General features: G+C 45.7%; 6 protein-coding genes and 1 long non-coding RNA gene across 18 annotated transcripts in view; 3 read left to right on the top strand and 4 right to left on the bottom strand.

The window, feature by feature from the left end:
• POLR1H (RNA polymerase I subunit H) overlaps positions 1-103 on the bottom strand; it is a 3,503-nt gene extending 3,400 nt beyond the window's left edge. The window contains exon 1 of one of the 4 annotated variants that reach the window (XM_070361371.1): positions 1-103. This exon is cut by the window's left edge and continues 46 nt beyond it. The gene's annotated coding sequence lies outside the window, so the exon portion shown is untranslated. The other 3 variants (XM_014483606.2, XM_014483605.2, XM_005911411.3) reach the window with 3 other exon arrangements.
• Positions 104-15,690: 15,587 nt separating this feature from the next.
• ZFP57 (ZFP57 zinc finger protein) lies at positions 15,691-24,878 on the top strand. Its single transcript, XM_014483601.2, is given in 6 exon segments — positions 15,691-15,762; positions 18,042-18,543; positions 19,000-19,126; positions 19,563-19,667; positions 20,504-21,723; positions 21,726-24,878. Coding segments are annotated over 5 exon segments (1,707 nt in total). The 5' UTR covers positions 15,691-15,762; positions 18,042-18,357; the 3' UTR covers positions 21,795-24,878.
• Positions 23,009-33,037, bottom strand: MOG (myelin oligodendrocyte glycoprotein). Its single transcript, XM_014483602.2, is given in 9 exon segments — positions 23,009-23,071; positions 23,073-23,124; positions 23,126-23,198; positions 23,527-23,643; positions 25,303-25,323; positions 25,654-25,674; positions 27,185-27,298; positions 31,484-31,831; positions 32,953-33,037. Coding segments are annotated over 9 exon segments (894 nt in total).
• Positions 33,038-36,241: 3,204 nt separating this feature from the next.
• Positions 36,242-47,734, top strand: LOC138985044 (uncharacterized). The gene is made up of 3 exons (XR_011462280.1): positions 36,242-36,385; positions 41,113-41,175; positions 41,670-47,734. It is a non-coding gene; the product is annotated as an uncharacterized lncRNA (long non-coding RNA).
• A 5,883-nt stretch (positions 47,735-53,617) lies between these two features.
• On the top strand, positions 53,618-82,617 carry GABBR1 (gamma-aminobutyric acid type B receptor subunit 1). The gene is made up of 23 exons (XM_070361328.1): positions 53,618-53,906; positions 54,315-54,399; positions 55,090-55,293; positions 56,035-56,220; positions 57,580-57,600; positions 59,113-59,273; positions 62,627-62,761; positions 63,141-63,311; positions 64,358-64,459; positions 64,887-64,952; positions 65,396-65,587; positions 71,608-71,850; positions 72,444-72,507; positions 73,965-74,042; positions 75,386-75,536; positions 75,982-76,114; positions 77,423-77,539; positions 77,642-77,749; positions 78,174-78,267; positions 78,941-79,068; positions 80,050-80,178; positions 80,368-80,511; positions 81,212-82,617. The coding sequence occupies exons 2-23, from the start codon at positions 54,315-54,317 to the stop codon at positions 81,383-81,385; spliced, it is 2,886 nt and encodes a 961-aa protein (XP_070217429.1). The 5' UTR covers positions 53,618-53,906; the 3' UTR covers positions 81,386-82,617.
• Positions 82,618-92,891: 10,274 nt separating this feature from the next.
• LOC102281521 (protein C19orf12 homolog) lies at positions 92,892-126,934 on the bottom strand. Of its 9 annotated transcripts, none has more exons than XM_070361329.1 (4): positions 126,833-126,902; positions 112,162-112,476; positions 106,293-106,409; positions 92,892-94,097 (listed from the first exon to the last, which is right to left on the bottom strand). In XM_070361329.1, the coding sequence occupies exons 2-4, from the start codon at positions 112,444-112,446 to the stop codon at positions 93,495-93,497; spliced, it is 1,005 nt and encodes a 334-aa protein (XP_070217430.1). In that variant the 5' UTR covers positions 112,447-112,476; positions 126,833-126,902; the 3' UTR covers positions 92,892-93,494. The 9 variants fall into 9 exon arrangements, with proteins under 9 accessions (XP_070217430.1, XP_070217432.1, XP_070217434.1 ...); XM_070361331.1 differs by having other exon boundaries at positions 92,892-94,055; XM_070361333.1 differs by having other exon boundaries at positions 92,892-94,010.
• A 2,868-nt stretch (positions 126,935-129,802) lies between these two features.
• Positions 129,803-132,151, bottom strand: LOC102280949 (ubiquitin D). The gene is made up of 2 exons (XM_014483651.2): positions 132,008-132,151; positions 129,803-130,745 (listed from the first exon to the last, which is right to left on the bottom strand). Exons 1-2 carry the CDS (start codon positions 132,023-132,025, stop codon positions 130,278-130,280), a joined length of 486 nt encoding a protein of 161 aa, XP_014339137.2. The 5' UTR covers positions 132,026-132,151; the 3' UTR covers positions 129,803-130,277.
• Positions 132,152-142,047: the final 9,896 nt, after the last annotated feature.

Genomic DNA, 142,047 nt, shown 5'->3' with positions numbered 1-142,047 from the left:
GGCTCTACGCGGCAGCGGAGTAGCGAGAGCAGGGCGGGCTAGAGAGCCCCGTCGTTCGGCCTGTCGATTGGCTGTTACGTCATAATTAATCGCAAACTTGGTCCCCGGAGGGAGAGGAACCATTGAAGGAAGGTTGTAGCGCTACCTTCAGGCTGGTTTTGTGACGTTGGATAAGAAAACAGGTGATTGAAGCTGAGCCTCTGGTTGTTTTTCCCCTCATTACCCAGTTCTGGGAACTACAATTTCCTCTGTTCCTGAGTTGGTTTAAAAAAAAAAAAAAAAGCGAAACATTCTGGGAGTTACAGTTCTAGCGCTCCTCGGACCTCGTGATGCAAGCAAGGGCGCTCTGCAGAGCACCGCCTGGCTCGAGTGCTGGGCCCTTGGCGACGAAGAATTGATGCTTTTGAACCGTGGTGTTGGAGAAGACTCTTGAGAGTTCCTTAACTGCAAGGAGATCAAACCAGTTAAGCCTAAAGGAAATCAGTCCTGAATATTCACTGGAAGGACTGATGCTGAAGCTGAAACTCCAATACTTTGGCCATCTGATGCGAAGAACTGACTCATTTGAAAAGACCCTGTTGCTGGGAAAGATTGAAGGCAGGAGGAGAAGGGAAGGACAGAGGATGAGATGGTTAGATGGCATCACCCACTCGATGGACGTGAGTTTGAGCAAGCTCCGGGAGTTGGTGATGGACAGGGAGGCCTGGCATGCTGCAATACATGGAGTCGCAAAGAGTCGGACACGACTGAGCGACTGAACTGAGCTGGGCCTTTCGAAGGGGTGAGTCGGCCTCTTATGGGGCATGAAGTGGAAACGGTGAAGGCGGAGGAGGAATGCCTAGTCACTAGGAACGAAAGGAAAGGGATGAAGTAGGACACTTTAGGAAGGGGCTCAAGACTTTGGAGGTAGTGGAACAGAAGAAATTGGGACTCCTTCCTCTTTAGATGCCTGTCAGATGAGGGAGGTTAGCATTAGTCAAGGGAGCAGCCTTGTGACGAAGACTGTCGAGGTTTGCTTTCAGTTGCGGACCCCGTTCCACCTTGTCCCCGGCCTCCCATCCGACCAGCTCTACATCATCATTGCATCCATTAGATGGAGAGTTGACATATCCCTGATCTTTTATAAAACATGAGGACAAGTGTCTTAAAAGTCTTGCTGTTTTAATTCATCTGGAACCTACAATTTAAAGTGTAGAATCTTGTCGTCCTAAAGGGACAGCTTCTAGATGAGTTTCCTAGTTCTCTCCCAGCCCATCCACCCCCTCTCAACCTCATATCTGTGCTAAGCTGCTTATGTATGAAAGTTCCAGAGCCATCACTATTTTCTCCTGTTTGAAAGAGAACCAGCTGTGGTCTCTCCTGGAGAGGTTTTGATCCTCTACTCTCTGAAATAATGGAAACAAACTAGTGAGAAGGTTAAAACTCTGACAAAGCTACTAGAAAGTGACAAGCCCCTTAATAATTTGTCTTACAAGGAGAAGTCTGCTGAGCCCATGATGGTAGGCAAGTTTTTATTCTCTCTTCTCTGTGTGTCTGTCTCCTTTAAAAATAGAAAATGAGATTGGTCCAACTTTCCCTTTCAGTATCAGTTCAGTCTGTCAGTCCTGTCCAACTCTCTGCGACACCATGAACCACAGCAGGCCAGGCCTCCCTGTCCATCACCAACTCCCGGAGTCCACCCAAACTCATGTCCATTGAGTCGGTGATGCCATCCAACCATCTCATCCTCTGTCATCCCCTTCTCCTCCTGCCCTCAATCTTTCCCAACATCAGGGTTTTTTCAAATGAGTCAGCTCTTCGCATCAGGTGGCCAAAATATCGGAGTCTCAGCTTCAACATCAGTCCTTCCAATGAACACGCAGGACTGATTTCCTTTAGGATTGACTGGTTGGATCTCCTTGCAGTCCAAGGGACTCTCAAGAGTCTTCTCCAACACCACAGTTCAAAAGCATCAATTCTTCGGCCCTCAGCTTTCTTTATAGTCCAACTCTCACATCCATACATGACTACTGGAAAAACCATAGCCTTATGTCTCTGCTTTTTACTATGCTATTTAGGTTGGTCATAACTTTCCTTCCAAGGAGCAAGCCTCTTAATTTCATGGCTGCATTGACAAAACTCAGTGAATATCCACAATGAGTTGAATACTGTCCTAATGCAGTAAAGTAACTAAGCATTATAAGGCATGTCTCTTTCCCAACAAAAGCTCAACAGTCTGTTCCCGTTCATATTTATTAAGCACATATGCCAGTCTTTGAGCTGAAGTTGTGGCTGTCAAGCTAAAAACTGTGTCTCTGACCTTAAGGAATACAAATGAATAATTAGAATGCAGTGAAAGTACACTTACAGGACAAAATGTGAGAGCCCAGGAAAGGCATATACAACAGATATGCCTGTATACTTCAAGGAGGACTATTTATTAAAAAGTCCTACTTATTAAATAGGACTTTAACTATGTATTAAATAGTTTATAAAAAAAACTATAAAAAAGTTTCAATAAAAATATTCAGTATTATGGAGAAATTAAATAGTTTATAAAAAACTATAAAAAAGTTTCAATAAAAAGATTCAGTATTATGGAGAATATAAGAGGATGATGCTCATATTCTGTGGTGAGGATAATCACCAGTTAACAAATCATTAATTTTGAGAACATGGGATTACAGACTCTAATGTTAGGTACTGTGCTAGGTACTGTGTACACAGAAATAAAAGTAAGGTGGTCATATTTTTAAAAATCTCAAGTATATGTAGTCAGGCAAGTAAGAATATGCCCAAGAGGTTAGTGAGATCCAATATTTGCTAGCAGATCCTTTCTAATATGATAGATAGATGTCTATATTTGTAGATAAAAAAGTTATAGCTCCTACTCTATGAGTCTGAATTTCAGCATCAAAATGTTAAAAGTGATACATGGATACAGATATCACAGTGGAAACCAGGATTGATTTTCAAAAGAGTTGTAGAAGTAAAAAATATTATGTTTATAGGGAGGCAAAAATTGCTGTTACATAGAGAAGACTGGGAAGATTTTATGGTCAAGTCTTGACCTGAGGAGGATGGACAACTGCTGTTTATTGAGAACTTACCATATATAAAGCATTGTGCCAGGATCTTTAATTGTCATTTGTTCTTTATAACTCCAAGAGGCAAATTTTTGTCTTATAGTTCCATTTTACAGATGAGGAAACTGATTTAGAGAGAGACTGAGTTACCTACCCTGAGTCACACACCTGGGAAATGGTGGAATTAGGATTCAGGCATAGCCCTGTAAGGCTTCAAAGCCCATGCTGTGTAAACCATAAATGGTATAAATAAAGGCACAGAGATGAGATGCCAGGCATCCTTAGTGGCTTAAATATGACCTCACAGTAAACTCAGATTAGACCAGAGATGACACACAAAAAGTTGGTAGTCTTCACTTGTGTTGCCATCAGCCTGTCCTATAAATAAATCCAGAGTGACCCCAGATTCTCATCCCTACTGGATCAACAGGGAATAGTCTCAATGGATTTAGGTTGAAGAATGACTGGCAGAATAAGGCAGGCAAGCAGAGAGTGAACAAATAAGAACAGAATTTCAGAACAAAAGATTATAGGGCAGAGATGCTGTATGTGGTGATAGAGGCAGAGAGGGCCCGGCTCAAGAAACTGCACAAAGAGAATGAACTGATAACACCGAAGTCTAGACTCATCCCAGAAGACAAAGGAGGAAGCCGGACTGAGCAGTATGGTGTAAACGTGCTTGGGCAACGCTTCACCAAGGAGCCCGTCTCTTCCCACGCCCAGTCCCTGGTGCAAGATTCAGAATGGTTCATGTTGAGTCCACAGGAGAAGTATGCGTTTAAGTTTATATGACAGGATTACAGTTGGCCCTCTATATCGGAGGTTTCCCTATCCACAGATTCAACTGTGGATGGAAAATAGTCAGGGAAAACAAAATTATGGAAAGTTCCCAAAAGCCAAACTTGAACTTGCCACTTAGTGGCAACTGTTACATAGTATTTACATTGTATTAACAACTATTTACATTGTAGTAGGTATTATAAGTAATTGAGAGATAATTTAAGGTATATGGGAGGATGTGCCAAGGTTATATGCAGATATAATATCATTTTATATAAGGGATTAGCACATGGATTTTGGTATCTGGAGGAAGCAGGTCCTGGAAATAAGGGACATTGGTGGGGAGGGTGATCCACAAATACTGAGGGATGACTGTATGCTCTTATTTATATGTCCTTATTTTTAAAAGAGTATTCATTACTTGTCACCATAGGAATGTCATGGTTTCTCATCAGAAAATGGCCCTGCTGTAGTCCTACCTATTCCTAGGTGTTTTCTTTCTGAGGGAAATACCTTTGGCCTTAGGCAAAACAATTGGGTTCTTTTGATTCAGTTGATATGAGAGCAAATTTGTTCTGACATCTCCCACCTTCTGTTTTACCTTTGCTCTTTTATCTTACAGATTGGCCTGGGCTAAAGTATCAAAAGACCCTAGGATTGCTGCAGGTCAACAGTCTCCACTGGAGAAAAAAATATTGGTAAATAAATCATCCTAACATCATACCATTTGAAAAGACTAGAAGAAGGAAAGTTAGGTTTAAAATCCTACTGCCACCCAAGTGACACTTTGCTGTAATGTGTCCACACTGGCAAATATTTTCCAGCTAAATCTTTACTTGCAAAACAAAGTATTATTTTCAAAACTACCAACACTATTTAAAAAAAACAAACCAACTAGTTATTGATTTTGGTGGTAAGAACACCAACTTTGAGAGCTTGCAGGCCCACCTAGGAGTGATGGAAGTAAAATCCCTGTTACTCCAAAGTTAATGAAAGACCATGGTCCTTTCTTCCCCCACCCCCATCCCCACCATGGTACTTTCTTGGTGTCAGTAATGAGATAGGCTCCTGTTTAAGTATGTTCAAAGTAAAAAGATGGTCATATTACAAAATTCTGCACCTCACCTTGACAGAATCTAGGTGGCGTACATACATCAGAAGCAAAACAACTGATAATTCAAAAATATCAAGAGGAGTATGAAATGCTCTGTAGGGAGCAAGGGCTTTCCCTTGACTACTGGCTTGCCAAAGCGGAGTCTTATTATAATAAAAGAATAATGGAAATGGTGAAAGAACAAGAGAAAGGCAGTGAAATCAAGAAGAGATTGGAGGGAAAAACAACCCAAAGCATAGAGAGACAAAAATGGTATTATTTGCTCCCTGAGAGAGAAATGAAACACATAGAAAGGCACATACATCGAGGTGGACGGGTCAGAGAGTTTAAGAGTAAAACATTTAAACAATTACCACCACACTCTAGTGAAATAAAATTTCCCAGAATTGTGCTGGGAGGGCATGGCATCCAGAACACACAGAGAAGAAAGCAGGTAAACGAGAGAGAACAGATGCAGATTAAAGATCACCGGGAACGCATGATTCGAGGGAGAGAACTTGTAAAGCAAAAACTCAAGGAAGGAATCTTGAGAAAAGACCAGAGCCAGCCTCCTATGCATGGGAAGTGTGAGAGCATAAGAAGCATAAAGAAAGAGATAAAAGAGTATGAAAGTGTTATTGCATATCCACTTTTCCAGCCATGCAATAGCAGTCGGATTAAAGTGAATGTTCTGATGGAAAAGTCTCAGAATAGAGAAGAAAATAACACAATTATCAAGCCACTTCAAAGAAGATTCTTAACTATGCCACCCTTTTTGAGAAGTCAAATAGGAAAAATAAAAGATTTGGTGCTTTCATGATTAGATCATGTCTCTTAAATGAACCTTTATTTTTTAAACAGGAGAAAATCAAACAAAAGTTTAATAACATATATACATGAGAGAGACCCAGGAAAATTGAGTAACTCCCTCCCACACACACACTTTTTTTTTAATGCTAGTTCTCTTTCGTAGGGTTCAGTGACGTTTCTCATTTATACAGAAGTGTCAGATAGTTCTGGAGTTTACAACTAGCTTCGCTATTTTTCATTGCCTTGTGTTTGTTCAAGTTGCTTATCCTTTTTGATGTTCATTCCTAATCTGTAAAGTTGGAAAATAATAGTTCCTAGCATTTATAAGAGGATTTCATTTTTGTGAACCATTAGCATGTATCAGATATTTCATAAATATTGGGTTTTCCATTTGGAAAGACCTGAGTTGGGCAAAGATGGTGAATAAGGAATTGTTCTGATCTGCCTCTTCCATTCCTCCTACCCTCAGCCTCAAAGGCTATCTTGAGATTGCTGTAGGTCACCATGCAGTTTGTTTGTTTTCTATTCATATCTTTATCAGGGAACTGCTAACCAGGCCATAAAAGTCTAACTTATACCATGTAATTTATTTATATGAGAGACTTAATTTTGAGAACCTCCTATGTGCCAGGCATTGTTAGTTACTGAGATGAATTAAGAGAAATCCTTGCTCTTGGCCGGTTTACAGCTAATGGCATAGATCGCTCTACAAACAGATAATCAAATAGGTTTATGACCGAGGTATGTCTAGGTGTGTACAGAGGAGGGACATCTGACCTAGGTGGGCAGAGTGAGGAAGAAGGTCAGAGTATAAAGTGTAGTAACCTCTCATATTTCTGCCAGCTCCATATTTTGTCAGTTTCTATCACCCACTTAAACAAGACCTTCCCAATGTTTGGATTCACTCAGAGGTAACCCATTTCACCTTCTCTCAAATAGATGTCCTTCCAAAAGATGGTAAATTTGGGGTTCAGAATTGGTGAGTAGAGAAGCCGAAAAAGGGAAACTGGATGGCTTAAGGAATATTACACTTAAGTTGTGATCGTCCTGATGCCCACCCTTTTGTATCAGCAGGACACCCTTTACCGCAGATATTGCTAGATCAGCACTGTCCAATAGACCTTTCTGTGGTGATGTAACTCTTCTATAGCTTTGCTCTTCAATACAGTAGCAGTTTCCCACATGTGGCTATTGAGCATTTGAAATGTGGCTAGTGAAACTGAGGGACTGAATTTTTCATTTTATTTCATTTGCATTGATTTAAAATTGCTAAAAAAAAAAAATTGCTACATGTGGCAAGTGACCACCATGTTGTACAGCATGGTGCTAGATAAATATAACTCCTGTGTTAGACCTCAATCCCACAGTCCAGTTTTTGTCTTTAACAATATTTGCAGGTATAATAGATCACTTACATTAGTATCAGTTTAGTTTCCTTTATATTTGAGATGCTCCTTAATCCCACAAAGAGATTTAAAAATGACTGTAGGCAACTTCTGTGTGGAAATGAGGTGACTGCAGTTGCTTCAGTTGGGCTCAGGAACTAGCCCTCCCCTTGCTCCTTTTGGAACGTGACCAGGACACCTACCAACATCTTATTCCTACCCACCTGATTTGCCTCATGCAGACTTTTTTGTCCTGTTGTTCTCTGGTCTTCCATCCTCATGTCACAGTTTGATTATATACCTTGGAAAAATGTGGATCATCAGTATGGAAGAGACAAAAGACTTAGAAATCCAAATCACTAGGGTAATGATAAACCCTTTGAGTTGAGTGGGATAGAAAAGTAACCTGATGCATAGCTGTTGGTAATTGTTTACCATGAAGATATTCACTGCTGGACCATCCTTTTGACCTGTAGGTAAGTAAGTAAGTGTTAGTCGCTCAGTCGTGCCTGACTCTTTGTGATCCCATGGACTGTACTCAAATCTCTCCCCTCTAAATAAGCTTCTATGTGCAGGAATTCCCTAGCATTTCAGTAGTTAAGACTTGGCACTGTCACTGCTGAGGTCCTGGTCAGGGAACTAAAATCCCAAAAGCTGAGTGGCACCACCAAAAAAAATTTTTAGTTAAAAATGTAAAAAAAGAATACATAAGCTACTATGGTATTTATTTGCACTCTTTCATAGTGAAGTCTCTTAGAAAGTCTATACCAGCTCCCTGCATTCTGGCTTCAGTGCCCATCAGTCCACCAAATCCCTTTCTGCTGAGCCATCAGCAAAGAGTTCCAAGTGGCTATATCAAATGAACAGTTAAGGGTGGAATGAAGAGAAGAAGGTGCCAACAATAGCAGAAGACCCCATAGGCATTTGGCAGCAAGAGGGGTCAAGGGTAGGAAGGCAGTACATAGAAAACGAGAGACCAGAGAACAGCAGTCATCCTGAGAAGCTGGAGATCAGGCAGGGCACAGTGGAATCTGTTTAAGAAATGAATAAAGTACCAAAGGAAAAGATAAGCAAGCAGTCATAAGACTCAGGATAAAACACTGGAATAGGAATAGAAGCACTGACAGATCCAGGCTGTAAAACTACTGAATTGGTCTCCACTTAGGATTGAACAAGTTCTGAGTCTTAGGCTAAGCTGAGCCAACAGTTGAGGGTTTAAGAAAGTCCAATCTAGGTACTTTCCTGGTGGTCCAGTGGCTAAGACTTCTCGCTCCCAGTGCAGGGGGCCTGAGTTCAATTCATGGTCTGGGAACTAGATTCCACATGTTGCAACTAAAAGATCAAAGATCCTGTGTGCCACAACTAAGACCTGAGGCAGCTAAATATAAATATATATATATATATATTTTTTTTTTTTTTAAAAAGAAAGTCCAAAATAGAAACAGATATTATCAGGTCACAGAGCAGGAGACAAAGCAGATAATTACTATAACCCTCATACTGTCACTTAACATGAGATAAGATTTTAACTCATTAAAGCATGCCTGATATTATCTCTAACCATGAAAGTCATAGTGGCTTGAAAACTGAGCCTCAGGATGTAAGATGTACAAGGTTGGTATATTTTAAATAAAGCTAAAATCTTGCAAATTAGAGTAAGTCTGAATCTGTGGCATTTTTAAACACAAATGTGGTAGGAAACATGAAAAATTGATTGATACCTTGACTATCATCTATTGTCAAGTGGCTTTGCAATAAAAGGCACATCATGTTGTGTGAGGCCTTCTCAGGTGGCACAGTGGTAAAGAATCCACCTGCCAATGCAAGAGACACAGAGTTGTGAGTTCAGTCCCTGGGTCAGAAAGATACCCAGGAGTAGGAAATAGCAACCTGGTCCAGTATTCTTGTCTAGAAAATTCCATGGATGGAGGAACCTGGTAGGCTGCAGTTCAAGGAGTCCCAAAGAGTCAGACACAGCACACACACACACACACACACACACACACACACACACACACACATCTACCTACATGTATGAGAGAAATCAGAATTATACAATCAAAGTTGTGTTTTCTGGAAAGCCAAAAACATGACACATTAAGTTTCAATGGTATAGATGGAGGAGGCTGGACTAGAATAACAGCACTGTACCCTAAAGTGTGGGCTTCCCCAGTGTCTCAGTGAGTAAAAAAAATCTGTCTACAGTGCTGAGCCATAGGTGATGCAGGTTTATTCCCTGGGGTTTGGAAGATCCCCTGGATGAGGACATGGCAACTCACTCCAGTATTCTTGCTTTGAGAACCCCATAGATAGAGGAGCCTGTGGGCTGCAGTCCATAGGGTCACACTGAGTCAAACACTACTGAAGCAACTTAGCACACATGCACCCTAAAGTGTCAACACTCAGGAGACACCACTAATAGCCCTTGAGGAGCTCAAAGAGCCAATGAAGCCCATCTGCCAGGAGCAGGTGTGGACAGTGCCCCATGCTGTGTGGCCCACTCATGGTAAGACAAGTCAACCTTTGACAGTAGTCACAAGTCCAAATCAGAAACTGGGTCCTGAGACTTCTCTCGTTGTTCAGTGGCTAAGACTCCAAGCTCCCAATTCGGGGGTCCTGGGTTCGATCCCTGGTCAGAGAACTAGAACCCACATGGAGCAGCTAAGAGTTCACACGCTGCAACTAAAGATCCTGCGTGCCATGCAGCAACAAAGATTGAAGATCCTGCGTGCCACAACTAAGACCCAGCGCAGCCAAATTAAGTAAGTAAATGTGGAAAAAAAATCTGAGTCCTTTACTTTACTAGTTGATGATGGTGAATATCTTGCCATGTCTGGTGTGATGATGGACTCAGGCAGCAGGGGAGACAGTTCACAAAACATGTTTCCATCCACAGCTTCATTATAATCAACCCCATCAGAGACTAGACTCATTCTGTGTGCATTCACCTGAGTGACCCAGATGGTGGTAGCTTACGATGAATGATGTCGGAGTTGTGATCTCTGAAGAAGATTTAGCTTTGGGATCAGGGACCAGGTTTGATCACTCAAGAACTTTTGTGTGGCAGAGTTTTATTAAAATATAAAGAGGGACAGAGAAAGCTTCTAACATAGACATCAGAAGGGGGACAGAGAGTGCCCCCGCTCACCAGTCTTTGCAAGGGAGCTATACACCTTATTACAGTAAAGGGTCTTGCCAGACACACTCTCAAAACAATCCATCTTAACAAGATTAGTCAGAAGGTTCTTGTTAAGGAGAAACATGTCCTAGAGCAAGATACATTGTTATATTGACTAAGACAAAGCAATGTAGGAAAAAAAATTGTCCTTTCTCCTCCTTGAGAGCCTCAGACCCCTTTCTCTTTCTCGGGGGCCCTGGATTCCCTCCTCCTCAAGGGCCCTGGACTTCTTACCAACCTAGCTAAGGATGAACTTTCTAAATGGTTAGATAAACATTTATGATTTATTTCCACAGTTTCCTGCTCCAAAGAGAGATGCCTAACCAGTCTAGTTTTCAAGCGGCAGACCAAATAGGTTGGCAACAGCCCAAGAGGCAGTAAAACTACAGGAAGGTTGATCAAAGGGATTATTGGTGAGAACTATGAAATGGCCTTGAGTTCTGCCCACCAAGAGGACTGACAACAGCCATTTTTGGCTCTGCATCACTGGCAATGAGACTGAATGGCTGAATCAGCCAGGGAGAGAGTTGAATTTAGCTGAACCACAGTGAACCAGGGCCAAACATTTAGGGAAATCTCTGTGAATTGAGAGCCACATGGAACCAGCAGCTCTGCTTCAGTTGGTAGAGTAGGGGTAAAGTTTTCCCCAGAGGGATATCTGCCACTTTTTCATGTAAAGTAGAGATGTTGAGACCAGGACAGCCACATCCTTAAATATACCATTTCCAAGTGAGGATTATTAAATCCTTCCCACTTTGTCAGAAGTTGAGTCCAAGTTGTAGCATGTCTGACTCTTTGCAATCCCAGGGACGGTAGCCCACCAGGCTGCTCTGACCATGGGATTCTTCAGGTAAGAATACTGGAGTGGGTTGCCATATCCTACTCCAGGAGGTCTTGAGTCCAAATTGCTGCTGCTGCTACTAAGTCGCTTCAGTCGTGTCCGACTCAGTGCGACCCATAGACGGCAGCCCACCAGGCTTCCCATCCCTGGGATTCTCCAGGCAAGAACACTGGAGTGGGTTGCCATTTCCTTCTCCAATGCATGAAAGTGAAAAGTGAAAGTGAAGTCTCTCAGTCGTGTCCGACTCTAGCGACCCCATGGACTGCAGCCTACCAGGCTCCTCCGTCCATGGGATTTTCCAGGCAAGAGTACTGGAGTGGGGTGCCATTGCCTTCTCCAGAGTCCAAGTTGACCTACCCCCAAATGTGAATATTAAGCAAGAGTGTCCGAAGGCCTCCATGTGTTAGGTGTTTAGTTTCAATAGGAGCCCAGTAGCAAGCTGATGTGGCTTTTCAAAAAAAGAAAAGTGTACCCAGTAACCATGTTAGGAAGGTGGCAGGCCCCAAACCCTAAGGGGTACCACTGAACACAGGCTGCCTCCACCACCATCTCCACCTGCCTACTGTTTCCATCTGACTCTGTAGGCGCCTCCTCAGCCTGCCCACATGCATCATCTGTCTGCAAAGGCAGATCACTGGTTCAGGTACCTTGGGAACACTCAGATTTAAAACCTATATCTAGGGACTTCCCTGGTGGTCCAGTGGCTAAGACTCTGCACTCTCAGTGCAGGGGGACTGGATTTGATCCCTGATCTGGGAACTAGATCCCACATGCTGCAACTATGAATAATAAAGATGATGAGTGCTGCAACTCAAAGACCTGGTGCAGCCAAAACATAAATCAGTTCAGTTCAGTCGCTCAGTTGTGTCCGACTCTTTGCGACCCCATGAACCGCGGCATGCCAGGCCTCCCTGCCCATCACCAACTCCTGGAGTCCACCCAAACCCACGTCCATTGAGTTGGTGATGCAATCCAACCGTCTCATCCTCTGTCATCCCTTTCTCCTCCTGCCCTCAGGCTTTCCCAGCATCAGGGTCTTTTCAAATGAGTCAGCTCTTCGCATTAGGTGGCCAAAATATTGGAGTTTTAGCTTTAGCATCAGTCCTTCCAATGAAAACCCGGGACTGATCTCCTTTAGGATGGACTGGTTGGATCTCCTTATAGCCCAAGGGACTCTCAAGAGTCTTCTCCAACACCACAGTTCAAAAGCATTGATTCTTCGGCCCTCAGCTTTCTTTATAGTCCAACTCTCACATCCATACATGACCACTGGAAAAACCATAGCCTTGACTAGACGGACCTTAGTTGGCTAAGTCATGTCTCTGCTTTTTAATGTGCTGTCTAGGTTGGTCATAACTTTCCTTCCAAGGAGTAAGTGTCTTTTAATTTCATGGCTGCAAGCACCATCTGCAGTGATTTTGGAGCCCAGAAAAATAAAGTCAGCCACTGTTTCCACTGTTTCCCTCTCTATTTGCCATAAAGTGATGGGACCAGATGCCATGATCTTTGTTTTCTGAATGTTGAGTTTTAAGCCAACTTTTTCACTCTCCTCTTTCACTTTCCTCAAGAGGCTCTTTAGTTCTTCACTTTCTGCCATAAGAGTGGTGTCACTGCATATCTGAGGTTATTGATATTTCTCCTGGCAATCTTGATTCCAGCTTGTCCTTCCTCCAGCCCAGCATTTCTCATGATGTTCTCTGCGTAGAAGTTAAATAAGCAGGGTGACAATATACAGCCTTGATGTACTCCTTTTCCTATTTGGAACCAGTCTGTTGTTCCATGTCCAGTTCTAACTGTTGCTTCCTGACCTGCATACAGGTTTCTCAAGACGCAGGTCAGGTGGCCTGGTATTCCCATCTCTTTCAGAATTTTCCACAGTTTATTGTGATCCACACAGTCAAAGGCTTTGGCATAGTCAATAAAGCAGAAATAGATGTTTTTCTGGAATTCTCTTGCTTTTTCCATGATCCAGCAGATGTTGGCAATTTGATCTCTGGTTCCTCTGCCTTTTCTAAAACCAGCTTGAACATCAGGAAGTTCATGGTTCACATATTACTGAAGCCTGGCTTGAAGAATTTTAAGCATTACTTTACTAGCAAGTGAGATGAGTGCAATTGTGTGGTAGTTTGCGCATTCTTTGGCACTGCCTTTCTTTAGGATTGGAATGAAAACTGACCTTTTCCAGTCCTGTGGCCACTGCTGAGTTTTCCACATTTGCTGGCATATTAAGTGCAGCACTTTCACTCCATCATCTTTCAGGATTTGAAATAGCTCAATTGAAATTCCATCACCTCCACTAGCTTTGTTCATAGTGATGCTTCCTAAGGCCCATTTGACTTCACATTCCAGGATATCTGGCTCTAGGTGAGTGACCACACCATCGTAATTATCTGGGTCATGAATATCTTTTTTGTACATTTCTTCTGTGTATTCTTGCCACCTCTTCTTAATATCTTCTGGTCCATACCATTGCTGTCCTTTATTGAGCCCATCTTTGCATGAAATGTTCCCTTGGTATCTCTAATTTTCTTGAAGAGATCTCTAGTCTATCCCATTCTGTTATTTTCCTTTATTTCTTTGCATTGATTGCTGAAGAAGGCTTTCTTATCTCTCCTTGCTATTCTTTGGAACTCTGCATTCAAATGGGTATATCTTTCCTTTTCTCCTTTGCTCTTTGCTTCTCTTCTTTTCACAGCTATTTGTAAGGCCTCCTCAGACAGCCCTTTTGCTTTTTTTGCATTTCTTTTTCTTGGGGATGGTCTTGATTCCTGTCTCCTGTACAATGTCATGAACCTCTGCCCATAGTTCATCAGGGACTCTAACAGATCTAGTCCCTTAAGTCTATTTCTCACTTCCACTGTATAGTCATAAGGGATTTGATTTACGTCATACCTGAATGGTCTAGTGGTTTTCTCCACTTTCTTCAACATCAGTCTGAATTTGGCAATAAGGAGTTCATGATCTGAGCCACAGTCAGCTCCCGGTCTTGTTTTTGCTGACTATGTAGAGCTTCTCTATCTTTGGCTGCAAAGAATATAATCAATCTGATTTCGGTGTTGACCATCTGGCGATGTCCACGTGTAGAATCTTCTCTTGTGTTGTTGGAAGAGGGTGTTTGCTATGACCAGTGCATTCTTGTGGCAGAACTCTATTAGCTTGTTCTTTTCCAAGGCAAACCATAATTCCAAGGCAAACTTGGATTCACAGTAATCCAAGTCTATGCCCCGACCAGTAACAGTGAAGAAGCTGAACAGTTCCATGAAGACCTATAAGACCTTCTAGAACTAACACCCAAAAAAAGATATCCTTTTCATTGTAGGGGACTGGAATGCAGAAATAGGAAGTCAAGAAAAACCATAAATAAATATTAAAAAAATAAAATAAGCAAGCCCCCTTCCCCACCCCACATTTGCTAACCATCCTGTACTAACCAAGGAGTCAAGACTCTAGTGTGCAGACTTCAAAGCAGGGTCTGGTTTCCTGTCCCGTGAAGCCAGATGTGGGCTTTGGCAAGGCTCAACATCTCTGAGCCTGTTTACCTATAAAGACAGAGTAACAATTCCAACCTCTCACAAGATGTTTATGAGGATTTAATGGAGGCTATGTTTTCAAGGTTTTTTTTGGTAAATTGTAAAACCCCATGCCAATGTTGACACGTCAAACATGATCATGATACAAAATGGTTTATGGTAAGTGCTAATTAAATGGAAAGAAAAAATGTAATTTCTGTTGAGCAGATTAAAAAAAAAAAAAGACATTGCTGAGAAACCAGATAAGCAGCCAAGGTTAAGTAGAACTTTCCCTGGGCATGGTCCTCTCTGCGCCACATGCATGCTGTTATCATCTAAGTCACAGTGTGTGTTCTCCCCCTTTGTCTTTGCTTTTCTAAGGTGCTATGTGCCTCCAGGTCTCCTTCTGGGGGCCCATGAAGGTCTCATTTTCCCCCTTTGGGCTCTAGGTGATGGTGGTTGGTGATTGTGTGTTTTTGTTTTTGTTTGGTTGCTAAGTCCTGTTAGACTCTTTAGTGACCCCATGGACTGTAGCCAGGCTCCTCCATCCATGAGATTTTCCAGGTAAGAATACTGGAGTCGGTTGCCATTTCCTTGTCTAGGGGATCTTCGCAACCCAGGGATCAAACTCAGGTCTTCTGCGTTGCAGGCAGATTCTTTACCATCTCAGCTACAGTGGTGAAGAACCCGCCTGCCAGTTAAGGAGAGGTGGGTTTGATTCTTTGGTCAGGAAGATCCCCTGGAAAAAGGAACGGTAACCCACTCCAGTATTCTTGCCTGGAGAATTCCATGGACAGAGGAGCCTGGTGGGCTAGAGTCCAAGGGATCACAAAGAGTTGGACATGACCGAGCTACGAACATATTCTTTACCACTGAGTCACTTGGGTAGCCCAACTGTGTGTTTTCATCAGAAATAATTCAATCCCTTTTCTCCCAAGAGTGAGTTAAGACTGGAAATGAAATCCTAGCCCTGGGTGGGACCAGCAGCTACAATTGGTAGGAGGGATGGGCTAGTGGGATGGGCGGATCCTTTTTCTTTTAAGCTTCCTAGATTGTTTTGAACTCTTGACTTTGGCGGTCCCACAAGCAAAGCCAGGCAGGGTACGCGGTGGGTCTGCGGAAATCGGCGAGGAGAGTGGGGTCGGGACGGGGTCCTGGCAGGGCCGGGGCGGGGTCGCGGGCTCCCGGTACATTTGCGCTGGGTTGGCGCGGCTAGCCGCTGGCCCACCGGAAGTCCTACGTCCTGGAGCCCCGGTCCTCGGCAGCGGCGGGTGAGTAAGGGCAGCGGGGAGTTGAGCTCGCGGTGGTGGAGGCTAGTGAAAGGTTTGTCCTGCGATCTTCCGCCCCTGACCTCGGCAGGCGAGGGGAGCATCGCGCCCCTAGTCCTGGAGGAGTTTCCAAGCCCTGAGGGCCCCTGGGGAAACCTGGACTGGTTCAGGGTGTGGTCCGGTGCGGCGACCACTCACTCCCTGGGGATTCGGCCAAGAGCACGGGCTGCTAGCATGTGTTGAAAAAGTCAGGGTCCCAGCAACGAGGTTTCGGGGCAGACGGGAATCGGGCAGTGCAGTTCCCGTCAGCGGGACCGGTTCAGTGGGTACTGGGTAGCGGGCCACGCAATCGTGAGCGAAACTCTCCGTCCCTGCCCGCGGGAGCCTCCGAGGCTGGGGTCCGAGGCCGGGCGCGAAGTGGCCGGAGGTGAGCGCCATGGGCCCGCGATCTGACCGGGCAGAGCTAGGACCGAGCAGAGACCCAAAGGCCGGATGAGAAGGGCGAAGGCCCGAGGGTCGTTCTGCTTGGCCGGAGGGCAGAAAACTCCAGTGGCTGAAGCAGCGGCGAGCGGGGCGGCAAGGGCGGACCCCGAAGCCTGGAGCGGGTGTTGGGGATTTCAGTGGTTCTCAGAATAGCTACAGGAAACACTGGACGGTTTGGGGTTAGAGATCGGGTGGACTCAGAGCACTGGAAAATGGCGACACATTCCCTCGAGGGGTTTACGTTCTTGGAAGGGCGGGGACGGGCCCTGAACTGATAAACAGGTCTGCGCCTAGAGTCGTGTTACCCCAGCCGCCTTGCACTAGCCGGCCAACCGGTTTGAGCTCTGGGGCGAGTGGATGTAGAAAGTACTATCGAGGTCAACGTGCCAGGGGCAGGCGGCAGCGCCAGAAATTCAGACTCCATAGTTATGCTTTCTCCCCAAACCAGACAACCAGCCTAGAATCTGGACCGAGCGCCCCTGGCCACCACCCCAGCAAATGCTTTTGAGAAAGACTTACAACGGTGGGTCTTTCCTGAGGGAAAACAAGAGAGCCAGAACTTTGAGGATAAGATTATAGAGACTTTTGAAGTGTTATTTTTACTGTGTTCCACGGGCTAGTAGGAGAATAATCCAGACCTGCACCATCTCACCGCTTGATTATGGATGGGCTTGAAGCGAAGGGAGGGAGGGACCAACTTCACCTCCTAGGAAATGCACCTTTCCTGTCAGCTTTCTTTTTAGCAATCCTATTAACTTCATTGTTGAACGCCCCTTTCCTTTCTGGCATTTTCAATTCTACCACCTTTCAAAACAGTGAAAGGAAGAACGTCAACAGGTTTTTAAGTCTTCATTCTTTTCATTCCATTCATTCCATCTGGAGGGAGGCCTAGCGGGGTGAGTGGCAGTCCGCAGGAGGAGGTGGGAGTTCCACCATGTTTGGGCAGAGCAGGAACTTCCCCGGTTGGACCGCAGCTCCAGCGCTGGCTCCCTGGGAGCCAGCCCTTTGTAAGTGTTGGTTGTTGGGCTGTTACCCACTTTTTTATTTTAACGGTCGTTAAACTAACTCTGCTGTGGGGCATGCAGGATCCCCATAAGGGATCAAGCCTGGACTTTTAACCACTGGGCCAACAGGGAAAGTCCCTTCTTTCTTTATTCTTTACAAGGATCTGTATGTATTAAAAATTCACAGAATCATCCTAGATGGGATCTTAGAGAATCTCCTTTAATATTATTTTCCAGTAAAACCACATCAGAATGCAGACACTTGCACAAGGCTGTTTGTGACAGAACCAGGGCTGGTTACCTCAGGCATGTGCTTTCTTTCCAGAATACCATACTGCCACCCTAGAGGGGGCTTTGGGACAGCGGGAATCTTGTCCTCGGTGATAGAGCCCAGGCTTTGAACACTAACTGCTGTGGACTGGGAGCATCCCTGAGCAATTACCTAGCATCTCTGTACTTTAGATTACTTAAAATGAGGTTATTAATCATTACCTCATGAGGCAATACTGAGAGGTTTTAGGTACAAATAAGAGGTTCAATAACTCTTGGTGTTTCCTGACCAAATTAGGAAGCTGTTGTTCCTCACCCCCTCTTACTGATAAGTTTTGTTTCTCTCTGACCTCAGGTTCCTGGAGGTGGGCAGCAGCTAGAAGCAGGGTGAAGCAGAAGGCAGACGACACCTGCAGGGCTGCAACCTGGCATTACTGAATAGTGACTGCTGAGGCAAGGGGGACCAGGTCCCTGAACTCTGTGGCTGAGGCTTGAAGGGAATCAAAGGTGTTCTCAGTTGTGAAAGAGGAGAGTTTGGACAGCAGAACAAAAAAGGAAGATAGCCCCCTGGAGCAGATATCTTTGACACAGGAGGCCAATTCAAACCCTTTGCAAAGGCCTTTGCCAGGTCTCTCCATCTCCTCAGTTGCTGGAAGGTAGATAGCCCCAGGATGGAGCCTAGTCACCCTTGGGGGCCAGACCAGGCATGGATAAAGCTTAAAAGAGACAGCATGGAAGAGAAGGTGTCTGACCAGCCAAAGCCAGTGGAACCTGTACAGAAGCTGCTCCCTCAGGTGGACGAGGAGGGTCTGCCGAAAGCCTGGAAGGGAGAGTGCTGGTGGAAGGAGTGGGTGAAGGTGAGGAGACCAAGCGAGAGGAAGGGAGGGAGGGCCCGGGTCCTGGACTCCAGGAGCTCCTTCATCCATTATCCTGTCTGCAGACCAAATGGAATCTCAGAAGGTTCCAAGCTGTAAAGCATCCAGGAGAAGGGGCTCCGAGTCCTTTTTTCAGCTTCCATACCAACCTGGAATCCTTCAAGGACTACTTGCTGAAATTCATCAGAGTGGCAGCCTTTCATCCTCCCTACTTTCATTCGTACATACCCCTGCCTTCTCCCCCTGCATTGTTCTCCCTTCCTCTCCACCCTTCCTTTCCTGTCTGTACATTAAAGTTGCTGACTTTGTACTTGTCTTTTCCTATTCCTATTTCTTCTCTCCTTCCGTGGTTTTCCTTTTCTCTTAGTGTTCTAAACCTTTAGACTGGATGTCTGTCTGTCTGTATACAAACTCCCCGAATCTTTCCTGTTCTTCCAGAAGCCAGTCACCTTTGAGGATGTGGCAGTAAACTTCACCCAGGAAGAGTGGAAATGTCTAGATGTCAGTCAGAGGGTCCTCTACCAGGATGTTATATCAGAGACTGTCAGAAACTTGATGTCTGTGGGTAAGAGGCTGGGGTTCCTCACAAGCTTTCTGTCCCAGGCCTTTGGAACATCTGGTTTCCCTGGATAGGTAGATCAGCTCACAATTATCTTCACTGATCCTTGGTTTTGGTTCTTTATGTTCCAGGTGGGAAAGATCTGGGTTACTAGGCTCAGGGTGAAAGAAGGAATGAAAGCTTGCATGAAGGCAAAGATAACACTTGTAACATGATAACAGTGTTTTCAAAGAATGCAAATCTGCCTATTCAGCCAGCCAGTATATCCTGAGTCATATGTACCCGGCACTTTGTTGGAATCTGGCCTTTTGTGTGTCTCCTTCCAGCACTTAAGTGTCCCAGATTATGGCTCTTAAACCACAGATATGCAAGAAGTGAGCCCCTGACGTGTGAAGGGGCAGAGCCTGGGACCTCAGCTTTTCCTCTCCTTCCCATTCCCCAGATGGAATCTTTCTGTCTAATCTAGATCTGATCGCCAAGCTTGAGCAAGAAGAGAAACAGTGGGAAGCGGATCTCTGTTCCCCGAATGGAGAAGGCTTTCATTCAGGTGAGAATTGCAAAGGAGAGAGGAGGGTGAAAAGGGCCCAGGATGCCTCAGGAGGATGGAAATGCCTAAGAGGAACAGGGGTCTGTATACCTGGTCCTAGCTTGCATCCTTCCTGCCTGGACATCATCTGCTCAAGTCCCCTGGCTTTAAGAAGATGAGTATCTGAGCCACTCAGGACAAGTGAATATCTTCAGTTTCCAGGGACTGAGAGATTCCATGTCAGTTGCTTATGGCAGCGATAGCCTCTTGATTAAAAAGTCCTTCCCAAGAGAAAAAGAAAGGGATGGGAGATAAGCCTGATGCTGAGTTGGACTAAGGATGACTTGTTCCTGAGAGTAGAATAAGGACTTGAGAGAAATTTAAGTCTGAGTTGACCCCAGTCCTGGTTTGCCGAGACAGTTCTGGTTTATGCTTCTCACCTTAGCTTGATTCTTAATAGCACGTTCTGGTCATCCAAGTGTCCCAATCCTTATGATATATTATGAGGTCACCTGTGGGTATCTGGGGTGTCTGGGAGTATGATCAATATTGCAAATGAGAGGAATTAACACATGCATTGTAAATAAACTATACTTTGGTAATTGAAAAAAGAAAATGAAAAGAAATGGATTTGAAGAAATGTGGTTAAAATTTTGATCTCAGATATTGTTGGAAGATGCCAGTTAAATTTTTATTTGCTTTCAATTTGACAACCCAAAAGTTTATTCTTATCTCTGGTCTCTGAGGTGTAAGAGTGAGGGTGAATGTCGGGTGGGAGAGGAAGCAGTGTGGACTGAACAGACAGCTGTGTCAGGGCTGTCATGATGAATCCCATCATTCTTCCTCATTTCCTCCAGGAGGCAAGAAGGAGGAAAGCCAAGAACAGAGTCAGAGTTTGGGAGATGAGGGGACTGTTGATGACAAGAAGGCCTCCCTTGCTCACAGAGGCTTGGGCCCAACCTCTCCTCCAGCTGGGTCCCCGGAAAAGACGCCAACATTGCCAGAATCCTGGGCTCGGCCAGCCTTTACCTGTCACACCTGTGGCAAGTGCTTCAGCAAGCGCTCCAGCCTCTACAACCATCAGCTTGTTCACAACAGCGCCCAGTGTGGGAAGTCCTTCCAGAACCCCAAGGACCTCAGCTCCGGCCGGCGCAAGCAACCCAGGGAAAGGCCCTTCCGCTGCTCGCTCTGTGGCAAGACCTACTGCGATGCTTCTGGACTGAGCCGTCACCGCCGTGTCCATCTGGGCTACCGGCCCCATGCGTGCCCCTTCTGTGGGAAGTGCTTCAGGGACCAGTCTGAGCTCAAACGCCACCAGAAGACGCACCAAGGCCAGAAGCTGGGGGCTGGAAACCAGAAGCATATTGTGAGGACTCCGGATACCAGAGCTGGATTACAGGGCCTGGCAACAGGGAACCATGCAGCAGTGGCTGTGACCCAAGGACCCACACTTAAAACCAAGGGTCCCAAGACTCAGCCCCAGCCGTCAATAGACAGGAACCAGGTACCTGCCACCAAGAACATGGTAATCACTGTGAGAGCTCAGGCCCCAGAGCCTGTGACCAGGACCCCAGCCCCAGAGCCTGTGACCAGGACCCCAGCCCCAGAGCCTGTGACCAGGACCCTGGCAGCCAACATGCGAGCTACTCGCCTGAACACCAAGTCCAACTCTCACCCAGAGAAGCCTTCAAGACTCAAGGTCTTCTCTTGCCCTCATTGTCCCTTAACTTTTAGCAGGAAAACCCGTCTCTCCAGTCATCAGAAGGTCCACTTCACAGAGCAGTCCAACCGCTGCTTCCACTGTGGCAAGTCCTTCACTTTATTCTCCGGGCTGATCCGGCACCAGCAGACTCACTGGAAGCAGAGGGTCTACTGTTGCCCTATATGCGACGTCTGCTTTGGGGAGAAAGAGGACCTTTTGGGTCACTGGGGGGGCTACAGAAGCAAGGGGCTATTCCTGGGCAGTCCCCACAAGTGCTGGGCCATCCTGGGTCAGTGGCTTGGCTTCTTTCCCAATGCCTCTGCTGTGGCAGGGAAGGAAATGGATCTTTCTCCTGGATCCAGACCTCAGGAAAGGGGAGGAAGGGAGAGGAAAAGGCACGCAGAAGAAAGAAAGCAAAGGCAATGAAGGTCTTAGAAGGGAAATGAATGGCCTGTCCGCCTGAGGTCTTTCTCTGTTTGGTTTTCCAGAGGAATGACCTACAGGGTAAGGAGACTGGGATAAAGGAAGAGAGGTGATGGGATAGAGGAGGACATACAGAAAGGAAAGGGGACAAGAAGTGGCACTTGGAAACTTGTATTGTTATTAATTAGCACCTAGCTTGTTTCTTTGCGTCTGATAGACCATCAAGTAGTAATTGTTCAAAAAGACAGTGGATCTCCATTAGGTATGAAGATGAGAGGGAAAGGATGAGAGAAGGGAAAGTCTGAGGGGCCCATCTGGATGGGGTGTGGAAGTAGAAGGGAGGTGTTTAAAAGCAGGCATGTTGCTCCGTTCTCATCCGTTCTCATCCCTTGCTCCCCTGGCTCCTCGTTGAGCCGCTCAGGCAAGATGGAGCTCTGGCCAGCACTCCATGGGTTTCTCCCCAGGTCCTCGCTCTGCAGATCACTTGGCTCTCTCTTGGATATTGTGGACTTTTCCTGCACCTTCTCTTCAACCCTTCACACCCCTCAGCTCTGCCTACCAGGGCTGAGATTTTGGAAGAAATGACCACCATTTGCAAAGCTGATGTGTTGTAATTTGCAACGAGGAGGTTCCTGGTCTTCATTTCATGGCAGAGACCCACTTGTCTGTGTTACTCTGCAGCACAGGTGTCCTCTGACAGAAAGAAGAACACCTGCCTGGCTGTAGCCGGAGAGGACTTCAGGTGGAAGACAGACCAAGGAGCAGAATGATGTGGGCAGCAAAAAGGGGGAGAGGAGGGAAGGAGCTGGGGAAAGGGACAGACAAGGTAAAGACAGAAGAGAAGTGGATCCTGTTTGAATTCAGAGCATTCCTGGAAATGCAGATTGCAATGTCCCCGCAGCGAGGAGGGAGGCCAGTGAATGTGCAACTCAATGGATGTGACATCCCCAATGACTGATCCTTGGACCAGCCAGGCTCTTCTCCATCCCAGCCAAGATGCTGTATCCTTCAGAAGGGGTTTCCTAGAAGGAGGAGAAAATAACTTGAAAAAGCCGTCAACAGTTCCTGTCATGAAACTGTTAAACCAGAGAGAAGAAAGACCCTGAGGAGCCACCCAGCATCAGAGGTGAGGCCCAGGGCAGCTGCTGTAGGGAATGGATGAACGAATGGGAAAGGAGGCAGTTGGAGTGGGATTCCTGATAGTGGGGCTCCTAGCTGGGACAGATCAGGCAGCAGATTAGAGTGCCTTCAGCGCCCATTCCCCAGGAGGAGACATCCCTCCACCCAGGCTTGCCAGCCCCTTCCTTTCCTCTTGGATTTTGATCCCTCAGTAGCCCCCTCTTCCCCTTGCTGCTGCTGCTCTCTGTCTTTTGCTTTCAGCTTTTAAGAAAGTGAAGAAAACTTACTTAGCTCTTCAAGAAATTGCCCTGAAAACAAAGAGAAATAGGTGATGAGCGGAAGATGACTGGCTCCTCCCACATCCTCCCTGTGGACTTTGTAGTCACGCCCCTCCCCCCTTCCACTAAGAGACCCCTCAAGTCTCAATAAGTGGTTCGCTTCTTGGATTATTTCTATTTTCTGAGGAGAAATTTCTTCTTTCTGAGGAGTCTGGGGTTGGCTATGGGGACAGAGCAGGAAGGACATTCCGGCTCTGAATCTTGAACCCTGCTCCCATCCACCCTCTTTAAGTTTCCTATTCAGGGCTGGCTTGATCCCTCCAGCTCAGTGGTCCTGTCTGCTGCCCCAACACTGCACCTGCTAGTCTGCGGTGTAGCCAGTTATAGCAGATGATCAAGGCCACCAGGGGTCCGAGAACCGGCACGATGACAAATAGGGTTATCTTCCAGCAGGGCACCATCAGGAAGTGGGGATCTGAATTATTTGCCACAAAACAAACAGGATGAACATGTGTTCCCCTCTTGTGTCCCACCCACCCACTCCATTTATTATTGCGTTTCTTTGGGATTGGGGGTTCTTAACCTGCGTGCCAAAACAGTTTGGATAGAATCCAGGGAGTTCATGAATTTGCATGAGAAAAGCACTACATTTTTATTTTCACTAACTTCGAACTGAATTTAGCTTTTTCTTCCTGAAAAAGGACCATAACAAATCAGTTATCAGTGGTACTTCTGACTTTATCACCAATGGAAACAGCATTCCCATCAGAGTTGTTTCTGAAGTCTCAAAATACTGTTTATCAATATTTTGAAATACCAGATTGTTAGACTTGCCACTACATTTTATTATTTAATCTATAGTTTTGTTATTTAAAGAAATATTGGTTGCTTTAATCACAAATTTGTTTACATTTTGATAACTTTCAAAATAATGATTTTCTTTGTAATCATATGTGTTGTATTTTATGTGTACATTTCAAAACATTCTGGGAAGGGAGAGGTTCATGAAGCTTCACCAGACTGTTGAAGAGTACAGAGTTAAGACCTTTGTTACTTGAATCCTGTAAAACAAAGATCTTGGTCCTCCCCTTTGAGTTGGAGACTGTGTGTGTTTTTTTCTGCACACTGATTAAATGCCAGGGTGGAGCCAGGGACACCTCCAAGCCTTCAGAAGCAAACGCTGTTTGGGAAGGCTGCTCAGGGCAGGGACCATATTAAAATTTCTGCAACATCCACTGAACAAGGATTAGGGTGCCCTCCTGTTGTAGGCACTGTCCTTAAGGCACTAGATGATCTGCAGTGAACAAAAAGGACAGAAACCGTATCCTTGGGCCAACTTTTTTTTTTTTTTTTTTTTTGCTGTGTGGCATGCAGGATCTTAGCTCCCCCACCAGGGATCAAACCCGTACCCGCTACAGTGGAAGTGCAGAGTCTTCCACGGTGGACTGCCAGGGAAGTTCAGGCCAACATTCTAGGGGGGGTGTCTTCACTTCCCCCACTAAGTCTTCCCCGAGGAGTCAGTTACTTATTCTGTACTCATGAAAACTCATTTTTCCTCATGATTGGTCAATGATGTATATGTACTTTCATTCACCAGTTAATTTATGTGTATGTATCACTTCCCCAACTAGACATCAAATTGATGTGCAGAGGCACTGTTTACCTCTCCTTTGTAATTCCTGAAAAAAATAAAATCATGTACATAAAGTATTTGTAATTCCTAGAATGAGTTAACATTGGGAAGCTGTGTTATAGTACCACACATAAAAGTGTGTGCTTGTGTGCTCAGTCATGTCCAACTCTTTCCGACCCGTGGACTGTAGTCCGCCAGGTCTACAGTGGGGTTTTCCAAGCAAGAATACTGAAATGAGTTGTTATTTCCTCCTCTAGTGATCTTTCCAACCTAAGGATCGAACCCACATCTCCTGCATTGCAGGCAGATTCTTTATCACTGAGCCACCTGGAAGCTCTAATTAATAATGCTATTATCTAACCAACCCTAGATGCAGACGATGACATTCAAAGAAAGAACAAGAGAGGGAGAAGACCAACCGGGAGCTGGGAGTCCTTATGTCCCCAGGTGACAGGAGTCGAGTGAAACACCAAGCTGACCTGGGGGGCTGCCAGAACTTACCAAAAGTCCGGTGGAGATTCTCTGAAAGAAGAAAAAATGCAAATGAACTTAGTAGTGCACTGGCAATGATCCTTTCTCCTCTGAGCCTTTGTTATTTAATGACTTGCAATTGTTTGTAGTTGTAAGTGGTGCACAATGATGGAGGAAGGGGAGCTGTAGGATTTTACTTCTGCTCTCCCGGAAGGCAGGGAAGAGAAATGAAACTTTGTACGACTGGTTTTAGGAGTTTTAAATAGAGAAGTTCTTGCTCCAAGGGAGCACAAGGTGTTGGGACAGAGGCAGAGATGGTCAGAGAAAATGACCATTTCAGTTATGAGGAAGGTCTGGGGAGGGAAGGTGCCTGGAACTCACCTATCTCTGCCCAGAGTTTTCCTAAAATAGAAAAAGGCGACATTGTTAATTCTACCTCAGGCAGTAGATGGAGCCCCTCCCCACCCACTGCCCTGGGCCTTTGTGCAGGCTCTTTTCTCAGCAGCCTGGGAGCATCCTTAGAGTGAGAACCAGATTTGAATCCCGGGCTTCAGGCTCATTCTTTGGCTACTGCCTGGTTTAAAGAAAGTGGAGAACCTCGGTAGACAGCAATGTCCACCAACACCCTGAACCATTATCTCCCCCACTGCTGTCTGCTCCTTTTCCTGTTGGTTCTGGGGTCACACAGGCACTCCACCCTGCTGGGTTGTCAATTTGTTAATCTAAAGCTACTTCCCATCTGAAGGAGGAAAGAAGGAACTAAACATTTAGTTGAGCAGCTGCTTTGTGACTGGCTCTGTATTAGGCACTTTACATAACACTGTCCCCTACCTTCTGGGAGGGAGGGTGTTATCTCTGCCTGACACAGACAAGGCAACTGAGACTTGGAGGAGGGTTCTGGTCATTGAGCTGGACCCAAACCCAGGCCTCCCAATTCCACTGCTGCTGCTAAGTCGCTTCAGTAGTGTCCGACTCTGTGCGACCCCATAGACGGCAGCCCACCAGGCTCCCCCAACCCTGGGATTCTCCAGGCAAGAATACTGGAGTGGGTTGCCATTTCCTTCTCCAATGCATGAAAGTGAAAAGTGAAAGTGAAGTCGCTCAGTCATGTCCAAATCTTCTCAACCCCACAGACTGTAGCCTACCAGGCTCCTCCGTCCATGGGATTTTCCAGGCAAGAGTACTGGAGTGGGGTGCCACTAGTCAGGTCCTTTCTCCTCAGCCATGTGGGTGAAGAGGTTACTGAATATCTGGGATGAGGTCATGGGGAGAGAAGACCCCACCAATATCACCCCTTCATATACTCCAAACTGTCCTTGCTGCTTTAGCCTGTTAGGAATGGGAAGGGGAAGGAGGCCCTATAGGCTTTGGCTTTGGGAACACTTGGTGGAGGGGAGAAGTCTTGACATGAATGCTCTTGGGCACAAGAGGCAGCTTCAGACAGCTGGACCCCAGACCTCGATGTTGGATGGAGAAGGAGAAACACCTATTATGTGGTAGGGAGTTTTACTTATAGTATCTTTGTTTAAACCTAATAACACAGACCTGCCAAATTCTGAAGCTCACACTCTCCCAGAAGGATAAGCTGCTGTGTATGGTACAGGGGCCAGAAAATAGGGGTTTCAGTTTGAGCTCTGCCACTTACAAGCTGTACCAGCTTGAGTAAATCTCTGAACCGCTCCAGGCCTCAGTTGCCTCCTCTGTAAAATGGGGTTATTGCATGTCAGCCCTACCTCTTATGAAAGCTAAAGGTCCTGTTGCCCAAATGATAATTACATTCAGCAAGATATAAAACTTGTCATTATGGAGTTCTGAACCCAGAAGTCCCTCAAGAATAGGTATCAGCTGACCAAGCTCCAAGAGGCCAGGCACTTCAGGGACGGTCCCCCGCCAGCCGCCCTCCAGCCTGTACCTCGGAGTCTGCGCTGCAGGCACAGGAAGACGAGGCCCACGGTGATCTGTAGGAGGAGCACTGGCAGGACCGCGATGAGCACCAGCACGCCGGGGTTGATCCAGTAGAAGGGATCTGAAAGGCAGAACCAGGGAGGCCCAGTGCTCATCCTCAACAGCCAGCACAGCGCCCAAAGATGACTCAGAACTGACATCTGAGCTTAGGCTTAAAAGAAAAGTGGTTGTTTCCAGGCAGGGCCGGTAGTTTAGAATGACAGGAGTCTATATATTGGGCAAGTCTTGGAGAGTTTTGAGAACCACACAAGGGACTTAGATCTGACCCTCAAGGTCACGGGGGTACTCTGAAGGATTTCTTGATGAGGAGGAACAAGATCTGACACACTGACTGCAGGATGTGGGGAGGGGTGGGGAGTCAATTAAGAGGCTATGATAAGAGTGAAAGTAAAAAACATGAGCCTGAACTAGGACAGTGTAGGAAATCGAGGTGAACTTAAACAGGAGAAAAAGTCTTTTTAGTAACTTTTAAACTGAAATGTAGTGTTTCTTTCAATTATGTTTGTAGGTAACACTCTGAAACAATATGAACAGAACCTGAGACTTTCTCATCCTTAAAACACACAACTATTTTCATATCACAGTTGGTGCAGAAATCTCAAAATATCACTTATGTTCACCGTTTTGAAATGACACTCTGATCAGGGCCACCCCATATCTTATTTAAAAGTAACCTGGAGCAACAGGATTTTGATAACTATTTTAGTACAGGTATGTTATTCATTTCAAATATCCTTCTGAGAAGGGGTCCATCGATTTTACCAGTCTGATAAAAGGGTGCGTGACGCAAAGAAAAGTTCAGAACCTCTGTTCTGGAGATTTTGAGAAAGTGGAATCCATGGATTTGGTAGATGTGGACTGGAAATGGTAAAGAGAGAGGGGTGATCTTTGCCTTTCTGGTGCCATCTAGTGCCCATTTTAGAGTCTGCCCTTCAGTGCCTCAAAGCTTTCCTGGTGTAGTCTCAGCATGCAGGGACTACGCTTTTCATTTTGTTCTCTGCTTTAGGGGGCTAAGGGCTTCCCTTGTGGCTCAGTTGGTAGAGAATCTGCCTGCAGTACGTGCGACCTGGGATCGATCCTGGGTTGAGAAGATCCCCTGGAGAAGGGAAACACTACCCACTCCAGTATTCTGGCCTGGAGAACTCCATGGACTGTATAGTCCATTGGGTCGCAAAGAGTCCCACATGACTGAGCGACTTTCACTTACTCACTTAGGGGGCTAAATAAAGATACTGACATCAGGGTAGGCATTAAGTCACAGCAAAAACCCTCAAACTGGTTTCGTGGGTAAAAATACCACCCTTCAAGCTGTAGTTTCAGGTTCTTGTCTGTTACTGTGTCCCCCAGGAGAAAACAGTCAACTCTGCTTTCAAAGTTCTTATCAGAAGTAACCTGGAGCAACATGATTTAGCAACTACATACTTTAGTTCCTTTCTTTGTACACCTTTTATATTTTAACAAAGGGTTAGAATCACAAAATGAGAGAAAAGCAAACATTGTGAGACTTCTGATATAAAGTGATAAGTGAAGTATATAGCATCACCTATGAAATATGCCTGACAAAACAGATCAAATGAATCTGAATCTGATGGTGCATATTCTAATCGATGAGTTCACAGGAAATAAAGCGTATGGAACACCCTGTTGAACAACATGGGAATGAAATCATGGAGAGGTCTACAGGGTGAATACCTGCCTGTGGATCTTGTTTGGATTGGATTCAAGCAAACCAACTGCAAAAATGTATTTATAAAATAATCAGAAAAATGTGAACACAGACTGGGTATTAATAAGAATTTTTGTTAAAGTTTAAAGATGTAACTAATATTTTGGTTATGATTTTGTTTTGTTTGATGAGTTTTTCTGTTTGAGACATACATTCTTGAAGATTTAGCAAATGACATGATAATGCTGTCTAGGATTTGCCTGAATAACTCAACTGGGGAGGAAGTTAATGAGTGTGGTTGAGTGAAACAGGTTGTCTGTCCCTGGTTCATAACTGCTGCAGTCAGGTGATGGGAACTGGGAGGCTCATAAGAATCTCTCTACTCCTGGGACTATTTTACAGTTTCATAATGAAGAGTTTAAGGAAAGGTTTAGAGACAACTAGTAACAAAATCATAAAATTGACAAGAAAAATGTAAAGTTGGAAAGTGAGATTAGAAACTCTCCAGTACTCTTGCCTGGAAAATCCCATGGATGGAGGAGCCTGGTAGGCTGCAGTCTATGGGGTCACTAAGAGTTGGACATGACTGAGCGACTTCACTTTCACTTTTCACTTTCATGCATTGGAGAAGGAAATGGCAACCCACTCCAGTATTCTTGCCTGGAGAATCCCAGGGATGGGGGAGCCTGGTGGGCTGCTGCCTATTGGGTCGCACAGAGTCGGACACAACTGAAGAGACTTAGCAGCAGCAGCAGCAGAGAAAAAGGGAAGGTAATTACACCTGAGAATCCCATGGACAGAGGAGCCTGATGGGCTACAGTCCACGGGATCGCAAGTGTTGGGCATGACTTAGTGACTAAACCACCAATTACACCTGAAATTTGGCAATCACATGCTTACTGCATTTTGGTCCTAAATTTGTCTTGGCTTCCTGGAGCCACAGGCTAAGTGAGTGGTCCCTTATAAAATACTTTTTTTTTTTTTTTTTTAAAGACTCTTAGGCATGCAGATTATAAGACAGGAGGAAGTGGGTTGGATTATGGAAATCCACCCAAAGGAAAACTTTCTCCCCAGGGAGTTTTTTTTTTTTTTTTTCTGAGGGAGTGGGGATGGGAAATGTATTGGGGGAGGCAGTTTTTGAGCAAGGAGGAAGTTATTGAACAGGAATGAGGAAAATCAGCCAACTGGAGAGGTTGGCTCTCCAGTTAGACTCCCTTGCAGGTAAAAATCCCCCAGTAAGAACAGCTGTATGAAGAACATTCTGTGCCACACAAAGCTATTTTCACATGCCTGAAATCCCTCTGTAGAAACAGTGCTTTGTTATCCCACATACAATGCCATCTTCTGGTCCCAGCACTGCGACAGTGGCCCTTGAGACACAAAAGTGATCGATTGTCTGATGTTTGTGCTGCAGGTGGGGAGGAGGGAAGGAAAATGACCTGAGGCTCTGGCCTCAAAATATTTTTGATCCTCGATTAAATAGCAATTAACTTTCAAATCTCCCCCTCCTTGTACACATCTTAACTCCTCAGAGATAGATAAAACAACAAAGTTTCAAAGTCATCCATCACACAAAACATACTGCAATGAAATTCTGGAGAAAGGAAGCAATGGAGGTAAAATCTATAGGTAACATCTCTTTCTATGAATATAGTCAGACATTTGTTCTACTTGTTTAACTCACTTGTAGTTACGTTTATCAGGAATATATTCAACCTCATCTAATAAAACACTACAAACACATCAACTGAGGAATTCATTGTAATAGGATTTGCAATAGGACCTATTCCTAGCCTTAGGAATAGGGCTCTTATTCATAACAAATAAATAAAAAGACAATACAAAGCAAAACAAGAAGGGAAAAAGTCCACTTGGATACTTTGATTAACTTTTAGATAATTCATATTCCCCTTGAGTAGCACAAAATAACACACAAATGGATTATTCTGGATTTTGCTGCTTGCATTTATCATTTTTTTCTATTTAAGATAAAGAATTTCCCTAGGCATACCCACAAATGTACACATTATATATACATTTTTATATAAATGATAAGTATGATGATATGGATAAAATTACAGTTGTTTTTCTTTTTGTTGGATCACACCCTATCCTCCCTTCTTTCCCCCAAAGTGAACCATATTAATTTTCTTACCGATGTCTTTTTGTGTTTCTCTGATATAAAACATAAGGTTTTGTCCTGTTCCCTATATTCTGTAGCTGTCTTTTATTATCCAACAATACCTTGTGAAATGCCTCCAGGATGTCTGGTAGGGCCCTAAAGCAATTTTTTACATGGCTCCATGATATTTACTATATGGATAACAGTGTTTACTCAGTCACTCCCTACTCTTGGGTATGGACTCTGATTCTGGCTTCTTTCTCATGTAGAGTAATGATGTAGTAGACATTGTGGGCATATGAATTCCCATGTGTTGATGTGTATCTCTATGAAGTTAATTCCCAGGAGCGAGCTGTTTGGGTTGAAGGATCTCATCTCAACTGAGAGAATGGTCAGAGGCTCAGAGGAAAGTCTTGGCCATCGAACAGATGATACCTACTGATACACACACTACTCACCTTCCACTTTCAATTCCATCGCTGCCTCCTCTTGGTAAGAGTGATCTCGGAAGAAGCAGGTAAAACCTCCTTCATCTGAGAACCTCACATTCCGGATCCTGAGGGTCACCTTCCCTTCCCCAATGGTCTCTTTTAGCAGCTGTGTGCGGCCCCGGTATTCAGGTGCCTGCTCTTCATCTTGGTCCTTGCCATTTCGGTAGAGATGAACCACCCTGGAGAAGGGGGGCCGATACCATCCCACCTCCATGCCTGTAGCGTTCTTTCCTGGAGATATGCGACAGGGCAATTCCACTTCATCCCCTACCAGCGCCCGGATGGGGTGCCCTGGTCCTATTACTCTGAACTGTCCTGTCCAAGACACCAAAGAAAAGAAACTGAGTGTCACAGGGAACCTGGACAAACAAGTCCTTCATGGGAAGGAAGGGCTGCTTCAAACAGGGAAAGAAGGAGCTTAATTTTTAAGTGGAATTCTAGAGCCAGGGAAAAGCTCAGTTTTTCTTAAAGGTCTCTGTTTGGAGAGATACAGCGAGTTCCCTGCATAGATCATTCTAGCCAGTGGCCATCCCAGCCCCTAGGAATGCGGCCAAACATTGCTCAGTTTTATGGTCCCATGGGCCTTCCTGTTCAGACTTGGCCAGATTGATTGTTATTTTCCCCTTAGCGGTTTTGCTTTGGTCACTTCACTGCTACCACCTCTCTGTCACTTCTCAGCTCTCTGTTCTTGTTCATACCCTGGTCCCAGATTCTTCTCTGAGATCACCCTAGAGGTGGCTCTGTTTTCTTCTTCATTTCCTCTGTATCTTCAGCCCTCTCTATAGCTCCTGGACCCTGCCATACATGCTCCCAGTCTGTTTTCATCTGTGGGACGTATCTCCTCGTCAGACTGGAAGCAACTGGGAGATGAGGCTGCTTTCTCCATTAGACCTGCAAAGATTTCTTGAAGGCATGCATAGGTCCCCTCTGTTAGGTGGCTCCTTGAGGTTGGGAATGTGTCTTCTGAGAGCAGGGCTCCTCTGTAAAAACTTATTAGTGTCTGATCGTGCAGAACAGAACTCTCGGAACAGAACTCTCAAACATGACAAGACACTTCAACAAACATTTATTGAGGTTTACCATGGGACAAGTGTGACTAAGCATGTTAAAGGTTTCATTTTATTGAACCCTGACAGCAACTCCAAAAGGTTGTTATGATATTCCCTGTTTGATAGGTGAGAAATCAAAGCTGGAAAGATAGGTAAGAACCAAGTTCAGGGAAAGCCCTGAGTTAAGGTCACGTGATGGAGTTGGGGTCCCTTCTGAAGGCTGTAGGGAGGCACTGAAGGTGTCTGAGGGGAACCATGTCAGCACATCTATGTTTTGGAAAGATCACTTGCACGGCAACTTGAGGATGTATTGAAGGAAGTAAGCCCAGAAAACTAGCCTTTCTGTTCTCAGAGTCTCCCCAGGGCAGGAATAAAGAGAAATCTTACCTGCAGAGCTGGAAGTCAACTGGAGGAGGAGGAAGAGGAGGGAGGGGAGACAGCTGGGCAGAGAGGAGCTCAATAAACTGGCCATCTCCACTGTCAGTGGGGACAGAGAGCCCCTGCAGCAGGGTCAGGCCAAGGAGAGGCCCTTGGGGTGCATGTCCCCACCCCTGAAAAAGTCCTAGGGGAGGATCGGGGAGGGCAGAGCTGCCCTGGCCCTGTCTCCTCCCCAGCAGAACCACAGCTGTGCTCCCAGGCGCAGCCCCATGTCATCCCTGCCAGGACTTACACAAAAGGGCTACAGAGCCAGGGGATGACCAGGGCTTGCCTTCCCCACCCCCTCAGAGCTGGAGCAGAGGCTGCCTGGTACTGGGCCTTCCTCCCCCACTCCCTCCTGGCGGCCAGCCTTCCCGGGGGCTTCTAGGATCTGACCTGTTGGGATGAATCACTCACTGGACCTCAGGCTGAAGCTTGTCCAAGTGATCTGCAAGGTCTCTTCAATCCCTCACCTCCAGGCGCTAGCCAAGGAGAGGGATCTGTGTTGGATTTTTTTTAAAAATGAAGAAGAAACATTTAGACTTAGTTTCCTATTTCTACCATCTACTGTCATCACCAGGCCATTCATTCCTCTTGATATCTGACCTCCCTCTCTCTCACTGCAAATCTAAATGCCCTTCCTTATGTTCTGATGTGTTGCTTGGATTTAGTTAGCGTCTCCCTCCCAAAGAATATTAATACAGTTTGGAAAGTCACAAGTTGAGTGTCACGAGTTGATTGCCACCTGTGCTTGGAGAGGCAGGTGTGAAGAAAGTATTATAAGATCTGCAAAGTCCGTGACTGTCAATCAACACAGGCATTGAGGACAGACCAGCAACCAGGATGCATCCTCCAGCCGGCGCATCACTCTCCAGTTTCCTCCGTGTCACAAGGAAAGTGAGATCTGGGATGGAACCTGCATGGAACAGACCATGGGGTCACAAAGAGTCGGACACTGAACAACCAGATAAACAAATAAGAATCCATTTTCCTTGCATTGGATGCTCAGAGTCCCAACCACTGGATGGCTAAGGAAGTTGCCGAGAGCTAGGATTTGAAGTCACTCTACCTCTGAAGAGCTCACTTCCCTTACCTCCATGCCCTCGACTGCCTCACATCTTTGTAAAGGGGGTGGATTTCTGGAGCTGGGGTGAGCAGTCCCTTGGATGACATGGTCTCTGGACAAGGGGAGAGAATGGGGAAACAAAGCCGGTGGTGTTGCCATTTACAGAAATCACTATAGGAGCCTCTTTGTTTGCTGAGCATGGAGCACGGTGTGGTCGTGTCTAACAACCCTGTGCTGTTGGTCAGGCTGGTCGTGATGGTCAGCAGTTAATTGTTGCTTTAATTCTGTGTGGCACATGTTATGTGCTCTTACAAATATTCTTCAGTTGTTTCTTGCTCTCCTCAGTAGTTTCCATTTGAGCCACTCCTCTCACCAGGTCTGATAACAGTCTGTGTACAGAGTCATGTATGCAAAGTGACATGCTATAAATATGTTAATGTATATGTCAAACAACACACTATCCATATGTGAGATAGTAAGCACTCAATAAATGGGAGCTTACCTAGATGTTCCCTAAGAGCAGTACTATGTAAGTTTTTCTAGAGAATGTGTAAAATATAGATCATGCACTGTTCTGCTTCTTATGTTTACTTAATAATGCATAATCCCACATTAATATATAATATAACCCTCTTGAACTTTTGAAAATGGATTCTTATTTGTTTATTTGGTTGTTCAGTGTCTGACTCTTGGCGACCCCATGGTCTGTCCATGAAATTCTTCAGGCAAGAATACTGGAGTGGGTTGTCATGCCCTTCTCCAGGGCATCTTCCCAACCCAGGGATCGAGCCTATGTCTCCTGTATTTCAGGCAGATTCTTTATCATCTGAGCTACCAGCTACTAGGTTGCATATAAATATATTCCATTAACTTAAATTAATAAATATTTAGCAGAAATGATGTGTGTCAATCCTTATATTAGGCTCTGATTGTAAAAGTTTCACCAGGACAAAGAAAAAAGTTTGGTCTTTTTTGGCCTGTACCATGAGGCTTGTGGGATCTTTGTTTCCTGATTAGGGTTGAACCCAGACCTCCCGCAGTGGAAGCCTGGAGTCCATGCCAGTGGAAAGCCAGGGAATTTCCAAGAAGATTCTAGCTTTCTCTATGGTTTCACTCTTGATATGTCACAGTGGCTTTGTTTTCGTTTTTACTATTTAATGTTGCATTTCTTCAGGCATCTGGGAACTTAGGTGGGTAAATGCAGGCCTTCCCACGTGCCTAGGGTCCTGTCCCTCTACTGGGCACAACACATGTGTATGCCTGACTCCACTTCTCCCCTGTGCCCAGGCTCCTGCTGGGGGGCACTGAGGGTGGCAGTGGTTCCTGGGGGGAGCTGAAGACATCTGAAAACCAGTCCTGGGGAGATTAAGAAGCGAGATCAAGCTTGAATCTAGGCACCAAACCCTCAGCACACAGTCTATTACCCCATTGGACTTCTCTTACAAAACACAAATTGAAAGAGAAGTGTTAAGAATTTCAAGATAGCGACATAGAGGGCAATTTCCTGATGGCCCAGTGGATAAGACTCTATGCTCCCAATGCAGGGGGCCTGGTTTGGTCCCTGTCAGGGAACTAGATCTTGCATGCTACAGCTAAAACCCAGAGCAGCCAAAAAAAAAAAAAAAAAAAGATGGTGACACAGAGCATTAAAGCCCAAACAGTGTTCCCTCCTAACCATGGGGTCGTGTGCAGCTGCACTGGTTGTTCACTGCCTTCTATACAGGTGCAGTTGTTAGCTCAAAGAGCATGTGCAGTTGCAGTTTTAATAAATTGCCCTGCACAAAGCTGTATACTCTGTACATGTGAATATACGATAGCTCAGCTTTCTCCTCTGCAAGTGGAGGAGAATGACATCTGTCCCATTAGGACTGTGAACAGAATTACAGGAAGGAACCCACGGGAACTGTGAATGGTACACAGTAAACACTCTGTAAGTGCCCTTATTTGCTCTCACTTGCAGTGATTTTTTTCTTCTGGAGCTCCTCCTAGTGGTACAAATATCAGGAGGAAATTGATATTTTCCGCTTTTGTGGTCTTATTTTCACAGTATGCTGCTGCTGCTGCTAAGTCGCTTCAGTCGTGTCCGACTCTGTGCGACCCCACAGACGGCAGCCAACCAGGCTCCTTCATCCCTGGGATTCTCCAGGCAAGAATACTGGAGTGGGTTGCCATTTCCTTCTCTACACATGTGCTTAAACTGGTTTGCAAGTTCCTAGGAGACTTAATAACTGATAGACTGTAAATGTCTAATTTCTATCCATTTAGCCCAATGTTTTATGGGTCTACAGAAGAAATAAGAACACTGATCTGAGTCAAGCTGATGCAGGTATCCAGCAAGTAAGTCCTTGTAGCCAAAATTTTACGTTTTATCTATCAATATTTCTTCCATGTTTGTGTCTTCTTTGTTATTTTTCTGAATTTCACCACCTATATTTTAATTTTTCAAAAAGAAAAGCATTCAGCTTGTTATGAATCAGGTGAGTCAAGCATTTAGGCTTGCTCCCAACCCCGCCCCCCACCCCATAAATGGGAATGAATTTGTGCTGATTTTGAGTTGTCCTATGGAAGAGGCGTTAAGCTGTTCTGAGGCTCCTCTTGGAGTAAAACTGGTTCAAGTCAGAGCTACAGTTCAGTTCAATACAAAGGAGAATCTTCTCTCCATCACACTGAGGGAGAGAGCTGGCATCCCATTCCTGGACGTCCAGCCAACTTAGAATGGCAGGTTAGGCTAGGTAACTTTAAGATGTTTTTCATCTGTACAACCTTACGAGAAGATACATTTTCTTCTTTCTTCCCCTCTCCTCCTCACTTCCTTCCTATCTCCATGATGTCTTCACTTTTCGCCAACGCCCCCTAAAGATGTTGCCGGTGAAGGCCCAGGAGGCGCTCCCAGTCTGCCTCGCAACATGTGACGTATATGGCTTTTGCGCCGAGAACTGGTTGCCAGGAGCCCTTGGGGGGCGGGGAACAACGCAAAAGCGAGGCGCCCTCGGACCGAACAGTGACATTCAGTTCCAACGGGCAAAGCTTTTCTTGCTCTTTCAGTTTAGACCCACCTCCCTTGGTTACCTAACTTCCTCCTCTGTCTCTTTCCTCTCCTTTTGTCCAGCCCGGCTTAAGGAGCCCTTAAATGCTGCGGCGCCAATAGCTCAGGAGAGGGAAGATCCAGTTGGCCATTCTGGCACCTGGCCCAGTCCCTGAGAGCACCCACCTGCGAATGGCCCTTCTGTCACTATGCGGTTGCTCCTACGAAGGAAAACGCGGTGGCCATTTTGGAGCTGAGAGACTGTCTTTTTGCCCATCATCTTAGAGTCTGGCAACGACAGTCTTTTTTCTTTTTTTCACCTACCAGAGAAAACTATACGGAGAGAGAATTCTGTTCAGAATTCTTACAACTTTTTCAGGACTCCCAATATCCCTACTCTAGAATATAACAGTCTCTCTCTCTCTCTCTCTCTCTCTATATGCCTAGATGCTCAAGTGCAAATTCCAGCTCCATGCAGCTGATTGATAAACATGCCAGACTCCAGTTTACTACCCTGCGGGAGAATGTTACCTTGGATAGAAAAAGAAACGTCAGTTTCTTTAACTGTAAAATGGGAGTTAGGGGGTTGATGGTGAGGATTGAATGAGACAAGGTATGTAAGGTACTTAGGTCTGTGTCTGGTTCTCAAAGGCCATAATAACACCTTTTGTGCAGGGCCTGCCTGGGCATAGAAAGTCCAGCCATGAGAGCAGGACTCTACCTTGTTTTCCCTGTATCCTCCTAGGCTGGAAGAACAAGGGATACATAATAGAATATGGTTGTGTAAAGAATAAATGAAAAACTGGAATTTTCACCTTCAGCCTTTTCACCGCCAGCCTTTGTAGTCTCCTCTCTTTCAGGCTGTGGGTTCTGCCTTCAGGCACCTTGCATTGTAATCCCTTTAGATCAGTATGTACACTTTTACTTGGTCTATGATCAGACCAACTTGTTAACTCAGAGGTTAGTATTTTTGACTTTTGATCTTTAATCCTGGATTAAGGGCTTTGTGTGATGAGGAGCTTCGGGTGTCTGCTTGCCGGGAGGGAACTATTTTGAGGGGTAGGGATGACCCATGATAAATGGCTTTGGTTGCTTTTCAGGGGCCAAATGTGGCTTACCTGGAGCCAGAATCTCCTCGCCCTTCCCCCTCACCTTTGCCATCCCTTAATATTATCCCCGGGACTTCCCTGGTGGTCTAGTAGTTAAGAATCCACCTTCCAACGCAGGGGATGAGGATTTGATCTCTGGTCGGGGAAGTAAGATCCCACATGCTGTAGGGCAACTAAGCCTACCCACCACAACTAGAGCCCAAGCTCAATAACAAAAGAAGCCCACTTACTGCAATGAAGACCCAGTGCAGTCTGTATATATGTGTTATTCCCAACCTCTACTTCCACAGCTTCCAAGACTTTCACAGGCACAGGACCCAAGTCTTTCTCTTTATGTCATCTTCCCTCCTGCTCTAGGAAAGGAAGATATTTTTTCCTACCAAGGCAATCCATCTCTGTGTTTATCCCAGGGGATGTTGATGCTCTGAACCTACAGCACCCAGCTGCTGAAGAATCCTTCAAGTGCCAGATGAGAAGACTGATGTCTAGATTTGTTAATCAATCAAGTTGATTCAAACATATTCTTTCTTGTTGAATGAACGTTCAGTTTAGTTCAGTCGCTCAGTCGTGTCCGACTCTTTGCGACCCCATGAATCGCAGCACGCCAGGCCTCCCTGTCCATCACCAACTCCCGGAGTTCACGAAAACTCACATCCATCGAGTCGGTGATGCCATCCAGCTGTCTCATCCTCTGTCGTCCCCTTCTCCTCCTGACCCCAATCCCTCCCAGCATCAGAGTCTTTTCCAATGAGTCAACTCTTCGCATGAGGTGGCCAAAGTATTGGAGTTTCAGCTTCAGCATCATTCCTTCCAAAGAAATCCCAGGGCTGATCTTCAGAATGGACTGGTTGGATCTCCTTGCAGTCCAAGGGACTCTCAGGAGTCTTCTCCAACACCACAGTTTAAAAGCATCAGTTCTTCGGTGCTCAGCTTTCTTCACAGTCCAAATCTCACATCCATACATGACCACTGGAAAAACCATAGCCTTGACTAGACGGACCTTTGTTGGCAAAGTAATGTCTCTGGTTTTGAATATGCTATCTAGGTTGGTCATAAATTTCCTTCCAAGGAGTAAGCATCTTTTAATTTCATGGCTGCAATCACCGTCTGCAGTGATTTTGGAGCCCCCCCAAAATAAAGTCTGACACTGTTTCCACTGTTTTGCATCTATTTGCCATGAAGTGATGGGACCAGATGCCATGATCTTAGTTTTCTGAATGTTGAGCTTTAGGCCAACCTTTTCACTCTCCACTTTCACTTTCATCAAGAGGCTTGTTAGTTCCTCTTCACTTTCTGCCATAAGGGTGGTGTCATCTGCATATCTGAGGTTATTGATATTTCTCCTGGCAATCTGGATTCCAGCTTGTGCTTCTTCCAGCCCAGCGTTTCTCATGATGTACTCTGCATGTAAGTTAAATAAGCAGGGTGACACTATACAGCCTTGACGTACTCCTTTTCCTATTTGGAACCAGTCTGTTGTTCCGAATGAACGTTATGACAGGTGTTTTGACTAATCAGAACAATTTGGTTCTCATTTTCCCTTGTCAGCAGCATTCTGAGTGGTTGGTGTTGTAAAGTCATGAGATATACTTTTATCTCAGAAAAAAAATGTTATGGAGAGGGAAAAATATTATATTTATATATTTGACTGTAGGTGTTTTTTTAAAATCCTTTAACCACGGACATTATTGTTTGAATGTTTGCAACTTTTATTCTATACATAAATTGTAATTTCTTTCTTTTTTTTTTTGGTAATTTCTTACAAAACTCTATATTCCATATTGCTAGGTCACTTCACTCCCATTTTATACCAGATTTCCATCAAGAAGTAGTTTCCTAAACCACAATCTGCCTGATTATGTGTTGTTGTTGTTCAGTTGCTAAGTTTTATCCAGCTGTTTGTGATGCCATGGACTGTAGCCTGTTAATCTCCTGTGTATGAGATTTCCCAGGCAAGAATACTGGAGTGTGTTGCTATTTCCTTCTCCATGACTGTCGGGTTTTTAATATGCTCCTTGAAACCATTCTTTCAATTTGCTAACTTACTAACAACCACAGAAGTTCAACCAACTCAGTTAGTCTGTTGATGCTATTCCCTCAAAGAAGTACAAAGATTTTGAAAGGAGACAGTAAACTATTAAGAGGATTGGGGCCTTAAAATTAGTGAGAATGGAGTTGAATGTGGAGACGTGTGTCTCTATGGGTGGGGTGGGATGGACATTGGATATAGTAGTTTTGTGTTGGTTATGGCTTGGTTGGTTATGCTTCCAGTGTGGTCTTGAAACATTATGGCTATTTCTGTTTCCCCAGCACAGCTTTCTGCTTAACTGGGGTTAATCAAGGCTACATACTATTGCATTCCAATTAAGGCTAGGAAACGAGACATTTCCTTTTTATTTCATACAGTGTTTGATATAGTTTCACAGTGAACATATGGCCTTTATAAGAATGATTTAAAAAAAAAAAAACAACTTAGCAAACAAACAAGCCTGGAAAGGCTCTTTAATTGGGAAAAATAGTTTCTGGAAGAATTTAAGCTTGCCTTGTAACCAGTGCCCTCTAGTGATCAAATTAAGTTATTGCTCTGAGATTGGACACAGCAAGCATGGAGGGACACTGGGTGAAGTTCAGCCAGGGTCTGTCCCTGTGAGAGTACTTAGTGGAGGACATATTGTACCTTAGTTGGTTGACAAAGTTGTACAGAGTTTATACTCACTGAAATATTAATGCATCAATGAACTCACATTTAAGAACTTGGTGGTGTGTTACAAACCAGCATTGAATGCTAATTGTGGAGGAAATAACTAATTCTCGTTCTTGGGGAGTTTTTTAACCTCCTCAAAATGTTTTCTATGATTGTATTAATATTTGCTCCTCACAATAATATGTAGCATAAGAATATTAAATAAAAGTTTTATTCCTTTTTTTAGATGATGAAATTGAGACCAGAGATGCTGTGAGGGGCCCCAGGTCGCCAGATGATTGGTGTCAAGGTAGGACCTAGAACCCTGAATTCTAGGTTATCAGACTGGCATTCTTTTCCAGATGTTTCTGCTCCAGTTAGGGGTGGAGATATGCAGGCTTTGTTTTATATTTAGATATTTTATTAAGTTCAATTAGATATTGAACCTAGTGGTTCACTAAGTTTTCTCTACCATTTCTGTAGCTTTTAATTCCCTTTCTATACCTTTTTATTATTTTCCTCAAACTGAACTCTGTTTGGAGACATGACTTTTAGCAACAGCATAAAATTTGTATATAATTAATTTTTTCTTAGTAATCAAACTTATTTTAAATTATAACTTCCTCTAGTCTTCTAGTCATTGCTATGAGTGTATGGGTTTGAATAATTCTACCCCAGAGTAAGGAAACTTGATATTTTAATTAGTTCTTATAACAAATATATATTATCTGTTTTTATTTTTTAAATGGAAAAAAAAAAAAAAACCAGAGCCTGAAGCATGGATTTATTTTACTATCTTTCTAGATTCCAGTTTTAAAATCACTTTTGCAGATCATAAGGACTATGAAGGCTAACACCATATCTCTCTCAGGTGTGTGATTCCCCCCCCCAGCATGCCTGGCATTGTGCTTTGCTCCACAAATATCTGTTGAATAAATGAAAAAAAAAAAAAAACCTACAGCCAATGCAGTTTCCTTCACACACCTGTAATACTTTCAATAATAGTTATGGAACCATAATATTTTCTTATGAGGCTCTTAACAATAATGCCAATGATATAGATAAAAACATTCTGAATCCTTTATTTTTCTGAGCAGACTCCTTGATGATATTCTCTTTTTCAGGCAAGAGTCCCCTTTTGTCTGTGTTCTGTGCTCAGTCTCTCAGTTGTGTCTGACTCTTTGTGACCCCATGGACTATAGTCTGCCAGGCTCCTCTGTGCATGGGATTTTCCAGGCAAGAATACTGGAGTGGGTTGCTGTTTCCTTCTCCAGGGGATTTGTCCTGACCCAGGAATCAAACCAATGTGTCTTGCAGCTCCTGCACTGGCAGGCGGATTCTTTACCATTGAGCCACCTGGGAGGTCCTCCCTTTGCCAGTAGTTTGGTAATATTTGGCAACCCCACCCCTCAAATTCATACAGAATTTACCCATTTCTACTCTTACGGAGTGATCCTGCCAATAAATCCTCACATGTGAGAATGATGCATGTACTGAATTATTCAATGCAGCTTTGTTTGTAATTGCAAAATATTATAAACATCTTTGGGTCTATTAAAAGAGAGCTAATTAAATACATTTTCAGCCATTGGATGATGATTGTATGGAAACAGCCATCCAACAGAATATTATTCAGCTATGATAAAGCAAGAGGAAGGCCTTTGTGAATTATTATAGAACAATCTCTCCAAACACAATCACATTGTGTCAGAAAAGGGGAAATACATTTGTTTAAATAGCCATAATCTGTCTCTGAAAGAATACATAAGAAATCAATTCTGTCCGTCATGAAGGCATGATAGAACTTCTTTTCTATACCCATTGTGAGGTGTTTGAGCTGAGACTAGGCTGGGGGGCACTTACAGGAGTTGGGGATGGGAACTCTTTTGGGGAGCCTCTGTGGGCTAGGAACTTTCACATCCAAGACTACCTCACTTGATCACCAGGAGACATATATTATTACCTCATTTTGAGAATGAGGCAAGCACAGAGGGCTAAGCAATTATTTGTAAATCTTGGAGCTGTGGCGTCTGGGTATTTCCTGGTGAATCCAGGACCAGGTGCAGCAGCAGCATCCAGATACAGAAAAGATCTCAGAATCTGAGTGAAGAACTCTGGGAGGAGGCCAGTGCCCTCTCAGGGTTCTGTGAGGGGAAAGGAAGCAGCTTCCCTTTGCTTGCTGCTTCAGACATCCTGGGGCTTCCCAGTTGGCTATTGGTGGAGGATGGTGGGAGGGTATTCTTTCTGGGGTGGGGAATCAGAAGGACTCCGTGTTTCTGTTTCTAAATTAACCACAAACATTCAATGAATTGTTGCTGTTGTTAAGTTGCTAAGCCATGTCAGATTCTTTGTTACCCCATGGACTAGCACTACAGGCTTCCCTGTCCTTCACTATCTCCAGGAACTTGCTCAAACTCATGTCCATTGAATTGGTGATGCCGTCCAATCATCTTATCCTCTTTTCCCCCTTCTCCTCCTGCCTTCAGTCTTTCCCCAAATCAAGGTTTTTTCAGTGAGTCAGCTCTTCGCATCAGGTGGCCAAAGTATTGGAGCTTCAACTTCAGCATCAGTTCTTCCAATGAATGTTCAGGATTGATTTCCTTTAGGATCGGCTGGTTTGATCTCCTTGCCATCCAAGGGACTCTCAAGAGTCTTCTCCAACACCACAATTCGAAAGCATTAAGTCTTGAGCACTCAGCCTTTTTGGTCCAACTCTCACATCCGTACATGACTACTGGAAAAACCACAGCTTTGTGCTATACAGACCTTTGTCAGCAAAGTGGTATCTCTGCTTTTTAATATGCTGTCTGGGTTTCTTATAGCTTTTCTTCCAAGGAGCAAGGGTCTTTTAATTTTGTGGCTGCAGTCAATGTCCGTAGTGATTTTGGAGCCCAAGAAGAAAATCTGTCTCTGTTTCCATTTTTCCCCATCTATGAGTGCCTCCTACATTTGTTACTTTATAGGCAAATTCATTTTCTTGGTCTTCCTGTCTCTTTGAGGCCTGGATCATCCTACGGTAACACTTTACATACTTACACTGTGTCAGGGTTTCAGTCATATAGAGTGCTTTATGTTGTTTGAACTTCATAATTATTTAGCAAAGCAAATGAGTGATGGTAGAATTTTTTTCCATTTATAGTTAGAAACTAGGGATCAGCAACGTCAGGTCACTTGCTCATATCGGGTGCTGTTTGCTAGGGTGCTGTTGCTGGCGGATCTGATTCTTTGATTTCAGGTTGGTTTTTCTTTTTCCACTTCAAATTCTTTTCTCTTTTATTTATGTTTTGCTGCCTTTCCCTCATCTAAAATAACTCCCTAAATTATATTGCCTGTGAAGCTGTCTCATAACTGAGAAAAGTACAGACATGACATATCTTATATTTCAAGTCTTACTTCTTTCTCCTCCACGCAAGAAAGCATAACACTTGACTCTCTGTTTGTTCTCCTCCACCAAAAAAATACATGTAAAAAAAGATGATGTATAAATAAACAAAATACATAAATGCACCTCACAACATGGAATAAAAATGTTCTTGTAAACTATGTTCATGTAAATTGAACAATTCATATTTTATTAGATAAATCTGAAGTCTAAATTTATTCTATTCTAAATATTTTTGCAATAAATCAGTTCTAGTTCTAACATTCTTTTTGAGCTCACCTGAAGAAAGATATATCTACTGCCCCGCCTCCCCACAAATAAAAGTAAACCAATTTCCTGAAAAACAAAACAAAACAAAACAAACAACAACAACAACCACAACCACCACACGACACCTGAGGCTGCAGTAACTCCCAGACAGACTTTGAAGATTGCATGACCCCTCGGTGTCCACAGGAGGAAATTACTCAGGAGTTAAAATCAAGAGGAATGGTTGGGGACTTCCCGGGTGGTTCAGTGGTTAAGACACCACCCTTCCAATGCAGGCAGTGCAGGTTCAATCCCTGCTGGGGGAACTAAGATCTCACGTGCCAAGCGGGTGGCCAAAAAAAAAAAAAAGGTTGTAGGGGCGCAGCCCATCCTAGTTGCGCTTCTCTTTTGAGCCATTTCATCCTCCTTCCCAACCAGTGCATCCACATTCCTCCCTCCACATTAACCTCCTTTACCCTGTGCTCTTTCCTCACAGGCCCCTAGAGTAGCAGCTACATCATTACCCCCAGTCCCCTCAGTAACATGTTGGTAAGAGGGTAGGAAATTCAGGGATACTTGCTATTTAAAAATTTCCCCACAATGGCTTCATTCGGTTTGGGTTTAGGGAGGGAGACTTCAAAGGGTGACTGTTCTCAGATTTAGGACAGTGAGCACAAGAGGAGGATGAAACAAGACACCCTGTCTTGCCTGCCGGCTGCTTGACAGCAACCAGGGACAATAGGGTCACCAGTCCTTTTCCCAAGGTCCACTGGGTCTCCCTCTTCTTTTTATTTTTCCCCTTCCCCTGTCCTACTTGTAATTAAAGAGACAGAATAAAAATGTGCTCCAGATACAGAGAGACGATCTCCACCTTTGTCCCTATTTCACAGCAGCATCTTAGAATAAGACCAAGAAGACTGATCTTTGGAAGGGCACCTTCCTTAAGAGCAGCAGAAAGGGTGGGAGGACCAGCTTCCCAGTAGCATCTTGCTGTACTAGCATAGTACATGGGCCACCATGAGTGCTGCCATGTGGGTGAAAACTTATACATCACCAGAAACTATACCTAAAATGCCATTAGAGGAAATTCAAGGGTGATGGGAAATGAGCAGAGATCCTGTCAGGCTTAATACTGGTGAGGAAGCTTCAGTTTACTAATCCAACTAGGATGGGCTATGCACCTACTGGACACTAAAGGAAGGGTATGGGCATCCCAGCACCATGGACCGATAACAACAGCACCTGCAAATAAGGCAACTAAGGAGACATATTGCTGCAAGTTGTTTAGTTGCTGAGTTGTGTGCATGGACTGTCCCATGGACAGTTCTCTGTCCCAGGCAAGAATACTGGAGTGGGTTGCCATTTCTTCTCCAGGGGATCTTCCTGACCCAGGGATCGAACCTTCGTCGACTGCATTGGCAGGTGGATTCTTTACTGCTGAGCCATCTAGGAAACCCATAGCTAAAAGGAAACATCTCAGAAAATACTGGAGAAGGCTTCCTGAAGAGGGACCCTACCTGTGTTCCTGCCAATCTCCTGGCTCTGTCTAGCTCAGGTGAATCTACTTCTAACAGAAATCTTACTCATGTAATGTTTGCCCGGTGGTTCCATCCACAACAGCATGGCTGATACACAGAGGACTCCCAGGGAGTCAGACCCCTGGATGCTTTCAAAACACCTCCCACAGTTGGTCATCAGGCTGAGCTGGGTCTTTGGAGTCAGATAAACAGATGTTCTGATCTCAGTTTATTATGTGTGAGACACTGGGCAGATTATTAAATTCACTTGCTTCTCATTTTCCCAGCTTATAAAAATGGAAATTCTATCTATACCAGAGAATGTTATAAGGAGCAAGTGAGACAGTCTAAGTAAATCACACAGCCCCAAACTGTTAATAATACAATAAATGCTATTATTGTGATCCTGTAACTCACAGGATGGAAAGACCTACATGTATGGAGGGTGTGTCACCATTACAGCCCATGGAAGAAAGTACCTATTTCACCAATACCTGCAAGGTCTTCGACAAACTACAGAGACCATGAAGAGGACTTCCCTGGTAGCTCAGCTGGTAAAGGATTGCCTTCAATGCAGGAGACTCTGGTTTGATTTCTGGGTCAGGAGGAACCCCTGGAGAATGGATAGGCTACGTACTCCAGTGTTCTTGGGCTTCCCTGGTGGCTAAGACGATAAAGAATCTGCCTGCAGTGCAGCAGACTTCGGTTCGATCCCTGGATTGGGAAGATCCTCTGGACGAGGGCATGGCAACCACTCCAGTTTTCTTGACTGGAGAATCCCCACAGACAGAGGAGCCTGGCAGGCTACAGTCCATGGGGTCACAAAAAGTTGGACACGACTGAACGACTAAGCACACAAAAAATGCAATCAGGCCAGCATGGTTGGAGCATGGTGAGTGAGAGAAGGAAGGACCAAAGGCCTGGGTTTGTTGCCCAGCTCTGCTATTTATTGGCTGTGTGACCTTGGGGAGTTCATTTAGACTTTCTGAGCAGCAGTTTTCTCATCTGACAAATGGAGATATTACCACACTGAAGCAGTTGAAAGGATTAAGAGAGATAATGCAAGTTCTTTGTAAATGATACACCAATAAGGTATTATGTTTCCATGCTGCTCTAAGTGTAATAAATACTGAAAGCATCTGAAGGTGTGGATGAGTCATGTTGGTTTTTAGAATTTCAGAATGATGTCTTGGAATAATAGGGAAGAGTTAAAACTCAGCAGGTGTTTGTTTACTCTAGGTTGCTAAAAGCAGAGCTTGCTTCACAGCTGTTCGAGGCTTTCTTTCTGCTAGGCTTTGAGTGGTATGGTATGATTCTCTGGACCAGGGCAGGACCCATCTGCCCCACTGTAGTGGGGTCATGGTTTCCATATAGAGCCTTTATGGAAATCCTCAGTGGTGTTTTTATGGTATAGTCATGGTGGTGGTAATTTAGTCATTAAGTCATGTCCGACTCTTGTGACCTCATGGACTGTAGCCTGCCAAGCTCCTCTGTCCATGGGAGTTCCCAGGCAAGAATACTGGAGTGGGTTGCCATTTCCGTCTCCAGGGGATCTTCCCAACCTGGGGATCAAACTCAGATTTCCTGCGTTGCAGGGAGATCTTTATGGACTGATCCACCAGGGAAGCCCTGTTTCTATGGTATTTCCATAAGCAGAATTTCTAGTCTGTATGTATACACACACACATATAACTGAATCACCAGAAACTAATGCAACATTGTAAATCAACTATACTTCAATAAAAATTAAAAAATAATAAAAAATTAGTTCCAGTCTGTTGCCTCAGATGTGTTCATTTGACTCCTAAAAACATCTATTTGTAAATATTTTCTCATACTTATATAATGGGTTCTACACAACATTTTCTGTAATTCCAAAATCCACAATGCTCTGAAAACCAAAAATTTTGTTTCTAAACTCATTTGGTGGCAAAACCTGGCTTGACTCGCCTCTGTTTTGTGGCAAAGCCAGAGGTAAAGCTATTTATGGTCTTTACTCAACCTAGTATTGAGAGTCATGCATTTTACTGCAGAAACATAATTGTGCTTATTATGGGCTTGAGACCTGGATATACATATCAAATAATGGAGTTTTCAATATTCTTTGGTTTCTAATAGAAAAATCTGGGTGATGTGTCTTTTTACTCTGAATATTATTTGGTTAGTGTCCTAGAGTGCTCCAGTACTTTGGCCATCTGATGCAAAGAGCTGACTCATTTGAAAAGACCCTGCTGGGAAAGATTGAGGGCAGAATGAGAAGGGGACGACAGCGGATAAGATGATTGGATGGCATCACCGACTCAAAGGACATAAGTTTGGGTAAACTCTGGGAGTTGGTGATGGACAGGGAAGCCTGGCATGCTGCAGTTCATGGGGTCGCAAAGAGTCGGACACGACTGAACGACTGAACTGAACTGAACTGAGTGTCCTAGAGTGCTTAGCATTAGTGAGAATCACGACAGATATGTGAATTGGATACTTCAGAAGAGAAAAATCTGTTACAGCAAAATGAACAAGTAGAATCTCTACCAACCAATTTCATACATGCATTCTGATGCATGTGCTTTTTGAGATGGTATGATTAATTATGCATACCTGGTGTATATTCATACCTGGTGTAGATACTTAATTATATATATTTAATTAAACATGATACTTCCTTATCTTAAAATCCTTAAAAATCCAATCAACTCATAGTTCCAAGAGTAGAAATACTTACCAGATTTGTTTGTGAGAACAGAATATTTTCTCGATCTGCTAACCTGACTTTATATACCTTTTATAAGAGAGACAAACTAACCACTGCCTTTTTTATTGCTTAGGTTAACCTAGCATTTCATTACATTGTGTTCATTCATTATTATAGAAGGGCTTATTTATGGGGAAATTATTTGCAGAGGTAACTCACTGTGTCACCCTTATAATCTGGTTACTACTGGCCCAGAGCTGCTGAGAGACAGTGGTCCCCATGACCTCAGAGCATCTTGTGGGTACGGGAGGTAAGTACTGGGCCAGACATTTACAATGTGGCTTTTTAATTTCATTGAAGTTTTGTGGATTCCTGATTGAATTCCCATGTATATGCCTGAGTGAAGCCCAGCATGCAAATAACTTGTGTTTGAATTTTAAATCTTTGTCCTATACATTTTCTAAACAGCAAGAGCTGTGCAGGACAGAAAACCTAACCTGAAGGTAATGTGCTGCTGTTGCTGCTGCTAAGTCGCTTCAGTCGTGTCCGACTCTGTGCGACCCCATGGACGTCAGCCCACCAGGCTTTCCCGTCCCTGGGATTCTCCAGGCAAGAACACTGGAGTGGGTTGCCATTTCCTTCTCCAATGCATGAAAGTGAAAACAGAAAGTGAAGTCGCTCAGTCGTGTTCGACTCTAGTGACCCCATGGACTGCAGCCTACCAGGCTCCTCCGTCCATGGGATTTTCTAGGCAAAAGTACTGGAGTGGGGTGCCATTGCCTTCTCTGGAAGGTAATGTAAGAAGGTACAAATATCCTCCCTTCACACACTGACCGCTGCTGCTTCAGATGGGAAGACAGAACTGAAATGCAGTGTGATCTTTGATGAAGAATACCTTGGGGTGAGAGTTGAATGAGAGATGTGCCTTGAAACTAAGTCTGGATTCACTGGAAAGTCTTTGGAAATGAAGTAAAAGACTTGGAATTCAAATATTGGCTCTGCTGATTTTGTAGCTCAGTATCCTCTGATTTGCTTCTTAACTTCTCTAAATCACAGTTTACTTTCCTCCAAAATTAAAACTTCCCTTGTGGCTCAGCTGGTAAAGAATCTTCCTGCAATGTGGGAGACCTGAGTTCAATCCCTGGGTGGGGAAGATCCCATGGAGAAGGGAAAGGCTTCCCATTCCAGTATTCTGGCCTGGAGAATTTCATGGACTGTATAGTCCATGGGGTCCCAAAGAGTTGGACATGACTGAGCGACTTTCACTTTCACCTCTCACAAAATTAAAACATTGCCATCTATTTTGCATGGTTGTGTGAAAATTATATTAGATGCCCAGGAAAGCATCTAGAAGATCATCAATTAACTGAGGTACTTTGGAGAACGCAATGGCAGCCCACTCCAGTACTCTTGCCTGGAAAATCCCATGGACGGAGGAGCCTGGTAGGCTTCAGCTATGGGGTCGAGAAGAGTCAGACATGACTGAGCGACTTCGGTTTTACTTTTTACTTTCACATGTTGGAGAAGGAAATGGCAACCCACTCCAGTGTTCTTGCCTGGAGAATCCCAGGGACAGCAGAGCCTGTGGGGGTCTGTGGGGTCGCACAGAGTCAGACACGACTGAAGTGACTTAGCAGCTTGGTTAATATGTTTTTAGGGCTTAGGAGGTGCTAAGTTCTGGGCTTTTTCCTCTCAGGGCTGGACAGAACATGAGGCAGATGAGATGAAAGTAACTGGAAGTATGGGAAATAAAATGAACGTGGAAATTGGTCAGGTAATTGGTCATGGAAATTCTCAGTTAATCTGAGTGGGAATGCCACTGTCTCCATAAAAAAATAGTCCAAAACTGAGAAAACTGCCTTTGGTGTTGCCAAAGGCATAAAGAATACAGGAGCGATGGAAGGATGGAATCAGGTCCGAGGACTTTTCTGGAAGAGACGAGTTCTGAGCTGGATGTGGAAGAAGGAAGTGGATTGACTGTGGGGAGGAGGGGTTAGTATACTCAGCTGTGACTGGGGAAGGACCTCAGCAAATCCCTGAGGAATATGGACCAGGAAGCTGGGAAGCCATATTGGAGAGTACAAAGGTGTGAAAGGAAGACTTGCAGCTACTGGTGGAAAAAGGTGAGTGCTTTGTATAGAGAATATAATTGGAGCCTCTCTCCACACCCTCAGATGCCTCTGCCCATTGAATAACAGATATTGGTAGACTGCTTCAATATGCCTTTGAGGGTTAAAAAAAAAAACAAAAACAAGTATGATAAAGGTAATATTTGTAACATTTGAAAAAAAATTGAACCAATATGACCAAAAAAATGTATCTAATAATTTTATGGCCCGAGAGGTAATCATAGCTAATATGTGGATGTATTTTCTTTTAGCTTTTAAACACATGTATACCACAATTGTACACATTTTGTATTCTGCTTCCACCCCTCAAATTTGCTTATTTTCCCATGTAAATGTCATTAAACACTCTTTTAAACATGTTTTTTATAACTATTCCTTTGAATGAATAATATTCTAGTTTATTGAATCAACATTCTGTGATTTGGACATTAAAGTTATTTCCTTTCTGGGCTAGCATCAGCAGTGTGGTGATAAATATCACCAAGATAATTTTCAATTTCATAGAATCTTAGACTCCTCTTTTCTGAGGGGTGGGGGATTCCGTCCTTCCACCTTCCTCAATTCAGTGTAGTAAAGGACTCAGGACTTCAGGGAAACAGAGACACGTTTCCAGAGTGAGAGATTAGGGAATTCCCCAGTGCTCTCTCATTGTCTAGTTACTGGGCTCGATCCCCAGTCAGAGAACTATGATCCCACAAGCTGTGCATTCGTCAAAAAAGAAAGGGAAGACTAGATGAGGACCTTTTGGGCTTCTGGGAGAGTTCCTACTCAGATGCTCCCCTACAGGAAGGCCCTGCTGGGAGTGGGGAAGGTGTCCTCTGGGCTCTCAACCTTGCCAGGACCAAGAAAGAGCATGGAGACCAGATAGCTGACCTAGCCCATAGACACAGTAGAGTCAGGAAACTCTTCTTTCAAAGCAGTCTAGGAAAATTCTCATCCATATGATTTTTTTTTTTTTTTGCTGCTGCCAATAACTTGACACCCACATTTTTGATTCTGCCTTGCTGAAAAAACAGCACGTCTTTAGAGGAGGGGTCGCTATCATTTTGAGAGGTTAGAAATCCTGCCCCTCTCTTTTCTTCTCTTTTGCCCTTTTTGTAGCTCAGCAGATCTCAACCACTCCCTAAAGGACAGTTTGAAAATTTGTGGGCTTTCTTTTTGTAAGTGATGGAGGGGGTCACCGAGGGCCCTAATGGGTATGGCAGGGGAACAAGACATCCTTCAAAGTATAGCCTGCAGAGTGAAGAGCTGTCCTTCCTCCAGATTCTCAAGTATCCCCTAGGACCTTCATGTAGGTGATAACTTGTATTTAATTATCTGAGCCTAGAATTTAATACAGTTAAAAAAGCGACTTTAATATACAATGAACTTTCTAGGAATGCAATTACAGTTCTGTGTGAATTCAGGGAAGATTGACTTTGCTACCAAGAGTTGTTCAACATTTTGTTAAGTCACTTCATTGATGGCAACACGCTGGAGGTAGTTGAGTCACCAACTCAGCACCTGTATCAACCGGCATTTGTAGCAGTTCCAGCCCTGTGATTCTATGGATAAGTGCTAGCATCTGCCTACTTCGTCATGACTTCAACACTCACACGTTAAAATACTGTTTATGTTCTTTTACTACAAATTACTTTTTTTTTTCTTTCTTATGCTACAGTCAGGGAAGCATTTTTTTTTTAAAGTTCTGTGTGTAGGTAGGTTATTTCCTTTATGAGTTTCAATTCAGCATAGTAAAGGACTTATGACAAGATGTTTGAAGGGCTGAAGGTTGAGAACTTCAGTTCTAATCAGTCTCATAGTATTTAGCTTTTCCCCACCCCTTCCCAGGACAAGTCAGAAAGAAATCCCTCCCCCCCCCCCAACGCGCCCCACAAAAGAGCCTTCTGTCTCCTCTGGCAGCCCAAACTCATCCCCATGAACCATACACACACGTGTGCGTGCACACATGCACATTTCTTCCTCCACCAGACAGACAATAGCTTGGAGCCTCTGGAACTGTCAAAAGGCCTGCACTTGCCCCGTTGTCTCTAGAGCGCCCAGTTTTTCCTTAGTCAAGAAATATTGATTGCTAGGCCCTGCTGGAGCGGAGATAATGCTGGCTTCTGCCCACTTGGAGGTTCTTTATTCTCCGGTCTTTTTTCTGTCTTTCTCCCCCCACCTACTTCAATTTCTCTCCTTGACGTTACCCTCCCCTTCTTTTGCTTCCAGTCCTCCCTCTGCGTTCCCTCCCCCGGCAGGCGAGTAGCCTCGCTGCTGGACCCGCGGAGCCGCTCTGGTCTCCAGCTTCGTCTTCTCTATCCAACAACTCCTGTCGCGCTGAGGTGGCTCCCGGCCTTCACCCCCGCCCCTCCCCGCCCCTCCGCTGTCTGACCCTGGCTTCTCCTTTCTCTCCCACCCGTCTCGTCCTGCCCCCGGTCGTCGGCTTCAGCCTCTTCCGTCTCACCCCAACCAGGGCTGCTTCTCTTTGTGCAGCCGTCTTTCTCCACCTGCATCCCAGGCTCCCTGTCTCAGCGCCAGCTCCTCGGCTTTTGGCTCGGGCCCCCTCGCCCCCTCCTCAGCTCCCAGTGGTCTGGCCCGCGGGTCCCCGCGCGCGTGTGTGTGCGGGTGCACCGGCGCCCCTCTCCCTTACCTCGGAGCCCCGCTCCCCCGCCGCCCGCCCCCCAGCGCTGTGGGCGGTCCAGGGCGGGGCCGGGATCCGGGGCGGCTCCCGGGGTTTGGGTTGTGGGAGGTGCCCTCTCCCCGGTCTCCCCCTCTTCCCCCCGCCCTGTCTCCTCCCGCACCCTCCTTCTTCCCTCCGCCCGGGAGCTTTCCCGGTCCCCGGCGCCGCCTCCTTCCCTCCCGGCTCCCCGCTCCCGCGGCCGCCGCCGCCCCGGGGAAGGAGAGACGGGGGTGGGGTTTGGGGGAGGTGAGACCGGAGGGAGAGACCCTGGCCGGGCTGGAAAGCGGATTCGCGGGGAGGAGGGTCGGGAGGAGGGGAAGGTGGAGCAAGGGAGGAGGGGGGAGCCGGGAGGAGCGGCCGGGCCTGGGGCCTTGAGGCCCGGGAGAGCCGGGGAGCCGGGCCGGCGCGCCAAGGTAAGAGCCAGGGCCCGGGGGAGGCCGGGCTTGCAGAGGGGCGCGCGGGGAGGGAACGAGCCGAGGGCTGGGGGGCCAGAGGAGCGGCGGGGAAGGGAACCGGGAGCCGCGAGGCGGCCGATCCGGGGAGCGCGGGGCAGCCGGGCTCGGGCGAGCCGCCGGGGCCCGGGGAGAGGAGGTGGTGAGAGGTGGAGTCCCGGGAGGGTGGGGGGGCCGAGGGAGGCAGGAGGAGGGTGGGGACAGGCTCTCTCTCCTCCTCTCCCCCCACCCCGCGCCGGGCTCCGCCCCCGCCTCCTCCGCCGGGCGCTCTCCCGGTCCCGGGGTTGAGCCGGGTCGGAGCCCGCGAGGCGACCGGAGGGAGGCCAGGCCGCCTCCCGGGTCCGATCCTCACTGCCGCCTCTCACTCAGATGCTGCTGTTGCTGCTGCTGGCGCCGCTCTTTCTCCGCCCCCCGGGCGCGGGCGGGGCGCAGACCCCCAACGCCACCTCTGAAGGTGCACCCTTCTCCGGCGACCTCGGGCACCCCGCCACCCCACTCCCCCTTTCCTTGCATCCCCCCTACTCTCCCGTCAGCCCTACACGGCATCGGGGCCTGGCAACCCTGTCTGCTCAGCCCCACTTTACTACTCCTGACCTCCTTTCCATCATCCTTCATTATTACCCAGCACCCCCTTTCTCTGCCCCCTATTACTACACTAGGCTACCTTTTGTGACCCGCATTGTCCCCCCTCGCCCCTCTTTCCCGGGCCCACATTGCTACCTCAGTTCCGCTTTTTCCTTGGTCCTACATTGCTGCCCAGGTGGCCTTGGAAGACACCCCTCTCCTCTCATCCTCATTCAACCAGATTCTCCTTTAGTCTTTTCTTACCAAAGTCATTTGCATATCATACCCTTTCATAATTTCTTACTTTTCTCCATTACCCCAACCAGCATCCTTCCCTTCCCACTTGTGGGCTCCCTATAGCCTTAACCCTGGCCCATTCCGCTGTGCCCTTTAGCCCAAGGCTTCCTACTCCTCCCCTCTCCCACCCTCCAGCACCTCATCCCAGCACTGTCCTCCACCTGCCCCCTAGACCCCGCCCTACACTCCCCTGCCTCCGGTTCCTGACTCTGCCTTTTCGTCCCCGCCCCCCCCCCCCCCCACCATCCTTCTGTTTCTCTCTCCCTGTGGACTCACCCCCCAGGTTGCCAGATCATACACCCGCCCTGGGAAGGGGGCATCAGGTACAGGGGCCTGACTCGGGACCAGGTGAAGGCTATCAACTTCCTGCCTGTGGACTATGAGATTGAGTATGTGTGCCGGGGGGAGCGCGAGGTGGTGGGGCCCAAGGTGCGCAAGTGCCTGGCCAACGGCTCCTGGACAGATATGGACACGCCCAGCCGCTGTGGTGAGTAGCCTCTTAAAGCCCCTCCCCTTTTCGGGCCAATTCTTCCTGCCTCAAACTTGGCATCATTGCTGGCAAGTCAGCACTTTAAATCCAGTGTAACTAAATTCACAAGTACATTTATGGAATGACTACTATGTAAGAGGGACTTTGTTGTGTGCAATTGCAGGCAGTAAAATTAGCAGCCTGCAGGTTTCATTTCATCCTCCCGTCATTAGGCCACTGACCATCTGAGGAAATATCTTGTGAGTTAGTCTCTTTGAGGATTACCAGTGGCAGTTTATGCAAAAACGTTCTGAAATGATTTCATCCCATTTTGGAATTCCTGTCTCCAGTGGAGAGACCAGTACCCCCCGCCTCCCCTCAGTTAAAATCCAGTTTAACTGGAGTATAAGCCAACTATAATAAGGCAAATCTGATTGTGCATCTAAAGTTACATACATCTACACATCTCAAAGCCAGACAACCGCCCACTTTGAAGAGATCCCATTTTATGTGCTTATAGCTCCATCTTGGGTTCCTATGATGGAAATGCTGTTTCTTTTTTTTTTTTTTGTTTCTTTTCTGAATGTAGATGCTTATAGGGTTAAGGGCGGACTGGAAACTAGAGAAGTTATCTTTTTAATACCTGATTTCCCGCAGAGTAGGATGCTTGTGGACTCAAACTCAAAGCTGAGCCCCCTCTCTCTAAGGGGAAGGAGCCTTCTTCAACTCGCCTCTCTCTTTATTTTCCTGTCTCCACAGTCCGAATCTGCTCCAAGTCTTATTTGACCCTGGAAAATGGGAAGGTTTTCCTGACGGGTGGGGACCTCCCAGCTCTGGACGGAGCCCGGGTGGATTTCCGATGTGACCCCGACTTTCATCTGGTGGGCAGCTCCCGGAGCATCTGTAGTCAGGGCCAGTGGAGCATCCCCAAGCCCCACTGCCAGGGTGAGGGGAACAGCTGCCTGCATGCAGCGGATGAGGACGCTTGTCAGAGGATGGGAGCGGGGTGGGAATGGGTGGTGGGGAGAACAGGGTGCTTTGGGGAGGCAGAGGTGAATGCTCCACTCTTTCCTCCATCCACTTGCCTCAGACTTCCTCCTGAAGTTCCCCATTTCCACTTTATGCTGAGGGCTTCCTTCTTTTACCTTTCTCTTGTTAATATCTTCCCCATGCTTTCAACCCTTGGGTCTCACATTTTCTTCTTTCCTTTATGAATCTCACCCTCCATCACCCTTCTTAAGATTCAAATACTACAGTTTCCCCCAGCCTCAGTCCCTTTCTGTAAACTTAACATTTCCTATGCATGATCCTCTTCTAGAATTGATCTCTCTCCATTCATTATATGCCTGAATTATTGTAAAGACTCAGCAATAAACCATATGTCATATTTAGAAAAATTAATAAGATTGAAAAGAATATCCAGGGTGGAAAATTATCAGGGTAAAAATTAAAAGACTTCAAAGTGGGGGCAGAATTGTCAGAACATTAAGAACAATCCAGGGATGGGGAAGGAAGAGGACAGTCTTTTTTCTATACTTCCCAGACAACCTCCATCATTCCCCAAGGGAATCTGTCTTGTGTCCATTACCTGTTTCTCCATCTGGTTCTGCAAACTTCCCACTTTCCTGGGCTCCCAGATTCTCCCTCTGCAATCTTCTCTCCTGGGATGCAGGCATACCTCACGCTTCCTCTACCTTTGTAGACCCTCTGCCTCTCGAGATGCTTGGACCTGGCTTTCTTCATTTTAATTATTCTGTTTGTGGTTTACCACTCCATTCTGGGAAGTGGGAGTCCCATCCAGGGATGAATTAACTATGACACTAACAAAATTTAAGCTCCAGGGTTTCTTATGCAGGCCTCTTCTTGTGCTCGAAAAGAAAAACATAGAGGGTTTAATAATGTGTTCACGTGGTCACAGGGTTTTGTAAAAACTGCCAGAGTAAGATATTTTAACAGCAGTAGCTTCAAGTCGATCGCATTTGTAATTTTTTTTCTCTTAAAGAGAGACCCCCAAATTTTATAATATTTAGGCTCCACAAAACCAGGATCTGCCCATGTCTTAGCTGTTGGCACTCCTGTCTCATATTCTGTTGTCCTATGAAAAATAAAAGAAGAAAACCACAAATCATGACCCACAGCCCCACTTGCTCTTATTCCCAGGCACCCTCCCCTCAGAAACGCAGGCTTCTGCTCCCCCCTGGTCTTCTTCGGCATGGACTGGTGTGGGAGGGGGCTGGGGATCAGGCCTGGGAAGCCGGGCGCCACTGGTAACTCTTCTCTGATCCCCGTCTTTCCTGCTGCCAGTGAATCGAACGCCACACTCAGGTGAGATCAGAAACCCTCATCGCGTGCACTGCAATCCTCTTACCCCTCACTCTTCACCCTCCACCTCCAGGGATTCTGCCCCTTAGGTTGTGGGTTCTCATCCTCCCCATCCCTGCCCCACCTTCCCCTACTCACCCCAGTCCCCAGTACGCGGCCGGCCCTTTCTTTCCCTACCTGTTTCCAGCCTCCAGTCCCGGTTTTCTGAGAGGCTGCGGTCCCTCCCATCTCCCTGCCTGGCTGCACCCCCCTCGGCTCCGCCTCCTCCAGACTCCGCTTCTGCCAAATGGCAGAGCCCCAGCAGGGGGCGGCAGAGTGCTGGGAGACCCGGAGCGTCCACCTCGCCTGCCCCGGTGGGGTTCCTTCCGACCTTCTCTGGAACCTTTCCTGCCTGCCCCCTTACTAGGATTTCACCTGCTGACTCCATCAGCCCGGCCCACCCATATCACCCACTGCCAGGCCTCACTCTCCCTTACCTTCAGCGCCTCCCCACATCCTTCCCTTCCCTACGCCCTTTCCCTTCTCTTTCATCTCAGTTCCTTCTCCCACCACCCTTTCTCTGTCCAGACTCTGTCCACCCAGTTCCTTGTTCTCTTGCTCTGTCCACATCATCCGCACCCCCCACTTCCACGCCTTTACCCCAGCCTTCCCCTCCCAGCTCTCTCTTTCTCTCCAAAACCGTTCCCATCGCCCTCTTCCCCACCCCTCAGCCCTTCACCCCATCTATTCACACCCCCATTAAGACGCTCAGGTGCCAGCCCCTTTTCTCTCGCGTCCCTCTCTCGTCCTCGCGTCTCCATCCCTCGCCCCTCAGAGCTTCAGCCACCCGCGGTTCCCTCCGCCCACCCCGCCCTCCTGGCACACCCCTTGCCCTCTTTCCTCCTCCCCGAACGTTCCCTTAGGTTGGGACCCTCCCCTTCCCCGTCCGTCCCTGTCACCCTGGGGGTCGCGGCCGCCCTCTCCTCCCCTCCCCTCAGACTGAGGTTCCCTCAGCCGCTCTCGCCTCGGTCCCCGCCCCCTGCCTCCCTCCCCAACTCGGTCCCCCCACCCCCTCCCCGCCGCCGCGCGCCGCCCGTGACGTCAGAGCCCCCTCCCAGCCCTGCCTCTCTCTCCGCCTCCTCCCCTCGGTCGGTCAGTCAGTCCGCGAGGAGAGTCCGCGGTGGCGGCGGCGGTGGCGGGAGCCAGAGCCGTGGGGGCCGTAGGAGGCCAACCTTCCCTGCTTTCCCGAGACCCTATCTCCCTCCTCCGCACAAAACCAGGGATGGAGGCGCCTCCCCGAGAGCCCCTCAGCAGCCCTCCCCAGGAAAAGTGTCCCCCCTGAGCTCGTCCCCCTCCGCAAGCAGCTCCCACCCCCTCGCCCGCCCCCTGCCATGGGTCCGGGGGCCCCCTCTCCCGGGGTGGGGTGGCCACTGCTGGTCTTGGTGGTGCTGGCGGTGGGGGTGACTCTGGTGCGGGCCTCCCACTCCCCTCATCTCCCGCGGCCTCACCCGCGGGTCCCCCCGCACCCCTCCTCAGAACGGCGCGCTGTGTACATCGGGGCGCTGTTTCCCATGAGCGGGGGCTGGCCGGGGGGCCAGGCCTGCCAGCCCGCGGTGGAGATGGCGCTGGAGGACGTGAATAGCCGCAGGGACATCCTGCCGGACTATGAGCTCAAGCTCATCCACCACGACAGCAAGGTAGCCCCGGACAGGGGAGTGGGTGGGTGGGGGGGTGGAGGCTGGGTGGGGGCAGGGGGCCTGCTGCACGTGCCTTAGTCTGAGTCGCTTCTGCGATTGCCAGGCAGACCCCTCCTATGTGTGACTAGCTGGAGATAGGCGGGGGTTGTGGGAGCTTGGGGAGAGTGGCAGAGGCTGGAGGTTCAAGATGAGGGTCTAGGGGTTCGAGGTGGTTAATCACGCTGCAAGGCAGACCCTTCTGTTCTCCGAGACCCCTGGAAGTGCCCAAGTCGAGGGTAGCTGGAAAAACTGGTGATGGCTTTAGGGAACAAGCCGATCTGGTTCCTCCCGGGAGTAAACTAACCCTGGGGTGGGTTGGGGGATGGAGGGAATGGAGCTGGATCAGGGGTTTACATTTACCATGGTAACAAGGTAAATCTTGGCAGCAGGTTGGAGCGGAAGGAATAGGGACCCAATCAGGAAAATGTTGAGGGACTTGAGTGCTCTAGTTTATTTATCACAACAAACAGCACGGAAGCTTGGGTCCCCACCTGACTCTTTCTCATCCCTCCGTCTGCAACCCTGTTGTGGATTCCTAGATCGTGGAATTGTTTTGTGGTCTACTGTAGTCAGGAAGGCTAATGGTCAAGAGATGGGCAGAGGCGCTAGGAAAATGAAGGGGATTAGAGGTCTACACAGGAGCCCCCACAAGAGCATGGGGATGGCAAGAAGTCAGAATGCAGGGAGGAGAAAGAACAGGAAAGAATGGCAGTGGGGGAGGGGGGCCAGCAAGAGGAGTGGTGACAGCCTGAGACCCTGGGGTGTCTTGTGGAACTTGGCTCTTGAGTTTGTCTTCCCTGCAGCATTGTGGCCTTTTAAGATGTGAGAAGGGAAATGGAATGTAGGGTTAGGGAGAGGGGGAAGTGGGAGAGGGGAAAAGGTCCAGGGGTAATAGGGGTAGTTCTGTAAGATTCCTTTCCCACCCCAGTCCCCCCATGAATGACTAGGAGTATGGGGGAGGACGTGGCCCAGGCAAGCAAGGTGATTTGGGAGCTCAAATCTATCATTTCTCCCAGAAGGCCCCAGAGACTTAAGGGTTTGGGGGAGAGTGAAAGAGCACAGGGGTGGGTGAGCATCTGGTGATCTTACACCTGGGGTGGACTGGGCATTTATAGTCGTTCTTTAGAACAGCAGTGTACACCTAGAAATACCTGTGTGAGGGAGGAGGGGGCAGAGGTGGGGCTGAAGATGGGATGCTTGAGTAGGAGAGGGTACAAGGACTCTTCTGGAACTTTGAATCTCTTCTGACACTTTCACAGTGATTTTCAAACTTCAGTGTACCTAAGCCTCACCAGAGAAGTTTGTTAAGAATCCAGATTCTAATTCCTCGGTCAGGGATGAGTCCCAAGGGTCTGCATTTTCACCAATAAAAATCTTATGTGGCTAACCCCAGGATGCCTATAGGAAGGGTAGCAGGACACAGGAAAAGAACTAGTTAGTGTAGGAGAGGCAGGATGAGAAAGAGGGTCAGATCCCATGGAGGAGTCAGTTTAGAAGAATGGTAATTGGCTATGGGAGTGGGAATCTGGGGAGAGGGACAGGGAGGGATGGGTGCAGGCTTTAGGATAAGGGATCGTATGGGGAGCTAGGGGAGCCCTGGGTGTGAGCTCCAACTCATCCACCATGACAGGTGATTCCCTGGAGGTGTTGGGGAGCAGATGGGGACCTGAGAGAAGGGAGATGGAGGAGAAAATAGCAGAGGCGGAGAGGGGGAGATGAAAAGGCAGACAAACTGGAATGTGTCGTTTCCTGCCTGCAAATCCGGATCCTTGCTCCTTGGGAGAGAGAGGAAAGGAGAGAGAGGAAGACAGTTCTGGTCTATTGGGGAGAGGGTGAGAATCATGTGGCCAAGGGAGTGTGCAGTGATGGATAGAGTGTGGAAGGGGGAAGGAGTGCAAGAGAATGTAGGGAAGGAAACAGGAAACAGAAGGAAAGACATTAGGGTCCTGTACATTGCCCTGTTTGTCCGTTTCTTATGTGTTCTTATATGTCCTCATGGTTCCTAATAACCTCCCCTCAGACAAGAAAGGGAGGACCACTGAGGACCCTTGGGAGAAGCTGGGGGCAGGATCTGGAGTGATAGATGCAGGAAGCTGGGACGTGAGGATGGTAAAGATACACAAAGATGCCCAAGTGAGAGGGATGCAAACCTTCAAAACATGCAGTTGAGCAGGCACTGAACACTGCCCTTAGCAGGGGTAGGCCTGGGTGGGCAGCAGGGAGTTTCTATGGGCCAGCCTCCCCTGACTCCCCCTTCTCCAACTTCCCACCGTGTCCCAAATGTCAGGCCTCAGTGGGAAGTGAGCAGGCCCTAGGGGGCCTTCTTTATTTCCTTCTACTTGCCCTGCCCTCCATCACCCTCCCCAGTCCTCCTGTCTGTCCCCTCTGCCCTGGCTCCCCACTGGCTTCCATTTCTTCCCCCCTTCCTTTGGGGCTCCAGCAGCTTCTGAAATGTCATATTTCAGCAGGAGGGGAACAGGCAGTGGGAGCCCCACGGCTGGCTGTTCCTCCCCTCACTTCCCCTCCGCCCCTCTAGCTCTCTGCATTGTTTACTTTCCCAGCTCTGTCCCTCTCTTGCAGGCACCCCTGAAAGCATCTGGTTTCTCAAGCATCCCATTCTATTTATTCTCCCCAGCTCTTCCCTCATCCTTGTTTCTCCCCACCCCCTTCTGCCCCTGAATGTCTTTTTTTCCCAATGCACCAAATGTCAGAGCCCAGCAGGAGGGCATGAATCCACTGAGCCAGGACCCACTGGGGGTCTGTCCCTGTTCTCTCCTGTTTGTGTGTCTCTAGCCCTGATAAGAGAAGAGGGAAGAAAAAAAAACTAGCAGGTGGGAGAGGGAGTTTGCAGAGGTGAGGGAGGACTTTTCATAATATGGTTTTCAAAAGGCTGTCTGGGGACTTGGGGGAAAATTTATTCATATTCCTGCAGACTCTTTTCTACTCACAGGTGTTTGGAGCATAGAAACCTAAGGAAAAGGGGAGGGGGTCGTCGAGGGAAGGTGGGCTAGGGGGTGTCTGAGGATGCACTGAGAGGAGGGAAGGCAGTGTTTGCATGCACACTGGCAGAGGGCATGCAGGAGAGGGTGTGGGTAAGGTGCCAGGTGGGAGGCAGAGAAGGGTGTTTCACGAATGAGGGGAAAGGAGACTCAGGAAAGAGAAGAAATGGGGATAATGAGAAGAGATTCAGCAGGGGGATGGGTAACTAGGCAAGTGACTAGGTTGTTGGGGAAAAGAAGAGAGTAGGAATTGCAGGGAGGGGAGGAGCCCTGGGGTAGCTTTCCATCACCCCCTCCATCCTCGCCCTCGTGCAGTGTGACCCGGGCCAAGCCACCAAGTACCTGTACGAGCTGCTCTACAACGACCCCATCAAGATCATCCTCATGCCTGGCTGCAGCTCTGTCTCCACGCTCGTGGCTGAGGCTGCCAGGATGTGGAACCTCATTGTGGTACGCGGGGCCCTGAGGGCCAGAAGGTGGGGCTGTCCCGTCTTGGGCCATTTACAAAAGAGGGGGGTGTATTGAGGACCACAGTGGCCATGCTTCCAAAATCAGAGTCATTTGGAGACCTGAGCTAGTTGGCCTGCTAGCAGCAGTGGCCTGACAGGGCTGCAGCTGGCCTGCTCACCATCAGAAGGAATGGAAGGCAGATGAGTGAAAGGGTACCCTGAGGGAGGGGGCTTTTGAGAATCACTTTTCCTTGGGCAGAAGTAGGGAGGCTTGGTGAGAGTGAGGGAGAGAAGCCCAGAGGCAGGGAAGGGTGGAAGGAGCTCTCTTAGTGAGGCTGCCAGGAACACACTGGGACAGAAGGCTGTCCCTCCTCTCGTAGCTTTCCTACGGCTCCAGCTCACCGGCCCTGTCGAACCGACAACGCTTTCCTACCTTCTTCCGAACTCACCCGTCGGCCACACTCCACAATCCCACCCGGGTGAAACTCTTCGAGAAGTGGGGCTGGAAGAAGATCGCCACCATCCAGCAGACCACTGAGGTCTTCACCTCGGTGAGGATGGATGGGGTGATGGGTGCCTGGGCTCAAATCCCAGCCCAGAGGGATGCGACACGGGATTCCTTTTGGGGGCAAAGACCTTGGTTCTTTATCAAGAGAGGACACATTCTGAGTGGGCTAAGTGCATACTCTTCCTGTAACCAGAGGAGTGAACCAGCTGGATTTTCAGGACCCTCTCCAACTTTTTGATTTTAGGATCTTTAATTTTTCCCTGCTTTGATGCCTCTATCCCCCAGACAGATAGACTCCAAGCAACCCAGTTCTATTAAAGTAGGTTCATTTTAAAGTTGAAGTAAGATGAGGGAGAGAATATGGAACTAGAACCTGGGGAGGTAGTAGATTCCAGAGGCACTCCAGGGGAGGTGGTGGGCGTGTGTGATGGGAAGAGAGGGAATAGAGAGGGAGCCAGGGAGGAGGGAGAGAAGAGAGAGGCAGACAGACACGTGCATGCATGTGGTTTGTAATTGACTCGGAGGTGCAGACGTGCAGGGAGAGGTGGAGGGGGAAAAGGGAGACTTGAGGGGGGTAGAAAGGAAATACCTGGCTCTTTACCCGAAGAAGACAGTCTGCTCCCTCTCTTTAATTCTATTCTTTGGGTCCTCTATTCACTCTCATGTTCGGTGACTCTTTAATCCTCCCCCAACCTTCTCAGTGACTCAGGACATTCTCTGATCCTTTTGTCTATCTGCCCACTTGCCTCTTGAGGTTGACATCATCCTGCCTAGACCAGACTCTGCCTTGTCTTTTCCTGGTTCTTCTGTTTTCCTTTCCCCAATTGTTGCTGTCAGGCAGGGGTGGGGTGATGGGGTGACTTCCCTGGACTCAGAGCCTCAGGAGGGATTCACCAAGTACCTTCCCAGCAGGAAGCCATGTCCTAAGACCCCAGAAGCTCTCCTTCAAACTCTTCCCACAGGGGACAGAGCGGTTGGTTCAGAACCGCTCTTCCTTTGTTCTGAGTATGTGGTCCCAGGTGACACCTCCAGGCTTTACTCCACTGTGCACCCTGTGCTTCCTCTGTTTGTTCCTCATCCCCTCCCAAGACTCTGGACGACCTGGAGGAACGGGTTAAGGAGGCTGGAATCGAGATTACCTTCCGTCAGAGTTTCTTCTCGGATCCAGCTGTGCCCGTCAAAAACCTTAAGGTGGGCTGGTGGGGGCTGGTGGGCCCAGCCTGTAAGGGTCTGGGTGGGGGGAACAGTAGTGGGTGGGAAAAGAGGCAGACAGGGACGGGTTGGATTTTTTTTTTTTTTGGTATTGAAATATAATTGACACACAATGTTGTATAAATTTAAGAAGTGTAATGTGTTGATTTGGTACATTAATCTATTGCAGTTTGATTACCATTATAGCGTTAGCTAACACCTGCATCAAGTCACATAATTTTGATTCTTTGAGGCAGAAGCATCTCCCGGGGAAGGTTAGCTTCATCCTGTAGTTGACATTTATCCACTACTCATTAAACAGAACCCTACACTGAGTGCCTTGGGACAGGAAGTCAAAGCTGTGAAAGTGCTTGCCTTGGCCCCTTCCTGCATCCCTCAGGAGCTCTATTCTTTCTCCATTCCATAGCGCCAGGATGCCCGGATCATCGTGGGACTTTTCTATGAGACTGAAGCCCGGAAAGTTTTTTGTGAGGTGGAGTTGGAATCTGAGAAAGGAGGGGTGCTGGGTGGGCTCTTTGCCTTGGGTGTCTCCTGGGCTCTCCTCTTTGCCTCTCTGAGCAAATGATCAGCAGATAAGATTAATATGAAATTCCTGTCTGTTGGCTCTGACTCCACATCTTGGCCTCTCACACACGTGACACTCTCTCCAGGTCTCATTTTCCTATCACTTTGTGTTTCCAGAGGAGCCGGAAGAATCTCATCTTTCCTGTCTGGCTGGAAATGGCCACTCAGAAATAGAGGCTGGGAGACACTTAGAAGGAGAAGTAGTTGAACCTTCCCTATTACCCCCAGACTTGTAGATTTCTCTTTTCAATGCTCTGCTTTTCTCTGAATCCAAAGAGGCTGAATAGTGTCATGTGAGATAAGACAAAGCAATGAAACGAAGACCCAGCCCCACTCCTCCTCTGCACTCAGGTGTACAAGGAGCGGCTCTTTGGGAAGAAGTATGTCTGGTTCCTCATCGGGTGGTATGCTGACAATTGGTTCAAGATCTATGACCCGTCCATCAACTGCACAGTTGACGAGATGACCGAGGCAGTGGAGGGCCACATCACCACTGAGATCGTCATGCTGAACCCGGCCAACACTCGCAGCATTTCCAACATGGTGAGTGTGTGAGGACTTAGAAGATGGCCTCTGGGCAGGAGGAAGGGACTGAGGGAGTCTCTTAGGTGGGGAGCAGGTATGGGGCTTGGAGGTTTAGGAGGGCAAGGGGCCTCTGCTCATCCTCAACTTGTGCATTGTGTTTTCTATGGATTCCATCTCTGCCATGACTTCCTTGGGCAGGAAAGAGGGACTTAAGAGAGTGGTACGTTCAGCGGGCCCCTGATGAGTTGCAGGGCTGTTACCATGGAAACAAGGAGCAGTTGGCAAGAAGTCAAATGAGGGAGAGGTATTAATGACAATATAGATGCTGCATCTGCAATCACACCTTTATAGCAGCGCTGTTCCTGGGCAAAAATTCATTTTATTTTCTTGGTGACTTCAGAGCACTTTAGAGTTGCTTAGTATTCACTTGATTGATTCTCAATTAGCTTGGCTCCTGATGCTTTTTAAAAAATGATTTTCTTTTAGAATTTTAAATGCAGAAGGGATTTTTGAAATCAGTTAGCTGCAGATAGCTGGTTAGTGACAGATCTTGGGCTAAAAGACACACTGGTTGATGTGGGAATCAGCCTAGAGGTGAGGGGCACAAGTGGGTAGGGTGTGGTGTGGTGGGGAGCCTCCTTTCTGGTTCAGGACTGCACTAAAGAGTATGAGAATCTTGGCTGAGCTTGATAGGGAAACCTATGTGTCTGCTTATTATTCAGGTACAGCCCCAGATCTGGAATACCTACCTTGGAGAGCATTCTAGGAGCACGTGAATAACTGTAAAACCATATGAATATCTTATTTATTTTTTATTTTTTTGGCCACACTGCGAGGCATGTAGGATCTTAATTCCTGGATGAGGGATTGAACCCATGGCCCTTGCATCAGAAGTGTGGAATTTTAACCCCTGGACTGCCATGGAAGTCCTGAGAATATCTTATCTTTTTAAGATGCTGTAGTAATAATCACTTTTATATAGTAAACCAGGAGCTTAGACACATGATTTCAGTGACTCTCATAGTGATATTCTGATGTAGATTTTTCATTTCTATCTTATAGACCAAGAAATTGAGACTCAGAGAGGTTAAGTGATTTATCACAGGTCACCAGCTGCTGAGTGGTGAAGCTGGAATTGAATTCTAGTTGAATCTAACTCGAAACCATCTGCTCTGTAACCTCCCATGGAAAACCTTGAAGTCTCACTAAAAAGCTTGCCCTTATATCAGCTAACACTGTTTAGCAGATGACAGTTCTTGAGCAAGAGAGAGATAAGATTCAGGAAGTTTATTCTGGCAGTGGATTGTGATGGAAGGGTCAGTTGCTATGTGTACTTTAATCATGGATACTGTGCTGTGACATTTTCAAGGGATCTTGTTGAAAAATTATGATAGAAAAATTCTGCCATGTCGTTTCCATGTAGATCACCTGAGAGGTGAGTTGTCCTGAGACCCTGGGGAAGTAGAGGAGGTGGTAACTGAAGCCAGAAAAGCTGGTTGGTGCGCTGAGCCCAGGACCTGCCAATAGTGCCTTCTGCTCCTCTGCCCTGATAGGAAACAGGGATTTAGTTGGGCGTATATAGGCCCCTGGGCTTTTGAGTTGGAGGATCTCTTTCTGACTCTTGGTCTCTAGAGAAAGATGGTGCCTGCCTTTGAGGTCTAGAGGTATTGCTAGGCCTGCTTGATAGCCTAAAATGCCAGATGAAGAGGCCAAGATTTTTCAGAGTGTAGAAGCCATCTTAATAATTAACTAGACACAAGGTTATAGATGGATCAGATAGGACCAAGAGAAGTGGATTGGAATCAAGGGTGGAGCCTACGACCCAGAACCGAGGAGATTTAGAAGAAAAGCAGAGTTGTCTTCTCTCTGTAAGGAAGGCCTTGCATTTAGATCAGTAGTTCTCAAACTTTAGCCCGTATCAGAACCATGACTGGGCTCTTCCCTTGGAAGTTCTGATTCAGTGTGTCTAGAGTGGGACTGAAACTTAATACATTTCAACAAGTTCCCTGAGATGTTGATGCTACTGGTCTGGGGACCACACTTTGAGGCCTGGTAGTGCAGTGTTTTTCAATCAGAGGTTGCAATATTTAGGGAAGTTTTGGTTGTCACAACTAGTTTCTAATGAGTTGGCCAGGAATACTACTTCTTTTTTAATATTTGTTTGGTTGTGTTGGGTCTTAGTTGTGGCATTCGAACTCTTAGTTGTGGCATGTGAGGTCTAGTTTCCTGACCAGGGATCGATCCCCAGCCCCCTGTATTGGGAATGTGGAGTCTTAGCTGCTGGACCACCAGGGAAGTCCCCAGGAATACTTCTAAATAACTTACAATGCAAAGGATCATCCCCACAACAAAGGATTATCCTGCTCAACATGTCAATAGTGCAGAGACTGAGAAATTCTGGTTTAGAGAAAGAGTTTTTAGGAGCCATATATGGGAGAGTGGATTAGAGTGGTTTTGGAGAAAAATAGCTCCAGGCTGGAGCTGTACTAGAGCTCAGGTATGAGGCAGTATACCTGGGGATAAGATATGGGGACTTCTTTGGCATTCCAGCAGTTAAGACTCCATGCTTCCAGTTCAGGGCAGGAGGGTTCCATCCCTGGTCAGGAAAATATCCAACATGCCACCAGGAGAGGCCAAAAAATAAAAATTAATTAAATAAATGATTTTAAAGAGTCTGGAAAATTAAAAAAAGATTGTCAGTAAATTCTGGTTGGGATAGAGGAGTTGGGTACAATAGAAAATAAAAATCTACCTCAGGATATACATTTTAGATCACCACTGGACATCTGTTCTCACATATAGAGACTGCCAACAGGACTGTTAAAAATTTAGGATCATACATTGGTACTTGGGTAATTCATTAATAATTTACTATTTTCTATGGGTTTTGTGGAATTTTTGTCATTTTCCTTAAGCCGCCTTATAACATTTCTATTTGAAAATATATAGCCATCATTGCTGACCCAAAGAGGAGAGACTTTTTGGTAATTTTAGTCATGCCTGAGGGCAGTGGTGCTCCCTGTATCCAAGTGTGTTAGTGGTGGTGACCGGAAGCCAGGGGAGTATGAGGATCGGGGCTGGGTAGAGTGACATGCAGAGCAGATGATTCCCTTCCTGTCTGAGTGATTTTTGGATGCAGGGTTTACTTTGAACTGAAGGCTGGATGGGCTTGGAGGCTGACAGGTTGCTCAGGCTAGTTGCTATCTGCTGAGCAGGTGCTATTGGAGAGAGACATTCCAGTTTACAGGGTAGTTGGAAGCGAATGGACTTTGAACGGATTGGAATCCCAGCTCAGCCATGTGCTAGCAGCATACCTTCAAGCAGGTGAAACTGTTCTGTGTCTCAGGTTCCTTGTCACTTTCTAAAATGAGCATATATAGTATTTACCTCATTGGGTTATCTGAGAATTAAATAAGTTGATATATACGAGGACAATAATAAGAACAATGTAGATATCAGCTATAATTATGATGAACATTATTCTGTATAAGAAGTGATATTAATGAAACATTTCAGCACAAAAGTATTAAGAGGACTCGGTGATTTGAAAGAGTCTAAGGTGATCCTAAGGTTTCAGTCCTATATACTGGGGAGTGTTGGAAAAATAAAGCTTATTCTTAGATATTTTTAATTTGAGATTACTGATTATATAGTTACAAATGCCTTAGAGACAGAGATTTAGGACTTGAAATATTGAGCTGGAATTACAGATTTGAACATTGGTAATAATGATGAGGTTGAAAGAGAAAATGTAACGTTATACTCAGCATTTTATAATGTTGTAATTTCATCCTTATAACAACTTTTCAAGGTAGTTAATATCACTCCCACTTTAAAGCCAAATAACTCCATGTGCTGTGCTTCATTGCTCAGTTGTGTCCGACTCTTTTTGACTCCATGGACTGCAGCCCGCCAGGCTCCTCTGTCCATGGGGATTCTCCAGGCAAGAATACTAGAGTGGGTTGCCATGCCCTCCTCTAGGGGATCTTCCCATCCCAGGGATCAAACCCAGGTCTCCTGCATTGCAGGCAAATTCTTTACTGACTGAGCCACCAGGGAAGCCCGAATAATTCCATAGTGAAATCTAATAACTTGTTTGAGATTAAATAGCAGCTTGGTGGATTATTTGGAATTAGAAGGCATCTTTCCACTTATCCATCCAATGGACATTTTTCTTAAAGATGGTTTTTTGAAAAATAATTTTATTTATTTATTTATTTTGGCTGTGCTGGGTCTTCATTGCTGTGTGGGCTTTCTCTAGTTGTAGTAAGCAGGGGCTACTCTCTAGTTGTGATGTATGGGCTTCTCATTGTGGTAGCTTCTCTTGTTGTGGAGCATGGGCTCCAAGGCATGCAGGCTTCAGTAGATGTGCTCCCAGGCTCTAGAGCACAGGCTCAATAGTTGTGGCACATGGGTTTTGTTGCTCCTCGGCATGTGGATTCTTCCTGGATCAGGGTTTGAATCCATGTCTCCAGCATTGGCAGGTAGATTCTTTACCACTGAGCCACAAGGGAAGTCCAAAGATGGTTTTTTTGGAAGCAGTTTTTAAGTTCACAGGAAAATTGAGAGGAAGACACAGAGGTTTCCTATATGCTCCCTGCCCCACTCCCTGCTTCCCCCATTATCGGCATTCCCCACCAGAGTGTTTACAGCTGATGAACCTATACTGCTACGTCATTAACACTCAATGTCCATTGTTTACAGAGGGCTCACTCTTGGTGTTGTACATTGAGTGGGTGTTGATAGATAGATAATCACATTTCATTGCCTTCATCTATAGACACTTGTTGTTTGTCCAGAATGGGTGAGGCACAGTGCTGGATGCTGAGGATTAGGAGCAGAAGAGACCCTGGTCCTGTCCTCAGGAGGAGCAGAGTGCAGCCTTCCTTGTCTTCAATCCTGGGCTGTTTCTACCTCAGCACACTGCACATCCTTTGCATTTCCCATTCCCCCGTGTCTCCAGAAAGCTGAATAGAAGGGAAAGTAGGCGGGGCATCTGGAACAGAGATTCATATTTATTCTTCATTCATCTATTCATCCCTTCATTAGAGTATGTATGTATGTTGGTCTCCCGCATTGCAGGCAGATTCTATACTGTCTGAGCCACCAGGGAAGCCCATGTATATATGTTAACACATTCCAAGTCTAAACAGAGCTGTGTGGTGCCCCTGTGTGTTAGCTGTGCCTTGTCAAGAGGTGGACACTGAGCCTTTCCTGGTATGGTTTCTGGGAGGTAAGGAAGGGCAGACATGATTTTCCCCATTATGTAGAAGACAGTTCCAAAAAAAGAAGCAATTTACTTGCAGTCATTTAGGTAAACAGTGTTACTGCCGGGTATAGAAATTCAGCTCTCTTGATCCATTTCATGACAGAGTTAAAGGAGCTCTTATTCTTTTTAGCTTTCTTGGAAAAAGAAGATGTAAGGTTGGGAGGGGTGTGGGTAGGGATTGAATAATCGACTTCAAATGTGTGAAGGGTGTTTCTGCAATCCCTAGTCTTCTGAAAACCATCCAAGAGACAGTGAACTGAAAGCACATGAGGATGGCAGGAAGTTAGCACGCTAAAGAAAAATCTTTTTGGTTGACAGGGCGAGGAAGGCTGTGGTGTCACCTTTTCTGGGCTCTTTCAGACTTGGAGGAGCTGTTAGTTCCTGCGTCAGCTCTGTTGGGAGAGTCTGAAGGCTGAGAGAACACCAATGCTGCAGCTCCTCACTGGCAGGGCCACATCTTTGCTTTGCTCTCTCTCTTTGCTTTCATTTCATTCTCTCTGCTGTTCATTATGCAGAGTATCTATTTATTAAACTTCTCTGCTTGCAGTTCTGAGCTTGCAGCTGTGTACACTAAGGCCATCGGAACCAGTTAACCCCTGCTCTAGTCTAGTAGCTTCTGATCTTTGACGCGCATGTATAGTTAAAGATGTTGAATGTACAGAGGCTCAATCTGACAAGAACACAAACCATCCATTCAAGTCAAAGTGTCAGAGCCAGACTCAGAAGCCCACCCTACTCCAATCCTTTTGACCTGTTCTTCCCTTCCTAGACGTCCCAGGAATTTGTGGAGAAACTGACCAAACGACTAAAACGACACCCCGAGGAGACGGGAGGCTTCCAGGAGGCACCCCTAGCCTATGATGCCATCTGGGCCTTAGCACTGGCCCTCAACAAGACGTCCGGAGGGGGCGGCCGTTCGGGTGTGCGCCTGGAAGACTTCAACTACAACAACCAGACCATAACTGACCAAATCTACCGGGCAATGAACTCCTCGTCCTTTGAGGGTGTTTCCGTGAGTTACAGCAACCCCTTTGCTGGCCTCAGTCCTCCCATCTGGAGACATGCCTTCTGTCTCAGTTACCTCTCTGCAATAATCAGTCTCAGACCAGGGAAGTAGGAGCCCCTAAGCCAGAAAATCCCACAGAAGTCTAGAAGAACGATGATATATTCCATTTCTTCCAACCTCTCCCCTCACTTCTCTCAGTCCCGATATTTATGAGTCAGATGAAAATTACAGGATTTTAATAGAGGAAGCAGCCTGAAAGATCCTCTCCCTATTCCTCTTAAAGTGGGGAAATCAGCATCCAGAGGGACTTGGTGACTTGCTCAGGTCACACAGCCAGAGGCCAGGTCCCCTGGTGTTCCATCTGGGGATTTTTCCCATTCAAATCTCCTAGGTGAAGCTTCTTTTCCAAAGAATAATGTTTCTAAAATCTAGGGTATGGGCATCTGGGGTATGTCCTATATGCAGGCAAATGCCATAAATAGAATTCATTCAGAAGCTCAATTACTTCAAAAACATAAGGATTCAAAGAGGCCCTGATGTTCTCGTTTCGCTCTTGCTTTTATCCCCTTTGCCTTCCTCCACATGTTTCTCCCCCTCAGGGCCATGTGGTGTTTGATGCCAGCGGCTCTCGGATGGCATGGACGCTCATCGAGCAGCTGCAGGGTGAGCATAGGGATGTGGGGGGATGGGGAGGTCAGTTAAGGGGGCCAGGCTGGGGCTGGGCTAGGATACCGTCTGGGAGGAGAACCCTGGGAGACATGAAGACATTGCCTTGGTGCCTCCCTACCTCCTGCCTGCTCTTCCGTGTTCCCCAAGCTTTTAAATAATGATGATGTTGATAATAAAAAGCTTAGCGATGGATGAATTTCTTTGAGTTGCAGTGGTTGTGCATGCAAATTGAAAACCACCATTCTTTTCCCCTAATGGCCCCCATTTTGATTTGAGAAATTTCCCTCTGGTGGGTGACTTGAGGGGTTCATGACTTGTCAGTGGCATATTCATGGACCCAAGGAAAGCTGAATCTAGGAAACATGCTATTTTTAAAGGGAACCTATTGCATTTCCTTGATATGTAAACAATTAGCTCTAATTTTTCTGCAGTACATCTAGTTTGGCTTTTCTAGATGGTTTATGCTTATAACTTCACACAGTGAGGTATTTGCAAAACTTGTGAATTAGTTTTTCAACTCCACTCCACTCAGACTCTTAGAGCAGGGCCAAAAGAACCATTTCTTGGCCTCCTGTGAAAAGTTTCTTTTTTTCCTTCTCCTGACCTCCTACATCCTCTCAGATCTTTGTAACCAGGACAAGAACGAATAGACTTCAGCCACGGTCCAAGGGCTGTGAGTTGGCTTTAGAAGAAAAAGTTATGGTAACTGGGGCAGCTCTAGAAATCTTAGGAGTGGCTGAATTTTACTTTGTGGCTTTTTAAGAGGCAGATGCAACTTGTGTAAGAAATTAGAAGCCAAGTCAATGGAAGAGAAATTTCTAAAATTAAAATGAAAGCCTCTGGGAAAATAGATCTTGTGATTATATCAGGAGAGGAAGAATAAGCAGAAACATGTTTAAAGATTTTTAAGCCAGAATCACAGTGAGAGACATTTTCCTGAGGTGTGAGCCCATGGAATAGGTGGCAGACATCCTGTGTAGCGTTCTTCACTGAAGGGCTTAAAGCATATAAGATATTCTTGTTTGTTCGTGTGGGCTTCCCTGGTGGCTCAGCGGTAGAGAATGTGCCTGCCAATGCAGGAGACATGAGTTTGATCCCTGAACTGCGAAGATTCTCTGGAGAAGGAAATGGCAACCCACTCCAATATTCTTCTGGGAAATCCCATGGACAGAGAAGCCTGCAGGCTACAAGTCCATGGAGTCACAAAAGAGTCAGACATGACTGAGTGACTAAACAATAATTTCTTTGTGTTGCCTTGGAATCCACCCTATAGTGCTTTTCAATCAGATCACTGTTTCAAGTGGCCCCCAGATCCTTCCAAGTATCCTTTGGGGCTCAGGTGAAGGGAGAATCAGATATGACCACAGAGATCTACTTTATGGAAGTGGGAGGTTGAGAATGCTTGGGATCAGCTCGTCACCTACCTGTGGTTACTCCTATCATCTGTCCAGGTGGCAGCTACAAGAAGATTGGCTATTATGACAGCACCAAGGATGACCTTTCCTGGTCCAAAACAGATAAGTGGATTGGTAAGTGGGTCTTGTTTATAATTTCCTTTAACCCTTCTGAACCATTGATGAATACTATGTTTGAATGAGGGTGGGGTGGTTGGTACCATGGGGTTGAAATGAACCAGGGGCTGGGTTTCTGAGAAAAGGAATAAAACCTCCAAGATGTGGGTAGGAGAGACTGGTGCATTTGGAGAGGGTGTAGGTGGTGGGTAGCAACGCATTCTTAAAACTAGTACATTCCTGGGACGACTAGGGATTAGGTCCAGGGGGCGGGAAATGAAAACTCCATTTGGGTTTCCCAGATGTTCTGGTGACCTGATGTATCTGAATCAGCTACTTCAAGCCTCAAGTTGCCTCTTAGCTTTCTTAGGAAGACGGTTACTTAAACTGTAGGAGAGGACGTAAAACCTCATTTAATTGTCTTCTGTTAAAATGTGCTTTTTAAGGAGAGAAAGGAAGCAATTATATTCCTTGTGTGCTTGGTGGGCTAAATAATAGGAAATGGGAAATATACTCAAGGTAGGCAAAATGAGGACTCTATTGATCAAAAAAAGGCTTGGTGTCTTCAGGACGGGGAAGGGCACAGCCATGGAAGACAGCTGCCATCTGCCCTGCCCAGCTGAAATCTAGTAGTTCTCAGCACTGCTGGAGTTCTGAATTTTTTTTTATAATTTGAATTTAGGACAGTGTTCTGTATTGCTATAAATGCTTCATGGCCTAAATTATGCCTTTTTTTTTTTTTTTTAAAGCTCAGCAAATTGAAATTAGTCATTTTTTCCCCCCGCTTTCTGTGAATTCTGTGACAACTTTGAGCTTCCCTTTAATAATAACTGAGAAACACCTTTGGGAATATCACCTAGCTAGGGTTAAAATCACAGATCAGTTTTTTTTTTTTTTTAAAGAAAATTCCTCCTAAGGTTAGGAGGCCAGACTCTATTTTGAGGCACTTTAGCTTCATGACTCTATGACTGTCTTTTGCAGCTTCTGATTTGAGCTGTAAGAGACCTCATAAAATTTATTTCTTAGTATCCCCCTCTTTCCCTTCCATTTTTCTTTCCTGAAAGAAAGATGAAAAAACACAAAGAACAAAAAGCAACAACAAAAAGACTACAACTTTGGTGATACAGCTCAGCCTCTAGCTCCATCTTCTTGTTTCATTTCTGATTGCTTCCTAAGAGCCCCAGAATCAAAGAGCATTTGGGCTGCAGCAAGCCCTGATTCAGGGCAGTTAGGGCCTCCTGTCCTCAGAGTTAAAAGACCTGGGTGCCCATCAGCAGCTTGGTCCTTCTCCCCTTTCTCCTGTCCCGCCTTCATACCTTTGTCCTTCCTCCTTTCTCTTCCCCCTCCCCTGTGCCACGCAGGAGGGTCCCCTCCAGCTGACCAGACCTTGGTCATCAAGACGTTCCGCTTCCTGTCACAGAAACTCTTTATCTCCGTCTCCGTTCTCTCCAGCCTGGGCATTGTTCTAGCTGTTGTCTGTCTGTCCTTTAACATCTATAACTCCCATGTCCGGTAAGTTTCTCTTCTGACATTTCCCTGTCCTGTCTGCTTCTCCAAGATAACTGTCATTTGCTTGAAGGGAGTGAGAAGGAACGTATGTAGCTCCTGAGGCGGTGCGTCTCTGAGGTTGCCACTCTGGATTAGTGTTTGCCCAGTGACGACTGGGAATGAAAAGGGGGAAGCCAGGTATAACTCCCATCCCTGCTCCAAAGCAGCTAATGGAAAAATAAAAAAGCTTTTGGGATCAGGTAACATAATTTAGGGTTCTAAAGAGTGTGTGTGTGGCAGGGTCCTGTGCCTGGGAAGCCGTCTGTGGGACCCCATAACCGAACTGGCTTTGTCTCCTGGTCCTGAGGTTGGGGTCAGGCTGTTGTGGGGTGTTTGGGGAGCTGAGCCTCCCTGGAGAGGAGGGTAATTCTGCTCTTCAATCTCTCCCACCCTTCCGCCTCTGCCCTAGTTATATCCAGAACTCACAGCCCAACCTGAATAATCTGACTGCTGTGGGCTGCTCACTAGCGTTAGCCGCCGTCTTCCCCCTCGGGCTGGATGGTTACCACATCGGGAGAAGTCAGTTCCCCTTCGTCTGCCAGGTGAGGAGGGGGTGGCAGGTCTCCTGCCACAGCATGGCTCTCCGGCCCGCCCCCTCAGGAATGCCTTCTGTGATGCGCCGTCCCCTGCCTGTCCTTCTTGTCTTTCCTCCTTGTCCCTAGTTCTTCTCCTGACATTGCCCTCTGATCTCTGTCTGGCTCTGTCCCTTCTTTCTGTGCCTCAAGACTTTTTCATTCTGTAGCTGGCTTGTCAGTTCCAAGGTTGCCATGGCATGCCTTGCAGAGAAGGGTGGGGAGGTATTGAAGGCACAGGAAGGGGGTCTGCACAGAGAACCCTCAGACAATGGTGGCCTGTCTGTGGCGCGGGGGCTGAGAACAAGAACTGGGGACTTCCCGTGGGAGCCTTAGTTGTGGTTGGGAAGGACGGAGGCGGGGATCTGAACCAACAGCAGGGAGAATTGGGGGGAAGGGACTGCTCTCACACAGGGAGGAGGCCCTGTGGGACTCTTGGCACATGGAAGGTTCTGGGGCTACAGAGTAAGCCTGGCTTCAGCGGCAATATTTGTTTGATTCTCTCTTATGCTGGTGGGAAATACTGCCCCTGTCTTTCCTGCTCATTCTCACTCTTCTCCTCTGCTCTGTACCTATCCTGATCACACGTCTGTACACATGGCATTTGCACATACATACACCTACAATTCTTCAGAGAGACCCAATACAGTGGGAAAGTAGATAATTAGCAGTGACACACAAGAGGTATCAGAGCAGGGATCTGCTGTGGGAGCGAAGAGAAAGCAGCTGACTGTCCAAGTGGCTGCGTGGACGTCACCAAAGGTGGCATGTAAATTGTGAAGGATGCAGGGCTTTTGTCAGCTGGAGAAATAAAAGAGGGTTACTCCAGGAGCGGAGGGAGTGTCCTCTGGGTAGCAGAGGCACAAAAGAGAGTAGATCAAGGGCAAGGGTAAGCAAGCAAGCAGTTGAGCAGGGCTGGAGCACGGGGCAGGTGAGTGTCTGGGGCAGGTAAGGGTCTGGGGGGAGAAGAGGCTGGAAAGGTGGGTGGGACCATGTTGTAAAGGGTCTCATGCCACATCTGGAGGTGTTCAGGCTGCAATCTGCAGGCCTTGGGGAACAGTCAGAAGTGATTGGCTATTAAAACCCATTTTTTAGCAAGATTATCCAGGTGGCAAAGTGCAAAGAGACTGTCTGCTGCCCAGTCACCTTCCCCACCCAGCCCCTACCGGCTGCATCCTGCCAGTCTGGTCATCCGTTCCCTCCTACAGCCCTGCCCCATCCTGGCACTGCTCACCTGCTGCCCTGCCCTATTCTCTCCTGCCCTCTCTCCTTTCCTAGGCCCGCCTTTGGCTCCTGGGTTTGGGCTTTAGCCTGGGCTATGGCTCCATGTTCACCAAGATCTGGTGGGTCCATACAGTCTTCACAAAGAAGGAGGAAAAGAAAGAGTGGAGGAAGGTGAGCTGCTCCAGATCCTTCAGCCCCTAGCACCTGGGCTCTCAGGGATTGGGAGGCCCTGTCCCCTACCCCAACATGCTTGTACTCTGTGTGTTGACTCAGACCCTGGAGCCCTGGAAGCTGTATGCCACGGTGGGCCTGCTGGTGGGCATGGACGTCCTCACCCTCGCCATCTGGCAGATTGTGGACCCCCTGCACCGGACCATTGAGGTACCCTTTGAGGAGGCGCTTGGGTCAGGAGGCCTTGCAGGACACACTGGTGGAAGGGCCTCAGGAGCTGCAGGGGGTCTTGAGGAGAAGAGCTGCCCATGGGAGGTGTGTTCCAGCCCTGGGTATCTCAGCAGCTCTCCCTGCTTCCTGGAGGGAGCCCTAGCAGACACTCTGAATTCCTGTGACGAAAGGAAGAGGTGGGGATCTGGGAGGATGGGCAGATTTTCAGACATCGTGAAAGTGAGGGAACAAGCACTTATAAGGTGTTTAGGCAAATGTTCCCAGGCCTGGAGTTGGATATGGAATGAGAACTGAGGATCTCTTCAGAAAGAGGGGGCAGAACTGGGAGTTGGGGACTGAGCAGAGGTGGGGAGGGGAGGGGAGGACGGCAACCATCTTGCCTGTGGCTCTCTCTCTTCCTTAGACTTTTGCCAAGGAGGAGCCGAAGGAAGATATTGACGTGTCTATTCTGCCCCAGCTGGAGCACTGTAGCTCCAAGAAAATGAACACGTGGCTTGGTGTGCAGGGTGTGGGGGAGGGGTGGGGGAGATGCCCATAAAGGGGGGCTAGTAGGGAGGGAGTGTGTATGCAGTGGGCAGTAGCTTTGAAGAGAGAAGGGTCTTTGGAAAAAGAGGCAGAGAGCTCATGTCAACTCAGTTTGAATCTCCTCCTGTTTGTCACTGCATTAGTCTTTTCTGAGCATGGGGAGAGTTGGTCTTTTGCCTAAAGTGCTTAGTGTCCACTGCAAGGATGAGGCAGAGCTTGTGTTCATCAGAGGGACCAGTGATGTGGCCTCACCCTCATCTCCATCTCTGTCTGGTTCACTCCCTGGAGTGAGACTGGGGCTGCGAGGGGTTAGGCCCCTTTGGCCCTTTTAATATCACTCTGACCACAAATGGCAAACCTGCCCTCAGCGTGGAAAGCCATCTTCCCACTCAGAGGGTGAGGAGGTGAGACACTGTGTGTACTGACAACCACTCATGACCATCATCGTCCTGTGTGATGGGGCTCTTGTCCCAGGAGGAAGCAATGAGGTCAGGGCGAGTTGGGTGGACCCGGGGGCAGTGGACAGGGAGGGGCATACTAGGTCAGAGGGGCTGGGTTGGAGAGGAGACCCCCATGTCACTGCCATCAGAAGGAGCACAGAGAAATGGGGAGTGAGTGGAGGATAACCCTTCCCTGCCATCCTAGGGATCTTCTATGGTTACAAGGGGCTACTGCTGCTGCTGGGTATCTTTCTTGCTTATGAGACCAAGAGTGTGTCCACCGAGAAGATCAATGACCACCGGGCTGTGGGCATGGCCATCTACAATGTGGCGGTGAGCTCCCTGGACACCTGGCATTGACCATGGGGACTGGCCACAGCAACCCAGATGGGGGTGGCCTGGGAAGAATGAGGTGCCCGGTGTGGGGTCAGTTGGGTAGAAGTCTTAAAACGTTTTCTAATGCCTTGGGTTTGAAAAGCCCTTTATAAATGTATAAAGTGCACATCAATCTTCGTACAACCACCCAGTGATGTGGTGATTAGCATCCCCACTAGACAGATGTGGAAGCAGAAACAGGTGAAATTCCTCATCTGTGGTTCCCAAGCTGGAATCTGAATGAGATTTCCTGCCGGGGATGCTCAGGACTGGCTCTTAAGGACTCTGATGTGTGTACAGAGATCCTGGGGGCTCCTGTCTGGAGGGAGGGGCTGTCCTAGAGCTGGAGCTGGTTTGGGACAGTTTATCTGGGATTCTTACCAACCTACATTTGAGGATGAACCTGACTATTGTTGTTCAGTCGCTAAGTCATGTCCTACTCTTTGAGACCCCATGGACTTCCCTGTCCTCCTCTATCTCCCAGAGTCTGCTCAAAATCATGTCCACTGAGTCAGTGATGCCATCCAACCATCTCATCCTTGGCTGCCTCCTTCTCCTTTGCTTTCAGTCTTTCCCAGCATCAGGGTTTTCCCCAGTGAATCAGCTCTTCCCATCAGGTGGCCAAAGTATTGGAGCTTCAGCTTCAGCATCAGTACTTCCAGTGAATATTCAGGGTTGATTTCCTATAGGTTTGACTGGTTTGATGTCCTTGCTGTCCAAAGGACTCTCAAGAGTCTTCTTCAGCACCCCACAATTCAAAAGCATCAGTTCTTCAGTGCTCAGCCTTCTTTATGGTTCAACTCTCACATCCCGACTTTGGGTCTTTTTTGAATGGAAAGTTCCCCAGGAACCTGTCCCCATAGACTTTTCTGGGGGAAGAAGGCCCTGGCTCTTGTCTAAGCCAGCAGGCCTGTGACCCCACACACGCTTTGCCCCCAGGTTCTATGCCTTATCACTGCCCCGGTCACCATGATTCTGTCCAGCCAGCAGGATGCTGCCTTCGCCTTCGCCTCTCTCGCCATAGTTTTCTCCTCCTATATCACCCTGGTGGTGCTCTTTGTGCCCAAGGTATGGCTCTGGTTGTCCTCCAAGCCTCTCCAGCCCCTGTCCCCTCTGTGTCCCTACTTCCCTTCCTCCCACTTCGTCTGTTTTGGGCCCAGCTCCCTCTTGTTTTCCTTCCTTCCAATTGCAACCCACCATGAGCTAATTGCTGACAGTCCGTGCTGGCCCATCCACACCCCCAACTCCTGCTCCCAGATGCGCAGGCTGATCACCCGAGGGGAGTGGCAGTCGGAGGCACAGGACACCATGAAGACAGGGTCCTCGACCAACAACAACGAGGAGGAGAAGTCCAGGCTGTTGGAGAAGGAGAACCGCGAGCTGGAGAAGATCATCGCCGAGGTACGTGGTGAAGGCAGAGGTGGCGGCAGGTCAGGGAGGCCCACGTTTCGGGTGGGGTCAGGCTTCCAGAGGTAGAGCTTGAGATCGGGGTTCCTGTGCACGTGATTTACCAAGGGAGGGTCTCAGGAGACAAGCTGCCAGGGAGTAAGTGGAGGAGGACAGGGAAGGGGAGAAGGTGGAGTCAGTCTCAGGTAAAAATCTGGTCAAGAGCAGGCCTCAGCGGGTAGAGGGGCTCTAGAGCAGGATCTGCATTGTTGACTCCGCCTCCTGGAGGCGAGGGCGTGGCCCTGGGCTGGGCGTGGCTGGTTGTGGGGGTTGAGTATACACTCCAGTGAGAGGGGTCTGGGCAGATATACAGGGTGTTTGCAGTGCCCCCAGCGGGAGTTAGGGGCCAGTGCAATGTTAGGCTGGGGGTGTTCAAACTGGGTTGGCATTAATCTGTTGAGTGCGTTACCGGAAGCGGAAGCTATGTGCTCGGCCCTTTTTCCCCTCCCCTACCCCCTTTCTTTCGCTGATCTCAACTGCTGCCCCACTGTGTTCAGTGTGTGCTGCTCTCCCTGTTCCTGCCTGATGGTTCCTGTTCCTTTCTTCTGTCCGTCTTCCCCTCCCTCTCCCCCACATTTTTCTCTGCTTCTCCTTCCCTCCTCCTACCCTTTCCTGACTTCTCTCTCCCACTCGCCCGGTTGTGTTCTTCTTCCAGAAAGAGGAGCGGGTCTCTGAACTGCGCCATCAGCTCCAGTCTCGGCAGCAGCTCCGATCCCGGCGTCACCCTCCGACACCCCCAGACCCCTCGGGGGGCCTGCCCAGGGGGCCCCCTGAGCCCCCTGACCGGCTTAGCTGTGATGGAAGTCGAGTCCACTTGCTTTACAAGTGAGGGAGGTGTGAGGGGGGACAGGCAAGTAGGGGGAGGGAGAGGGAGAAGGAGAAGGGGGAGCTCGGGACGAAGCAGGGGATCCCTACCCTAGGTGGGAAGAACACCGTTCCATCCCATCTCTTGTAAATACCTGCCCCTCTTGAGTCCCAGAGTCCCAGGTTCCAGCGTCGTCTGAGTCTCCAGTGCTCTGGGAGCCGGGCCCTGTTCTCTCATTCATTCGTATCATTGTCTATCTCTACTTCATAATCGAGTTTGTACCCGGCTTGAAGCTTCTCACTCACTGGCTCCTTGGTGCCTCAGGACACACACCCCCTCTTCTTTTCCTCTGGTTGCCACGACAACCCAGCAGCCCCCCTCGCCTTTGTGCTCTGCTCCCACCGGCAGGGGCCTCCCCAGAGTGCTCTCCCCGTGGCAACAGGGCCTGGCCATTTCTCTCACCATCCTCATCTCCTTCCAACCCACTTGTCCCTCCACACAGCCACACGTTTTATCCCTCTTGAATTTAGCTTTTGCAAGGCACTCACTCTTTTTGTCAAGGCTCACATGCTCCTTCCCTCTTCCAACACACATCTATCCTCCCTGTTCTCACTTTCTTGTTTGCACATGCGTTTCACATGTGCTCTCTCCACCCTTCCCGTGGCTACACGTGCCCTGCTGTATTCCCTTCGCTCATGGCTGCGTGTGCCCCCTCATGGTCATGGATATGCCCTTGGGAGAGCTGTGTGGGTGGGCGTGTGCCATTTGTACACGTCCAAGTTTACCTGTGCACTTGCCCTATGTGCCCTCGTGTACCCTCTTCTTTTTGCACCTTAAAATCATTGTGTTCTTCCAGCAGAGCCATATGCACCCACCCTGCACATTGTTGCAGACTTTCCCCCGATTCCCACCTGGTGGGGCCGTCCACGTCTGGGTCCACATCACACTCGGTTTCTGCTTGCACTCACCCTGTTCTCCTTTGTGCTCTGGAGCATCCTCGGTCCACACTCACAATCCTCCTCTACAAGAGTGTTCCCTTCGGTTTTGTATTTTTCTGAGGGAAAGAAAGGAGAAGAAATGGGGGCAGGTTGGGGGAGCTCCTTGCAGTGGGTGGTTGGTGAAAAGCCTGACCAAAGGAAGGCACCCCTGACTGTGGAGGTGGAAGATGGTCCTGTGTGGCAGGAGATGGTGTCCTTTTTGCACTGTGGTGTCTTGGGGGAAGGAGCTCCCCAAATCTCAATAAACCAGTGAATGGAGTGACTCGTCCCTTACTGTGAACTGAATGGGCTTCAGCCCAAGGAGGGAGGCTCTGGGGGGCCCCCGCATTGATGAAAAGGCACTTCAGTGGAGGGATGGACAGAGGTGTTGATCCATCGAGGGCTTAGCAGGGCAAAGCAGGACACAGTTAGGGCTGAGATTAGTGAGGGGTGACATAACAGGTTAAAAGTGTGGGCTGGAGTCAAACTCCCAGAGCTTCAGATTCTACCACACACAAAAAACATTCCCAATCTCTAGTCTCCACGTCCTCACGTGTGAACGTAATAGTCATCGTCCCCACCACCATCTTCACATCCATCCCTCTGTGGAGTGGATGCCAGGACGAGTGCTCACGATGGTTCTTGGCTCACGGAGCATGTTGGGTAAACAAGCCACTGTCACTGTTTAATGAGGTCTCTGACAGTGATGGGCATGTATTGGGAGCCTGGAGCATGTGGCTGAACAGATGTGAGGGCTATTCCTCCTAGGAATTGAGGATAATAATAAAACATGACCGCTCAGAGGTAGCAGATTAGATGGTCCCTGAGTTCTTCCAGGCTGAAAAGTCATTGAGAACTCTGAGCATCTTGGCAGGAGTTTGCTGTCCACATGAAAGAAAGTCCTCAATGGCCAATGGAAACAAAACATTGCTCGACAATTTTGTAATTTTTTGTGTCCCCTTGGAGAAGTGTTTTTTTTTTTTTCCGAAGCTCAGTTTCTCTCCTTCCCCATAGCATTGATTTTTTTAAAAGTGATTTTCATATATTTTTTCCGAAAGTGCTGCAAGGATTGGATGGGCCCTGTCATTTCACCACCCTATTTAATAGCCAATTTCTGAAGTTTCCCAAGAGCAGGGGAAGTTAAATCTTGGACCAGTACTTGAAAACCATTTCACTGTGAGTATCCGCTTTGGATCACTAGGATTTGAATCGAGTTGCCCTTCATCCCACAATGGAGCATTCTCAAGGCAAAGGAAAGAGGCCTGTGGAAGAGGTCAGCTGGTAGTGTAGAAAATGGACAGTTGGCTACAGAAGCAGTAGTGGGAGCTACCTCCCAGCCCTGGGCAGAACAGAAAAGACTAGAGTTAACCACCTTGAACTTTCCTTGTACTTGTTGTTTAGTCACTAAGTGGTGTCTGACTCTTTACAGCCCTGTGAACTATACCCTGCTGGGCTCCTCTGTCCATGGGATTTCCCAGGCAAGAATACTGGGGTGGCTTGCCATTTCCTTCTCCAGCGAAATCTTCCCGACCAGGTATTGAACCTGCGTTTCCTGCTTGGCAGGTGGGTTCTTTACTACTGAGCCACCTTGGAAGCCCTCTTTGCACTTAGCAGGGCTGCGGATTAGAGAAGATCAGTTCTACTGTGTCGTGGTTAAGCCAGACATTCTTGGCTGGCAGCACAGACAGGGGCCAGGTCAAATGGTAGGGCTAGCGGAGGCCCCTGGTGTGGGGAGGAAGTGTGTGACTACTACTCAGCAGTTCTGGGAAGAGCTCCCTTGGCCTCTCCAGCCCTGCTGGGTCAGGGTGGGCTTCACCCCTGGGCTTTCAGATCTGACTGTAGAACATCTTGAACTCTAGACTGTCTGCCAGACTTCAGTGGCCCCTGCTCTGCCTTGACTTGGGTCTTTTGCCTCCCTGCCCTGATCACTTATTAACAGGAAGTATTTTGTGAACACTTTGCTGCTATGTTAGTTGTACTATTTTTTTTTCAGTCAATCAGGTTTTGATGGGGAAATTATGGTGGTAGGTGCTTGTCTAGGCCTTGGGGTAGAGCAGTGGGCAGGGCTTCCCTCGTAGCTCAGTCAAAAAAGAATCTACCTGCAATGCAGGAGACCCAGGTTTGATTCCTGGGTTGGGAAGATCCCCTGGAAAAAGAAATGGCAACCCATTCCAGTATTCTTGCTGAGAAATCCCATGGACAGAGGAACTTGGCAGGCTACAGTCCATGGGGTCGCAAGAGTTGGACAGGATTTAGCAACTAAATGACACCAGAGCAGTAGGCAAGATGGGCTTTTGTGGGATGTACCTTCTCAAAGTGGAAAGTTGAAGTAAGTAGGCAGGTAAATTAAACAAGGTAGCTTGAGAGAACAGCCAGGAGTGTCGGCACCTCACAGTTGTTAGTTCTGCTGCTCGGGACTGTGCCGAGGGAAGGGGTCATGTGCTCATGTCTGTTTTCTGGCAAGGAGACTGCAACTCCAAGAGGAAGACTCTGGTCCAGGGTCACACAGTTGATGAGAGGAGACAGCATCCAGGTTGAGTGAATTAGTGTCTGTTGCTGCATAACCTGTTACCCCAAAACAGTGGCTTAAGAAAATAATCATTTATTATGGCTCATGGCTTTGTGGGTCAGGAACTCAGGGGACAGTGGAGAGATTTGAAGGTTGGGGGCTGGAATCCTCAGAAGGGCCTCAAGATGGGAGTTGGTTAAGACCTCAGCTGGGACTGTGGACTGGAACCCCTACACCTGGCCTTTCCATGCACTCTGGGATTCCTTATAACATGGTGCCTGGGTTCCAAAGGCAAGGGTTTGAGCCAGCTAGGTTGAAGCCCAACTTTTTTTCTGACACAGCCTTGTACATCACCTAGCATCCATTGTCGGGGCAGTCACAAGGCCATGCCCAGATTCAAGGAGAGGGAGAACGGACCTCACTTCATGCTGGGCTAAGCATCAGTCCCGCTGTGAAAAGAACATGTGGGATGGGATAAATATGTTGCTGCAGCCTTCTTTGGAAAGAATGATCCACTGCATCTGGTCTGTCTACTCCAAAGCCAGTGTTCATGGCACCTCACACGCTGCCATGTTCCCACCCAGGCCCATCACCCAGGCGTTGCTTGCTGTTTGCTGCCTTTCAGTCTCTTTCTGGGTCTTTGGTTGCTTCTGGATGCTTCAGGGCCAGCAGTAGTCCCACTCCTAGCCCTTCCTGCCAACTGTAGTTCGTCCTACGGTCCATTGTAATTTTAGGCCACTCTGGATAGAGTTTATTCTCTCTGGTTTTTGAAACAGGAAATCCTCTTTGTTCTTCAGGTTCCATTAACCCAAGGGGAATCGGAGAGTGGGCTTCATATCAGACAGCGCTCTCCCCTACCCCACCAGCAGGGTTGATTTTCAAAATACTTAATCAATGAAGCATCCACTTACACAGCCCATGGAGCAAGGAAGGGAACCCCCAAAGATGAAAGGGCTGCCACCGAGAACCGCATGGAGGCCTCCCCGAGAGGGCGCTGTGCTGGGACCGAGTGGCAGTAAAGCTAAGCAGGACAGGAGTGTTCTTGGGGTTGAGGGGAGGAGAAATAATCTTTTTCGTCTAGAACCCATCTAGGTTCTTTATTTAGCTGGGGCCCTGGAAATGAGACCAACAAAAGACAGATTAACAGGAGAAAAACAGAAGTTTATTACCATGTGCATCGTGCATGCACGTGGGAATAGTCAGTGATGAGAAACCCAGAGAGACCATTAGAACTGGGGCTTATATACCATTTTAGGCTAAACAAAGGAAAAGGGGTTTTGAGCTTCTGGGTGGAGGCAAGTTTTGGGAAAGCGATCAGGAAAAGTGTGTGCTAAGTCAGTCGCTTCCATTGTGTCTGACTGTTTGCGACCCCATGGACTATAGCCTGCCAGGCTCCTCTGTCTGTGGGATTCTCCAGGCAAGATTATTGGAGTCGGTTGCCATTTCCTCCTCCAGGGGATCTTCCCGACCCAGGGATTGAACCTGCATCTCTTAATCTACTGTATTGGCAGGCAGGTTCTTTACCACTAGTGCCACATGGGAAGGAAAAGTGTAGTCAGTAAGTATTGTTACTAAGGTTTGTCATGCAGATTTAAGCCAGTTCCCTCTCCTTAAGAGTGTTGTTAAAACTCCTTTTCCAGGTACATGATGGGGAGACGCCTTAATAAATGCAAATTTCTTTTATAAAAAGAAAGCCTGTGCTCTGTTTTAGAGCTTTTCCCACAGCTGCAGGTTAATGGCCTTTAGCTTAAAATAATCTATATGCCAAAGAGACATGTTCTGGGGTAGCATATCCTGGAACCTTTCAGGCATGAGTGATGAATTCTGGTCAGGGCAACTGGGAAGGCTGGCTTCCGTGGGTGCTGGAGGGACACAACAGAAGCTGGGCTTATGTTTCCGGACCTATTCATGGTGCAGTGAGCCCCTCATAAGTGAACTGGAGGTTATACCCTGAGGTTCCTGAATAAGGTCCTTTAAGTGCTTCCAGGGCTTTCCAGGCAGCACTAGTGGTAAAGAATCTGCCTGCCAATGCTGGAGACTCAAGAGTTCCATCCCTGGGTTGGGAAGGTTCCCTTAGGGAAGGGCGTGGCAACACACTCCAGTATTCTTGCCTGGAGAATCCTTTGGGCAGAGGAGCCTGGGGAGCTAGTCCATGGGGTCGCAAAGAGTCTGAAATGACTGAAGTGACTGAACTCAAGTGCTTCCAACTCGTGTGTCCTACTGGATAGGGAAGTGCCCACATTCACAGGACGTAAATCTTATAGTCTTTAATTGTCTGTAAGGGTATCCCTTTTTCCACTTGTATCCAATTCAATAGCTTCTACATGTTTCTAAAATAACTTACATTTTCCTTTTTAATCATTTGGCTCACTGGTGTAACTCCTCACCTCACATCTTTCCATCTTAATGCACAACATACATTAGCTCATTTCCACACAGCAAATTGGCAAATATTTCATGTTAATATTGTTCCCTTTGCTGTGTTTCAAACCTCTGGGAAAAATTCTCTGATACCCATACCACCCACACATCCGCACACTTTATTCTTTCATTCTCTATGCCTTTGGCCTCATACTTGCCCCCAGCTCAGTTGTGTGCATGCTAAGTCGCTTCAGTCTTGTTCAGTTCTTTGTGACCCTATGGACTGTAGTCCACCAGGCTCCTCTGTCCATGGGATTCTCCAGGTGACAGGTGAGAATACTAGAGTGGGTTGCCATGCCCTTCTCCAGGGGACTGTCCTGACCCAGGGATTGAACCCGTGTCTCCTGCATTGGCAGGCGGGTTCTTTAGCACAGGTGCCACCTGGGGAGCCCCAACTCAGTTGTGTAGTGGTTACTTATGTTGGAATTGTGTCTCTGACCATCTCAACCTGCTTCAAACACTCTGAGGGTTGTGACTGAGTGAACTTGTGCTGGATTTTCTCCTGGAGTATCCAGTAAATAACTGTCCACACAGACTGAATGTATTTGTAATGTTAGTCTTAAAGCCTCTGTTAAACCATTTATTGAACAAATTAGGTTTCATGAAAGCAGATTATTTACACTTCTTCTTTTAATTATCTGTTGTATTTCCCCTAGAATCTCTAGAAAGGATTTTTCTGTATGAGGACATTAGAGCTTTTGGACATGGGTAGCTGATAAACAGACAAAAAGAGCAGAAATTTCCAAGTCCCACTGAGAGAAAGAAGACAGAGGTGATCATGAGAAAAATGTATTACATACGTGATTTGAAAAGTAGAACTAGGGTTGACATCACTTGTAGGGTTGAGATTAGGATTATTAAATTTAAAATGGGGGTCTACATTGAGATTAAGATGCAATCTAATTAGGAGGCCAAGGAGTCAAGAACATTAGTCCATGAAGGCTAAAATGAAGATTAGGATTGAAATAGAGTTAATGCTGCTGTGTTGTGCTGATTCCAGAGTAAATATTGAATCAAAGCCTTTTTGTGTTGGGACTAGAATAAAACTAGGCTTTTCCTTTTTCTTCTTGTGTCAGCATGTGCCCAAGAGAATTTGGTATTGTCTTTGCCATGGAAAAGCGGGAGACAGCAACTGTGAGATTAGGATCCCAGAACCCTTGACACATTCTTTAGAGACATTTACTCACTCATTCATTTATAGAACTAATTAGGGGCCAACTGTCTGCAACATTATGGTCTGTACTTTTGGGAATCTGAAATCTAGTGGAGAACTGAGGAACACACCCCATTCTACTACTAAATCTGTCCCAACTCTGTGCCACCCCTCCAGGTCACCAGGCTATTGTCCTGGGTTCCAGGCAGGAACAAGTGGGTTGCCATTTCCTTCTCCAATTCCTGTGAAAAGTGAACGTGAAGCTGCTCAGATGCTCTTAGGAACTGCAGCCCACTCTCCACCATCCATGGGATTTTTCCAGGCAAGAGTACTGGAGTGGGTTGCCATTGCCTTCTCCTACACACCCCATAAGCTGTCCCAAAACTTCCTCCAGGCAGGCTATTGTTTCTTGTTCCCAGGGAACAAGAAGTTCCTTAGAGTGCCTGTAGGATGCTCTTAGGAACTCTCTCTTCCCTTCTCTCTTCCCTTCTCTCTGCTATTGTTCAGGGAAGCAAACCTCCTTCAGCTGGGGGATCAAATTATTTCTAGATGGGGGTAGTTTTCCTCAAAGTTCACCGAGAGCTTGAGATTTCTCACCTGGGCTGGGGAGACACTATTTGTATCCAACCGCAGCATTGAGACCATGAGGACTTGAATCAGTCCTCCTGGGTCCACATATCTGACATGGTTCAACTGCTACTTAAACTCTGCATTTGGGAGAGGATGAGATGGTTGGATGGCATCACCAACTCAATGGACATGAGTTTGAGTGAACTCCGGGAGTTGGTGATGGACAGGGAGGCCTGGCATGCTGCAATTCATGGGGTCGCAGAGAATCAGACACGACTGAACTAAACTGAATGATATTATCTGTTTCATAGTGTTGTACTATAGATTAAATGTGTAGGCTACTTTGATTTACCCCTGGGATATCATACTCACTATATAAATACGTAATAATAACAATTATAATAATTATCATCTTTCTGAGCAAGAGCACAGGACTGATAACCACAGTGGACCACTGCTAGGTCTTAGGTCAGGAGTCTGGGATGCCAGATGCAATATCACATTATGCCATTAGATGGCACCAAACCCACACTGTCCAAACATTGACTCCTGAATCCTTGTCTCAATCACATTAATAATCGGTTCTGCCTAATGAAGATAAACGGGAGAACTATATAAATACATTGCTGTGTTGGGGGGAAGAAGGTTCTTTCCTGAACAATAAAAATTAGAAGATTATAATTTATAATTTAAGAACAGTGAATATGACTTTTAAAATGTTATCCTTATAATGATACCTATCAGGGACCATGCAGTAGAAAGATTTCTATGTGACTTTGATCTATCACATCACTGATGATGGTTTCTATATCATTAGGAAATTTGATTCAGCATCATCCTGAGAGTTAAAAGTCTTCTGCATCCACTTTTAGTTTGTTTGAAAAATATTTATTGGGACTTCCCTGGTGGTCCAGTGGTTAAGGCCCCATGCTTCCAGTGCAGTGGTTCAGGTTCAATCCCTAGTCAGAGAACTAGGATCCCACATGCTTTGTGATGTGGTCAAAAAAATTAAATGAGAAGTATTTATTAAATTACAGCCAGGAACCTCAGAGGTCATCTAGGCTCAAAGTCTTCCTTTTACACATGAAAATATTGAGGTAGAGGGAAATGAAATGACTTCCTCATATCAAGTCACTGGTCAAACGCAGTTTTGCTAGGTGGAACCTGGGTCTCCTGACTAAGGGTGTTTCCTCTATCCAGATGACTCTGGATTTAAAGGCTGCTACAGATGTGCTCTGCAAAAAGTTGGACACATGTGCTGATCTGTGTTGCTCAAAATCATCACACTAAATGGTAAGCAGGAGTGGCATGGACTTTGGACACAGTCTGGAAGAGAGATTCACCAGATTAAAATTCAGTAGTCAGCAGTATATTGGGTTGTATTAATAGAAGTAGAGCACCTGACACAAAGAAGGTGATAGTTGTGATCTACCCAGTGTTCTACCCAGCCTGGGACATTGCATCTGTTTTCAGGCAGAACACACTTTCAAAGAAGGGGATTGGGAGGCTCAAAGAGAAATCTGTCTTCAAATATCTGAAGGGCTTTCATGTGAGAGGAAGATTAGATTTCTACTTTGGCCCGGAGGAGTACAATCAGAAGCAGGGAAGCAGCAGAAGAGCACTAGTTTGGAAATCAAACAGGCTTGAGTACACAGGGCCACTCACTAGCTATGACTTTGGGATGATTTACCTTATTGAGCCCAAGTTTATTTATTTTTAGGAGGGAGATTCTATCTTCCTCATAGAATTTTCTGGTAAATACTTCAACTAGGGTATACTAATATTTGGCTGCCTTCCTAAACTAAGGGTTCAGATCTGTAAATGAGCTCCAGTGGACACATAAGCATGTGTGTGCTGAGGTCTGTTCTCCTTCCCCACTCCCCATGGTCTGGGTTTTCCTTTGCTTGTAAGGGATACATCACCCTGTGTGTGTTGTCCTTCCCAACTTTCCTGGAATTTCCTGCTTTAGGGCAACCACAGCACAGAGAAGCACTGCCTCCTGCTGGGCTTCTCCAACTGACCCTCCCTGCAGCCTGTCCTTTCCGCCCTCCTCCTCTGCTACCTCCTGATTGTAATTGGCAACTCGGCGCTGGTGCTGCTGGCAGTGTGCGCCCATGTACTACTTCCTCTGCCATCTGTCCCTGGTGGATATAGGCTTCACCACGAGCCTAGTGCCACCCCTGCTGGCCAACGTGCATTGCCAGGTGCTGAGGCTGGAGCGTGGTGGCTGCCTGGCACAGCTGTGTGCATCGCTGGTGCTGGGTTCGGCTGAGTGTGTCCTCCTGGCGGTGATGGTTCTGGACCATGCGGCTGCTGGTGCGGTCTGCCGTCATCCTGGCCTACCTGCTGCCGTGGCCCATGCTGTATGGGGCATGAGGATCAGAGGCAGCCTCAGGAAAGTAGTGGGCACCTGTAGGTTTCACCTGACAACCATCTGCCTGTTCCATTGATCTGCCATCTACCCCTACCTGCAACCCACGCACAGGTACAACCAGTGTTGGACAAATTCATTTCTCTTTTCTACACTGTAGTCACATCCGCCCTCAACCCACTCCTTACCACCCTCAGGAATAAGGAAGTGAAGGGGGCACCGAAGAGGTACCTGGGGGGTGTGGGGAGAGGGCAAGATGCACAGTGAGTCAGGCAGGGAAGGAAGGAGGGGAGTGTTATCCCAGGGCCCAAGGATGGGAATGCCCACTGGAAAGTCGTCAGTTTAGCCTTCAGGCTGTTCATTTCTCCATGAGAATCTGTAAGGTTTGTCCTTAAGCAGCCGATGGTTGATGGGGGAGAGCCCTTCCTCCCATCAGGAAAGGTTCATGTGCTTCTAGGGAAGTGTCTATATCTGTACACATGCAGGTTTAGTGTTGGTGGAGATGGTCCTCAGCCTCTCTCTAAGCCAGTAAGGAGAGAACACATGATTTGAGGAAGAATTTCACCATCCTCAGGGGATGCTATAACCAACCCTCCCACCTCCCCCCGATCCAGAGATTCCATGTGCTAAAAGGATGTACGACTCGATCGCGGCTGTTAGAAGAGACCATGGAAGACCCCGTGGCCTGCTATCAGAGTATCCCCAAATGACAAGAGGGTCATGGATTTTTCCCTGCAAGAGACCCCATCCAGAAGCATAAGCCCTGGTCTCTCGTCTCAGGGAATCAGTCCAACCAAATGTCCACTTGCCCACTTAAATGGTGCCCACCCCAGGACATTTGATTCATAGTCGTGATGAATAACACCTATGAGTGTGCTTTGTGCTGAGTGGGGTTAAGTTCAGAAACACTTCTGCAGGAAGTGGTTCTTGAGACAGTTATAAAGAAGGGAAGAGACTAGTAGGGGAGAGGGTGAACATATATCAGGTCAAGAGAAAAGCATACATGTGATCAGGAGGGAGACTTGAAGTGGTGACAGAGGAGGAAAAGAAGGGGATGAGATGGAGGAAGCAGAGAGGGGAACACTCCACTAGCCAGACTGTGGGCAGAGTGTTGGGGTCAACCCAGAAACCAATCTCCACCCCCTCACTCAACCCAGAGAAGACCTGCTAGAGCCTAAGGCAGGCAGGAAAGAGACTGCTCCCCAATACCCCACCTTTCTGAAAGTGTTCCCACCTCCAGCATATCTATTCCCCAAGAGCTCCCACCAGAGGCATAAAATTTCTAGATCCCCAAGATGAATATCTTGCCATGATCACCATAATCTCCAGAAATAAGAACCATTTAAGTGGGTGTGAGAATAACAGGGGGCTTGGTACCAAGTTTCATTCATACCAAATAGCTTTTAAAGAGTCAAGAGGACTTTTGAATTGAATTTCTAAATTATTTATGAATAAATCTGCAATCATGTCAGAGTAAGTAATAACTCATTTCATAATAAACTATTTCACTCTTCTCTGTGAGTAGAAAGTGAGTTTGGCACAATGTTTATTTACTGATTTGACAGATGGAACACTGGGCTAAACATAGATGCAAATACAAATATGAGTAAAACATGAGACCCCCACCTAAAACTTACTATATTGTTGGATGGAAAAGAAATAGACATTTTGAGATAAATCAGAGGGAACCAAGAAAGGATTAAATTGTAAGCTTCCTTGAATGTTATCTCTAATTTGCCTTAAATTTTCATTTATTAGTTTATAGTATATTATACTTATATGAATTCTGTCATTTAGTCAATTACGTTAGAATCAGAGAATCCCTGAGCTAGAAATATTCTGCAGGTTTCCTCCCTACTCTGTCCACTCTTTGAGTTCTATTTATCTTTCTGATTAATTTTGAGAATTTTTCAAAGGATGTGATTAGTGAGTAAGAATAAAAAGGATAAATGGTCTTTTACTCTGGGTATCACTGCACTCCCAGGATGGTCATCCATCAATGCAGAAAAAGTAAATTATCTTTGCTGTACCCCACAAAAAACTGTGACATTGCAAATCAGTTATACATCAACCATAACAAATTTGGAATCATCCAAATGGACTCTGCTTCCCAGGGCAGAGGCCTACTTGTCCTACTTCATTTCTAATCCCAGCTCCTTGATGAAATAGTTATTCAGCATATCCACCAGCTGCTTCTGCAGGGTCTTACTGCCCATGACCAGCATGGTCAGCTGCTCAACACTTGTCCAGGACAGGTTTCTAAGGATGGCAATGGTATTGATAAAGAGCCTCTTCTGTTTGTCAGCTGGTAGCTCCATTATGATCTGAGGAACTGGCTTAAACTTTCCATTCATCATCCATGAACCTAACAGACCCCCGACGGCTCCTCCAATGGCTATTCCTGGTGGACCGCCCACCAAACCACCCACAGCGGCCACAGTCCCAGTAACTAGGCCACCCAACAAGGAGTACTTGAAGGCCACCTTTATCTTCCTCTTCTCAGAGACAGAGCACAGCAGCCTCATGATGTCCTTCACTGCATCATCAATGTTAGGCATGTAGGCCCCATCCTCTCGGGATCCTCTGGGGGTCCTCTGGGGTTTTACGGTCTTCAAACTCCTTGGAAGGACTTTATTTTTCACAGGAACCTGGGCTTCAGATCGAGAGTGGTCACTGATGTTCTTCACTCTGTTCTGTGAGAGGGCAGTGAAGCTCTTTAATTTCCCTTGCTCAGACTGGACGTTCACCGGGACAACGAAGGACAGGAGACAATTACCTACAGTACCTGCTACCATTTGCATCCTTTATTCCCCCTTCTTATTATTCCCACCCTTCAATGCCTGCCTGATCCTCCTCATCCATTCCAACAAGCTGTATCCCTTCCTTCTTTGGAATTTTCCAGGTTATAAGGCAAGAAAAACTGTCCTATTCCTTTGTGATCATACCTGTTATCCATTCCAAAATATTTCAATGATTTCCCACCTCACTTGCCTATTTCCTATCCATACAAAGTTTGTCAGAGGTCAAAATTCACTGCAAATTGGAATTGACATAAAAATAGATACCTAATGAGAACTTACTGTATAGCACAGGGAACTTCTACTCAGTGCTTTGTGTTGAACTAAATGGGAAGAAAATCCAAAAAAACAGGTGCTATATATGCACATATACCTGATTGACTTTGCTGTACAGCAGAAAGTAACACGACGTTGTAAAGACACTGTGTGTGTGTGTGTGTGTGTGTGTGTGTGTGTGTGTATACGGGCACGTACACATGTGCTTAGTCGTGTCTGACTCTTTGCAGCCCTATGGACTGTAGTCTGCCAGGCTCTTCTGTCCATGTGATTTTCCAGACAAGAATATTGGACTGTGTTTTCATTTCCTTCTCCAGGGGATCTTCCCAACCCAGGGATGGATCCTGGATTTCTTGTGTCTCCTGCTATGGCAGGCAGTTTCTTTACCACTGAGACACCTGGGAAGCCACCTGGGAAGACATTATATTCCAATAAAATATTTTAAAAAATTAAATACAATCACAAAGTATCCAAAGATGTACACCAGATTTCCAAAAAGAGTTTCTCAGACTTGAGAACCTAATGAAATGCTCACAGGGCTTCCTCCTTGAATATGTTACAAGGAAATCCTGGTTAGAAGATGCATCCTCTGTCCTGTTAGTTTCTTTTTTAATTTCCCAGTGGTTTATAGTAATAGCTCATGTTTTATAAAGACACTATGTTCAATATAGGTGGAATCAATTTAAGAAGGAGAAACATCAACAACCTCAGGTATGCAGATGATACCACTATAATGGCAGAAAGCAAAGAGGAACTAAAGAGCCTCTTGATGAGGGTGAAGGAGGAGAGTGAAAGAGCTGGCTTAAAACTCATATTAAAAAAACTAAGACCATGGCATCCGTCCGCATTACTTCATGGCAAATAGAAGGGAAAAAGGTGGAAGTAGTGACAGATTTCCTCTTCTTGGGCTCTAAAATCACTGTGGATGGTGACGCAGCAATGAAATCAGAAGACCTCTGCTTCTTGGCAGGAAAGCTACGACAACCTAGTGTGTTGAAAGGCAGAGACATTACTGGCTGACAAAGGTCCATATAGTCAAGATTCAAGTCTATGGTCTTCCCAGTGGTTACATTCGGTTGTGGGAGCTGGACTGTAAAGGAGGCAGAGCACCAAAGAATTGATGCCTTAGAACTCTGGTGCTGGAGAAGACTCCTGAGAGGACCTTGGAGAGCAAGGAGATCAAACCAGTCAGTCTTAAAGGAAAGTCAGCCCTGAATACTTGTTGGAAGGACTAATCCTGAAGTTTAAACTCCAGTATTTCAGTCATCTGATGTGAATAGCGGACTCATTGGAAAAGTCCCTGATGCTGGGAAAGATTGAGGGCAGAAGGAGAAGAGGGCATCAGAGGATGAGATGGCTGGATGGCATCACTGATGCAATGGACATGAACTTGGGCAAACTCCAGGAGATGGTGAGGGACAGAGAGGCCTGGTGTGCTGCAGTCCATGAGGTTGCATAGAGTCAGACATGACTTGGCAACTGAACAGCAACAAAAATGTTCAATATTTGGGCTTCCCAGGTGGTACTATGGTAAAGAATCTTTCTGCTGTAATACTAGAAACTATAAAACTCTTAGAGGAGAACATAGGCAGAACACTCGATGACATAAATCAAAGCAAGATCCTCTATGACCCACCTCCTAGAGTAATGGAAATAAAAACAAAAGTAAAGATGTGCGACCTGATTAAACGTAAAAGCTTTTGGACAGCAAAGGAAACTATAAGCAAGATGAAAAGACAACCCTTGGAATGGGAGAAAATAATAGCAAATGAAACAACTGACAAAGGATTGACTTCCAAAATATACAAGCAGCTCATACAACTCAATACCAGGAAAACAAACAACCCAATCAAAAAGTGGGAAAAAGACCTAGACAGACATTTCTCCAAAGAAGACATACAGATGGCTAATAACCATGGAAAGATGCTCAACATCACTCATTATTAGAGAAATGCAAATCAAAACCACAATGAGATATCACCTCACAGCAGTCAGAATGGCCATCATCAAAAAGTTTACAAACAATAAATGCTGGAGAGGGTGTGGAGAAAAGGGAATGCCCTTGCACTGTTGGTGGGAATGTAAATTGATACAGCCACTGTTGAAGATGGTATGGAGATTCCTTAAAAAACTAGGAATAAAACCACCATATGACCCAGCAATCCCACTCCTAGGCATATACCTTGAGGAAAATAAGATTGAAAAAGACACATGTATCTCACTGTCCATTGTTGCAGTATTTGCAATAGCTAGAACATGGAAGCAATCTAGATGCCTATCGACAGATGAATGGATAAAGAAGTTGTGGTACATATACACAATGGAATATTACTCAGCCATAAAAAGGAATGCATTTGAATCAGTTCTGATGAGGTGGATGAACCTAGAACCTATTATACAGAGCGCAGTGAGTCAGAAAGAGAAAGATAAATATCGTATTCTAACACACATATACAGAATCTAGAAAAATGGTTCTGAAGAATTTATTTACAGGGCAGCAATGGAGAAACAGACATAGAGAATAGACTTATGGACATGGGGAGTGAGGAGGAGAGGGTGAGATGTATGGAAAGAGTAACATGGAAACTTACATTACCATATGTAAAATGGATAGTCAATGGGAATTTGCTGTATGGCTCAGGAAACTCAAACAGGGGCTCTGTATCAACCTAGAGCGGTGGGATGGGGAGGGAGATGGGAGGGAGTTTCAAAAGGGAGGGGCTATATGTATACCTATGGCTGATTCATGTTGAGGTTTGACAGAAAACAACAAAAGTCTGTAAAGCAATTATCCTTCAGTAAAAAAATAAATTAAAAAATAAAAGAATCCTTCTGCCAATGCAGGAGACTTAAGAGGCATGGCTTTGGTCCCTAGGTCAGGAAGATCCCCTGAAAGAGGGCATGGAAACACACTCCAGTATTCTTTCCTGGCAAATCCCATGGACAGGGGAGCCTAGTGGGCTACAGTCCATGGGGTCACAAGGAGTCAGATACGACTGAAGTGACTTAGCATGCTCATGTTCAATATCACTTGCTCCTCTGTATTTCCTGTGTTTTTAAATTTACCTGTTGCAGAAAATGATCTCTTCCTTTAATTAAATCAGGGTTCCACTTACAGAAAGTAGGAGGCATATCTTACTTCAAAATTTCGAATGTGGGAACTTTAATCCCTATCTTGTCACTGGAATACTTCAGAGGACCTCTTCCAGGCTTCATTCAAAAATATCTTCCTAATCTAGATGCAACAGACATTTCTTTCCTGAAGTCTCACTCTTCTGTGCTAAGCATTACCCTCATGCCAAGTTCCTTCCAAGTGTTTACATTCTTATGTCAGGTAACAGCTCAGGTCATAAAGAATATAGGATAACAGAGTTATGTGAACCTCTCTCTGGGGACTAAAAGGAGATTTAAGAGCCTTGGATCCCTAAACAGAATAAGGGAAAAGGGAATCAAAACAGTATTTCCATAGTTTGAAGTTTTGCCAGCCCTGCTGAGCACAAAGGCCACTCCCACTTCATACCAGGTACCCTATCAGAGGCCACGCAAGGTCTCAATACCAGAGAACTCAGGGGCCCAACAACCACGTTCTCTTCACAGAAGCTTACTCCACATTGTGTAGGTATCCATGCCTGTCTCCTCCACTTCCAGATGTCTTCCCGGCCGCCCCATCTCCCCAGCACTGTCCCTCATGCACCCCAAGAGCTCCGTCATGTCTCGGAGGTCCTCTCTCTTTCCCCTCCACAGTATCAAATCCCAACTTACACCAGGGGCGGCAGCCATGCGCTCAAGAGAGTAGAAATGGGAGAGAGAGCAAAGGAGCTGGCCTCCCGTTTATAGAAGCAGCTAAAATCCTCTGCCTGTCTGCTGTGTGTGTGTCAGGCTTTCCTGGACCTTTTCTTCTTGCAAGTGCTGGAGAATTTACTGTCACTTTCTCTACAGTGGATTCTGTAAGCAGAAATGTCATCTAATCAAGCATGTCTCCTCTCAGCCAATCCATTGCCCTCCTTGTTCCTAATGTGAGATGACCCTTTTGTGTTGGAAATTGTTCTGTGCTTAACCATCCACCACTCCCAATCCTGACTTCTATGTAGCTCTGGACCCTCAGTGGCTTGAAGACTTTGAACATTTGGTGGTCCTTTCCAGCTGTTATCAGCTGAAATCCTGATAACTTGGGCCTATTATTTAATCTCAATTATCTTCCTTTTTTACTGTATAAAATAGAAGTAGCAATCAATTTTCAGATGACTAAGATTAGAATTAATATATGAAAAGCAGTACAAATTTATATTCCTATCTGTCTTTACCTTGTGTAGAACCCTCAAAAAATCTCTTTTCTGATGTGAAATAAGGATAATAGTTATAGTTAATAAGCATAGTTAATAAGGATAAATGCATGAATGAATTATTAAATGAATGAATAAGGAAGTGAATAAAAAGTGAGAAATAACATTTACCAGGTACTTACTATATTTCAGAAGCTGCACAAGATATTATTAAATGGTAACTCATTAAAATTTAGCATTCTAATGAGGTAGGTATTAGTATTTTTGTTGATAAGCACACATCCTATTAGTAGTAGCTGGTAAGCAAGTGTTCAGATGTGAACCTTTATTTCTGCATTCCTTGTCTTCTCCTGTTGTGTCTCAGTGGAAAGAAAAATGAGGCATGTGTACACGTGTATGTTTTTTTATTACAGCACAGGTACAAGTTGAAAGAAGGAAAAGAGAGAAAGGAAAGTGGAGGATGCATGGAGCCTTAGGATGATTAAAGCAAGAAGCGTTTGGGAGGTCTCTGTGTGGGCAGGAGCATCCCTGGGTGGTGGGCCCTGCCCGGAAAAATCTGTAAGTCTCCACTGGGTGGTGGGGAACAAAGAGTCCATGAGTGCAGGACTCAGAGCCTGGAGGAAGACTGCACCCTGGTGCAAAGGTAGAGAAGAACTGCTCTCCCAAACCATGAGTGACAAAAGATAACACTGTGAGGCAATTCCACAGCGTAGTAGAGAAACTGCTGCTGGAGCTGGGCATCTCCAGCTTACACAGGATCTGGATTCCAAGAAATGGTGCCTCTTCAAGGAATGAGAATAACAGATCTGGACTTTGATCTCTCTTTCCCCTCCTCCCTTCTTATGTGAAATTACCTCCCAGCCCAAGTCCAGGAGAAGGGAGTTCTAAACGCCCCAATGTCGCTTGCTGACCACAGGTTCTTCCTGGGATCTGACTCTTCTTTATTTTTAACTACAGTGTCCATCTGACATTTTCCCATCAATGTCACAAGAAACTTTTTCAGAGGCAAAAAGATCTCTTTTCCTTTGCCCCTCTAACAAATCCGGAAAATCAGCCAAGGTCAAAGATCATGCTGTGGAGATCTTGGCAGATTTTAAAATAAATGCCTTGGATATTCACAGCCTCCCAGCTCGGCCCTAGCTGATGGGGTGGTCTAGGGCTCGTCACTGTCCCCTCTGGGACTCCCTGGAGCAGACGTCTCTTTCCCATCTCTTTCATAAATGCCCATGAAAGAGGTTGTAAAACTGCTTTGGGATCAGAAATATTGCTTCAGAAATGCCAAGCAAACTCAATCAAAATGCACCTGGGAATTCTTATATAATGATGGTTAGGGGAAAAGTCTCTGCAGCACTGTCCCTCAGGCACCCTGAGAGCTCCGTCATGTCTCGGAGGTCCTCTCTCTTTCCCCTCCACAGTATCAAATCCCAACTTATACCAGGGGAGGCAGCCATCTCTGTGATCAAGAGAGTAGATATGGGAGAGAGAGCAAAGGAGCTGGCCTCCTGTTTATAGAAGCAGCTAAGTTGGAATTCCCCTATCTGCCTGCTGTGTGTGTCAGGCTTTCCTGGACCCTTTGTTCTTGCAAGTGCTGGAGAATTTACTGTCACTTTCTCTACAGTGGATTCCGTAAGCAGAAATGTCATCTAATCAAGCATGTCTCCTCTCAGCCAATCCACTGACCTCCTTGTTCCTAAAGTGAGATGACCCTTTTGTGTTGGAAATTGTTGTGTGCTTAACCACATCCTTAACCACTCCCAATCCTGACTTCTATGTAGCCCTGGACCCTGAGTGTCTTGAAGACTTTGAACACTTGGTGGTCTTTTCCAGGTCTTTCCATCCTGGAGAACAGGGTTTACAGAAGTGTCCATGTAATGAATGGGAGCCGATAACTCATTTCAATATTTTGAAAACCTTAATCAGATGTCATGTTCTCCTCTCTGAAGCTCTCACTGGAGAGTGAATCATGTTGGATAACCTAATACTTGTTTGAGTGTATTTTTGGGGGGAAGACATACATTCTGAAACACATGAGTGTGAAGGGGGAAGAATGCCGGATGGAATCGAGTGGAAACCTTGACCTGCCTTTTCTCCCTTCAGACAGCTCTCCAGGTCTTACTCTCCCTGTGTTTAGAAAACACGATTGTGAGCTTTGACTGAGGCATAGCAGTAAAGGGCTATCCCAAGTCCGCTGTCCGGTAGGATCTGGGGATTCTGAAACCTCACCAGTGGCTAGGCAGAAAAGCTCAGTTTGGGTTGAGGGTGATCTGGAAAGAGAAAGTCCTACGGCAGGACAGGGATGGAGGATGGGCCTGGAAAGAGTAAGGAAGACTGAACAAGGCAGCCTGTTTTCAAACTTTACTTGCACTCATTTAATTTCTTAAATCTCCACACCACTTCTGGAAAGAGAAGAGGAAGTATGGATGCTTAAAACGGCTAAAATGAAATCATGTCTTCTCAAGCCTTTCTGTCTTGCCCTTCTGGCTCCAGGGGCCTGTGCCATGTTGGTGCCTATGTCTGCATTCTCAGGGGAAGCAGGCAACCTTGGTCAGAATATCCAGGATGCTGAGCCCAGAAATGTCATTTACCAGGAATATTATCTGTGTGCCAATACCTCTGAGATCTCTACCCACAGCCCCCACCCTGAGCTGCAGATCAATGTATCTAGCCGCTTCCATGCATCATTCTGTGGACTTCCCTGTGCATCCTTGAACTTGCCTGGCTCTCTGCCACCTGGGCACTGAGCACCCCTTTCCCTCCAACTCCACCCTCAACACCTTGGATTTATTAGAATATGCAATGTAAGCAGCATCTCCTCTAGGAAGTCCTCTCTGACTCTCTTCCACCCTCTCCCGGGTTATATGCTCATCTCCTGTCCCTTTCCAGACCCTCTGCAAGCCTTCTAGAGCATGTTCTCCAGCGATAAGGTCATCTGCTTACTTGTTCTTTACCTTTAGTCAACAGTGGAAATCTTGAGGGTCATGACTGTGTCTGAATTACCCTATACGTTCAGCACTTCCCAGGCGTGTTGACGGACACAGGATGTACTTACTAACTGGGTACCAAATGCATGGATAAGTTAATAAATGAATGAATAACTGAGTAGAAAAGGAAACATTTCTTGAGTATTGATACCTCAAACTATAGGCGCGGCTATACTGTTGATAGTAGTTTGGTACTTGGATAAAAACAGACATATAGACCAGTGGAACAGAAACAAGAGGCCAAATGTAAGCCCGTGCATATGTGGTCAACGCCTATTTCACAAGGGAGCCAGGAATGCTCAATGGGGAGAAGATAGACCTTTTAATAAATAGTGTTGGGAAAACGGGATGTCTGCATGATGAAAAACTGAAACAGATCTCAGTCCCACTCCCCCTCACAATGTCGAATGGAGTAAAGATTAAAATGTAAGACGTTTAAGCATAGAGCTCCTAGAATGAAATACAGAGGAAAAGGTCCTTGATGGAGGGACAGAGGGTTTCAGGAAATGCGGAGGTGGATGTTCTAAAGGTACAAAGTCTCAGTTATGAAATGATAAGGTCTGGGAATCTAATGTTCAGTGTGTTGACCAGTGGTCCCCAACCCCAGGCAATGAACAGGAACCAAACCGTGGCCTGTTAGGAGATGGGTTGCCCAGAGAAAGTGAATGGCAGGAGAAATGAAAACCATCCCCACCTTTCCCAGCTCCCTGGCCGAGGTCCCTGGAAAAATTCTCTTCCACGAAACTAGTCCCTGGTGTCAAAAAGGTTGAGGAGTGCTGGTGTTGATCATAGTTAATATTATTGTATTGGATACTTAAAAGTTGCTATGAGAGTAGAATTTTAATTTCTCACCACCATCACAATACAAAATGTTGATTATGAGATGAAGAATGTGCTAACCTTGTGGTAAACACTTTGCCATGTATAGGTATATAAGTCATAATATTATATGCTTTAAATTGACAAGCTGTTAAGTGAAAATCACTTCTCAATAAAGCTGCAAAAATATAAAAATGAAGTTAGTGGTCATGAATGCTATGTGAAACTTCTCAACACAACTATGGCCTTTTCTTCATCCACAATCAACTGAACAGATGCAGGGAAAGGCTAGGATTTTAGCTGGATTTCAACACAAACCTCGATAGAATGTGTGAAAAAAAACAGTAGTTATAATGACTGCCTAGGCAATCTAAACTGGAGAGAGAGATGTAAAGATATGAGGGAGATGAAGCACAGTGATAAATGTCTAGGTGCGTACTGAGGAAGAAACTGAAAGGAGATGGTATAGAAGTACATTCTCCGTGGATACTGAGTTCTCATGAATCACGGAGGTAGCTGTGGAGAGAGTGAGAGTGAGTCAGGAGAAAAGCCTTCAAGGGAAAAAGGGAGCCAAGGGGGTGAGGTGGGGATGACAGCAGCTAGGAGGGTTAGGGGGCAAAGCTGCAGTCAAAACTGAGGATGATGTCATTTAATCTACAACATCTCCCACAGGGAAGGTTTTTTTTTTTTTTTTTTAAGATTTATTTAGTTTTGGCTGCCCTGGGTCTACGTTGCTGTGCACGGGCTTTCTCTTGTTGTGGTACACAGTTTTCTCATTGCTGTGGCTTCTCTTGTTGCTGAGCACGGGTTCTAGAGCACAGGCACAGTAGTTGTGGGCACTGGCTTTGTTGTTCAGAGGGAATGTGTGAACTTGCTAGATCAGGGATGGTACCTGTGTCTCCTGCATTGGCTGGTGGACTCTTAGCCACCAGACCAACAAAAATCCCCCATGGATGAGGGTTGCAACACATGCATTACAGATGATGACACCAAGCAGTATGAGGCTAAACAGCTGGCCAAGGTCTCTCAGCAGAGATTGAAATCTTAAGCCAGTTAAAAATTAAGAGTAGCAATGATGTGAGAAGGAATTGTTCTGCCTTTGGCTTCCACACACTGCCAGGGACAGTCTACCCAAAAGGGCCTTTCTCGCTAATGTTTTCCCTTCGCTACACTGGGGGAGCTCACTCTGAATATTCCATACAAAGGACTAATTAAGGGCAAGGGTTGTAGAGTCTCCAGAGCTCCATCTTCTCTCCTAAACACCAGGCGTAGTTGATTCCCTGGTTTCCTCTCCAGTAAGAGGCTCATCAACACCCTTTCTCATTCTCTACAACTGCTCTGCCCTTTATAACCAGGGAGGACGTTTTTGCTGCCACCACCAGCTCATCCTGATTTGCCATTGCCACAAGGGTCAGGCCCTTGCCTTGTCTACACCTTATTACAGGGTTCTCCAGGAACCCACATCGTTCTTTCTCTGCTTTCTAGGACTTTGGGAGGATTTCAGCCTCTTTTCCCAGGACTTGGAGTGCCTCACAGCTGCAGCTATCCCGTGGCAAAGGTCATGAGGAAGGAGGCTCAGCTATAGGCAAAGGCAGAATTGAGCCTCAGGAGTCCCCTAACGAAATTTAAGCAGCATCTACCCCAAAACCAGAGTCTGCCTACTTTCTGCTTTGTGCCCTCACCCACGGGCTGACTTTGCAGGTGCTGTCCCCACTACCTCTGTCTGAAAAAAAGGGTTAGGGGCACAGCTCCAGTTAATAAAATTCCTGGGTGTGATAGTGTTTCAACCTACAAACTCCTTTGGAAGGTTTTTTTTTTTTTTGCCTGATTTAGTTTTTTCCGCCACATGTGATTGCTCAGAGCCTCCCAACTGTGTTGAGATGTTCTAAACTGTCTAAATACAGGTTCCTTTGAGCAGTTAAAAGATTGATTAGAAATTGTATTGGTGAAGGGTTTTTCACTTGTTCAGGGCCAATGTTTGCTTGCTAAGTCAGGGATATCCCTGTTACCTGCTGTGTCCCTGCAGTGTATTGACCAGACATACAAAAATCCCCATGGATAATGTTTGTAACCTTGGACATTTGAGTTAATTCTTTTTCTTGTTATAGCCCACCACAGGTTGCTCTGTAGGAATGCAACTTTATCTAATGCTTTTTTAAAAGGTAAGCCTGACTAATCACCTTTAGAGAAAAATAATTTTTCTGAAGAAAGGGTCTTAAAATGTTAACAGGCCTCTACCCAGAAGATGATCAAATCACCTAAACTTTTGCATATGATAAGTTTGCAGGAAGAAAGAGCTCTTACTGCATGATTCCACCCCTTCCCCATTATCCTCTATGCATAACTTAGAGTCTCCAAAACTACTTTGGAAAATGAAGTGTGGGCCTTGTTCACGTAGCTTGGTCCCCATGTCGTTTCTTTCTCTCACCTTTCTGGCTGAATTATTCACCCTTTTTTCATTCTGAATTTCAACTCACTGCCCTATTATATTTTCTTTTCTCCACTGCCACCACTGAGCTATCCTTATTCTATTACACTTTATATCCTTAATTAACATTTAATTAACAATTGTTTCCTGATTCTCCAGGAACCCACATCCTCACCTCTGCTTTCCCTGGATTTCCACCGGGCTGGACCCTGGCAAGGAGCTTCATACTCCCAAGACATTCTATTCATTCTCCGGCTAAACAGCAGGAAGCATTCACCCCAGTTCTTCTGCCCTATGGTAATGGCTCTGATCGCAAGCACCCATTTCAGAAATCAACAGTCGTGTCACCTGGCCTTTCTTCCATCCCTGCCATGGCCACTTCAAACCTGGAGAATCCAGAGCAGGAGCAAGAAACCAACTTCTCACCTGGAAACTGAAGGTCTAAATATACTTGCCACAGAATAAGACACAAAGGCGGGCATAGTACACACCACACTTTAAAAAAAATGGTCCTACAGATGAGGAGCACATTCTGGAATACCAAATCATGTGTAGGGACACATTATAGAACACTATTTCAGAGTTGTGTTCCGGATCTTGAGAGTAATTTTGGCGTTCGTCTTTGTATATGTGTCTAAGTATGTCTGAGCTATGTGTTTGGAAATTCATGTGTACCTGCGGTAAAGATGTCTGTGCAGTTTTATCCTTCTGTGCCTGTTTTCAGAGTTTGGCATCTTTGGCTTGCCTGTCTGAACTATTGTGTGGGTATGAAATCACAGAATTAGATGATTTGAATTTTATAACTCTACATCTCTAGAACCAGTGGTCTATACACCTGAATGTTATCTCTTGTATTTATTTATCTCCAGTATGACTATAAAATTATTTAGACTTAAAGGTCAGTCTTTGCTTTGTCTTTGTCTTTTATCTTTCACTATCCCTAGCATATTAGAGCCTGGTTCACGAAAAAAGGAAGGACCTTTCAATTAGTCAGATTTGTGTTGAAATCCTGATAAGCATTTACAAACCATGTGACCCTGGGCCTATTATTTAATCTCAATTACCTTCTTTTTTTGCTGTATAAAATAGAAGTAGTAACCAATTTTCAGATGACTAAGATTAGGATTAATATATGAAAAGTGATATAAATTTATACCTCAGTCTGCCTTTACCTTGCGTAGTACCCTCAAAAAATCTGTTTTCTGATGTGAAATAAGGATAATAGTTACCATGTATTAAAATCCTATTATGCTGTCAGGCTGCAGTGCTGGGGACCCTGGGTTCAGTCCTTGGGTCGGGAAGATCGCCTGGAGAAAGGAATGGCCCCCCAGTCCAGTATTCTCACCTGGACGACTGAATCGAGAGAGGAGTCTTCTGGGTAATACAGGGTTGCGTCATTAGTCTGACTCATGCTGTCTTTCCATGAGTTAGCGGAGGTCTTTGTAGTGGTTGCATAAGCATCCTATAACGGTCAGATATAAAAACATAAGAAATACATATGGCCAAATAATATTGAAAATAGGGTCACTATAATAAATGAATTAATACTATAAAATAAAAGTAAAAACACTATGAGAAGATATTTTCTAAACAGGGTTTCCTGCTCATTCCATATTCCAATTGGTCAGTGAAGGTCTCTGTAATGGGTCAGTTCAGTCGCTCAGTCGTGGCCGACTCTTTGCAACCCCATGAATCACAGCATGCCAGGCCTCCCTGTCCATCACCAAAACCAGAGTTTACCCACTCATGTCCATCGAGTTGGTGATGCCATCCAGCCATCTCATCCTCTGTCGTCCCCTTCTCCTGCCCCCAATCCCTCCCAGCATCAGGGTCTTTTCCAATGAGTCAACTCTTCCATGAGTTGGCCAAAGTACTGGAGTTTCAGCTTCAGCATCAGTCCTTCCAATGAACACCCAGGACTGATCTCCTTTAGGATGGACTGGTTGGATCTCCTTGTAGTCCAAGGGACTCTCAAGAGTCTTCTCCAACACCACAGTTCAAAAGCATCAATTCTTCGGTGCTGAGCACAAACCCCACTCCTACTTCCTACCAAGTACCCCTACCAGTGACCAGTGTAAGCTCTCGATGCAAGAGAACTCAGGAGCCAACAACCTGGTCCTCTTCATGGAAACTTTCTTCACATTGAGTAGGTATCAATGCCCATCTCCTCCCCTTCCAGATGCATTTCCAGCATCCACCCTTCACCTCCTAGCACTGTCCTTCATCCATTCCTGAGACTCTCTCAAGTCTCAGAGGTCCTCTCACTTCCCCCAACCCGGTATCAAATCCCAACTCACAGGGGCGGTGCAGGTGGTGGCCATGTCTGCCATCACAGGAGCAGAATCAAGAGACAGAGCAAAACACCTGGCCTCCAGTTTAAATAAGCTGGTTAGAAGGAAATGTCCTGCCCACCTGCTGTGTTTATCAAGCTTCCTTGTACTCTTGGCTCTTGCATGGTCTCCTGAATTTACTTTCACTATTGCTATTGGAGAGTCAATATTAACACTGGGAGGCAATTCCACAGCGCAGTAGAGAAACTGCCCCATGGGGCTGGGAATCTCCAGCTTACACAGGATCTGGATTCCGAGAAATGGTGTCTCTTCAAGGAATGAGAATAACGGATCTGGACTTTTATCTCTCTTTTCCCTCCTCCCTTCTTATGTGAAATTACCTTCCAGCCCAAGTCCGGGAGAAGGGGAGTTCTAAATGCCCCAATGGCGCTTGCTGACCACAGGTTCTTCCTGGGATCTGACTCTTCTTTGTTTTTAACAGTGTCCATCTGACATTTTTCCATCAATGTCACAAGAAACTTTTTCAGAGGCAAAAAGATCCCTTTTCCTTTGCCCGTCTAACAAATCCGGAGAATCAGCCAAGGTCAAAGATCATGCTGTGGAGATTTTGGCAGGTTTTAAAGCAAATGTCTCAGATATCAACAGCCTCCCAGCTCGGCCCTAGCTGATGGGGTGGTCTAGGGCTCGTCACTGTCCCCTCTGGGACTCCCTGCAGCAGACGTCTCTTTCCCATCTCTTTCATAAATGCCCATGAAAGAGGTTGTAAAACTGCTTTGGGATCAGAAATATTGCTTCAGAAATGCCAAGCAAACTCAATCAAAATGCACCTGGGAATTCTTATATAATGATGGTTAGGGGAAAAGTCTCTGCAGCACTGTCCCTCAGGCACCCCTGAGAGCTCCGTTATGTCTCGGAGGTCCTCTCTCTTTCCCCTCCACAGTATCAAATCCCACCTTACACTAGGGGAGGCAGCCATCTCTGTGATCAAGAGAGTAGATATGGGAGAGAGAGCAAAGGAGCTGGCCTCCCGTTTATAGAAGCAGCTAAGTTGGAAATCTCCTATCTGCCTGCTGTGTGTGTCAGGCTTTCCTGGACCCGTTGTTCTTGCAAGTGCTGGAGAATTTACTGTCACTTTCTCTACAGTGGATTCCGTAAGCAGAAATGTCATCTAATCAAGCATGTCTCCTCTCAGCCAATCCATTGTCCTCCTTGTTCCTAACATGAGAGACCCTTTTGTGTAGGAAATTGTTCTGTGCTTAACCACCCACCACTCCCAATCCTGACTTCTATGTAGCCCTGGGCCCTGAATGTCTTGAAGACTTTGAACACTTGGTGATTCTTTCCAGGTCTTTCCATCCTGGAGAACATGGTTTTACAGAAGTGTCGGTGTAATGAAAGGAATGGGAGCCAAGAACTCATTTCAATATTTTGAAAACCTTAATCAGATGTCATGTTCTCCTCTTTGAAGCTCTCACTAGAGAGTGAATCATGTTAGAAAACCTAATACTTATTTGAATGCATTTTGTTGGGGGACACATATATTCTGAAATACGTGGAATGAGTGTGAAGGGGGAAGAATGCTTGATGGAATTGAATGGAGATCTTAACCTTCCTTTTCTCTCTTCAGATAGATCTCCAGGGTCATACTGTCCTTGTGTTTAAAAAACAAGATTGTGACCTTTGGTTGAAGTACAGCCACAAAATGGTGCCCCGAGTGCACTGTCCAATAGGATCGAGGGATTCTGAAACCTCACCAGTGGCCAGGCAGAAAAGCTCAGATCAGATTGGGAGTGATCTGTAAAGAGTAAACCCTGCAGCAGGACAAGGATAGGGGATGGGCCAGGAAAGATTAAGGAAGACTGAACAGGGCAGCCTGGAGTAAAGTGTTTTCAACTGAGCCTTCCATTCAGTTCAGTCGCTCAGTTGTGTCTGAATCTTTGCGACCCCATGAATCACAACATGCCAGGCCTCCCTGTTCATCACCAACTTCTGGGGTTTACCCAAACTCATGTCCATTGAGTCGGTGATGCCATCCAGGCATCCCATCCTCTGTTGTCCCCTTCTCCTCCTACCCCCATTCCCTCCCAGCATAAGGGTCTTTTCCAATGAGTCAACTCTTCACATGAGGTGGCCAAAATATTGGAGTTTCAGCTTCAGGATTAGTCCTTCCAATGAACACCCAGGACTGATCTCCTTTAGAAAGGACTGGTTGGATGTCCTTGCAGTCCAAGGGACTCTCAAGAGCCTTCTCCAACACCACACTTCAAAAGCATCAATTCTTTGGTGCTCAGCTTTCTCCACAGTCCAGCTCTCACATCCATACATGACCACTGGAAAAACCATAGCCTTGACTAGACGGACCTTTGTTGGCAAAGTAATGTCTCTGCTTTTTAATATGCTGTCTAGATTGGTCATAACTTTCCTTCCAAGGAGTAAGCGTCTTTTAATTTCATGGCTGTAATCACCATCTGCAGTCATTTTTAAGCCCCCCCACCCAAATACAGTCTGACACTGTTTGCACTGTTTCCCCATGTATTTCAAACTTTACTTGCATCCACTTAATTTCTTAACTCTTCATGACACTTCTGGAAAGAGCAGAGGCAGTGTGGATGGTTGCTGCTGCTGCTAAGTCGCTTGAGTCGTGTCGGATTCTGTGCGACCCCATAGATGGAAGCCAATCAGGCTCCCCCGTCCCTGGGATTCTCTAGGCAAGAACACTGGTGTGGATTGCCATTTCCTTCTCCAATGCATGAAGGTGAAAAGTAAAATTGAAGTCGCTCAGTCTTGTCCGACTTTTAGCGACTCCATGGGCTGCAGCCTACCTGGCTCCTCTGTCCATGGGATTTTCCAGGCAGGAGTACTGGAGTGGGGTGCCATTGCTGCTTAAAAGTTAATCACGTCTTCTCAGAGGCTTTCTGTCTTGCCCTTCTGGCTCCAGGGACCTATGCCATGTTGGTGCCTATGTCTTCATTCTCAGGGGAAGCAGGGAACCTTGGTCAGAATCTCCAGGATGCTGAGCCCAGAAATGTCATTTGACAGTGATGATATCTGTGTGCCAATATCCCTGAGATCTCTATCCACAGCCCCGCCGTGAGCTGCAGATCTGTGGATCTAGCTGCTTCCATGCATGGTTCCATGACCTTCCCTGTGTGTCCTTGAACTTTCCTGACACTCTGCCACCTGGAAACCAAGCACACCTTTCCCAACGACTCTACCCTCAACACCTTGGATTTATTAGAATATGCAATGTGAGCAGCATCTCCTCCTGGAAGTCCTCCCTGACACTCCTCCACCCTCTCTTGGGTTATATCCTCATCTCTTGTCCTTTTCCAGCCCCTCTGCAATGCTCTCCAAGCCTGTTCTCCAGTGATAAGTTCATCTGCTTACTTGTCCTTTACATTTAGTCAACAATGGAAATCTTGAGGGTCATGACTGTGTCTGCATCACCCTATACCTTCAGCACTTTCTTGGCATGTTTTCGGGCACAGGATGTATTTACTAACTAGACTAGTTACCAAATGCATGAATGAATGAATTAATGAATGAATAATTGAGTAAAAATAGGAAGCAAAATTTCTTGAGTACTTCAGTTCAGTTCAGTTCAGTTCAGTCGCTCAGTCATGTCTGACTCTTCGTGACCCCATGGACTACAGTGTGCCAGGCTTCCCTGTCCATCACCAACTCTCGGAGCCTGCTCAAATTCATGTCCATCAAGTCGATGATGCCATCCAACCATCTCATCCTCTGTCATCCCCTTCTCCTCCTGCTTTCAATCTTTCCCAGCATCAGGGTCTTCTCCAATGAGTCAGTTCTTCGCATCAGGTGGCCAAAATATTGGAGTTTCAGCTTCAGCATCAGTCCTTCCAATGAATATTCAGGGATGATTTCCTTTAGGATGGACTGGTTGGATCTCCTTGCAGTCCAAGGGACTCTCAAGAGTCTTCTCCAACACCACACTTCAAAAGCATCAATTCTTCAACACTCAGCTTTCTTCACAGTCCAACTCTCACATCCATACAAGAACACTGGAAAAACCATAGCCTTGACTAGATGGACCTTTGTTGGCAAAGTAGTATCTCTGCTTTTGAATATGCTATCTAGGTTGGTCATAACTTTCCTTCCAAAGAGTAAACGTCTTTTAATTTCATGGCTGCAATCACCATCTGCAGTGATTTTGGAGCTCCCCAAAATAAAGTCTGACACTGTTTCCACTATTTGCCATGAAGTGATGGGACTGGATGCCAGGATCTTAGTTTTCTGAATGTTGAGCTTTAAGCCAACTTTTTCACTCACCTCTTTCACTTTCATCAATATATCAAACTATGAGACAAAGCTATCCTATTGAAAAAAGTTTGGTACTTGGATGAAAAACAGACATATAGACCAGTGGACCAGAACTGAGAGGTCAGATTTAAGCCCATGCTGCTGCTGCTGCTGCTGCTAAGTCGCTTCAGTCGTGTCCGACTCTGTGTGACCCCCTAGACGGCAGCCCATCAGGCTCCTCTGTCCCTGGGATTCTCTAGGCAAGATCACTGGAGTTGGTTGCCATTTCCTTCTCCATAAGCCCATGCAAATGGAGTTAACTCATATTTCCCAAGGGAGCCAAGAATGCTCAATGGGGAAAGATAGAATTTTTAGTAAATCTTGTTGGGAAAACTAGGTATCTGCATGCTGAAAAATGAAAAAGGATCTCTATCTCATTCCCATTCACAACAATTCACATGGAGTTGAGTAAAGATTCTCTTGTAATGCGTTTATGCATAGAGCTCTTAGAATGAAACATGGGCAAAAAGTCCCTTGACATGGGTGCAGGCACGAGTCTTGGTACTGCGCTTCAAGTTCAATCAATAAAACCCATTTTCAACAAGCCACAATCAGTTTCTTAGGCGTTACAGCTCTCCGAGTCTGAAACGCCTGTCTCACCTGGGCCACTGAGCTGGACCTTCGTACCTGGAGGTCGTGCCTCTGCTCCTCATCACCAGGCTCCACCAAAACCAAGGGCAGCTGCTCATCAGTGGGCTTCACCACCTTCAGGGTGAAGTGGATCGTTGTCTCCTTGTCGATGCCATACAGTGACAGAGTTCTCTGGGACTTCAGGGTCTTTGAGCCCAGTTGGAGGACCTGGTCCTGCATGGGAACCTTGGTCTTATGCCACACTTGTTCAGTGATCTCCTTTGCTCTTTGTCTCAAGTTGACTTTGAAGGTCATGCATCCCACTGTCTCACAAAGGACATTCACCTAGACAGCAAAGGCCAGGAGACTGGTACTTAGAATGCCTGCCCCCTTTTACATCCTTTGTGCCACTGCCTTAATTGCTCCCACCTTTCACTGCCAGTCTGGTTCTCCACTTTCTTTACAACAATCTCTGTCCCTTCCATCTGTGGTGCTGCTTTTTCTGAATTTTCAAAGTTATAATGTCAGAAAAGCGGTGATATTCCTTTATTACCATATCTCTTACCCATCTTAAAATGTTATTAATGATTTCCTACCTTATTTCCCTGTTTCTTGTTTAGATAAACTTTGTCAACTGTCAAAAGTATATACAGCTACCAAGCATCCAAAGATGTTCTTGACATTCCAAACAACTCCCAAAGAGAGTTTCCAGCACTTGACAGCCTAGTGTAATACTGATAGGGCTGTCTTCCATGATTATGTGAGGAGGCGATCCTGGTTAGGACACATATTCTCTGTGCTGTAAGTTTCCTTTTAATGTCCCACTGCTATCCTACATGTTCTGGTGATGGTATGTTCAATATCTCTCATTCACCTTTATTTTCTATGTTTTTTTTTAAATTTTAAATTTATTTATTTTAATTGGAGGCTAATTACTTTACAATATTGTACTGGTTTTGCCATACATCAACATGAATCCACCATGGGTGCACACGTGTTCCCCATCCTGAACCCCCCATCCCACCTCCCTCCCCATACCATCCCTCTGGGTCATCCCAGTGCACCAGCCCCAAGCATCCTGTATCCTGCATCAAACCTGGAGTGGCAATTCATTTCTTATATGATATTATACATGTTTCAATGCCATTCTCCCAAATCATCCCACCCTCTCCCTCTCCCACAGAGTCCAAAAGACTGTTCTATACATCAGTGTCTCTTTTGCTGTCTCATATACAGGGTTATTGTTACCATCTTTCTAAATTCCATATATATATATGCGTAAGTATACTGTATTGGTATTTTTATTTCTGGCTTAGTTTACTGTGTATAATAGGCTCCAGTTTCATCCACCTCATTAGAACTTGTTCAAATGTATTCTTTTTAACATTTCCTATGTTTTAATATCAGAGAAGGCAATGGCACCCCACTCCAGTACTCTTGCCTGGAAAATCCATGGACAGAGGAGCCTGGTGGGCTGCAATCCACGGGGTTGCTAAGAGTTGGACATGACTGAACGACTTCACTTTCACTTTTCTCTTTCATGCATTGGAGAAGGAAATGGAAACCCACTCCAGTATTCTTGCCTGGAGAATCCCAGGGACGGTGGAGCCTGGTGGGCTGCCGTCTATGGGGTCGCACAGAGTCGGACACGACTGAAGCGACTTAACATGTTTTAATATCACCTAGTATAGAATATAGTCTCCTCCTAGTCAAATAAAGGTTCCACTCACAGAAAGTAGGGAGTATATCTAAGTCTTACTTCAATATTCTGAACATAGGGATGCTCACTCCTGTGTTGCATGAATATGGACAATTATATGCCAACAAATTTATAACTTAGTAGAAATGGATAAATTGCTAGCAATATAATATAACCTACCATGTCTGAAATCATGATGAATTGGAAAATCTGAGCAGACCAATAACAAGGAAGGCAATTGAATCAGTAATCAAAAGCCTCCCAATAAGGAAAAGCTCGGGACTACATTGTTTTGAAATGAATGCCACCAAAATTTTAAAGACGAATTAAAACCAATTCTTCTCAAAACCTTCCCTCAAATTGAAGAGGGCAGAACACTTCTAAACTCTTTTTATGAGGCAGCAGTACCTTGATGGTGGGCCTTAGGAAGCATCACTATGAACAAAGCTAGTGGAGGTGATGGAATTCCAGTTGAGCTTTTTCAAATCCTAAAAGATGACATTGTGAATGTGCTGCACTCAATATGCCAGCAAATTTGGAAAACACAGCAGTGGCCACAAAACTGGAAAAGGTCAGTTTGCATTCCAATCCCAAAGAAAAGCAATGCCAGAGAATGTTCAAACTACTGCACAATTGCACTCATGTCACACAGTAACAAAGTAAGGTAAAATCCTCCAAGCCAGGCTTCAACAGTACATGAACTGTGAACTTCCAGATGTTCAAGCTGGATTTAGAAAAGGCAGAGGAACTAGAGATCAAATTGCCAACATCCACTGGATGATCAAAAACGCAAATGAGTTCCTGAAAAACATCTACTTCTGCTTTATTGACTATGCCAAAGCCTTTGACTGTGTGGATCACAACAAACTGTGGAAAATTCTGAAAGAGATGGGAATACCAGACCACCTGACCTGCCTCCTGAGAAATCTGTATGCAGGTCAAGAAACAACAGGCAGAACTGGACATGGAACAACAGACTGGATCCAAATAGGAAAAGGAGTACGTCAAGGCTGTACATTGTCACCCTGCTTATTTAACTTATATGCAGAGTACATCATGCAAAATGCTGGGCTTGATGAAGCATAAGCTGGAATCAAGATTGCTGGAAGAAATATCAATAACCTCAGATATGCAGATGACACCACCCTTATGGCAGAAAGTGAAGAGGAACTCAAAAGCGTCCTGTTAAAAGTGAAAGAGGAGAGTGAAAAAGTTGGCTTAAAGCTCAACATTCAGAAAACTAAGATCATGGCATCTGGTCCAGTCACTACCTGGCAAGTAGATGGGGAAACAATGGAAACAGTGAGAAAGTTTATTTTGGGGGGCTCCAAACTCACTGCAGATGGTGACTGCCGCCATGAAATTAAAAGACCCTTGCTCTTTGGAAGAAAAGCTATGACCAACCTACACAGCATATTAAAAAGCAGAGACATTACTTTGCCAATAAAGGTGCATCTAGTGAAAGCTATGGTTTTTCCAGTAGTCATGTATGGATGTGAGATCTGGACTATAAAGAAAGTTGAGCACCAAAGAATTGATGCTTTTGAACTGTGGTGTTGGAGAAGACTCTTGAGAGTCCCTTGGACTGCACAGACATCCAACCAGTCCATCCTAAAGGAAATCATCCCTGAATATTCATTGGAAGGACTGAGGTTGAAGCTGAAACTCCAAAATTTTGGCCACCTGATGCGAGGAAGTGACTCATTGGAAAATACCCTGATGCTGGGAAAGATTGAGGCAGGAGGAGAAGGGGACCACAGAGGATGAGATGGTTGAACGGCACCACCGACTCAATGGACATGAGTTTGAGTAGGCTCCAGCAGTTGGTGATGGACAGGGAGGCCTGGTGTGCTGCAGTCCATGGGGTTGCAAAGAGTTGGACAGGACTGAGCGACTGAACTGAACTGAAGTATCCCTATCTTGTCACTGGAATGCCTCAGAGGACCTCTTTCAGTCTTCATTCAAAAATATCTTCCTAATCTAGATGCAACAGACACTTCTTTCTTGAAGTCTCACTCTTCTGTGCTAAGCATTGCCCTCATGCCAAGTTCCTTCCGAGTGTTTATATTCTTACGTCAGTTAACAGCTCAGGTCATAAAGAATATAGGATAACAGAGTTATGTGAACCTCTCTCTGGGGACTAGAAGGAGGTTTAAGAGCCCTGGACCCCTAAACAAGATAAGGGAAATAGGAATCTAAACAGTATTTCCATGGTTTGAAGTTTTGCCAGCCCTGCTGAGCACAAAGGCCACTCCCACCTCATACCACGTACCCTATCAGAGGCCACGGCCAGGTCTCAATACCAGAGAACTTAAGGGCCCGATAACCGGGTCCTCTTCACAGAAGCTTACTCCACATTGTGTAGGTATCCATGCCTGTCTGCTCCACTTCCAGATGTCTTCCCAGTGGCCCCATCTCAGCACTGTCCCTCATGCACCCCGAGAGCTCTGTCATGTCTCGGAGGTCCTCTCTCTTTCCCCTCCACAGTATCAGATCCCAACTTACACCAGGGGCAGCAGCCATCTCTGCGTTCAAGGGAGTAGAAACAGTAGAGAGAGCAAAGGAGCTGCCCTCCCGTTTACAGAAGCAGCTAAGTTGGAAATCTCCTATCTGCCTGCTGTGTGTGTCAGGATTTCCTGCACCCTTTGTTCTTGCAAGTGCTAGAGAATTTTCTGTCACTTTCTGTACAGTGGATTCCCTAAACAGAAATGTCATCTAATCATGCATGTCTCGTCTCAGCCAATCCATTGTCCTCCTTATTCCTAACGTGAGAGACCCTTTTGTGTAGGAAATTGTTCTGTGCTTAACCACGCACCAGTCCCAATCCTGACTTCTATGTAGCCCTGGACCCTCAGTGGCTTGACTTTGAACACTTGGTGGTCCTTTCCAGGTCTTTCCATCCTGGAGAACATGGTTTTACAGAAGTGTCCGTGTAATGAAAGGAATGGGAGCAGAGAACTCATTTCAATATTTTTGAAACCTTAATCAGATGTTATGTTCTCCTCTTTGAAGCTCTCACCAGAGAGTGAATCATGTTGGAAAACCTAATACTTGTTTGAGTGTATTTTGTGTAGGGAGACATACATTCTGAAACACATAGAATGAGTGTGAAGGGGGAAGAATACCTGATGGGATAGATTGGAAACCTTGACCTGCCTTTTCTCCCTTCAGACAGCTGTCCGGGGTCTTACTGCCCCTGTGTTTAGAAAACACGATTGTGAGCTTTGACTGACGCACAGCCGTAAAGGGCTATCCCAAGTCCACTGTCCAGTAGGATCCAGGGATTCTGAAACTTCACCAGTGGGCAGGCAGAAAAGCTCAGATTAGCTTGAGGGTGATCTGGAAAGAGAAAGTCCTGCTGCAGGACAGGGATGGGGGAGGGGCCTGGAAAGAGTAAGGAAGACTGGACAAGGCAGCCTGGAGTAAACTGTTTTCAATTTCCAAACTTTACTGGCACTCATTTAATTTCTTAAATCTCCACGCCACTTCTGGAAAGAGAAGAGGAAGTGTGGATGGTTAAAGCACCTCAAAATTAAATCACATCTTCTCAGAGCTTTTCTGTCTTGCCCTTCTGGCTCCAGGGGCCTATGCCATGTTGGTGCCTAAGTCTGCATTCTCAGGGGAAGCAGGGAACCTTGGTCAGAATGTCCAGGATGCTGAGCCCAGAAATGTCATTGGCCAGCAATGATATCTGTGTGCCAATACCCCTGAGATCTCTACCCATAGCCCGACCCTGAGCTGCAGATCTGTGGATCTAGCTCCTTCCAAGCATGGTTTTGTGGTTCTTTCCTGGGAAATACCCTGTATAGAAGAGCCTGGAAAGCTATACACAGTCCATGGGGTCACAAAGGGTTGGACTGGACTGAGAGACTAACATACACACACACACACACACAAATGTTGTCAGGCACAATTTTAAGAGCTCTGAATGTTTGACTAGTTAACAAATATTATTTTCAAGTCAAGAAACAGGTGTGGAAGGTTAAGCAACATTGCCTAAGGATGCTCATCTAGGAATTGGCAGAGCAACACTGAATCTCTGAAGGCTGACTTCCAAACATGTATTCTTAATCACAATATTAATATTTGGTCTACCTATTGGGACTAGAGAACCATGTATACATACAGGGATGAAAAGAGTTCCTTACTGAAAATTAATAAAAAAATTGCAAGATTATTATTTCAAATGAAGAACAGTAAAAATGATGTTGAAAATAGGTTATCTATAAAAGATACCCATTGGCAAAATTGCAGTAGAAAGGTTCCATTAACTTTATCCATCACATCAACTATGATGGTTTCCATACCACTGATTCAGCATCACAGTCAAGAGTTAAAGACTTTGAATCCACATTCATTTGTTTGAAAAATACTGATCAATCTGAGATCCAGGAAAGTAGTACAGGAATCTCAGCAGTCATCTAGTCATCTAGATGACCATTTATACATGAAAATATTGAGATGAAGGGAAATGAGGTGACTTCCTCATATCAAATCGCTGGACCAAGAGGGTTCTGTTAGGTGGAACCCAGGTCTCCTGACTAATGAGTTTTCCTCTACCCAGAAGACTCTGTATTTAAAGGCTGTTACATGTGCCCATCTGTGTTGCTCATGATCATTGCACTAGATGGTAAGCAGGAGTGGCATGGACATTGGACAGAGCCTAGAAAAGAAATTCACCACAGATTAAAATTCAGCATTCAGCAGTATATTGGCTGTATTAATGGAGATAGAGCACCTGAAACAAAGAAGGTGACAGTTCTGATCTACCCAGTGTTAGTTATACTAACCTGGCCTACTGCACCCATTTTCAGTTCAGTTCAGTTGCTCAGTCATGTCTGACTCTTTGTGACCCCATGAACCACAGCACGCCAGGCCGCCCTGTCCATAACTAACTGCCAGAGCCTACTCAAACTCATGTCCATTGAGTTGGTGAAGACATCCAACCATCTCATCCTCTCTCATCCCCTTCTCCTCCTGCCCTCAACCTTTCCCAGCATCAGGGTCTTTTCAAATGAGTCAGCTCATCACATCAGGTGGCCAAAGTGTTGGAGTTTCAGCTTCAGCATCAGTTCTTCCAATGAATATTCAGGGATGATTTCCTTTAGGATGGACTGGTTGGAACTCCTTGCAGTCCAAGGGACTCTCAAGAGTTTCCTCCAACACCACAGTTCAGCACTCAGCTTTCTTTATAGTCCAACTCTCCCATCCGGATATGACTACTGGAAAAACCACAGCCTTGACCAGACGGACCTTTGTTGACAAAGTAATATCTCCCCTTTTTAATATGCTGTCTAGGTTGGTCATAACTTTCCTTCCAAGGAGTAAGTGTCTTTTAATTTCATGGCTACAGTCACCATCTGCAGTGATTTTGGAGCCCCCAAATAAAGTCAGCCACTGTTTCCCCATCTATTTGCCATGAAGTGATAGGGCTGGATGCCATGATCTTAGTTTTCTGAATTTGAGCTTTAAGCCAACATTTTCACTCTCCTCTTTCACTTTCATCAAGAGGCTTTTAGTTCTTCTTCACTTTCTGCCATAAGGGTGGTATCATCTGGATATCTGAGGTTATTGATATTTCTCCTGGCAATCTTGATTCTAGCTTGTGCTTCATGCAATCCAGCGTTTCTCATGATGTACTCTGCATATAAGTTAAATAAGCAAGGTGACAATATATAGCCTTGGTGTACTCCTTTTCCTATTTGGAACCAGTCTGTTGTTCTATGTTCAGTTCTAACTGTTGCTTCTTGACCTGCATATAGGTTTCTTAGGAGGCAGGTCAGGTGGACTGGTAGCACCTATTTTTAGACACTACATATTTTCAAAGAAGGGGATTGGGAGGCTCAAAGAGAGATCGGACTTCAAATATCTGAAGGGCTATCATGTGAGAGGAAGGTTAGATCTCTACTTTGGCTTCTATAAGTTTAACCAGAAGCAGGGAAGCCACAAAAGGGCACTTGTTTGGAAATCAAACAGGCCTGAGTACACGTCCACAGGGCCACTCACTAGCTATGACCTTGGGATGACTTACTCCATTAAGACCAGATGTGTTCATCTCTAGGATAGAGATTTCTCTTTCATAGAATTTTGTGGAAATACATCATTAGGGTATACTTAAACATGGCTGCTTTCCTAAACTAAAGGTTCGGAAGTGTAAATGAGCTCCAATGGACATTAAGCATGTGTGTGCTGCCATCCATTCCCTCACCCACCACCAACCATGGTCCTGATTTTTTTTTGCTTGTAAGGGATACATCACCCTCTGTGGGTCGTCCTTCCCAACCTTCTGCAACTTTCCCCTTTTAGGGCAACCACAGCACAGAGAAGCACTTCCTCCTGCTGGGTTTCTTCAACTGGCCTTCCCTGCAGTCTGTCCTCTTCATCCTCGTCCTCCTGTGCTACCTCCTGACTCTGATGGGCAACTTAGCACTGGCTGCTGGTGGTGCTAGCCTTCACATGCGCCTGCACACACCCATGTACTGCTTCCTCTGCCATCTGACTCTGATGGATGTGGGCTTCACCACAAGTATGGTGCCACCCCTGCTGGCCAACCTGTGCAGCTGGATGCTGGGGTTGGAGTGCAGTGGCTGCCTGGAACAGCTGTGTGCATCGCTGGTGCTGGGCTCTGCTGAGTGCGTCCTCCCAGTGATGATGGCTCTGGACTGCATTTTCATCCTGTTACTTCCATCCGCCATCATCCTGATCTCTTATGGCACCGTGTCCCATGCTGTATTCGGCATGAGGACCGGAGGCTGTCTCAGGAAAGCGGTGGGCACCTGAGGGTCTCACCTGAGAGTCGTCTGCATGTTCCATTCATCCACCATCTACCCCTACCTACAACCCACTCACAGCTACAACCAACATTGGGCAAGTTCATTTCTCTTTTCTACACTGTAGTCACACCCACTCTCAACCCACTCCTCTCCACCCTAAGGAATAATGAAGTGAAGGGGGGCAGTGAGGAATTCCTGAGGGGTCAGGTGAGAGGGCAAGATGCACAGTGAGTCAATCAGGGAGGGAAGGAGGGGAGTGTTACCCCAGAGCCCAAGGATGGGAATGTCCTTTGGAAAGTCAGTCAGTTTAGCCTGCAGGCTGTTCATTTCTCCATGAGAATCTGCAGGATCTGTCCTTAAAGAGCCCATGGTTAATGGGAAGGTCCTTTCCTCTCATCAGGAAAGGGTCATGTGCTATAAGTAAAAAACCCCACATCCTTTATCTGTGCAGGTTTAGTGAGGGGGAAATGGCCCTTGGGCTTTCTCCTAAGCTGATAAAAAAAAAATGATTTTTGGAGGACTTTTGGGGGGATAATGTATCCCTCAGTCAAGAGACCAAATTCTGGTAAGAGATGCATGACGATCCCAGTCTGATGGAAAACACCATGGAAGATGCCATGGTGTCTGATATCAGAAAAATCCCAAGTGACAATAAAATAGACTCTACCCTGAAGGAGACTCCATTCAAAAAAAAAATCAGTGCAACTGAATGTCTACCTTTCCAGTTAAATAGTACCCACCCCAGAGTACACCACTCATAACTGTAATGAGCAATACCTATGAGTGTGCCTTGTGCTGAGTGGGGTTACGTTCAGAAACACTTCTGCAGGAAATGGTTCTTGAGACAGTTATAAAGAAGGGAAGAGACTAGTGTGGGAGAGGGTGGACATATTTCAGGCTGAGAGAAAAACATAATGTTATCAGGAGGGAGACATGAGGTGGTGACATGGAGGAGGAAAGGAAGGGAATGAGACGGAGGAGGCGGAGAGGAAAAAGTTCCACTAGGCAGACTTTGGACAGAGTGTTGGGGTCAACCCAGAAACCGATCCCCACCCCCTTAACTCAACCCAGAGAAGGCCTGCTAGAGCCTAAGGCAGGCAGGACAGAGACTGCTCCCCAATACCCCACCTTTCTGAAAGTGTTCCCACCTATAGCACATCTATTCCCAAAGACCCCCATGAGAGGCATAAAATCTCTAGATCCCTAAGGTGAGTATCTTGCCATGATTGCCATCATCCCCAGAAATAGGAACCATTTACATGGATGTGACCTAAGAAATGCTTGGTCAGGAGGTATTTTTATTGACTCTCCAATAGCAAAAGTGAAAGTAAATTCAGGAGACCATGCAAGAGCCAGGACTTGTACTTGGACTCTCCATTGCCTAAAAGAATATGCTAATTATCTCTGTAACAGAACAAAGTTGTAAATTCCATTATGTTTATCGGGATATGATCACAGTCCTATTGATAAATGTCCACTGTTTATCTAGTCTTGTGACACATGAATCATGGGTTAACTTTGATCGTATCTCTCTTTTACCTCATCCAGAGTAGTTTCAAGGAATCTGGGGAGCTGGGTTTCAGCAAGTACACTTAGGGTATATAAGGTTTTCACAAAAGCTGGTCGGGGTCCTTGGCTAAGAGGAGACTCTGCCTTGGGTCTGCCAGTGTAATAAACTGCACTCCAGTATCTGCATTGTCCTTCTGAGTGAGTTTGTTTCCCAGAATGTGTGGCTACAACAGTCCCACAGACCCTACCAGTGGACCCTGCAAGGTCTCAATGCAAGAGGACTCAGGAGCCCAATGACCAGGTCCTCTTCACAGAAACTTTCTTCACATTGGGTAGGTATCTATGCCCATCTCCTTCCCTTCCAGATGTCTTCCTTGCCACCCCATCTCCCCAGCACTGTCCCTCATGTACCCCTGAGAGTTCCACCATGTCTCAGAGGTTCTCTCTCTTTCCCCTCTGCAGTATCGAATCCTAACTTATGAAACTGGTGGCAGCTATCTCTGTGCTCAAGATAGTAGAAACAGGAGAGAGAGCAAAGGAGCTGGCCTCCCATTTATAGAAGCAGCTAAGTTGGAAATCCCCTGCCTGCCTGCTGTTTGTATAAGGCTTTCCTGGACCCTTTGTTCTTGCAAGTGCTTTCACTTTCTCTACAGAGGATTCTGTAAGCAGAAATGTCACCTAATCAAGCATGTCTCCTTTCAGCCAATCCATTGCCCTTCTTGTTCTTAATGTGACATGACCCTTTTGTGTTGGAAATTGTTGTGTGCTTAACCACCCACCACTCCCAATCCTGACTTCTATGTAGTCCTGGACCCTCAGGGGCTGGAAGAATCTGAACACTTGGTGATCCTCTCCAGTGCTTTTAAGAACCCTAGATAGCATATTGAAAAGCAGAGACATTACTTTGCCAACAAAGGTTCGTCTAGTCAAGGCTATGGTTTTTCCTGTGGTCATGTATGGATGTGAGAGTTGGACTGTGAAGAAGGCTGAGCACAGAAGAATTGATGCTTTTGAACTGTGGTGTTGGAGAAGACTCTTGAGAGTCCCTTGGATTGCAAGGAGATCCAACAAGTCCATTCTGAAGGAGGTCAGCTCTGGGATTTCTTTGGAAGGAATGATGCTAAAGCTGAAACTCCAGTACTTTGGCCACCTCATGCGAAGAGTTGACTCATTGGAAAAGACTCTGATGCTGGGAGGGATTGGGGGCAAGAGGAGAAGGGGACGACAGAGGATGAGATGGCTGGATGGCATCACTGACTTGATGCATATGAGTTTGGGTGAACTCCAGGAGTTGGTGATGGACAGGGAGGCCTGGTGTGCTGCGATTCATGGGGTCGCAAAGAGTCAGACACAACTGAGTGACTGATCTGATCTGATCTGACTGGCCCATGACCCCTCCTTCTCCTGCCAGTATTTAGGGGTCTTTCTGAGAGGAAGAGTGCCCTGGACATGACAGTGAGAGTTGCTGTGGGTGATGTGACCAGGAGCAGCCTGTTCACACCAGCCTGACAGAATGTGTGAAATACACCAGGAGAGGCAGACATAAGACACATAAACCTGCACTGAGAAGAGACATGATTCCAGTCCAGGGATGCCACTTGCTGAATTAACTTGGGCAAATCTGTTCATCTCCCGAGATGTTGGTTTTCTGGTCTATAAATGACATGATTGGAGAGAAGTCCTAAGGGTCTTCAGGCTCAAGAAACTTTCTTTATATACTGTCCCTTACAAAGAATTTTAGATTCCCGATTCTTGAGCTTCCTAGCACTCTTCCTCTCCTGTGGGAGAACCTGCAAACCAAATCCAGTACCTGAGAACTATCCGGAACTGCCAGTCAAACGCTGACTCTCACCTTCTAGATGTCAAAACAATCACACATCCACTCTCACACCATAGTTCCTCTACTTCTTGGCCTTTCCTCCTGGAGACTCACTAGTGTCATCTCACACGTTCCTAAGGTGCTTCTTACTCTGTGCCTCTTTGGATTTGGATCAGGATGACAAGGGAGTACATAAGCTCTGTGTTCTCCTGGAATTTTTTTCCTTACCCCGATCTCCTAACTTCCCAGATTAATCTCTGCCCTTTTCCTAAGGCTCAGGATGTTTCTACACCCTCCTCTCCCCTTTTCTGAGAGTGATTACTAAAAGTTCCTCCTAAAGTTCAATGTAAAAAGTCTTCAGAAATGCCAGGTATTCATCTTTGTTTGCTGTGTTTCAGTGACCCTTTAGTGTACCTTCACTCCCTGACAGGTTTGAATGATCCCATTTTACTTCTAGCTCTTTCCATCCTGGAGAATATGATTTTACAGAAGTGTCCGTGTAATGAAAGTAATGGGAGCTGAGAACTCATTCCAATACTTTAAAAACCTTAACATAAATCATGTTCTCCTCTTTGAAGCTCTCACTAGAGAGAGAATCAAGTTGGAAAACCTAATACATATTTAAGCATATTTCATGCATGTGTGGGGAAAGACATATATTCTGAAATACACAGAATAAGTATGAAGGGGGAAGAATGCCTGATGGAATCAAGTGCAGGGTTAAAGTTGCAGGATATAAAATTAACACACAGAAAGCCCTTGCATTCCTATACACTAACAATGAGAAAACAGAGAAATTAAGGAAACAATACCATTCACCATTGCAATGAAAAGAATAAAATACATACGAATATATCTACCTAAAGAAACAAAAAACATATATATAGAAAACTATAAAACACTGATGAAAGAAATCAAAGAGGACACAAATAGATGGAGAAATATACCATGTTCATGGATTGGAAATATCAATATAGTGAAAATGAGTATACTACCCAGTAATCCATAGATTCAATGCAATCCCTATCAAGCTACCAATGGTATTTTTCAGAGAACTAGAACAAATAATTTCACAATTTGTATGGAAGTACAAAACACCTCAAATAGCCAAAGCAATCTTGAGAAAGAAGAATGGAACTGGAGGAATCAACCTGCCTGACTTCAGGCTGTACTACAAAACTACAGTCATCAAGACAGTATGGTACGGGCACAAAGACAGAAACATAGATCAATGGAACAAAATAGAAAGCTCAGAGATAAATCCACACACCTATGGACACCTTATCTTTGCCAAATAAGGCAAGAATATACAATGGAGAAAAGACAATGCCTTTAACAAGTGGTGCTGGGAAAACTGGTCAACCACTTGTAAAAGAATGAAACTAGAACACTTTTTAACACCATACACAAAAATAAAATCAAAATGGATTATAGATCTAAATGTAAGACCAGAAACTATAAAACTCCTAGAGGAAAACATAGGCAAAACACTCTCCAACATAGATCATGGCAGGATCCTCTATAACCCACCTCCCAGAGTAATGGAAATAAAATAAAAAATAAACAAATGAGACCTAATTAAACTTAAAAGTTTTTGCACAACGAAGGAAACCATAAGCAAGGTGAAAAGCCATCCTTCAGAATGGGAGAAAAAAATAGCAACTGAAGCAACTGACAAAGAATTAATCTCAAAAATATACAAGCAACTCCTGTAGCTCAATTCCAGAAAAATAAATGACACAATCAAAAAATGGGCCGAAGAACTAAACAGGCATTTCTCCAAAGAAGACATACAGATGGCTAACAAACACATGAAAAGATGCTCAACATCACTCATTATCAGAGAAATGCAAATCAAAACCACAGTGAGGTACCATCTCACAGTGGCCAGAATGGCTGCTATCCAAAAGTCTACAAACAATAAATGTTGGAGAGGGTGTGGAGAAAAGGGAACCTGCTTACACTGTTGGTAGGAATGCAAACTAGTACTGCTACTATGGAGAACAGTGTGGAGATTCCTTAAAAAACTGGAAATAGAACTGCCATATGACCCAGCAATCCCACTGCTGGGCATACACACCGAGGAAACCAGAATTGAAACAGACACATGTACTGCAATGTTCATCGCAGCACTGTTTATAACAGCCAGGACATGGAAGCAACCTGGATATCCATCAGCAGATGAATGCATAAGAAAGCAGTGGTACATATACACAATGGGATATTACTCAGCCATTAAAAAGAATACATTTGAATCAGTTCTAATGAGGTGGATGAAACTGGAGCCTATTATACAGAGTGAAGTAAGTCAGAAAAAAATACACCAATACAGTATACTAACGCATGTATATGGAATTTAGAAAGATGGTAACTATAACCCTATATGTGAGACAGCAAAGAGACACAGATGTAAAGAACAGTCTTTTGGACTCAGCGGGAGAAGGTGAGGGTGGGATGATTTGACAGAATAGCATTGAAACATGTATATTATCAGATGTGAAACAGATTGCCATACCAGGTTCGCTGCATGGGACAGAGTGCTCAGGGCTGATGTACTGGGATGACCCAGAGGGATGAGATGGGGAGGGAAGTGGGAGGGAGGTTCAGGATGGGGAACACATGTACACCCATGGCTGATTCATGGCAATGTATGGCAAAACCACTACAAAACAACAACAACAACAAAGTACTGGGAGCCGAGAACTCATTCGAGTACTTTAAAAACCTTACCATAAATCATGTTCTCCTCTTTGAAGCTCTCACGAGAGAGAGAATCAAGTTTGAAAACCTAATACTTATTTAAGTGTATTTCATGTGTGTGTGGAAAGACATACATTCTGAAACACACAGAATAAGTATGAAGGGGGAAGAATATCTGATGGAATCGAGTGGAAACCTTACCTGCCTTTCCTCCCTTCAGATAGTTCTCCAGGTTCCTATTGTCCCTGAGTTTAGAAGACAAGATTATGACCTTGGGCTGAAGCACAGCAGCAAAGGGCTTCCCCTGACCCTCCCTGAGTTCACTGTTCAATAGGATCGGGGAATTCTGAATCCTCACCGGTGTCCAGGCAGAAAAACTCAGATCAGGTTGAGGTTGATCTGGAAAGAGAAAGTCCTGCAGCAGGACAGGGACTAGGAATGGGCCCGGAGAGATTTAAAGTTTATCTGTCTGAACTAGTGTGTGTCTGTGTAATCACAGAATTAGGTGATTTGACTTTTTATAACTCTACATCTCTAGAACCATGGGTCTATAAGCCTGAATGTCATCTCTTGCATTTATTCATCTCCAGTATGACTATAAAATCATCAAATCACTGGACCAAGGTGGTTCTGTTAGGTGGAACCCAGGTCTGCTGACTTATGTTTTTTCCTGTTACACATGTGCCCATCTGTGTTGCTCATGATTGTCATACTAGATGGTAAACAGGAGTGGCATGGACATTGGACACAGCCTGGAAGAGAGACTCACCACAGATTAAAATTCAGCATTCAGCAGTATATTGGCTGTATTAATGGAGGTAGAGCACATCAAACAAAAGGGTGACAGTTCTGATCTACCCATTTTTAGTTATACTAACCTGGAGCATTGCATCTATTTTTAGGCATTTTTTTACATGCTTCCAAAGAAGGGGGTCAGGAGGCTCAAAAAAGAAATTTTTGTCTTCAAATATCTGAAGGGCTATCATGTGAGAGGAAGTTTAGGTTTCTACTTTCTACTTTGGCTCCTAGGAATACACCAGAAACAGGGAAGCAGCACAAGTGTATTGGTTCAGAAATCAAACAGGTCTGAGTACATGTCCAAAGGACCACTCAGTGGCTATGACCTTTGGACGCTTTATCTTATAGAGCTCAAGTATGTTCATCTTTAGGAGGGAGATTCTATCTTCCTCATCGAATTTTATGGTAAATACATCAACTAGGGTATCCTTATACATGGTTGTTTCCTAAACTAAGGATTCAGATCTGTAAATGAGCTCCCATGGACACCTAAACATGTGTATGCTGCCATCCATTTCCCCTCTGCACTCCCCATCCCTTTGCTTGTAAGGGATACATCACCCTTGTGTGTCATCCTTCCAAACCTTCTGCGAGTTTGCCCTTTAGGGCAACCACAGCACAGAGAAGCTCTTCCTCCTGTTGGGCTGTTCCGACGGGCCCTGCCTGCAGCCTGTCCTCTTTGCCCTCATCCTCCTCTGCTACCTCCTGACTCTAAGGGGCAACTTGGCGCTGGTGCTGCTGGCAGTGCATGACCATGTACTGCTTCCTCTGCCACCTGGCCCTGGTGGATGTGGGCTTCACCACGAGTGTGGTGCCTCTCCTGCTGGCCATCCTGCACAATCCGGTGCTGAGTCTGGAGCCGGTGGGTGCCTGGTGCAGCTGTGCGCATCGCTGGCTCTGGGCTCGGCTGAGTGTGTCCCCCAGGCAGTGATGGCTCTGGATCATGTGGCTGCTCGTGCCCTCTGCCGTGATCCTGGCCTACCTGGCAGCACGGCCCATGCTGTTGTGGCATGAGGGCCAGAGGCAGCCTCAGGAAAGTGGTGGGCACCTGTGGGTCCCACCTGAAAGCCATCTGACTGTTCTGTGGATCCCTCCTCTACAGCTACCTGCAACCCATGCACAGCTACAACCAGTGGCAGGCAAGTTCATTTCTCTTTTCTACACTGTCACACATCCACCCTCATCCCACTCCTCTCCACCCTCAGGAATAAGGAAGAGAAGGAGGCAGCGAGGAGGTTCCTGAGGGATTTGGGGAGAGGGCAAGAGCACAGTGAGTCAGTCAGGGAAGGAAGGAGGGGAATGTTACCCAGGGCCCAAGGATGGGAATGTCCGGTGTAAAGACTAGACTTCAGGCTGTTCATTTCTCTATGAGGATCTGCAAGATTTGTCCCTAAGGAGCCCATGGTTAATGGGGAGGTCTCTTCCTCCCATCAGGAAAGGTTCACGTGCTGTAGGTAAAACCCCCATGTCCTTTATCTGTGCAAGTTTAGTGAGGGAGCATTGGCCCTTGAGCTTTCTCCTAATCTGATGAAAAAAAAACTTTGATTTTGGGAGGATCTTTCCCATCTTCGGGGGTATTATATCTCCCAGTTAATAGCTCATTTGCTGGTAAGAGATGATGAATATCCCAGTCTAGTGGAAGAGACCATGGAAGACCCCATGGTGTCTGACATCAGACATCCCTAAGTGACAATCAGATCATACTCAGCCCTGTAGGAGATTCCATCCAAAAAAAAGAAAAGCTCTGGTCTCTCATCGCAGGGCATCAGTACAACCAAATGCCCTCCTACCAAGTTAAGTAGTGCCCAGCCCAGAGCACTTGACTCATCGTTGTAATGAGCAACATGTATAAGTGTGCTTTGTGCTGAGTGGGGTTACGTTCATAAACGCTTCTACCAGAGGTGGTTCTTGAGACAGTTATAAAGAAGAGGAGACTAGTGGGAAAGAGGGTGGACATGTTTCAGGCTGTGAGAAAACATACAGGTGATCACGAGGGAGAAATGAGATGGAGGAAGAAAGGAAGGGAAGGAGATGGAGGACACGGAGAGGGACAAGCTCCACTAGCCAGACTGTGGGCAGAGTGTCGGGGTCAACCCAGAAATCAACCCCTACCCCCAGCACAGAAGTCCTGGCAGAGCCTCAGGCAGGCAGGCCAGAGACTGCTCTCTCACTCACTCACTTTTCTGGAAGTTTGTTCCCACCTAAAGTATATCTATTCCCAAGGAGCCCCCACTGGAGGCATAAAATTTCTAGATCCCCAAGGTGAATATCTTGCCATGACCACCATCATCCCCAGAAATAAGAGTGGTTTAATTGGGTGTGGGAAACAGAGTAAGAAGGGCCATGGTGCCAAGTTTCACTTCATAACAAACAGCTTTAAATAAGGAGAGGGGAAGTAATTTAATTTTTCTAAATTATTTATTAACATTATGTCACAGTAAATAAATCACTTCATAATAAGTCATTTCACTATTGTCTACAGGCAGAGTGTCAGTTTGACTCAATGATTATTGAGTCATATGAGAGAAGAAACACTGAGCTAAATATAGATGAAACACAGTAATTAGAAGAACATCGATCACAATCTATCTTGTTGACTGGGAAAGGAAATAGGAGTTTTTCTATGAATCGGACAGAACCAAGACAGGATGCAGCTGCAACTGTCTTTGAATGTCATCTCTAATAGGCCTTCAAATTCTAATATGTTCTAACATATCAAATATATGCAATTTTGCCAATTATTCAATCACACTAGAATTAAAGAATCAATTGGTTATAAATATTCTAGTCTTCCACCTCAATTCACCCCAAATCTTTTGCTTCTCCTATCACTCCATCTGCAGGATGGTCACCCACCAATGCAGGGGTATGTCATGAAGAGTAAATGGCCCTTTTTGATGCCATAATCTCCCATGATCTTCCCGTCTTCCAGTTTCTTTCCATTGCAGTTCACAATCTGATTCTTAGGGGGTATAGCGGTCCTCATCTTGATCATCTCCTTCACCTGGGTCACTGAGGTGGACCTTCGCACCTGGAGGTTGTGCCTCTGCCCCTCACCAGGCTCCACCAAAACCAAGGGCAGCTCCTCATCACTGGGCTTCACCACCTTCAGGGTGAGGTGGATGGACTTCTCCTTGTCGATGCCATACGATGACAGAGTTCTCTTTGGCTTTAGGGTCTTCGAGCCCAGCTGCAGGACCTGATCCGGCACAGGAACCTTGGTCCTAGAGCGGACACGTTCATTGATCTTATTCACTCTGTCTCCCAGATGGGCAGTGAAGGTCATTGGTTTCCATTTCTCAGAATGGACAGTCACCTGGACAAAAAAAGGCCAAGAGACAGTTGCCTAGATTTCCTGCCCTCTTCTACACCCCTTGTTCCCCCTCCTTTATTGCTCCCACCCTTCACCGCCAGTCTGGTGCTCCAGATCCTTTACAACAAGCTGTGTCCTTCCCTTGTTTCAAACGTCTCTTTTGAAATTATCAGGTTCTAATGCAAGAAAACCAGTCTGATTCTTTTGTAACCACACTTCTTATCCTTCCCCAAAATGTTATCAATGACTTCCCACCTAATTTACCTGTCTCCTATCCAGGTAAAAGTTGTCAGATGTTAAAAACAAAACATCTAAAAATGTACGCCAGAGTTTATAAACACCTTTCAAAGAGAATTTCGCAGACTTCACATTCTCATGGAATACTCATAGGGCTGTCCTCCATGACGTGACTATTTTAGATGAAAACCCTGTTTAGGAAACATCTTCTCTGTACTATTTGTACTTTTTTTTGGTAACAATAATTCATTTTTTATAGTGTCCCTATTTTCAGTATCACTTGGCCATATGTATTTCCTATGTTTTCCTATCCATCCATTATAGAATATGATCTCTTCCTTTTATCAAATTGGGGCTCCACTCACAGAAAATAGGGACTACATCTGAGTCTTACTTCAGTAATCTCAACAAAGGGAATCTCATTCCTGCGCTCTTGCTGGAAAGTCTCAGAGGACTTCTTTCAGGCTTCATTCAAAAATATCTTTCCAGTCCAGATGCCACAGAGATTTCTTCACTGAACTCTCACTCTTCTGTGCTAAGCATTGCCCTCATTCCAGGTCCTCTTTGTAGAGAATATAGTCTCACATAAGGTAATGTAACAGGGCATTAACAACTTAAAATAAGTGAATTCTGTCAACCTCTCTTTTAAGAAAAGAAGAAAGCTTAAGTTTAATTGCCCTGGAGGCCTAAACAGGGTAAAAGAGAAAGGGATCAAGACAATATTTTCAGTTTCAAGCTTGCCAGCCCTGCTGAGCACAAAGCCCACTCCTGCTTCCTACCAAGTATCCCTAAGTGTGAACAGTGCAAGGTCTCGATGTAAGAGAACTCAGGAGCCCAAGAACTCTTATAGAAACTTTCTTCACATTCAGTAGGTATTGATGCCCATCTCCTCCCCTTCCAGATGTCTTCCCAGCAACACTCATCCCCCTCTTCATCTCCCAGAACTGTCCCTCATCTATTCCTGAGTCTCTCCCATGATTCAGAGGTCTTCTCCCTTCCCCCACCCCTGGTATCAAATCTCAACTCACAAGGAGGGTGGCAGGCATGTCTTCAATCAGAGGTGCAGAATCAGGAGACAGAGCAAAGGACCGGGCCTCCAGTTTAAATAAGCAGCCGAACGGGAAATACCCTGCCTGACTGCTGTATTTATTAAGCTTCCCCGTACCCTTTGCTCTTGCATGGTATGCTGAATTTACTTTCACTTTTGCTACTGGGGAGTCAATAAACAAAAATACCTCCCGACCAAGCACTTCCCAGGTCAGCCAATCCATTTGCCCTCCTTGTTCCAAACATGGGATGGTCTTTCTCTGTTGAGAATTTTTCCCTGATTAATCACCCACCACTCCCAATCCTGACTTGTGACTTCCAGCCTGCAGCTCTGACCCTCACTGGCTTGAAGATCTTTAACACTGGTGATCCTCCCCTTAGCTTTTAAGAGCCCCCTTGCCATTAGTCAGAGAACTTCCTTAGAACAGGGGTACCCGGGAGAGAACAGTGAGAGTTGCCATGTGTGATGTGACCAGGAGCAGCCTGTTAACCCCAGCTTAGCAGAATGTGAGAAGCTGGCCTACAGAAAACATGGGATAAATAACCCTGGACTGAGAAGAGCCATGAGTTCCAGTCCCAGGGCTGACACTCAATTAACCTGGGCAAATCTGTTCACCTCCCTGGATGCTGGCTTTCTGGTCTATAAAATGAGATGATTGGAGAGAATTTCTAAGTGTATTCCAGGCTCAGAAAATTTTGTTTATAAATATCCTTTACAAAGAACTTTAGATTGCTGGGTCTTGAGCTTTCTAGCACTTCCTACGGTGTCTACAAACCAAACCTACTACTTGAGAGCAACCCAAATCCAGCAGTCAAAAGCTGACTACTGCCTTCCACATGGAAAACAATCACACATCCCTTTCACACAAAGTGCCTCTATTTCCTCACCTTTACTCCTGGATACTCACTAGAAGCTATTTGCTTCCCGGCTCTTCAGATTTGGATTAGGATAAAAAGGGAATACATAACTGTGTGTGCTCAGGGAATTTTCTTGATATCTCCTCCTAACATTCCAAATTAATTGCTGTCTTTGTGCAAAGTCTCAGGTCCATGCCTGCTAAGTCACTTCAGTTGTGTCTGACTCATTGCGACCTCATGGATTGCAGGCTGCTCTGTCCATGGGATTCTCCAGGCAAGAATATTGGAGTGGTTTGCTGTGCCCTCCTCCAAGGGATCTTCCTGACCAGGCATCAAACCCGCATCTCTTGTGTCCCTGCATTGGCAGGCGGGTTCTTTACCACTAGCGCCTCCTGGGAATCCCCCAAACCCACTTTAAGAAAAACATTTATTGAAAGTGCTTTAAATGTTTTCAGAATGAACGATCTATAAAAAGGCCAAGTTGTCATCTTTGTTTACTGTGCTTTCAGTGATCGTTTACCATACCTTCACTCACTGAGAAATATCAAATGATCCCATTTATCCCAGGGATTTCCATCCTGGAGAACTTGGCTTTACACAAGTGCCTACACAGAGTAATGGGATCCAAGAGCTCACTCCAATATATCAATAAGTTTAACACAAATTATGTTTTCCTATTTGAAGCTCTTATCAGACAGTTAATAAAATTGGAAAAACGAATTGCTATTTAAATTATTTTGTGGGATAGACATACTTTTCTAAACTCATAGGGAGTGTTTGAAGGGGAAAGAACGCCTGATGGAATAACTTGGAGACCTTGATCTTCTATTCTCCCTTCAGATATCTCACTATGTTTTCTATTTAGAAAACATTATTAAGACCTCTAACTCCTCCACTGTCCAATAGGATATGGGGACTCTGAAACATCACCAGTGGCCAGGCAGAAAATGTCTGAGAGTGATAGAGAAAGTGAAACCCCTGCAGTAGGACAAGGGTGGAGGATGGGTCTGGAGAGAGAAAGGGAAAGCTGCACAAAGCAGACTTGAGGGAAGTGTTTTCAGTTTTCAAATTTTATTTGTACCTTAGGTCTTCATGTCATTTCTGGAAAGGGAACAGGGGGAGTAGATGGTTAAAACTTCTCATAATTAAATCTCTCTCTTCTCATAACCTTTCTCTCACCCTGAGGCATACAGGATCTTAGTTCTCTGGACCAGGGATTGAACCCATGCCCCCTGCAGTGGGAGAGTGGAGTCTTAGCCATTGGACCTCCAGGGAAGTCTAGCCTACACCATCTTGGTGCCAAATCTGCATTCTCTGGGGAGGCAGGGAACTTTAGTCAGAATCTCCTGGTGGGAGAGCCCAGGAATGACATTTCCCAGGGATGATATTTGTTTGTTGATACCCCTTGGATCTGTGCCCGCAGCTGGCCCTGAGCTGCAGATCTGTAGGTCTAGCTGCTTCCATGCATGGTTCCCTGGACTCCTGCATGTTTTGAACATGCCAAGGTCTCTCTGTCACCGGGTCACTGAGCATGACTTTCTGTCCACTGTATTCCCAACACTGTGAATTTACAATAATATGCAAGGTAAGCAGCATCTCCTCCAGGAAAACCTTCTTGACTCTCTTCCATCCTGTTCTGGGTTACATGCCCATCTTCTGTTCTTTTATACTTCCTCTGCAAACCTCTCAGAGGCCATTTCTCCAGCCATAAGTTCATCTGCTTACTTGTGCTTTACCCTCACTCAACAGTAGGAGTCTCAGATCAGATCAGATTAGATCAGTAGCTCAGTCGTGTCCGACTCTTTGTGACCCCATGAATTGCAGCACGCCAGTCCTCCCTGTCCATCACCAACTCCTCATGAGTTCACTGAGACTCATGTCCATCGAGTCAGTGATGCCATCCAGCCATCTCATCCTCTGTCGTCCCCTTCTCCTCCTTCCCCTAATCCCTCCCAGCATCAGAGTCTTTTCCAATGAGTCAACTCTTCGCATGAGGTGGCCAAAGTACTGGAGTTTCAGCTTTAGCATCATTCCTTCCAAAGAACACGCAGGGCTGATCTCCTTCAGAATGGACTGGTTGGATCTCCTTGCAGTCCAAGGGACTCTCAAGAGTCTTCTCCAACACCACACTTCAAAAGCATCAATTCTTCTGCGCTCAGCTTTCTTCACAGTCCAACTCTCACATCCATACATGACCACTGGAAAAACCATAGCCTTGACTAGACGGACCTTTGTTGGCAAAGCAATGTCTCTGCTTTTAAATATGCTGTCTAGGTTGGTCATAACTCTCCTTCCAAGGAGTAAGCGTCTTTTAATTTCATGGCTGTAGTCACCATCTGCAGTGATTTTGGAACCCAGAAAAATAAAGTCTGACACTGTTTCCACTGTTTCCCCATCTAGTTCCCATGAAGTGATGGGACCGGATGCCATGATCTTCGTTTTCTGAATGTTGAGCTTTAAGCCAACTTTTTCACTCTCCTTTTTCACTTTCATCAAGAGGCTTTTGAGTTCCTCTTCACATTCTGCCATAAGGGTGGTGTCATCTGCATATCTGAGGTTATTGATATTTCTCCCGGCAATCTTGATGCCAGCTTGTGTTTCTTCCAATCCAGCGTTTCTCATGATGTACTCTGCATATAAGTTAAATGAACAGGGTGACAATATACAGCCTTGATGTACTCCTTTTCCTATTTGGAACCAGTCTGCTGTTCCATGTCCAGTTCTAACTGGCGCTTCCTGACCCGAATACAAATTTCTCAAGAGGCAGGTCAGGTGGTCTGGTGTTCCCATCTCTTTCAGAATTTCCCACAGTTTATTGTGATCCACACAGTCAAAGGCTTTGGCATAGTCAATAAAGCAGAAATAGATGTTTTTCTGGAACTCTCTTGCTTTTTCCATGATCCAGTGGATGTTGGCAATTTGATCTCTGGTTCCTCTGCCTTTTCTAAAACCAGCTTGAACATCAGGAAGTTCATGGTTCACATATTGCTGAAGCCTGGCTTGGAGAATTTTGAGCATTATTTTACTAGCATGTGAGATGAGTGCAATTGTGCGGTAGTTTGAGCATTCTTTGGCATTGCCTTTCTTTGGGATTGGAATGAAAACTGACCTTTTCCAGTCCTGTGGCCACTGCTGAGTTTTCCAAATTTGCTGGCATATTGAGTGCAGCACTTTCACAGCATCATCTTTCAGGATTTGGAATAGCTCAACTGGAATTCTATCACCTCCACTAGCTTTGTTTGTAGTGATGCTTCCTAAGGCCCACTTGACTTCACATTCCATGATGTCTGGCTCTAGGTCAGTGATCACACCATCGTGATTATCTGGGTTGTGAAGATCTTTTTTGTACAGTTCTTCTGTGTATTCTTGCCATCTCTTCTTAATGTCTTCTGCTTCTGTTAGGTCCATACCATTTCTGTCCTTTATCAAGCTCATCTTTGCATAAAATGTTCCTTTGGTATCTCTGATTTTCTTGAAGAGATCTCTAGTCTTTCCCATTTTGTTGTTTTCCTCTATTTCTTTGCATTGATCGCTGAAGAAGGCTTTCTTATCTCTTCTTGCTATTCTTTGGAACTCTGCATTCAGATGTTTGTATCTTTCCTTTTCTCCTTTGCTTTTTTCTTCTCTTCTTTTCACAGCTATTTGTAAGGCCTCCCCAGTAGGAGTCTAGGAGGTCATAATTGTGTCTCATTTTTGGCTGTGCCATGCAGCTTATGAGATCATAGTTCCCTGACCAGGGATCAAACCTGTGCCCCCCTGCATTGGAAACAGCGCATTTTAATGTCTGGACCACCAGGGAAGTCCTTCATAAATTGTGTCTTAATTGTCTTGTGTTTTTAGCACTCCTCAGGCATGCTGTCTGGCACTTTAAACAATAAATATTTAGTAAGTGCATGAATGAATTATTAAATGAATAAATAAGAATAAAAAGTGAGAAATAACATTTTGTGAGTATTATTATATTTCAGAAACTGCACAAGGTATTATTAAATGGTACCTCATTAAGATTTTAGCATTCTAGTGAGGTAAGTGTTAGTAATTTTGTTGGTAAGCAGGAGTCCTATTAGTAGTAGCTGGTAAGCAAGGGTCAAATACAAACCTCTATTTCTACACTCCTTGTCTTCTCCTGTTTCCTCTTTCAGTGGAAAGAAAAGAGGCGTGTGTACACGTGTGTGCTTTTTTATTATAGCAAAGATACAAGTTGAGGGAAGGAATAGAGAGATAAAGGAAAGCTGAGGATGCAAGGAGCCTTAGGATGAATGAGAGCAAGAAGGGTTTGGTGGAGTGGGGTTTATACATAGGCAGGAGCATCCCTGAGTGGTGCGCCCTGCCTGGAAGAACATATATGCCTCCACTGGGCAGAAGGGACCAAAGAGTTCATGAGTGCAGGACTCAGAGCCTGGAGGAAGACAGCACCCTGGTGCAAAGGTAGAGGAGAATTGCTTCTCAGGACTATAAGTGGAAAAAGACAACACTGCGAAACAATTCCACAGAGCAGTAAAGAAACTGCCCGCTGGAGCTGGGGATTTCCTGCTTAGACAGGATCTGGATTCTGAGAAACTGTCCTTTCAAGGAAGGAAAATAACAAATCTGGACTTGGATCTCTCTTTTCCCTCTTCCCTTCTTATATGAAATTTCCTCCCAGCCCAAGTCCAGGGGGAGGGCTCTCTAAGTGCCCCAGTGTCCTTTTGCTGACCACAGGTTTTTCTTGGGAACTGATTCCTCTTTGCTTTTTACTGCAGTGTCCATCTGACATTTTCCCATCTGTCACAATAAACTTTTTCAGAGGCAAATAAAAATCTCTTTTCTTTTGCTCCTCTAACAAATCTGGAAAACCAGTCAAGGTCAAAGATCATGCTGTGGAGATTTTGGCAGGTTTTAAAACAAATGTCTCAGATATCCAGAGCCGCCCAGCATGGTCCTAGCTGGCCGGGTGATCTAGGGCTCATCACTTCCCCACTGGGACTCCCTGGAGAAGATGCCTCTTTCCCATCTCTTTCATAAATGCCCATGAAAGAAGTTGTAAAACTGGGATCAGCAATATTGCTTCAGAAATGCCAAGCAAACTCAACAAAAATGCACCTGTGAGTTCTTATATAATGATGGTTAGGGGGAAAGTCTGTCCACTTTCAAGAAGGACCATTTGGAAAATATCTGCCAAATTCCAAAATGGACATGCCAAACTAAAACAACCCAAATATTTTTCAGTAATGGGGAAATAGATAACTGAACTGTAGAACAGCATCAGCAATAAACATGGATGGATGATACCTGCAAGCAACGATATGGATGGACATGCCACATACCAATTGAATGAAAGAAAACAAGGTCAAGGAGACTACAGAAAGTATGATACTATTCATAACTCTTCAAACCAAGCAAAACTACACAGAGAGACAGAGAACGGGATAAGCTACTTTGAAATTCAGAGTGTATTTGTTTTTTAAATAAATAAAGCCCAATCTAAATGCTGATAGGAGTTACTTAAAGAGTTTCAACAGGGAATGAGGCATTTAAGAGCCCTCTGATAGCTCATCCTGTTATATTTGGAGTCTAAAGTTTGACTTTGGGAACTTAATGTTTGGTGACACAATGTATTGAATGTAACTAATGTATGTTTTGTGTTAGTCGCTCAGTTGTATTCAACTCTTTGTGACCCCATGGACTGTAGCCCGCCAGACTCCTCTGTTCATGAGATTCTCCAGGCATGAATACTGGAGTGGGCTGCCATTTCCTTCTCCATAATGTGTGTTCTCTTATTAATTAATTAAGAGATTAACATATATTCACTCTCTTAAAGGTACAATAATGTTATGACCTGGGCTTCCCTGGTGGCTCAGTTGGTGAAGAAATCTGCCAGCAATGTAGGAGACCTGGGTTTGATCCTGGGGTTGGGAAGATCCCCTGGAGAAGGGATCTTCTCTCCAGTATTCACCTGGAGAATTCCATTGAGTGTATAGTCCATGGGATTGCAAAGAGTCGGACACTATTGAGTGACTTTCACTTACTCAGTCACTCAGTATTATGACTTAAAACATAAATAGTTCTAAAAGGAAATAAATATAAACAAAACTGAACAATCAGTGTTTAGGACCATATATGTATGCTTTTAAGCTGTCATAAAAATTTGAAAACCATGTTGATTATGACAAAATTATGCTTTAGAGTTTACATATATTACATTTATTCATTTGTGGTACCAAATTTGGTGACAAAAATATAATTTTTTAAAAAACTCATATACATATCCTAAATCCAACAATTCCACTTTAGGAATTTATTCTATTAATATACTCATATATGTATTAAATAAGATATATACCAATGCAAGTATATAGTCATGTGGTATTATTTGTAATTAAAAATAGAAACAACATTTATCAATAAGGAACTAAAAAAAAAATAAATGGGAAAAAATGACCTCAGATGATTCAAAAAATGATGAGTTATAAGGGGATTTTGTTGCATCAGATGAAGATTAAACAATGTCCTAAATGGCTCTTCAAAACTTCAGATTCTAGAATTTGTGCTTCTTACCCTGTAGTCCAACACAGAGAATAAAATAAAAGAATCTGAAAATTTACAACAAAGAGAATAGTCTGCATTAGATTGCTTCTCCTGTCAATAATAATTATAAATTCTCTGAAAATAAAAAATATTAAAAAAACAGCACATAAAGTCAGAGGGAGTGATCAAAAGCAAGGAGAAACTAGAGGACATTTGACCCTTGAAAAAAGAGAGTTATTCTGCATGAAATTAAGGAGAAATCCCAGGAAAGAGGAAACTGCAAAAGGACAACCCCCGCTATCCCCAAACTACATACTTATGAAAGAGAAATTCAGTCAAAAGTATTCCTTTGTTAATACTTTCTGGATACATAACAGAATATTGAGAAATACTGCAATAGTCCAAACAAAATAGGCTCTCAATAACTGATTGCTGAATTAATGAAAACTAATTAATTAATCCATATTTCACATTAGTTTCTTTTGTCTTCACTTGGTAAGTCTGAGATTCCAGTGTGAGTCTCCATCTGTCTTCTGCACATTCACGCCTTCCCCCTCCCACTGGACCACATTTGACCAGGAAGAGCAGGGGAAGAGAAGGAGCTGCTGGGTGGTGACGTGCTGGGAAAGAGGCTGAGTGAGTGACGAATCATCCACCTGGTATGACCTGACAAGCACCCAGGGTGAGTTATTATAAAACAGGTGAGAACACATGTTCAGACAGCCCTCTAGGTCTGGACAGGAATTGGCTGTAGTTACCACAGCTCCCCAGTGAACTTACTCCTTCTGGGCTCCTCTGAACACTCAGGGCTTCAAAGAAGTCAGGACCTATTCATGGTTCAGTGAGCCTTTCAGAAGTGAACTGGTGATCATATCCTGAGATTTTTGAATCATGTCCCTTAAGTACTGCCAACTTATGTGTCTTATTGAATACACTCATAGGCTGTAGATCTTCTGATTTTTAATTATCTGTACAAATGTTTCCATTTGTATCCAATTCAGTAGCTTCTATATGTTTCTGTCTGCTCTGCTAAGTGATGTCCAACTCTTTGTGACCCTGTGGACTCTAAGCTCCTCTGTCCATGGGATTTTCTAGGCAAGAGGTACTGGAGTGTGTTGGCATTTCCTCCTCCAGGGGATCTTCCCGACCCAGGGATTGAACCTGTATTTCCTTCATTGCAGGCAGATTCTTTACCTGCTGAACCATCAGGGAAGCCCCTCTATGTTTCTAAAATAACCTCCATTTTTCTCTTTAATCATTTGGTTCCCTGGTGTAACTCTTCCTATCTTAATGCACAACATACATTAGCTCATTTCCACATAGTAAATTGGCAAATATTTCATATTAATATTGTTCTCTCTGCCGTGGTTCAAACCTCTTGGAAGAATTCTCTGATACCCACACCACCCACACACTCGTACACTTTATTCTTTCATTCTCTATGCCTTTGGCCTCGTACTTGCCCCAAACTCAGTTGTGCAGTGGCTACTTATGTTGAAATTGTGTCTCTGACCATCTTGATCTGCTTCAGACACTTTGAGGTTGTGATTGAGTGATCTCATGCTGGAGTTTGTCCTCGAGTATCTAATAGATAACTGTCCACACAGACTGAGTACATTCGGAATGTTAGTCCTAAGTGAAGTGAAAGTGAAATTGCTCAGTTGTGTCCGACTCTTTGCGACCCCATGGACAGTAGCCTGCACCAGGCTTCTCCGTCCATGGGATTTTCTAGGCAAGAGTACTGGAGTGGGTTGCCATTTCCTTCTCCAGGGAGAAGAGGCTTTAGTCCTAAAGTCTCTGTTAAACCATTTATTCAACAAATCAGGTTTCATGAAAACATATTGTTTACACAGCTTCATTTAATTCTCTATTGTATTTCCCCTACAGTCTGTCTAGAAAGGATTTTCTTATATGGGAACATTAGGGCCTCTGAGCAGAGGGAGTTGATAAACAGGCAAGAAGAGTAGAGGTTTTTTGGTTCCACTAAGAGAAAGAAGATGAAGGTGGTGTATGGTTAGGCCACTCAAGATGGGTGCTCTCTTGCTCTATCTGTTCACTCCTGCTGACCAGTTCCTGCCTTACCTCACCCTACTCACAGGACTGACCTTCCCCCTCTTAGTCATAGAGCTTAATCAGTAACTATCTCCATGCTGGCCCCAGGCTCCAGCAGTCATTGTTCTTATCTTTGGGTCAGGTCAAAACAGTTTCACTATGCTAGTTTATCAGAGAAAAACATCTGATCCTTGACAGGCTTAATGGAGGGGTTAACCTGCCTCCTGAGAAATCTGTATGCAGGTCAAGAAGCAACAGTTAGAACTGGACATGGAATAACAGAATGGTTCCAAACAGGGGAAGGAATATGTCAAGGTTGTATATTGTCACCCTGTTTATTTAACTTACATGCATGAGAAACACTGGGCTGGAAGAAGCACAAGCTGGAATCAAGATTGTCAGGAGAAATATAAAAAACCTCAGATATGCAGATGACACCACTCTTATGGCAGAAAGTGAAGAGGAACTAAAAAGCCTCTTGATGAAAGTGAAAGAGGAGAGTGAAAAAGTTGGCTTAAAACTCAACATTTAGAAAACTAATCACATGGCATCTGGTCCCATCACTTCATGGCAAATAGATGGGGAAACAGTGGAAACAGTGACA

This window comes from Bos mutus, chromosome 23 (assembly GCF_027580195.1).
Source record: "Bos mutus isolate GX-2022 chromosome 23, NWIPB_WYAK_1.1, whole genome shotgun sequence".
In the NCBI taxonomy this organism is placed as follows: domain Eukaryota; kingdom Metazoa; phylum Chordata; class Mammalia; order Artiodactyla; family Bovidae; genus Bos; species Bos mutus.
Note: the sequence above shows the minus strand (reverse complement) of the source record. Positions and strands in the feature narration are given on the sequence as shown.

Excerpts from the sequence above, each read along its gene's own strand:
- GABBR1 (XM_070361328.1), top strand. The coding sequence starts at position 54,315 with ATGCTGCTGTTGCTGCTGCTGGCGCCGCTCTTTCTCCGCCCCCCGGGC. Across the intron at positions 62,762-63,140 it reads GGATGTGGAACCTCATTGTG|CTTTCCTACGGCTCCAGCTC; the intron begins GTACGCGGGGCC and ends CTCCTCTCGTAG. Across the intron at positions 78,268-78,940 it reads GAAAATGAACACGTGGCTTG|GGATCTTCTATGGTTACAAG; the intron begins GTGTGCAGGGTG and ends CTGCCATCCTAG.
- LOC102281521 (XM_070361329.1), bottom strand. The coding sequence starts at position 112,446 with ATGACCTTCAAAGTCAACTTGAGACAAAGAGCAAAGGAGATCACTGAA. Across the intron at positions 106,410-112,161 it reads GGTCCAGCTCAGTGGCCCAG|GATGCTTATGCAACCACTAC; the intron begins GTGAGACAGGCG and ends TGACCGTTATAG. Across the intron at positions 94,098-106,292 it reads CTCTCGATTCAGTCGTCCAG|TCTGAGCAAGGGAAATTAAA; the intron begins GTGAGAATACTG and ends GTGAACGTCCAG.